The sequence below is a fragment of the Calidris pugnax genome, unplaced genomic scaffold (genome assembly GCF_001431845.1).
Source record: "Calidris pugnax isolate Ruff unplaced genomic scaffold, ASM143184v1 scaffold1, whole genome shotgun sequence".
Classification (NCBI taxonomy): Eukaryota; Metazoa; Chordata; class Aves; order Charadriiformes; family Scolopacidae; genus Calidris; species Calidris pugnax.
The window spans coordinates 10,275-135,850 of NW_015090800.1; the positions used below are offsets into that span (position 1 = coordinate 10,275).

The 125,576-nt window shown below is 40.1% G+C and overlaps 5 protein-coding genes across 10 annotated transcripts; 4 read left to right on the forward strand and 1 right to left on the reverse strand.

The window, feature by feature from the left end:
- Positions 1-172: 172 nt before the first annotated feature.
- LOC106885217 (endogenous retrovirus group K member 6 Pol protein-like) lies at positions 173-1,720 on the forward strand (the record flags this gene model as incomplete). The annotated part of the gene is made up of 1 exon (XM_014937220.1): positions 173-1,720. A coding segment is annotated over one exon (1,548 nt), but the record flags the coding sequence as incomplete, so codon positions are not given.
- A 58-nt stretch (positions 1,721-1,778) lies between these two features.
- LOC106885215 (endogenous retrovirus group K member 18 Pol protein-like) lies at positions 1,779-3,162 on the forward strand. Its single transcript, XM_014937217.1, has one exon. It carries the CDS (start codon positions 1,812-1,814, stop codon positions 2,655-2,657), a length of 846 nt encoding a protein of 281 aa, XP_014792703.1. The 5' UTR covers positions 1,779-1,811; the 3' UTR covers positions 2,658-3,162.
- Positions 3,163-36,508: 33,346 nt separating this feature from the next.
- On the reverse strand, positions 36,509-40,800 carry IAPP (islet amyloid polypeptide). The gene is made up of 4 exons (XM_014937284.1): positions 40,489-40,800; positions 39,979-40,075; positions 39,698-39,832; positions 36,509-37,039 (listed from the first exon to the last, which is right to left on the reverse strand). The coding sequence occupies exons 2-4, from the start codon at positions 40,056-40,058 to the stop codon at positions 36,847-36,849; spliced, it is 408 nt and encodes a 135-aa protein (XP_014792770.1). The 5' UTR covers positions 40,059-40,075; positions 40,489-40,800; the 3' UTR covers positions 36,509-36,846.
- Positions 40,801-41,990: 1,190 nt separating this feature from the next.
- Positions 41,991-79,700, forward strand: SLCO1A2 (solute carrier organic anion transporter family member 1A2). Of its 2 annotated transcripts, XM_014937272.1 has the most exons (17): positions 41,991-42,033; positions 49,271-49,380; positions 57,940-58,038; positions 59,180-59,321; positions 61,227-61,359; positions 62,245-62,351; positions 66,063-66,209; positions 66,514-66,612; positions 67,092-67,325; positions 68,851-69,015; positions 70,626-70,821; positions 71,592-71,757; positions 72,859-73,043; positions 74,507-74,571; positions 75,110-75,227; positions 76,088-76,291; positions 76,324-79,700. In XM_014937272.1, exons 2-16 carry the CDS (start codon positions 49,339-49,341, stop codon positions 76,245-76,247), a joined length of 2,058 nt encoding a protein of 685 aa, XP_014792758.1. In that variant the 5' UTR covers positions 41,991-42,033; positions 49,271-49,338; the 3' UTR covers positions 76,248-76,291; positions 76,324-79,700. The 2 variants fall into 2 exon arrangements, with proteins under 2 accessions (XP_014792758.1, XP_014792759.1); XM_014937273.1 differs by lacking the exons at positions 41,991-42,033; positions 49,271-49,380 and adding an exon at positions 56,823-56,932.
- A 4,070-nt stretch (positions 79,701-83,770) lies between these two features.
- On the forward strand, positions 83,771-115,546 carry LOC106885335 (solute carrier organic anion transporter family member 1C1-like). Of its 5 annotated transcripts, none has more exons than XM_014937458.1 (15): positions 83,771-83,909; positions 93,328-93,473; positions 94,081-94,222; positions 94,332-94,464; positions 97,539-97,669; positions 97,873-98,019; positions 101,976-102,074; positions 103,000-103,236; positions 104,928-105,092; positions 106,450-106,645; positions 108,964-109,129; positions 110,461-110,642; positions 112,035-112,099; positions 113,289-113,406; positions 114,623-115,546. In XM_014937458.1, the coding sequence occupies exons 1-15, from the start codon at positions 83,879-83,881 to the stop codon at positions 114,843-114,845; spliced, it is 2,181 nt and encodes a 726-aa protein (XP_014792944.1). In that variant the 5' UTR covers positions 83,771-83,878; the 3' UTR covers positions 114,846-115,546. The 5 variants fall into 5 exon arrangements, with proteins under 5 accessions (XP_014792944.1, XP_014792945.1, XP_014792948.1 ...); XM_014937459.1 differs by lacking the exon at positions 83,771-83,909 and adding an exon at positions 90,352-90,504; XM_014937460.1 differs by lacking the exon at positions 83,771-83,909 and adding an exon at positions 92,490-92,516.
- Positions 115,547-125,576: the final 10,030 nt, after the last annotated feature.

Here is a 125,576-nt window from a genome sequence, read left to right on the forward strand (position 1 = left end):
AAGTGGCCCCCGCAATGGCCTTTAGCTAATGTTTCCCAAGCGTTGGCTGAATTGGAGGAACTGGTAGTAGCCAACAAAGTTTAGAATTGATCCAAATTAAAGGCCCAGAGGGGCATGTAGCCTCTGTTAAACCTTTTGTGTTACCTGCTCCTATGATTCTGTGGGGACGTGATGTGCTGTCACAGTGGGGAATGTCCATTCGGACCCATTTTTAGATGGGGTCATTGAAGTGCGCGACACCCTAAAATTAACATGGAAAACGGATTCCCCTATTTGGGTAGATCAATGGCCCCTACTGTTGGAAAAGCTTTGTGCTCTCCAAGAATTAGTTACGGAGCAGTTAACAAAAGGGCATATTGCGCCTTCTACTAGTCCTTGGAATTCACCTGTTTTTGTAATTAAAAGACAAACTGGCAACTGGCGCCTGCTCCATGACCTCAGAAAAATTAATGACGCTATGGAAGATATGGGAGCTCTCCAACCAGGACTCCCGTCCCCCACTATGATTCCTCGAAATTGGTATTTGATGGTTATTGACCTTAAAGACTGCTTCTTTAATATTTCACTGCATCCGGACGATGCTCCTAAATTTGCTTTTTCAGTCCCAAGCGTCAACATGCAAGCCCTGTTGCAGAGATACCAGTGGGTTGTGCTGCCACAAGGAATGAAGAACAGCCCTACAATCTGTCAATGGTACGTGGCTAAAGTGCTTAGTCCTGTCAGGACTGCAATGTCCAATGTTTTATTATACCACTGTATGGATGACATCCTGGTGGCTGCACAACATCACGAGGTCATGGAGGAAGCTGTAGCCCTTGTCACGGCTGCCGTTGAGTCGGCAGGCCTCTGTATTGCGCCGGAAAAAATTCAGAAAATGCCACCATGGAAATATTTAGGCTGGCGCGTAAGAGCTCAAACTATAATTCCTCAATCTTTACAGATAAGAACAGATATAAAAGACTTACATGATGTGCAAAAATTACTGGGGACAATCAATTGGGTTCGACTACTGTTGGGGATTTCTACTGTGGAATGGAGTCCTGTATGTGAATTACTTAAAGGGGATGCAAATCTAAGTTCCCCCCGTAGCCTTGGCCCTGAGGCTATTGATTCTCTGCAGAAGGTTGCTGCAGCAATTGCTCACCGGCAAGCACATCGATGGGCCCCTGAGTTGCCCTTTTACCTAATCTTTTTAAATCCTGCTCGACAGCCTCATGCACTGATGTTTCAATGGGATCCTCAGAAATCAGATCCACTATTAATTATCGAGTGGGTTTTCCTGTCAAACCAACCTACAAAAACTATCTTAACACAGCATGAGATGTTTTCTTTCCTGATCATTAAAGCTAGACAGCGTCTGTTGACGTTGTCAGGAGTCGATTTTGTATCCATTTGCTTGCCTGTGACAGACGTGCATTTACAGTGCCTTTATCAGCAATCAGATGCCTTTTGCATAGCGCTGGCAGGCTACACAGGTCACCTTACATCTCACCCACCTCCACATAAACCATTAAATAGCAATTTCTCTCGGATACCCAAACCAAAAAGGAGTGATTTGCCACTACAAGCCCTCACTGTATTTACCGATGGATCTGGAAACTCACATAAATCAGTCATCTTGTGGTGGAATGACCAACAGGGACGATGGGACTCAGACATAGAGACCATCCCTGGTTCTCCTCAAATAGTAGAATTGACTGCAGTTGTTCGAGTCTTCTGAAAATGGTCTACACCACTTAATATAATTACTGATTCTGCTTATGTTGCAGGAGTCGGCAGGCCTCTGTATTGCGCCGGAAAAAATTCAGAAAATGCCACCATGGAAATATTTAGGCTGGCGCGTAAGAGCTCAAACTATAATTCCTCAATCTTTACAGATAAGAACAGATATAAAAGACTTACATGATGTGCAAAAATTACTGGGGACAATCAATTGGGTTCGACCACTGTTGGGGATTTCTACTGTGGAATTGAGTCCTTTATTTGAATTACTTAAAGGGGATGCAAATCTAAGTTCCCCCCATAGCCTTGGCCCTGAGGCTATTGATTCTCTGCAGAAGGTTGCTGCAGCAATTGCTCACCGGCAAGCACATCGATGGGTCCCTGAGTTGCCCTTTTACCTAATCATTTTAAATCCTGCTCGACAGCCTCATGCACTGATGTTTCAATGGGATCCTCAGAAATCAGATCCACTATTAATTATCGAGTGGGTTTTCCTGTCAAACCAACCTACAAAAACTATCTTAACACAGCATGAGATGTTTTCTTTCCTGATCATTAAAGCTAGACAGCGTCTGTTGACATTGTCAGGAGTCGATTTTGTATCCATTTGCTTGCCTGTGACAGACGTGCATTTACAGTGCCTTTATCAGCAGTCAGATGCCTTTTGCATAGCGCTGGCAGGCTACACAGGTCACCTTACATCTCACCCACCTCCACATAAACCATTAAATAGCAATTTCTCTCGGATACCCAAACCAAAAAGGAGTGATTTGCCACTACAAGCCCTCACTGTATTTACCGATGGATCTGGAAACTCACATAAATCAGTCATCTTGTGGTGGAATGACCAACAGGGACGATGGGACTCAGACATAGAGACCATCCCTGGTTCTCCTCAAATAGTAGAATTGACTGCAGTTGTTCGAGTCTTCTGAAAATGGTCTACACCACTTAATATAATTACTGATTCTGCTTATGTTGCAGGAATTGTTGAACATGCAGAAGCGTCTGTACTGCGTGAAGTTTTGCATTCTGGCTCATTTGCTTTATTACAGGAGCTTATCTTCCTTTTAGGTTCACCCCCTCATCCTTATTTTATCATGCATGTAAGAGCACATACCTCTTTACCTGGATTTATTGCAGAAGGAAATCGACAAACCGATTTATTAACACTACTGATACAAGTATTGCCGGATCGTATGGTGCAGGCTAAGCTTAGTCATTCCTTTTTCCACCAGAACGCTGGAGGTCTCAAACGGCAGTTTGGGCTCACTTCCCAGCAAGCAGCAAATATAATCACAGTATGTCCGGACTGTCAAAAACATTCTTTTCCATCAATAGCAGGAGGAGTTAACCCAAGAGGACTACAGAGCCTGCAACTATGGCAGACAGATGTCACTCATCATTCGGAGTTTGGTAAATGGAAATATGTACATTCCTCTATTGATACTTTTGCATTATTCGGAGTTTGGTAAATTGAAATATGTACATTCCTCTATTGATACTTTTTCTAGCGCTTTGTTTGCTTCTTGCCACACAGGGGAGAAGGCGCATGACGTCTGCAAGCATTTGATGTGTGCTTTTTGCTACCCTGGGCATACCCTCTCAAATAAAAATGGACAATGGCCCTGCATATACCTCGGCTGCAACAAAAACCTTTTTTAACTCCTGGGGTGTGACCCACGTTACTGGCATCCCTCATTCTCCTACAGGTCAATCCCTAATAGACCGCTCTCACCAATCTTTGAAACGTTTATTGCAACAACAGAAAGGGGGAGTAGGGACTGCTACCCCGGAGGAACGCCTACAGAAAGCTTTATATGTTTTTAACTTTTTGAACTGTTCTTTGTTAGATAACAACCCTCCAATAGTTCGACATTTTAACACGAATGCTTCACTTGAGGCAAGAATTAAGGCCCCAGTGCTGGTTCGAGATCCTGAAACAGGTAAGATCATGGGACCATATCCCCTTATCACATGGGGCAGAGGTTATGCTTGTGTCTCCACAGAAAGAGGCCCTAGATGGCTTCCAGCAAAGAGTGTACGGCCTTTCCGTGAATCCCTACAACAACCAACTGCTGAGACCTCTGATTATTCTCCAGACCATCCCTCCAAGCAACAAACTGACGGATCTCCTGAGGAAGGTCGGGACGACGTAAACTGAACACTGCAGGCGAAAAAGGACTATATATGAACCAGTGCAAAGAAGTATTAATTGTGGAAATTTCTTGTACTTTTTGTAATACCTGCGACCCCTGGGTCCTGTGTACATGTCTCACTTGTAAGAGGGAATGGTGGTGTAGGGCAATGCTTGCTAGTCGTTGGTGTAATAACTGCCTCTGGCGCAATGCTTTTGATCATGATCGTGCTGGGAGGATTGAAAGGAACCTCTAGCTTCCCATTTTTGCCCGCACTGCCTAAAGCTAATGTGTGGGTAACTCTAGCAAACCTCACTGGACAAGACACTTTGTGTCTTGCTACTGCTTCCCCTAATAACCCCTTTTCCACATGCCTTGTGGGTTTGCTGCTGGATATATGGCCAATACCTACAGCGATCCAACATGCATTTCCAATTAGAAATGTGTCAAGAAATGTGACTGATAATTGGGATGAGTGGACCCACTATCTCCCAACCGCTAACCTAGAACCACAAGAGATCGGGCTTCTCGGCTCAGTAAAGATGGATTTTTGTGTAAAATTCAACTACACGGGTAAGAATCAGTCTAGGGCATGGAGTGTCTCCCCTGTCCATCCCGTGTTTAGAAACACCACTGCATGGTGTAATTATACGTCAACAAACCTATCTAAATCTGGTTAAGTTCCCCCATCCTTACCACCGGGAATATTCCTTATTTGTGGGGACTGAGCATGGCCTGCAATTCCCTCTCATATTAAAGGAGGTCCATATAGCCTTGGGCGCCTTTCTGTCTTAACTCCTAACACCTCTGCAATTTTACAACATCGTCTTTCTCATAGAGCAAAGCGTGGTATTCATGCATATACCCCCGATTGTGATGATAATCTAGATTTTTTGACTTTTAGTAAATGCTTCTCTGCCTCTCTCTTGTTACCTGGCGCAGCCGCTGGAAAGGCCTTGGCAACTCTGGATAAACTTGGCTGCTGGCTTGCTAAACAGACTAATGCTAGTAGTAATGCATTATCTGACCTTTTGTTAGATGTTGACAGTATTCGACATGCTACCCTGCAAAATAGAGCTGCTATAGATTTTTTGTTACTGGCACAAGGCCATGGATGTGAGGATTTTGAGGGCATGTGTTGTATGAAGCTCTCTGACCACTCAGAATCGATTCATGCCAGTATTCAACAGCTTAAAGCAGGAGTTTTTAAGCTCCGGCAGGATGATAGTTGGGATTGGCTAGACAAACTTTTTGGAGGATGGGGTTTGTCAGGATGGTTAAGAAGTTTTGTCAAAATGGCTGTATATTATTTGGTTGTCTTTATTCTTTTGTTATTCCTTTTACCTTGCTTGTTACAATGCCTACAGAAGTTAATTGCGAGATCTATTAAGAAGATTCTTGTTGTGCAAAAGGAAGGGGGAGATGAAGGCCAGAGCTCAGCTAGCCTCAGCAAAACCTCAAGTTTTGCACAACTGATAAGAAAGGACGTGCTGGAACTCGTTGGCTACCAGCCTTGGGAGGAACAAGATAAAAATATTGTCTAGAAGGAACAGAGAGTGCTTGCTCTGTTGAGAGATGCAGACAGTAAATTGTGTTGAAAAAAAGGATGTGCTAAGGACCTTGTAGTTTGGGCAAGGAAGGTATGTTAGTGTTAACCAATGAGTAAATGCCTAGTGCTTAAAATTAGCCAATCATTAGAAGACACGCTGTTTTTGCTATGGATATAAGGAACCTAAGAAATCCTAATAAATCGACATTGACATCGACATCTTGCTTGCATCAAGCTGTGTCCCCTCTCTCAATTGCGGCACCCCGTGCCGCTCCCAGCACACCCACCCCAGTCACTTACTGGTCCCGGGGCAGATGTCCCACGTGTTGACAAGGGGCCCCGTGTTCTGGAGGAGAGTGGGGTGATGCAGCCAGACACCTGTGCAGAAGCTCTGGGGCTTCCCCGCCTGGCTGAACTCTGTGTCGGTCACCGGGATGGTGGCTTTGTCCTCCAGAGAGGGAGAAACTGAGGCACCGAGATCAAAAAAGGGTGCTCAGTGTGCAGGGATGTGCCTGAAAGCCCGTGCCATCAGCCTTGTCCCCAGGGCCAGGACCAGAAGCAGCCGTGGCTCTGGGATGGGGATGGGTGCTGTGGTGCCGGTGCCGACCCCGTTGCCCCCAGCAGCCGTACCCCAGATGGAGCTGCCCCTGTTGTCCCTGGGAAGCCAGGCCAGCGTGATGGTTGATACTGAGGTCTTGGAGATGGTCAGGCGGGGCTGGTCCGGGGGCACTAGGGAGGAGGGAAAAGCCCGTGAGCACCGTGCACGCCTGGGCTGAAAGTGCCCCAAAACTGTGTCCCCCCCAAAAGGAAAATGACAACAAGACCTCCCCCTCAGCCCTGGGCCAGTGAGAGCCCCTCACTCACTCACTCACTCACTCAAGACAGACCCTGGGGTGCTTCACCCCCCGGGAGCAGCAGGCACACAAGAACACGGGCTCACACCATCCATCGAGAAGGACCATGACCATACGGGGCACGGATGGACCCCTACATTCCCCTACAGAACCCTGTAGACCCCCTCAGACTCCTACAAACAGCTAAGAAACCCTACAGACCCCTGCAGCCCCCTACAGACCCCTGCAGAACCCTGGCAGGCCCCTACAGGCCCCTGCAGAACTCCACAGACCCCTACAGCACCCTGAAACTACCTACTCACCCCTGCAGCCCCCTACAGACCTTCCAGGCCCCTAGAGACCCTACAGACCCCTACAGACCCCTGGCAGCCCCCTGGCCACCCACTACAGACCCCTACAGACCCCTGCAGCCCTTTACAGCCCTCTGTGGACCCCTGCAGACCCCCAACGGACCCCTGCAGACCCCCAGCAACCACCTGCAGCCCCCTACACACACATGGCAGACCCCTACAAAACCCCACAGACCTCTACAGACCCCTGAAACTACCTGCTGACCGCTACAGACCCCTGTAGACCCCCGCAGACCCCCAAACCCCTTGCAGGATGAAGGAACAGAACAAACAGAATTTAGTGCTATGCAAGTTGTTGATTTGCAAAGAAAAGAAAGTATCCGTTAAACATTTTGCAAGGATATTTCTATGGTGTTCATCTATTAGAGTTACTAAAATGTTGGTACAGACCCCTGAAACTGCCTGCTGACCCCTACAGACCCCTGTAGACCCCCGCAGACCCCCAAACCCCTTGCAGGATGAAGGAACAGAACAAACAGAATTTAGTGCTATGCAAGTTGTTGATTTGCAAAGAAAAGAAAGTATCCGTTAAACATTTTGCAAGGATATTTCTATGGTGTTCATCTATTAGAGTTACTAAAATGTTGGTAAACCTCACTGATACTCTTGAAGATGATTACATGCAATAGTGGTACTGTGGATATCTGAAATAATTCACTTGTACTGCAAGCTACTGGTAGGTATAAGAACATGAAAATTTAAAATAGGTTAAAAAATCTGCCATGTATATGTAGACTTAAATGTGCACATATAAATGCTATCATTCTGGAGATCATCTACTTCTGTTGTGCCAGGAGAAACATGAATATTTCTCCTTGAGTATCCACAATTCATTATATGAAATAAGCTACAACACTCTCTTCACCCTTCTTACCACCTTTTCATCAAGAGTTAGGAAACTAATATACTTTTTTATAGTCTATCAAACATTCTGGAAATTTGCAACCTGTATAATGAAAATGTTAGTTAGGCTTGTGCTGTATCATTTGTCAACTTTTCCCCTTATTGCCTTTTCTTGTACTTGTGATATGAAATAATGGTTAAAACTTTGTCTCCCACAGGTTCCGGGTTGTCTGATTCAAGGGAATTGATGAGCTTTGCGACAGCATTCAAACTCTAACCATGGAGGCTGGCATTCCCTAATTTCTGTCATTGCTTAATGAGGATCAAGAAGATGCAAGAGGTATGTGCACCTATGTCTGCCCCTCACCGGTAGATGAGGCACCCTCACCAGGGCTTGGTCTACTCTACACTGCCTTGGTCCCTCTCCCTGAGGAGCAATTGTAACTGTTTAACAGGATGCAAGCCCTACTAGACTTGTCATTTAATTTCAATTGTGGGACCTAACACACACCTTTTAGTTGTCACCAGTAATTCACGCACTTGTCTTCCCAGCTGCACACCAGAAAAAACTAGACTTGTCATTTACCTTTCAATTGTGGGACCTAACACATACCTTTTAGTTGTCACCAGTAATTCACACACTTGTCTTCCCAGCTGCACACCAGAAAAATTCTTGGCTTGGCAGAGTGGGGATGAGCTGGAGGTCTAGAGGTTTTGCTGGTAGTCTGGACTGATTTGTTAAGCCATGAAATGGGTATATAAATTGTCATCTTTGTCTGGAGAATAGAAAGCACACAGGAAAGCTTGTACTAGAAACTTGAAAAACCCAGAAATGGGGAGTCTCATGAATAATGTTTAAGGACTACCTGAGTCTTGTACCTCCTAGCCACCCTCTAACTCACCCATTGTAAATCAACTATGTTGAGAGCAAAATAATAGTTGGGATGGATATGTACCTAGATGCTGAGCAAGGCCAGTGGGGCTCAGCTAGGATCCACTCAGGGAAAAGGGTATGGAGTTTTTCTGCGTGCACAATGAGGTGCTATATAGCAAGAATGCAAGCCCAAGTATATACGGTATTACGGTAACCTAATTTTTTTTTTTTTTATTCGTGGATATAATACCTTTTCGTTCTCATTCCATAATTTGTGTGGTGAAAGCTTGCTTTCCACCTGAAACATCCTGAGATAGAGATGACATCATTTGTCATTGCCCCAGGAAGCACTCTGACAGTTCTATTCTGTTACCTCATTATCAGATCACAGCCATGTCACTTCCCATTAATTGTGCCTGCCTGTGCCAGCCTGGATTAGTTCTGCCAGGGAAATTTACAGTACTGGGGGCCGTGACACTGCTCCCTTGCCAGCCACACACTTCCCTTTGTCACCTGCGTTGTCCCTGGACAGAGCACTGTCGATGAGCAGAAGCCTGTCTCCAGCTAGGTCAAGCCCAGAGCCACCTCAGCAAATTGTCTGGCTTGCAATTCAGCTTTGGGAAGTGATTTGCTTTCAGGATAGAAAATATAATTTTCCCCATAGCTTGATTTTTATAGGTGTGTTTGTCTCTCCCTCCCCTGCTCTCTAGTATCATCTAGCTGGCAAGCATCACTTCGCCTGGCTTGTTTCCTGGTGTCCCGAATGCTTAGAAATTATGTTCTCAGAACAATGCCTTCTCTGAACTATTAAAAATAAAATCTAGTCCTTTCAAAGCTGATACAAATACTTTGTTGGCAGAGCAGGAGCAAAGCACTGAATGAGACCTTGTGAAGAGAGCACTCTCGCCTGCGGGCAGTGGAGGACACACAGTGCTTGGCAGGACTCGGCCCCCAGGGTAGCCCACGCTGTGAAGATAATCGAGCTAAATTACGGACAGAGGGATTTTTCATCCTCCAAACATTTCAAAAATTATAGATATTGTTTAAGAGGCGTTTTATTGACCATTGTGGAAATCAGGGTTGCTTTCCATGAAACTAACAGCAGAAATAGCTGCCGCTCATCTTTTCCTCAGTAAACCTGCCCTTGCGCCTGAACCCTGGGCTTGGACTGAGCTCACGTTTAGAAAGTCTTTTAGGGCCAGATGAGTCAAAACCAGTTTGTCCTGCAAGAAGCTTTGATATTTGATATGAGGCCCCATCTGGAGTGCTGTGTCCAGTTGCCCTTGCGCCTGAACCCTGGGCTTGGACTGAGCTCACGTTTAGAAAGTCTTTTAGGGCCAGATGAGTCAAAACCAGTTTGTCCTGCAAGAAGCTTTGATATTTGATATGAGGCCCCATCTGGAGTGCTGTGTCCAGTTCAAGAAGGACAAGGAACTGCTGGAGACGGTACAGCAGAGGGCTACAAAGATGATGAGGGGCCTGGAGCATCTGCCTTTACGAGGAGAGGCTGAGGGACTTGGGTCTTTTAGTCTGGAGAAGAAAAGACTGAGGGGGGAATCTGATCAATGCTTATAAATACTTAAAGGGTGGGTGTCAAGAGGACTGGGCCAGTCTTTTTTCAGTGGTGCCCAGGGACAGGACAAGAGGAAATGGACACAAGTGTGAATATTAGAAGTTCCACCTAAACACGACGCGGAACTTCTTTACTTTGAGGGTGGCAGAGCCCTGGAACAGGCTGCTCAGGGAGGTGGTAGAGTCTCCCTCTCTGGAGACATTCAAAACCTGCCTGGGACAAGTTCCTGTGAAACCTGCTCTGGGTGGACCTGCTTTGGCAGGGGGTTGGACTAGATGATCAGCAGAGGTCCCTTCCAACCCTGTGTGATTTTGTGATTTCAGCCCATGTTTCCTCCTACTTAGGATCCTGAGCCATAGGCCTAAGGAGGATGCCTTATCCCCGCAGCCATTGCTGGGGGGCAGGGAGAGCCTGGCTGCCTGGGGCATGGTGGGCAGGGAGCTGCCCCAGCATGGACCCCAGCAGCTTGATAGGCTGGTGGCAGCAGCAGGCCCCATGGGGCAGCCCTGAGCAGGGGATGATCCCATAGAGGGAGGCTGCTGGAGAGCAGATGGAGGCAGAACGATGGCGTAGGTCTGCAGTGTGTCTAGGAGGCAGGACGGAGATTAGACTGGTCACAGGCACACCTACAGTATGGCGCGGGCAAGGCTGGAGGCCCCAGCCTGAGGTGAAATGAGGCATCAGAACCCCATGGGCCATTAAGACCTCCTGGTTCCCTCTCCTCAGCCCTCAGGGTGTACTGGGTCAGAGCCATGGAGCCAGGCCAAGGTCCCTGAAGCCAAGCATGGAGAGGGAACTGAGCCTCCTCTGAGGAGCTCCAGAGGGGTATGTGGGGCAGGAAAGCTGACCAAGGAACCCAGGGTTCCTTGGGCCCATGGCCCTTGGGTGCTGGGGTGGGTCCTGGGTGGCCTAGGGGCCAAGCACTCAGCTCCACCAGCTGGAGCGACCCATGAGGGAGCTGTTAGAGCAGAGTAGCCCCTGGAGCGGGCACAAGCCTGGAGTTGGGGTGACCCACACACAGGCTGCTCCCCTCAGCCACTGGCATAGCCCCACAGAGCTGAACATGGAGGTCACAAATGAGGGCAGTTGGGGGAATTAAGGCCTGTTAGTCCCCTGACAGAAATGGTTTTATATGCATGTTTTGTTCATTTCCAGTTCTTCGCACCTCTTATCCTTCTTCTCGTCCTCTAGTCATCCTCACTGTGTAGAAGTTGGTTTGCTTTTGGGTGGCCTCCTGTGGGAAACCTTGGCTCATCCATGGGAGCCTTAGCATCGGCCTTGTGCAGACATCTGTGTATCCTTGAAGAGGCCTGAGAGTCCGGAGAAGAAGGGAGTAAATAAGATTAAGGACCTGTCAGATAGCCAGCAGAAGAAAGTTACTGAAGTTACCGCAAAGAACAAAGAAGGAGGAAGTTATCCCATCATGAACTGTTGGACTTTAAGTGAACCAATTATACATGGACACACGTTTGTAAGAAAGATATAAAAGAGTTTGTTAAAACAATAAAGTGGGCTTCAGCATGATCAAATTGGTCTGTGTCTGAGTCTCGCCGCAAATGGCGCCCAACGTGGGGCCCCACGGGCAGCGCACAATTTCTTATTGAAATTGACAGTTTGCGATTTAAGAAGAAACCAGCTGAGAGAAAAGATGTTGAGCGTCTGATAGTTCGTGATTTAAGAAGAGAAGAAGAAGATAAAAAGAAAAAGAAGAAGAGTAAAGAGGAAAAAGAAGAAGCCGGCAGCTGAGAGACGGGAATCGTGGCCATGGAAAAAAGTTGAGCAGCTGAACGCGTTTTGGGTCATAAGGCATCATGGGTAATAATTTAAGCTATGAAGAGCAAGCTATTTTGAAGCTTTTGCAACATTTCCTCTCTACGAGAGGACTTAAATATGACTCTGATATTTTAAAGAAATCGCTTTTATGGGCGAAAGAAACGGGCATAGTCAGGGATGCCCAGGATATTTTTGAGACAGCCTCATCCTCTACCAGAACCATCGGCACCTCCGTTGGAGGGTTTTCCTGACAATCCTCCGGAGGCTTTTCCTCCGCCGCCCACCTCTTTAGACCTTTTGAAAGCAGATTGGCGTATTCCAGTTTCAAATGAGGACATAAACAGGCAGCTGACACATTTACAGCAACGCTTAAAGAGATTGGCGATGTCGCTACAGAAGGACGTTGATCCCTGCAATGTACCATTGCCTGATGATTTACCTGTACCACCAAAAGAAAAACTGTGGGCAGATGATAGAGTTGCCCGGCGTTGGAAAGGACTTATAAAAGAAGCTACGTTAGATGGGTCCAGTTTTGGGCATCTCAATACAAGAGAGATCTCAAGGTGCTGGAGCGAGTGCAGAGGAGGGCAACGAAGCTGGTGAGGGGGCTGGAAAACAAATCGTATGAGGAGCGGCTGAAGGAGTTGGGGCTGTTTAGTTTGAGGAAGAGGAGGCTGAGGGGAGACCTCATCACTCTCTACAACTACGTGAAAGGACACTGTAGAGAGGTTGGTGCTGGTCTCTTCTCACAGGTAATTAGTGACAGAACGAGAGGGAATGGCTTCAAACTCCAACAGGGTCGGTTTAGACTGAACATTAGGAAAGAATTTTTCACCGAAAGAGTGATAGGGCATTGGAACAGGCTGCCCAGGGAGGGGGTGGAGTCACCATCCCTGGCTGTGTTTAAGGGCCGTTTAGATGCAGTGCTAAGGGACATGGAGTAGGGGAGGACTTTGTGGAGTAGGGTAGATGGTTGGACTCGATGATCCCAAGGGTCTCTTCCAACCTAGACGATTCTATGATTCTATGGGGTTATTCTACCTCTTGAATTACCTCGGGCTTTTCCAGTAGTGGTTAATGCTCAAGGTGGAAGGGAATGGCAGGCTCTGGACTGGACAACTGTAAAAGAAATTAAAAAGGCTATCGAGCAATACGGGTTAACATCTAATTATACACAGCAAATGATTGGGGCGATGTTTTCTATTGTAACTATGTTACCAGACAGAATATGTGGGTAACTTGGGCTAACCAGACAGGCCAAAAGGCTTTTTGCCTGTCACTGGCTACACCTTCTGATCCTTTTCGAACATGTTTGATCGGTTTTCCATATTTACACTTGAAAGATTTTGTGGGTTATGTTAGCAATAGTAGCCTGTTAAATGAGAGTTTGGTGAATGATGCTCAAGCTAATGGCACTTTTTATAGCCTTTATTACAACTCTGACCCTGGTAATCTCTGCCCAAGGACGGTCTGGACACGTTTACAAGCAACCATTGTGAATCATCTTAACCAATCATCCCCTTCACCGTTACAGGAGTTAAACTTATTAGGATCTTTGCCTGGCAATTCAAATAATACCCGAAATTTGTCATTAGGGTGTATTGCATTTGGGGGTGAGAAGCCTGTATTATTTGCAAATTATGATTGGAACATGGATTTAGGAATTTTTAGGGGTCTGAAAAACGTAACACCTAGTGACCCCATGAGTCAAAATGCAAATTATTGCCAGCGAGGAGGAGCTGACATAGGGTTACAGCTTCCTGAGAAAGGAATATGGAATAATGGTACATCTAAAGCTCTTCCTCCCGGATATTTTTTGATATGTGGTGACCGAGCTTGGAGTGGAATTCCCAGCAGTATTTTTGGAGGACCCTGTTATCTGGGGAAACTTACTTTATATGCTCCAAGCATATTGCAATTACGAAACATGACGGGCAGAAGATCTAAACGTTCAATTAATTATTTTGCCCCTGACTGTAAAGATAAAATTAAATTTTGGAACGCTCCCACCAGGGTATTTGCAGGGTATTATTGGCTCCTAGTGTTGCGGTAGGAAAAGTTCTAGGAGACATCGAAAAATTGGCTTGTTGGAGTATGAAGCAATTTAATATTACCTCGAATATGCTTAGTGGATTAATGACAGATGTGAATGGTGTTAGACATGCTGTTTTGCATAATGGCGCCGCTATTGATTTTTTGCTTTTAGCACAAGGTCATGGTTGTGAGGAGTTTGACGGTATGGGTTGTATGAATCTTTCTGACCATTCAACTTCGATTTATAAGCAATTAGACCAACTAAGAGCTAATATGCACAAGTTAACTACTGATCACTCGTGGCTTGATAACGTATTTGAGGGATGGAGATTAACGGGATGGATAAAAGAGATCTTAAAGCAAGGACTGATGATTATTCTTATAGTGTTGGTAATTTTGATATTTGTACCATGCATAATATCTTGTGTAAAGCTATCGATACAGAAATCTTTAGAGAAAGTTTGGACTGTGCAGTTAAAACAAAAAAGGGGAGTTATGGAAAGCTTTTTGGAAAGCAATGGACACGTCGAACCAATGAACTTATGAACTTTGTGCAACAAAAGAGACAAGAGACAACCGAAATACAGAACAAGTTAGTACAGTCTGAAGGTCAACATGAAGGTGGAAGTTCTGCACTGATACTGAAACAGCTGTGACGCCTAATTAAATGTTGACTGTGTATTGTTAAAAGATTGGCTTCGTATGGATAGTAACAGTGTGGATAATAAGTTACAGGTGTGTTTAACCAATAATAGTTTGTGTGTATGAATAGTAACAAAGTGTGGACAAAAAGTTATAGGTGTGTTTAACTAATAATAGTTTGTGTGCATATGTAACAAAGTGTGGATAAATAGTTATAGGTGTGTTTAATTAATAATAGTTTGTGTGCATATGTTTAGAGGCTAATGAGCACAATTCACAGTACTAACCCACGATGTAGTTAGCACTGGCACCTGGGGTTGCTACTGCGACCGCCTTGAAAAAAATAGAAAACCGGGGATGTTGGTTGAGTAAACAAACCAAGGCTACATCAATTGCACTGAGTCGTCTGTTAACTGATATTAATAGTGTTAGATATATTATTTTATGGAACAGAGCTAGTCATCCTCACTGTGTAGAAGTTGGTTTGCTTTTGGGTGGCCTCCTGTGGGAAACCTTGGCTCATCCATGGGAGCCTTAGCATCGGCCTTGTGCAGACATCTGTGTATCCTTGAAGAGGCCTGAGAGTCCGGAGAAGAAGGGAGTAAATAAGATTAAGGACCTGTCAGATAGCCAGCAGAAGAAAGTTACTGAAGTTACCGCAAAGAACAAAGAAGGAGGAAGTTATCCCATCATGAACTGTTGGACTTTAAGTGAACCAATTATACATGGACACACGTTTGTAAGAAAGATATAAAAGAGTTTGTTAAAACAATAAAGTGGGCTTCAGCATGATCAAATTGGTCTGTGTCTGAGTCTCGCCACAGCCTCCTGGAGTTTAAGCAACAAGTTCCTGCTGAGATCAAGTGCAGGTGCAATGCTGGGGGTAGTTTGCTCTGCTGCCAAAAGACATTATGAGCCACCCTCCAAATACTTTTTCTGCCTTCCCCCTGAAAGTCTACTAGCATCAACCCAGGACGCAACTGGTAGTTTAGATGCAGTCAGAGATGCCCCTAATTCCTCTGCACAGGGGCCAAGATTTTTACCCTCTGTGGTCTGGAAGAAATGATGAATAACACGGAAGATAATTTTGTGGATAATACTAAACCAGGTGTTTCAAACTTCTTATGTCTGCAGATCAGTTTTAGCTATCCATCCTAGCAGTATTTCACCAGCTGGTCCTAGCAATGGCCCTATGTTGATGTGTTGAGGCAGCTCAGCATATTCACAGAAACATATAAGATGTTCAGTGGTGACCTGGACAGGTGGGAGAGGTGGGCCCAGGTGAACCTCATGAGGTTCAACAAGAGCAAATGCAAGGTTCTGCACCTGGGCCGGAACAATCCTCGCCACCAATACAAACTAGGGGGTGAGGGATTGGAAAGCAGCCCTGAGGAAAGGGACTTGGGGGTGCTGGTGGATGAGAAGCTGGACATGAGCAGGCAGTGGGCACTTGCAGCCCAGAAGGCCAATCACATCCTGGGCTGCATCAAAAGATGTATTGCCAGCAGGTCCAGAGAGGTGATTCTTCTGCTTTACTCTGTTCTGGTGAGACCTCACCTGAAGTACTCTCTGGAGCCCTCAATATAAGTAGGACATGGACCTGATAGAGCAGGTCCAGAGGAGGGCCACAAGGATGATCAGGGGGTTGGAGCACCTCTGCTCCGAGGACAGGCTGAGGGAGCTGGGGGGAGATTAGGAGAGGGTTCTTCACTGTGAGGGTGGTGGAGCACTGGAACAGGTTGCCCAGGGAGGTGGTTGAGGCCCCATCCCTGGAGATATTCAAGGAGAGGCTCGCCGAGGCCCTGGGCAACCTGGTCTAGTTGGGGGTGTCCCTGCTGACTGCAGGGGGGTCGGACTAGATGGCCTTTGGAGGTCCCTTCCGGCCTGGGCAATTCTATGATTCTATGATTTAGTGATGTACATATAATTCTCCCCAGGGTGATTTTCATCTACAATAAGGATTTAACCTTTATGTTTTTTAAAGTTTTATTCTATTTCCTGACTTGTCATAGAAGCACAAGGTAAGGGAAAAAAACCCCAAACTTCTATCCCTGCTGTTTGTTAACTGTATTTTTAAAAGAATAGTTTAAAACAACCAGCTTTTGAGTCTTTCTTTCCAAGCCTGTGAAGTTGCCAGCGGTTCTGACAGTAATAAATTTTGATAGGTAAAACAAATAACATTTGGTCACATTTAGCTTAATACTTCCCTTAATGTAGTCTTGTCATGGAGCTAAACTTGTTTGTTGATAAGTGAAACCACCAGAACTGAGACTGAAACTTCTTTTGTGAACTGCTTTATATTTCTGTCATTTCTCCAGGGGCTTATGGTGAACAACTGTAGTGCATATTATACATTAGATTTATTTTCTGCTTCGCTGTCACAGATGCCTTGTCATTAAGAATTTCATTCAGTGCATGATTTCTATGTAGTATTCTAAAACTCTAGAATCTTAAGTTTGGTACATTACATGGCTTCTTACTACAACTAGAACACACCATGCTCTGTGATGATATCTGTGATGGTATCTGCACTGTATGGCAAAGCGGGATACAGACAGGTAATTATATATATGGACACTTATAAAACTCTGCAGTTTTTCTGTAAGTTTAAAAAAATACAGTGCTACAGAAATGAAATACAGTACGCTTCTTCCATGTGTGCATAAGAACAGACATACGGGGGTTGGATGAAAGGCTCTTCCAGGCTGTCATCTAGTCTCTGACGCTACATCAAATTAGAGAAAGGACACAGAGTGACCCTCCTCTGGAATGTTCTTCCAGGCTCTCATAGTCTTTGGTTAAGAAACTTCCAGAGTAAGACGTTGCAGTCTAAACAAGGGTATTTAATAGCATCATGACTATAAAATAGATTTGCCTTAAATTAATTTACTTAACCCTTTTAGTCTTCTGGTTTTTACAGTGTTCGGTGCCAGTTATTTCTATAATGTTTTGAGGCCACTTTCATCTCAGGATCTCAAAATGCTTTATGTGTTTCACAGGGAGGCAAGTGATGGCAAGAAGTCATACTATGATTTGGAGTTCTGGAAGTGGAGCTTGATCATCCCTGATCATTCAGACTAAGGATGGAACAAAGACAATATCCTCTTATTTTAGTGTGTGACTTTCTTTTCATCTGTACAGAAGTGGTAAACCTGTCTCAACTTCCTGTAACTAAGGACTTCATGAAATTGGTACCACACGCTTCTGGCTGTTTGCACAGCTGTTAGAAATATTCTATCTGACTGCAGTTTTCTCATGGGTTTGTTATAAACCACATTCTTCTTCGTTTTTATAGAGTCACCTCTCCAACTCCACAAAACAAAATTATTACTGGAATATTGTCAAGTTTTGCATGGTCTCTCTGCATGTATTTATCAAAGATATCTGTTTGCCAGCATGTATCTCTGGATAAATACAAAACTTGCACCTGAAAAAGCAGAACTGGCTGATGTGGAATTCAAACCATACTAAATGAATGTTGCTAGGAAGAGGAGCTGTTAGGCTCCTAAGTAGATAGATAGGACTATATTTTAATATTCAAACTTCAATGGCATTGGTTCTTGCTACCTGAAGGTTAATATTTCTTCTCTGACCGTGATTTCCTACAGCAATGACAACGTAAATACTGAGCAATGGCAAAATATTTTAACATAGGATATGAGGCTTCTGCTATTATGTGCAGCTCAAATCTTGTTCTTGCAGGAGAATAGAAAAAACCCCAGCAGTAACCCCTTGTGGAAATAAATTGAATAAGTTGTATAATTACTGTCTTTTTTAAAAAAAAATCTCTGGGTGCAGACCCAGAGATTACTCAGTAGACATAGTGATCAAGAGAGCTTTGTAGCTGGAGATAAATTCTGATACAGCCATTACTTTGTCAGAACAGTGGGCTTAGAAAACCTAGTGGTTTAACTACCAGTTATAGGAGATACCTGGTGGCTTTACTTACATGGTTTTGGATGGTCTCTAAATAACTTGTTGCATCTTTGTCTTTAGCATAGAGATCCCAATAGGCAAATTGTATACTCTCACGCACAGAGTGAAAAAAACAAACAAAACCCCAAAATCCTACAACATTTTAAGGCTATTATTTTTAAAAATAGTGAGTCTGACAAATCAGAATTCCACCAGCACCAGACTGAGGCTGAAAGGAAAATTGCACATAGCAACCTCATAAAAATCTTTAGAAATAACATTTCATTTATTTACTAAAATGAGGCAGTTATATAAATTTCTACCCTAGAGTTGTCTAAGACTAGTGCATATTTCACTCAGCAAGTCAAGTATGTCCTCTTTCTAGTAGTTTGCAAGTTCTTCTTTAAACTCTGAGATACATGAGAAGTTAGACCTTAATGACCAGATTCTGCTTCCCTTGCTTTTGGTAGTTACTGTGTTATTGTAGGAGCACCTTATTAATTCTGATATGAATAATAGCAGAGGAATAGTGACTGTGAATCTGACATGATGAGGACTGAATATTGCCTGTCCTAAGTCTCTGGCCAGTCTGATATAAAGGAAAATGGCAAGTGTTTCTTTGGTGTCTATTTGTAGGAGGACTGTTTTAAAGGTCTGGCATCTTAGATGAGGTCTGTTTAGACTGATCTTTGAATAGTATTGAAGTGGAGGAAAAATTGGTGCATGTTAAATGAATTTAGTCACCATAGTAAGCAGTATGTAATTTCCTGAGCAGGTATAGTCAGTATATAACTACCCATCAAAAAGTTAACAGTGGTACTCAAAAAAAACCATGTTTCTTGTCTTCTGGCCTCTTACTTTCCAACTGCACAACTTTCTACCTTTATTCTTTTTTTTTCCTTTTCTTTCTTTCTTCCCTAAGATTAGATTTATGAATCATTTGCAGAGGGAAAAACTCTTCTGCAATGTTTTTTTCATTAGTCCCTTTTGATGATTCATTTTAACACAGATGCTGTCATCTAACTCTGCGGGTGCATCAGAGGCTCAACTTGATCTCAAGTTTTTGGAACATGAATTTTTTTCTAATAGCAGGAAGCTATCAGAATTGGTTTCTCTTTTGTCATTTCTCTGAAAAGGTCAGCATGGCCGTATCTCTTGGGCAGAATTCATAAAATTATATATATGTTGGTCAAAGTTTAAAATCAAAACCGTGTTTGACAGAGTAATCATGGCCTTAACAATCATCTTATTGGGATCAGCAAATGTGGCCTTATGTAACCATGAATAATAAGGTCATTACCTTTGAAAATACACATTTGGAAAACATCTTTCAAGTTGCGCCATTTTTTGCATTTGTTTTTAACACTTTTGGAAAATATTCTTAAGTAAATACAGGATCCATGTGAATTTAGTAGTAACAAAAATAAAGACTGAGCCAGCACAGTTCTTTTGGCTGCAAGCCATCTTAGTTTACAAACTAAGGAGCAGATTTCTTGTTTAAAATGATCTGTAATCTTCCTTTTTTTTACAATACCTGATTTTTAAAAATGCAAGAACACAAAATAACACATCTTTTGCAGCCTGATTCTGACAGTTTTTGCCTTATTTAGATACATTACCCTTTAAAGTTACCACAAACAAAGCAGCAAGAAACTGGAGACTGTCCCTTGCTCTTTTCTCATCTCATCCATAAACAAACCTTTCTCCTTAAAGGTGATTTTAGAAATAAATATGCTATTTCACATACTCCAGTGTTTCTTGGATGTGTGCTATGCTGACACAACAAGCAATGTCCTTTTTAGTACAGAGAATGGTAAGAGAATTGTGTGCTTTAAATCAAGAGAAAGACTCTTGTTGACTTTGTTGGGTGCCTTAAGGCTCCTGCTAATAAACACATTTTTATGAGGAGGAATTAATCACATTTTGTAAAAGATACATCACATTATACAAATATATTAAATCTAGATCAATTTGGAAATGTGATTTACCATGGCATACATTCATAGAAATATGTTTATAGTCTGTTTTAGAAAATAAGCCATATAGCCAGATAATACTGCTGATAAATGAATAAATGAAAGAAATTTATATTAGTTCTGAACATCTGAAGAGTATTGGAAAAATCATATAAATCCAATGATTGTTGCCTTATGGACTTGAGGGTTACAATTCCAGCTGTATCTCTGGGGAAGAGAGGCTACTCAAAGATGATCAAACAAACAGTGTAATAAATTCAGTGATGAAAATTATTTTTTTATTGTCCTGCAGCCTCTTTGGCTGCATGAATCCTTCTTAAAATCTCAGGCAGGAAAGAGTATTTCTAACTATAAGTTACACTAGACTGTAAGAACTAGAGTTTGCGGGAGTACTGATGTATCATGTAGCTCTTTCAGTTTTTTTCATGAGAAAAAGAGGAGGGAACACCTACGAAAGCAGAATTTACTGTCACCGGCAGGAAGGATTGAAGCAAAATGTCCTTTATTTTTTGTTGCTTTTAATTTTTCTTCATGTTCTGTTCTTGTGGACCAAAAAAACCCTCAGCCCTAATTTTTAAAGAAGCTCTGTAAAGTTTATGCTGATAACAATCTTGTAAAGGGAAACCCATAGCAGGGGTAAAATTCAGCTGGATCTGCTGATATTTAAGTGTGGTTAATAAGAGGACAAGTATGTATTTGTGAGAATATTATGCATCAACTTATAATTGGAGTAAACTGGAGAAATGTGACTATAAACCTGATTGTTGAATGGATTCCCCAGGAATGATAGAATCATAGAATCATTTAGGTTGGAAAAGACCTTTAAGATCATCAAGTCCAACCATTCACCTAACACTGCCAAGTCCACCACTAAACCATGTCCCTAAGCACCACATCTACATGACTTTTAAATATGTCCAGGGACGGCAACTCAAACAGTTCCCTGGACAGCCTATTCCCATGTCTAACAATCTTTTCTGTGAAGAAATTTTTCCTAATATCCAATCTAAACCTCCCCTGGTGCAACTTGAGGCTGTTTCCTCTTGCTTTGTTCCTCTTGTTTCCGCTTTGTACTTGGGAGGAGAGACTGATACCCATGAAGACACAGACACCCACACAGGTAAGAAGAAAGCTCAGTTTTTGCTACTTGATCTGGTTTTAGGGCTACCTAATGCTGATAGTGTTATTGCTAGATTTGTTTGGAGGTTATATTAACACTCACTACGTGGTTGTTCAGTTCCAGAATTTTGTTCTGATTAATATTTTCTTGTCATTTCCAGCACATTCAGTCAGTTAACGAGCTATTGAAATAACTTTAGAAGTGTTCTCAATCTTTGCTTGTCTATATGTGTCTGTATGCACAGGTGAGTATGGAGAAAGCATATTCATACTCATATGAATCATCAAAAGGTACCAAACATATTGCTTGAAGGAAAGGTATTTTGTGTTTAAGAAAAAAAAGAAAAGTAATTAATATATAATCAAAATTACACTGCCAGCTATCATGTGTCTCACCTGACATACAGGTGTTTCAAGTGTTCAGTGGTAATTTTTGGTCCCATAGTTCCTCATGCGATTCTTGATGGGATCAGTAGTTCTTGCCTTCTTCTTTTTTTCTGCAAGATGACACAAAAGTTTGTTAAAAGTTGGAGCCAACCTGTGAGCGTGAAGGAAATTCCTGCCCACTAAGAAATTCTAGGCTGTTGTAAAGGAAGCTCTTTAGTATTTCTAAACTGCCCCACTCTCTCCTCTCCTGGAGTAGAGAGGAGCCTAGAGGATTTTAACATGATGATGAAGGATTGTGCCAGTATTATTACCTCTCCCTAAATGTGCACAACACAGGGCAATGTTAGGGTTGATAAAAAACCAAAGAGCATCAGTGAGAGTAGGGTTGTAGCTGAGGCAGAGCTGAATGCAGAATGAATAGGGGATAAATACTACAAAGTATGTAAGCACATGTTGGTTTGAGTATGTGGGTAATTGCATTCTGTTCAGCAGAGCTCTCTATGATTGCTTTGAATTCAAAGATTTTTAAGTTCATGGTTTTTGGGGGGCGGCTTTAAAAATGAGCAAGTTCTTGTGTCCTGTTTTAAAGGGGGTAGATTCATTATTTCTAATGTGATATGCCAGCTTTACCAAATGATGTATTTTTGAAAGGTACTAAGCATCCACAGCTCCTGTGAATTTCAGTTCTGACTTCAGTGGTTTCTAGAATTTTTCAGCTCAGTTTGTCCTTCTAGCAGGAAGCAATCCAATTAGTCATTGCTCACTTTTTCATTGAATGCCCTAATAAAGCTGTCATGACCACTGACACTTCAAATGTGGGTAGTTAATATTACTGCCAAGTAATTAAAAGTAGAGTCTCAGTGTCTATATTTCGGGGAAGGGGAAATTTTATTTTAAATTATCGGTCACAGTGACCATGGTCCGTTATTGTCTTTTCTGTCAAGATTTAGAACATTTTCCATTTAGACAGAATATAAAAGAAGTTCAATATGTACTATGAACGTGTGAAGTTTGTATGCAAGTGCAAAGCCTAAGGTGCATTAAGCATTGAAATAATCAGCTTTTAGGAAGTTTATTACTTGGCATGGTTTAAATGATCTCAAAAGTTAATTCACAAATTATACATCCAGTGCAATTGGTTCTATTTTCAAAGAGGCCTTTGCTTTTTGAAAGAGCTTGTTGTAAAAATATGAATAAATACTGATTGTTCAGAGGGAAACAAAAAGAGAATGGTATTAAAATGTCTTAATATCACTAGCTGTTAACTGTTGCAATTTACTTCTGGTTTTGAGGAAAATTGCCACTCGTTGCTTCCATCTGTATCCTAAGAGCACAGCATTATATTGGAAATGTAATTTCCATGCTACGAAGATGTAATGACAGCAGCTCCCTTTGTAAATGCCTCAATTTGAAAATGAGAATTAATCTCCTAAAACAATGAACTTAACAGATACCATCATGAACTAGGAAAGAGACTGCACAGCTTTAACTTTGTATTTTCTCTGGAAGCTAATGCTGCTCATAAAATTTCCATAGTGAACCAAATCAGTCCCTGAAACAAAAAAAAAAAGTGTGAAGCTATTTCTATCAAGAATAATTGACTACATTTTCACTCAAATGGCCTGAGTCATAAGATAAAACTCTGATGTCATTCTCATAATGTAAATCCCTTTTTCTAGCAGTATATACCTCAGCATGTGGGACGTGAGCATTTCAGATTTAAGGAACAGGTATGTTCACTTCCAATTTGCCTTGGGCACTTTTGTGGAGGAACTTTTTGCCTTTACTTATGCTGTTGGCTGGTTTCTTCTGTTATTTTCCCCAATACAAGAGCGATCATATTCAGAACTATATTCCTGGTAGCATAGAGCTCTTTAGCTCCCATTGTTACTATTTATGCTTGCAGAGGAATATGTACTCTGTGGCATGGTAGAAATAATTTCAGAACCCTGTCTGACTGCAGTGCTACTTGTCTCATTTTTTCTGGTTTCCAGAGCTTTGGATGGTCTACATGAGCGCATTTCTTCACCTTAGTTAATTGCTCGAGAGCTAACTAGCACTTTCTATATCCTCTGAATGTCTCTTCCAGCCTAACTTTTCTTACCTTTCCCTTGGGTTTTCAGGGTATAAATAACCTTTGGAGTATTTTTCTGCTCTCCAGACTAGACGCTGAAGAATTATATTGCAATTTGCAATTTCAGCTTGTTTCCTTTTTTCTTTTTTTTCCTCCCTACATCTATTTATCCTTTGTCTAGCTCATCTAATTTTCATATGATGGTTTTCTTTTTATTAAGAGCTATATGTAACTTCTATTAACATTTCATTGCCTAGTGCTTTTTTTCATCCTTTACCGTTTTTTCCTATGTCTGATGTGAGCTACGAACACAAATAATGTTAACAGTTATTTTCATTCCTCACATCCCCCATAAATGATGCACACCACAATATTGAGTTACAGGACTCTTCAGCCCTTTGCACTGTTCTTTTTCTATTCACTTAGGCTTTTATTTTTGTGTTGGTAGTGTTTTGCTACTTCTTTATGTATTTTACAAAGCAAAGGAGTGTCACTGTAGTGATTAGATTACTCGGTGGCTAAAGAAACTTTACAGCAGTAGCAATTATTATTTCCTACTCACTCTCCTCCAGCTCAGCCTTTCCACTAATTGTGCTGGTTCATGTTATTCTGAAACCAGTAGCCATCAGATATGAACATCTGCAGAGTTATTGTTTGCCCTGTATCTAATACAGCTTGATTCTTATTAATCAGTTATGCTGATTCTTGTTGCTGATGGTTCATCTAGGAAGCCAGTCTGTTAATTATTTTCTTAGTTTAGTGAGAAAACCTTACTCGGTGATTCATTTCAATTGAACATAAATGAAAGGCTTGTAAGAGTATTTCTAAAGAACAGTGCCACAGTGGTAATAAAGAACTTCTACATATTCACAACCATCCTAGCAGCTCTCTACTGGTTAGAATAGCTTTCTTGATTATGAGAGCAGGGTTGGTTGATTGTCAAGATAGTGGGTAAGCCACAGTGGTAATAAAGAAGAACTTCTCCATGTTCACAACCATCCTAGCAGCTCTCTGCTGGTTAGAATAGCTTTCTTGATTGTGAGAACAGGGTTGGTTGATTGTCAAGATAGTGGGTAATAGAAAAAATAGAAGCTCAGTGCAGAGATCAGGGATGAATATAAAAAAGGAATAGGCTCATATGTATATATGAGTTCACTAAATGCCTGGAAGGAGGAAGGAGGCAAAGCAGAGTGGGGATCCCTGTACACTGACAGAGGAACTGCATGCATGCTGGCAATGAAAGTGTGCTTTATTCTCTGCTTTGTCAACTACCTGGAAGCTTTTTCTGGCCAGAGGGTTCACAGTGTGAAGGTGTCCTTGTCTTTTACTCCATTTAATAGCTTACAGTAATGCTGTTGGCTGAAAGTTTCAAATCAAAGTCCTGGGTAACCAGGCTTCTCTGGCTCCATTTTTTGCACTTCAGGAGTGACCTCAGGGAGGAAACATTGTTCCTGCTCCCCAAGCATTTTGCCATTATCTTCTCTATTTTCCAAAGGTTTTATTCTGTGGAAATGCCCTTCTGCTGACTTGCAAGAATCACCTATGGATGTTATTGCAACTGGGCCAAATGTATATGTATACGTATGTATGTCTTAACTCATTCATGATCTCAGTATCTGTCTCTGAAAGTTACTTACAACTTAGAAGTTGCCACTATAGTAATTCTGAGGGCATTTCCAGCACTAAGTAAAGGAACTACTATCTCTTACACATGATGTTAGTGAGAGGGAACCTCAACTCATCAATAAGGTGCTCCCTCCTTGGCAATGTATATGCCCTTATGTTAGGGTTTCCTTTATTTGTGACGAAAAAGAACACGAACTTCACCTCAGGATTGTGAAAACGGTATCTTGCTGTCCAACTTGTGGAGTTTTTGACTAATACCTAGAGAAGATACTAGGGTGAATATATATCCTTAGGAGTTCTCTGATGTTTAATCTCTCACCATGTGTGACCACCTCCTTTCAAGGGCAAACAAACTTGGCTGCCTTCCTGGGCTCACAGCTGCTTTCATCTCATGAGTTTTCTTTGAAAGAGAGAAGAGCAGCTTGAACACTGAACTTGGACGTTGCTCCTCTGCTGGATAGAGTGAACTTGGGTGTGGGAGGAGTGAAGTAGTCTCTGGGCAGTGCTGGGTCTGTCAGGAATCCGTGTTGGGCTGTGGCTCTTAGATGGGCAGCTCTGGCTCATCTATCAGGTGCAGTCTGGAGCAAGGGTGAGTGTGGATGGCAATCAATACCCCATGGCTTGCCTGTGAGGAACTAACTGTGTGCTGATGTGGGTGTAGAAGGGAGGAAGGGATCAGTTCTGGTAGTGGGGATGTGATGAGGGCACCGAGTCCCTTCTGCCTTGCCATCAGAAGTGACTTTCACCTTCTTGTCATAGCATAGACTCAGAGCAATCGTTTCCTGTCCGATTATGACTAAGTCTCATTTGTGGAAATTGATGCTGTGCTGTGCTTCACTGGAAAACTGGTGATGTTTTTCTCCTTTGCAGTATAACAGTTTTATTTGTGTATGGCTTCAGCTACGTAATTGTATTCAAGCGTCCAGGGAGTTTGACCACTTCTGGGTTTTTTTGATTCCTTGGGCAGTAGCAACTGATTGCAGCAGAATCCTATTCCAGGTGGCACATATTTATATTTATATTTATATTTATATATATTTCAAGTACCATATTTTGCTGGGATACAGTATAGCAGGGTAGCTGTCATCGGCCTCTAGAATGGCATGGGGGCCAAGAGGCTAGAGGGACAGGAGAGCAGGGGACATGCCAGCACTGGGGAACAAAGGATTTGGAAGGATTTTGTAAAATGTAGATCTGGGCAGGCTGAGCAATAGCCACAGTAAGAGGCAGGAGATGAGGGGGGCTAAGTATGTGGGGAAGGAGTCTTCATAATAGAGCTGAAGGAGGAATCTTGTACCTGAAGAAAAGCTCCTGTGACCAGGCTGGATTTCATCTGTCACTGCCTCTTCCTTTCCCTCACTGAGTTCCTCTTCTGTGCTGCGGGTCGCCACACTAACAACACTGGCTGGTGTTCTCTTGAGAGGAAGCCTCCACTTCACTGGGATTCGTGTTGCCCCTTTCAACTTCTGCCCCCTTCATTGCCTTACAACTTACAGCTGTGTCCTTTTTGGTTGCACTCAGATCTGAAGACAGTGGACCCTGTCTGGTACTAGGATGTGTCAGTTACATTCACAGCTATATGGTATAAGATCTCCTGTCTATGTGCAGAGATGTTGCTGAGACTAACCTCTTCCTAGGTTGTCTTTTCTAAGAAGAGAAAGGAATGAAAGAGCTGGGTAAAAGCATTTGAGCAGGGAAAGAAGACAAATCGCAGCAAATTAAACTCAGGATGTGGGGATATATCTCATGGAAAACTATGTTTTGGGGAAGAGTTGTATTCAGAAGGCTGACATTTCTAGAAGAGTTTGCTAGGTATCTAAATACTATTTGTTGCAAACTGGGGAAATGTAAGTGCAGTAGGAACGTGCTGTGGCTGCAACAATGCCCTCTAATACATTGAAAAGTAAAACCATAATATATAGAAAATAAAAGTATTACAATAGAAAGTGGGCAAAAGTACACAGGCTTAAAGAGTGACTGATAGAAGTAGGTACAATTAAATAGAAAATGGTAGTAGGTGATAATGCCTGATATATCCTTAGAAAAATATTCATGCTTTATCTTATGCTTGTGCACTCAGGCTTTGCTGGGACTTGCCTTGTATTTAAACTTCACCTGGTATGTGATGTACAGGACTGTTAATCAGTTTTGCTTTGAAAAATTGATCGGGCAACTGGCATCTCTGAAGACTCATGTGGATTTGAATATCAAACTTATTCTTTTGCAGAGGACAATTCCACAGTACTCTGACAATCCAAGCTGCTAGTGATAGCAAAACATGCTGCCCAAAACATCACCATTGTAATTTCTAGGTCTATGTTCTTGACGCCTTCCAATCACAGTGAAATCGTTAACAGTCTTCATTTATGTTCAGTGTTTATTAGGTTTAAGAGTGAAATACAATGGAAAACAATTAAGCAGGTGCACAATTTCTTTAGGTCCTGTCTCTAGCTTAACTTTGTCAGTTTGAAACAACAGGCATTTTTCAAAGAGATATTTCAGAGGAAGATTTTGAGGCTCAGTGGTACCCAGCATAATAAAAAAATAAAAAGTTCATAGTCTGTGCCAGCTCACTTGATGGATATTTTGATTTCAGTTATAAGATTTTATGCAAACTTTTAGGGAAAAATAAGATTATGTAGGATATGGAAAACACAGAAAAGTTGCTGTCATAGTGATTTGTGCTATTTCTCTAGTTCTTTAATTCTCCAGTAATACAAACCAACAAACTCAAGAAACTTATGTTTGTCAGTGAATATGTGCTGGATGCAGATATCTGGATTTAAAAGAAGTTCAGATCACTTTTGATTAGAACTGCACTTCAAATTATTAGAATGTGATGTATATATGTGTTTGGATGAGGAGGAAGTTCACAGTTATGTTTAGATTTCTTCTCTGAGCAATTTATAACCTTGGTGTTAGTCAGATACCCAATCTCCAGTCCTTTTTGGGATATATAAATAAATATAGTGTAATACGTCAGCAGTAAAATTTATGACCATTGATTGATCTCACTGGAGCCTCTTCCTTGTGTTTCTGAATAGAGGGTACAGAAAAGAATTTCTTAAAACATAACAATCTTGATTCTTTCCAGGCAGCAGTAGCCTAAACTCTGCAGTCTTTACTCTGTCCAACTTGTTACTTAATATGATGATTAATTGAAGAAACTGTGATTTTTACCTCTAGGATGAAAATAGTTCCTGTGTAGAAGACCTGTCCAAAGCTTATGATCTTCTTTGAGTGCTGTGAGTTAGATGGAAGTGTTAAATTCTCGTGCTGGTGTGAATCCTTGGGATCCACTTTGGTCTCAAAAGATGCAAAAGGTAGCTCTGTCACCGATAGTGTCCCCTTTACCTTAGCTGCTCTCTATTTTCACTTATGTATCTCTGCAGAATTTTGCCCTGTGCTGTGTTTGCACGTGTGCATGCATACACATATATACAGAGTGTCAATTAAAAGGTCTGTTTGCCAAGGCTCGTTGCTGCTGCACAAAGTTTCGGTTTTACTTGTATTAGTAACTGTAAGCGATCTGAAATCCCCCTGTTTTGGGGTTTTGAAGTGGACTCAGAAGTTACTTCCTAGTTTACTGGTGTTTCTTATTCCAGGCAGGTTTTGTACTGCCTGACCTGATAGTGATCTTAACATAAATGTTACTTTTCTGAAAAACCCCATCAGAAACGAGATGTGCCCTCTAGTTTGCTAAATGTGTTAAGAAATGGCTACCCGAATATGTGATGGAAAGTTTTTGAAGGAGAGTACGGATCTGTGAAGTTTGGAGACTTTGATACAGGTCTCTGAAAGTCTCTGTGACTTTTGGGTGAGAATTTTTTTCACAAGCAACAAAAATGTACCCACCATTTTGCTTCAAGGTTGGGGGTTTTTTGCCTTCATGTTGGAAAATTCTTCTGTCCCATGTTGCCTTGAAAGGTCATGAGATGAATCCACATTGTTTCTGCTTAGCTGCTTGGCTTGTACATTCAAGTCAGCCTCTCCGTGAGGCTGAGAGTCTGTTGTTTGTTTGAAACTGTGACTGTCTGCAGCCTCGAAAAACATTTAGATATCTTTTCCTCTGGCTGGTTATGCTGACTGTGCTGTACTGTTTTCAAAGCAACGGCTAGGGGCTTTTTTCTTCTTGTTTTTGTTTTGCTTTTCCTCCTTCTTCCCCCCTTCAAACTTGCTCAAGACAAAAAGAAGGGGGGAAAAAAAAAAAAAGGAAGAAAATCCAGGCTGGAAATTAGCAGTACCTAAGAAAATAGGATGTTTGTCTGTGATAGAACTGCCAGTCCAAGCAGCAATTCCTAGAGTCTCAGCCTGTAACCTCCTTTTTCAATCCAGGTTCTCCTGTGTTGTGCTCTGGAGTGAGAGGGGGAACCAGCCCCCCTTCCAGTGGGAGCGATCTTGCTGGAAAAACTGCTGGGAAGTTCTGTAGCACAAACCCTAGTTATGATGACTTGTGAGTCAGTATCTTTGCTGTGGATTCTGGAGTGCAAAAAAGTGGTGAAATTAAGGAAGTGCAAGAAAATGACAGCTGGGCCCCTGCGTTTAGTTCAGCAGCCCATAAGCTTCAGGAAAACTGCAGTAAAATTATTTTGCCTGCTGGAATGAGCCCTGAACACAAGTATACCTTTCTAGGGACGGAGTGATTTCTCTCTTGATTTTATGGAATCAGTTTTGCAGCCTGCTGTTCCGGGAAACCACTGTCTTAACTGTCCTCCAGATTCCTTTTGAACTGGACAATGGCAAGTTATGTGAATAGCTTTCAGACATTAGAGCTGAACCATCTGAAAGAAATACTGAGGGTGATGGTGTATTCACAGAGTCATTCATCTCTGATGCCAAAGGCTGATCCATCTGAAAGAAATACCGAGGGTGATGGTGATAGAAAAAAATTCACAGAGTCATTCATCTCTGATGCCAAAATGTTTAATGTCAAAAAAGTGGAAAGACTTGGTTTTTTAATTACTTTTGCTCACTGCTGTGAGTGGTGATTCACAGAAGATATATTGCTAAGGTGTGGAACGAAGAGGAAGAATATTAGGATGAAGCAGACTTCTGCTGTCGTTCAATTCCAGGTATCGTGGTCTGGTAGCTTTACGCTACGTTGGGCTCACTCAATGTGTTCATGCTTACAGAACTGGTATTGATGCCGTCAGTGCTGTGCTTCATTTGCCTGGATTTGAGCTGGGAAAACGCTGAGTGAGTAATGAGAAAAACACAAAAACTTTTTCTCTTCTGGAAATACGTTGTAGCACCATGCTAGGTTTCCTTACTGCTTACATTCTCTGGGTTCATCTAATGACAATTTTATTAGGTCTTTTCCAAACACGCTTATGTCTGGTTTGGCTTTGTCCTCCGTGTGTAAGCTGCGTGGTATCAGGTGGAGTGCATGCAAAGGGTCTCAGGAAAGTCCTAGTGTAACGTATTAGGAAGAAAAATGTAGGAAAAACCAGTGGCAACTTTTGCTTTTTGATTTGGGAAAAGGCTTTCTTAAAAAAAAAAAAATAATAAATTGAGTTAACAAGTAACTATGGATTAAAAAATATTTTTTTTTAAGGTCTTTGGTCAATAAGTCTTCCTCCAAAAGGAAGGGTATGCAGGGGTAACCTCAGAAAACCAAAGTAGAAGCTGTGGCTTCCACTGACCAGAGGCTCTGCAAGCCCTGTTATGCCCACCTTAACTCCTCCTCCTGCAGTTGCAAGCAGCATCGATGCCTCCTCCTGGAAATTTGCAGGATGTCTGAAGCCAGTTAAACAAAAAAGCAGACTGGGAGGAAGTGCTGGGTGCAGATGCCTGAAGCACCAAGTGCTGGGGAACCAGCCTGATTTTTGACATTGGTTAAGAAGTCACCAACTCCCAAGAAGTACTGGAGATGACCACTTGCACCAAGAGCATCTTTCAAGACACTGCATCCAGAATTGGACCAGAAAGTGCTGGTCCTGTTAACTTGCTCTGGATGTGAAAATCTTTGTTACAGTGTAGGTAACAACTTCTGATCTCTCTAATACCACTGTATGGTCATCCTGAAACCTGAAACAGGTTTTGAGGCAGAGAGGCAGTCTTTCCTCCTAAGATCTACTCAGACATCTCCCACTCTCTCCGTCTGCTTCAAATCTGCATTTTCTCTAAAAGAAAGAATATACTGTTCTAGGATCTTAGTTTTTCCTCTCTCCTTCCTATATAGTAACACTGCAGACAATTTAGACATGAAAAATGGCTACTGTTTGCTTGCTGTTCCTGCAAAAAGGACTGAAGTATTTTGCAACCTTCACATTATTTATCTCATCCTCCAGTTTTTATGACCCCTTTCTCCTTCCTCCCTCTAAAAAAAAAAATCTTAAAAAAAATATTCCTCTGTTACGTGGCAGGTTTCCTACACAACACAAGTAATGATCTCATGCAAGAATGGTGTTTAAAAATGACCCATATTCTGAGAGTTAAGTAGGTCACTTTCCTCAGTGCTGGACTGACAATCACAAGCTGATTAAATTTTTACACCATTCACTTAGTGGAGGCAAGTCCCACTTTGACCCCTTGCAAAGAGACTGCTTAACGAGTAAGGACTGATTCTGTTTGAATGAAGTGATCTGCCTTTGTTGACGGTGTAAATAATAATCAGCTTCTGGTTTTAATCATATTTTAATCATATTGATTAAATTCATTCCAAAATGATTCCTACTACTTCAATTCACGCATGTAATGATTTATTTAATACAACTCCAATTATTTTAATATATCCAAGTATTAGAATTCCTTTTGAAAAACAAAACAAAAAAACCCACCCAACCACAGAGACGATGCACTAATCAAAACTCAAGACTAAAGGAAATAAATTCAATTAGTTTCTATTGCCCTTGGTGTCACCAGTTGTTCCACAGCAGATCTTGGACTACTTGTGCAGTAGTCATAAATATAAAGGATATGGTAAAATAGCCTATAAGAAACAGTTTAACTGTCTCTAATGCTTGATAAAAACCAGTCTTTTTAATGTAAAGGAAAAATGTTATTAAAGTAGGGACAGGTCTAAGATTCTTAATTTGAATAATTAAACTGGTTTTGTATTTATAAAAGCATTTCCAGGAAATAATGACATTATGGCATGATTGTTATTCACATTAGGATTAAAATGCATACAAATGTGTTCTTTTTGTTCAGATGTTTTAGCATTCAAGGAGAAAATTTGTTGCATAATGAACAGCAGTTTTAACTATTGTCTTATCACCATTGTCTCATTCTTTAACGAGCTTCTGATGTCATGACTTTCAACTTTTGATGGCATGTATGATTCCTAGCTTGAGATTTTTTTTTAACATTTTGATACGAAGACAAGTTTTAGTTAGAGAAATACCTCTTAACTGGATCTAATTAAGGCTATATAGTTTCCATAGCAGTTGAAGCTGGGAACCATTTTGTCTAAAATTTTCAGAAAAACTGATCAGTAGAGAATCCAGATTTCTTGCGGCTTTGTTCCTAAATTGAAGCTTAGTTTAAATGGTGGGTTTCAGTTCTGAGTTTGAGTTTGGTTATTGAAGCTTACACAGTTTCACAAAAATACTTTATTTTTCCATATAGGATTTTTTTTTGAGTGTGTAAAAATAGAGATAACAGTAAGATGACTGAAACAGAAGTTGTCATCCCATGGAAAGATTCTATTTCATGTTACTTCAACCATTATTTTTATATTCTGTATGCAGCAAGGAGATGTGTCATACCTAACCACAGCTCTTTGCTAGTTGCATTGCAAAAGCAATGTAGAGCAGTCCTATTTCTATATGATAATGAAGCTAGACAACAAAATTACTTAACCTTGTAACTCTGAAAAAAAAGAGTCTACCATACCTGTCAAACTATATTTGTAAGTGAGCTAATTGACTCAAACCCTGCATAATTCTAGAAAGTGAAGATGGCAGCTACTGAGGATATTCAGTAGTGCATTACAGGAAATAGACTTTATTCATAGTATCAATGTATTAACTTTCAAATAGTTTTAGAAAGCCATTCAGTAAAATCCAGACCTACTAATAACACTATCCTGTTGAAAGTGAAAGGAAACTTTGTCAATTTAGTGTTTAAAGCTCTCACCAAGAATCTTATTTATTTGAAAAATATTTATATTTTTGTAATACAAGTTGAAATTATTAATTCAAAATTTGCTATTTATTAAAAGTGCATTTTATGTGGCATGAATATTGTGCGCTTTCTTAGTTTTAGTCCAGGCTTTTAAAAGTGAAATCAATTTCTTACTCCATTCATCATGAAAAAATATAAATTCTGTCTTTTATGAAGCTGTCATAGTTCCTGAGAAATATTAGACCCCAGGGCACACTACTCCATTTGAAACATTCTTCATGTTCATACTGTCTTTTTTTGAACATCTCTTTTGCTTGTTTGATGACTTTTGTTCTTCTCCCTCTCATTTAGTGCAATTCAATATTATGTCCCTATTCTGTTTCTTTTAAAGACAACTTAATAGAAGACAATAAAAAGCAGAAATTTAGTATTTTTTAAAAAGGGAATATAGCCTTATTTATCACATTGTCTACATAGTTGATTTTCCTTTTTTGTAATTTTTGTTTTCTGGCATATTTTCTGAAAGATGGTGGGCATCCAGACTAATTGAAAATGGACCGAAGCTATGCAAGACCTGATTCTCAAAAAATATTTATGTCCCTAAAGGTGCAGATGAATACATATTGGGATTTTAAAAAAATACACAGAGGCACTTAATTTTTGTTATTTAACTAGGCTTCACCTAGCAGTCTTCATATTTTGAGATTCCTGAAGTTATGCAGTTTGGGGTTATGACAAATTCATGTTTAAATGCTTCTTTTTCCTTTTTTCTTTTTCTTTTTTTCCCTTTTTTTTTTTTTCCTCTTTTTTTTCTTTTCTTTTTTTTTTTTTCTTCTTTTTTCTTCTTTCTTTTTCAATCCATTCTTATCCTGGCTCATTCTCTCAGGACTGTGCTTATACCCAGGCTTGCCATGACTAGATCCATCTTCTCAAAGAGGTCCAAGTGCAGTTGGTGGTAACTCCACAGCAGGAGGAAGGGTAGCAGAGTTGTGTTCCCAAGGGTATATACTGCGGAACCAGTCTCAGTGTAAGCAGGTTCTCAAGATGCTTCAACTGACGAATTAACTAATGTAGTTTGGAATATGGGAGTTCATCACGCTGATGATTTGGAGCCTGAGGTATTGTCTTGGGGTTTTTTGTACTAAACTTTTTTTAATTTTTATTTTATTTTTTTAGGTTGAAGAGTTCATACCCAACTGCAGGTGGGATTCATGTCACCTGATTCTAATTAAGTGCCCATTTTCAGCTAATTGTCTAGACGTTTTCTATGATCAATGAAGAAATAGAGGCACTTCAAGAATGTGATTCATCCCATCCTAAAATAGATGTCTAAGCTGGGATGAATTGGAGGTAACTGTCTTTCTCCGCCAAATAGCAGGTGAGAACTGACAACTGGTTAGAGAAAAAGCAGCTGAAAATAGGTGAGATGGTCTCCCTCTGAGCTATTGATATATCTTATTTCGCCGATTTGGGAGATGAGTAACGTTTTTCAGTATTTGCCAAATAGGGCAAACAAGTTAAAGAGATGTTAGTATCAAACCCATCAGGTTCAGGAGTACATAAGATAGAAGATAATGTATACAGTTCCACCAAACCTGTGTATAGACAGCCTATGCTTTGTTTTGATTTGTCAAATGGTAGCTTAAAAAACCAAAAGCTGATGCGTAAAGCTTTCTACGTATTTCAGGTTGGGATCAGCCTAGAAATCAGCATCCACCCACAAGGGACAACCCCACTTGGTTACTCCTCTCTACAAAAAACGTCACAGTGACACTTCAGAGCCATCCTGTCACTTCCTCGTTTATTTTCTGAAAAGTAACTATTCTAGCTGAAAAACAAATTAAGCACACAATGGATGTATAATATATCTCAAAAGTAATTTGAATGGAAAGCGTTTCAAGCTGGCAGAAATATTAGACAAGTTTAACACCATCTGAATAGTTTTCTCAATAAAATTCAAAATAAATATCCATTAGAACATTGATGAAGGTTGAAACGTCTCTCAACAGAGTAATCAGTAGCACTTTTACAGTAGAAAATCTGTGCAGTAATTTTTGTTCTCATGTACTATTTGTGAAATGAAGGGAATATGCCATTTAACATCCAACTTAGCAAAAGAGTTGGTATCTTAAGGCATACTTTATAACAGAAAGAAATCAACAAAAAGCAATTATTGAGATTTCATTTCTCCAGCACTAAGCTTCTGTTGAACTTTTTTCATAATTGGACAATAATGTTTTTTAGATGATAGTGAACTCTTTCACTGAGAAAATGATGGACAAAACAACCATTGCTGTGAGATAGGATGTCATCTCTATGAAGCTTTGTGTAACAATATAAAGAAACAAACATTTCTATTAAGCCTGCACTGATACTGGGCTGAGGTAGGAGAAAACAACACTGTGAAATTTCCACGAAGGTCCACCCATCTCTAAACTAGTTTTCTCAGATTTTGGTAGCAATGTAAATATGCCAGTGGGCAAATTTGCCCTGTTTTTGTGATAAGTTTTGATGCTTTACCTGCTTGTTAATTTTGTCTCTTCCTTTTGTTACTCTAGTTCAAGGAAAGGAATGTCCAAGGACAGGTGGTTTTTGTTAGCTTTTTAACTGAGCTTTCTTTTATTCGTATTTAAAAGCACTGATGCTCACTATCCTTAACATTTTACTGATACCAGTAAGAACTGTAAATTCTTAAAACCCCATTCTTGGTACATAGGGAAGTCTGTGCCACTTCTACTTGCTAAATGCACATTAAGGTGGAAAGAGACCAGTCAGGTAACTGGTATAACCATATGCACAATGCAGCCATCTTGTTTCACTAGTTGTTCCTTCAGTTGTGCAAAACGAGGCACTGTAGGTGTTTCAAAGCCAGGAAATTCTTCTGTTTTACTGTCATTAGGACCTTCTGTTAGCATTCTGATTTTTGTTGGTCTTAATTAAAATGATTTCTTTCTCTTACCAAACTGTGACTATAAAGACATACACGTCATGATTTTCTTTTTAATCCTTTTAATAATAATAATAATAATTAAAAAAAACCCTGTTGCAATTACTTTTCCATTTATTATCGTGATATATATTTATTTTTTAACAAGGGAATTTGACAAGCAGATTTCTAGAGTTCTTAATGGAGTTGAAACAGTAGCCTATGCATGTCATTTTACACGCATAGTGAAAGGATGAACGTAAATCACATAACCACAAACACACACACAGAGAAAACAAGGCACTGTTAAGACTGTACAAGTAATAAATGACAAAGAGGTTGTTGATACATTAAAAACTGAGCTCCTAATGAAAACCGTAGCAGTAGTCATTTTAACACCCTGTTTAAAGCTGCGCGTTGTTTTGGGGTTCTCTCCTTGAAAGCCCAACTGTGTCCCTCTTTCCGTATGTGTTGGACCCCACATTCGTAGGTGAATAAATCGCTCCGATGTTGCCGCTGGAACGAACCAAGAAGTCGGCCAAGCGTTGTGTCACACAGGTAGCCGTGTTACATTTCCGTTTCTCCAGGTGGTGGCTACTAAGGTAAAACAAAAAGAGATCAAAGATTAAGTCAAATGATGAGCAATCAAGCGTGCCACTTCTAATAGGCATTTAAGCTGTGCTAATGTGGGAGTTCTTTTAATATGTGCACAAATACAGGAACGTTACAATCTTCCTACCACCTACTTTGTGCCTGAAAAAAAAATCTTGCGCTGTATGCTATTATCAGTTTTAATGACGGGGGTTATTTAAATGCAAAGACCTTAACAGTCATATGTCACTTTTATTGATATTCCGCATAGCAGTTTATGTCATCTAGAAAACCTGTAATGATAGTATAGTTAAGACAGTAAGTGAAAACAATGACTAAATGTTTAGCTTTAAGCTGAACTTCTAAATCTATTTTAGAGCTCTTGCTGATATCATGAGGATTACTAACATAATGACAATCACTAACATTTATTTAGTTCTCTTGCTCCCACAGAATCATATCCTGCTCTTACTGCAGTGAACAGTAATCTTCCAGTCCACAGCCAGTGGATTGAGGCCAGAGACCCTTTCTCCCAACTGCTCCACATATCATGAAATGTGGCAGGCGTTGCCAGCTTCTGCTCACTTCAGTGCCACTTAAGATTTTGTTCTAAGAAAAGATTTCTTCCCTATTGAAAAGCAGCCACATCTTTGTTGAAACACCAGCAACTTGAAAGTGTTGTTGGGGTAGGAGATGATAAGTTGCTGGATGTGACTTTAAAGAATGTCCATGGAAGAATCCATATCTAAAGAGAATATTTTATGGTCTAATCCAACAGAACTCTGTGCAGAACTTAAGTAGCATGACATCTTTTTTTTTTTCTAAATCATAATATCATAGTTAACTTAAGAGACCGTGAGTTTTCAAACTTATTACTTATACCACTGTGTTGTTCCTTTGGACAGAAATATTTGATTGCTGAGATTCTTTATTGAGTTATTGTTAATTTTCTTGGGTTTCTTCATGTTGATGTGGCATGAGGTAGACAACAGTTTGCAGCAAAAATTTACTGTGAAGAGTGACATTTTCCCAGTTTCAAACTCTGAGCAATTAGCAGTGAGTACATTGATTGACTAAATCTGTTACCTAAAATGTCATCTATTCTTTTAGAGTTAGAATCCAAATGGAGTACCAGTTGTGAGAGAAACGTTTGTATTATACTGGTTCGTCCTCGGCAAATAGACAGCAATTTCTAAGCAATTAATATTTTAAATATGTAACTGTATTTAAAGGAAATGGTTGCATAGGTCTTGATATAGCTTTTCTTAGGTTTTCATGGGTAGTTCTGTTGATTTAAAAAGAGTTTAATTAAGCCCTTAACATATGAGGTTCAAACAGCAACTGGTTCTCGTGGAAATCCTGATTTGTTTGTGAAGGCAGAATTCTCTTTTGTCGAAGGTACAAAATGAGGCCCTGACACTCTGAGTTTAAAACTCCAGTCCTTACAGGGAGCTACTAGATTTCTAGCTGATGTCTAACCTGACTGAACCCATTCTACCTGGTAGCTCTGTGATCTGTAACCTTTAACACACTCTGAGTTTAAAACTCCAGTCCTTACAGGGAGCTACTAGATTTCTAGCTGATGTCTAACCTGACTGAACCCATTCTACCTGGTAGCTCTGTGATCTGTCAGAAGGAACTGAATATGTGCTTCAATGAGACAGTTCACCCAGTCAAAGATTGTAAACCAAGGTCCCAGAAAAGCAGATAAGGCATGCCACACTCATAAAAGTGTTGCATTGTGTTTGAGTATTACACTTGGTATTTTTTTTTTTTTAATGTAAGAGCTGTAAAAGTGTGGGAACTTAGTCTCCTTTATCAAAATATTTTGGAAGATAGCCAAATTGTCATAGAAGAATGACTTTCTTTTTTTTTAATAAATTGAGAAAGAAAGAAGCAGGCAACTATACAGACCTGTGCAGTTACTGAATCTATCCAGAATTGTCATTGTAATAAATTCACTCAAAAGCCTGATGAAAATTAAGATAGTTCAGTGCTGATTATCTTTTAGTAGAAATTACAAATACTTTTAAAATACTCTTTTATTCATAAAAATGTTACCTGAAATTGGATTTATGGATTTATTAACATGAATGCAATTCAGACTAGTTAAATTCTGTCAGAGCCAATTGCTTCTTTTCTTTCTTCCCATGATTAAATTGATATTTAACTCTGACTCTGTAATGAAATATTAGTTACTTAAAGGAAACAGTTATGTTACAAAATAATTCCATTCTAGCAGAGTATTAGTGTTATTAAGAAGGGTATATTTCCTTTTTTTTTCCTTCAGGCTTGGAAATGTGAAAATAAGACTAGATATAAAATAAGAAAGCCCTTTCAAAACACACCTTTCTTCTCAAGATAATTTGTAGCCTTTGTAGCACTGTAGCATTTGTAGCCTTTTTAATTTATGAAAGCATTATAATTGTAAAGTGGTTAAATGATTTGCAAGTTTTATCTCTGGATTTCTCTTTCTACCCTGAATGCTTTGATCTTTATGCCTACAGAATGGCTCTAATTACAAGAAGAAGGGTATTTTAAGCTCTTTTTGAGGATAAAGAACATACGCAAAGAGTCTCAAGTAACAGAATATCACTAGCATGAAGTTTGCTCCATAATTTAATCATAACTAGTATGACTAGAAAAAACAAGGCAAACCAATACCTTTTTGTCTTTGCTGCTGGTTGTTCTGGCATTTCCTCACTAAGTCCTGAAAATGTATTCCGTGACATTACTGGCAATATCCATCCTTGTCTCTTGGAAGTACCATCAGATAGATCATCAGCCACAGACAGTAATCTTTAAACAACAATAAAATACCCTGTGAGACTGAATAGCTCTATTTTTGCTCATATTATTTGAGATATGAAAGCAAATGAGATTCATGCAATAATCTCACCACCTTTTCCCCTAAAAAGAAATCAATGTGATTATTTATTACTCACTTCTCAATAGGTGTAGCTTCCAAGCAGCTCAGAGTGACAGAAAGTGCAATGAAGAAAACTGACAGCTTTAGGTGGCACATCTTTGCTTCCAAACTTTCTGAAAAGGATAATGATTCAAAACTGAAAGCAAACCCAAATACTCTTCAGCATATCCTATTACTGATGCCCATTCTGTCCTAAGTAAACAGCAGCTAGTCTTTTTCACAGGCTAGAGTACAAAAATGATCTCCCCGAGTTTAGTGACACAACACAGCTTCAGACAGATAGCTCTCAACAAAAAATGTTCATTTTCCATCTAGTAGTTTCAATCCTTTCCCTTATCCATGGTTTGCATTTCCCAACATGTCCCAGTCTCAAATTCTGGACCCAGGTGTAATTTACCCTGAAGTTATCTTAGCCTTTCCCTGAAAAATGCTTTCGATTAAAAATGAGAAACGTTGTGCTTTCCTGAAAGCACATCTGTCGCGCTGCATCTTAAGGTAGGAAAACAAAAAAAAGGAAATTGTTTACCTTTAAGTGGTCAGGGAGCTAACTGAAGAAGCACGCCTGTGTTAGCAAGAAGGATGAATGCAACAATTCCACGCTTGCATCTAGCTCTGGAGTATCCCTTTTCCCCTTTCCTTGCTGACAAGTAATACGGCTCTTATATACCCTTCACACCTTTCTCAGCTCTGACATCAGGCAGCACAGAGACACTGTCATTAATTCCCATCCCTATAGATAGAAAGTACTCCAGAGAGGAGCAGAGGCAGGTAGGTCATTATTACATTAGCACATCGGTAAATATTAACCTCGTATATGCAGGATGCCCTCCTGAAGATACTGCAATAGCAGATTGCACATCAGAACTGTAGCCTCGATTCTTACAGTTCTGTTAAAATGCTGAGGTAATATTCCCTGTGGGTGTTTTCAAGGGCTAAATAAGGTAACAAAAGTTATAAAGAAAGCCAGAGTAAAGGAAACACCAGATGACCAGTAATTGAAATACAAGAAAACAGAGATCTTAGAAAAGATAGAATAGTTAAAGTTGTGGAGGGTTGTAGTTGAAGCATATAATGATCAAAACAGAAAAAAATGTTTGAAGGGATAAAAGCTGTATAAGGAATAAGAAAAGAATGAAAATTATTTTAATTGACAGGGTGATCATTCAGGGTAGCAAGGTAGAAATCATGTACAATTTTCAGTAAAGTATGAATATGAATGAAAATTCTGTCATTATTAATGTAAAATCTGATGTTTTGCTAACACTGTTAGATATTTAATGTCATGCATGAAAATTGTGTCAATTAATCTTTAAGAAGGCAAAGACTAGGATGAAAAAGTTAGGAAATGCCAGAACAAAGGCTGCATGTGCAAATTTGTTTCTCTTGTGTGCACTAGTGTACTCTAGTGCGTTCAGGGAAAAATATACAGCTTTCTAATAGAGTAAATCCAGTGTTAATAAGCTACCTGATTGCAGATTTCCAAGGATACAGAGTAGAATCATTCTTTCCCCCATTTCAGTGGGAATTAGGCACTTTTTTTTTTCTCCCTTTGTTTCATTAGTTGCCTTTAGGTGCTCGGATGCCTTTGGAAAACAGGACTTTCAATTATTTATGGAGGTGTAGATGCTGGCACAAAAGCTCAGGCAAAGTTTTCTGTGATAAGAAGTTATCATATGCATCTTCCATATCCCACAGGACATGAATTAATTCATAACTGCTTCAATGCCCAGTGCATTGCCTTAACTGGAAGCCTCCTTTGGTGTTTTAGTCTGTAACACCAGATTTTCACTGAAATGACTAAAGTTCCAGTGTTGGCTCTCTTCAGGAGTCTGTGCTACTTGGGTTGAATACAGAAGGAATATTTAGCTGGGATAGTAGCCTCTTAACCTGATAAAACAGCTAGTCTGCAAATAGGATTCTAGCAAGTGATGAAATGTCTGGGAGTTTTTTTGTTTGTTTTGTTTTTTAAAATGGGATGCTGCTCCCTGTGTCTAATGATATGATATGGTCATATATTTTTTTTCTCCCCAGGTTCCTGTCATCTGGGATGGACAGTCCCAGTGTAAGATAAGTAAGTATAGCGTTGTTTTGTCTCCACCATGACAATATGTTCTGTGCAACATCTGAAAGAAGTTTATCTCTCCAAAGAGTCTTCTGTTGTGATTTTCACTGTAGCATTTGACTACAATGAAATAAGATTCTGGTGTTATTTTCACTGTAGCAATTTCACTTGACTGAAATGAGGGCATGATCAGACCCATTTTACAGAGATAGAATTGTGCTAAAAAAGCAATTCTGAAAATAATCTGGTTGGTGATTGACACTAGCCAATATTCACTGCTTGAGTATTTAACTTGAAAATGCCTTGGTTCAATTCTTCCAGGCTGGGAAGAGATCCACATCCCACAGACGCTCAGTAGGGATGTGTATGCTCAGCTCTTGTGAAAAAGCAAACTCATGGTGTTTCAACTCCTGAAAAGCAATGGATAGATCAGATGCAGTTTGCATCTAAGGTTTTAAAAGACTGGACTGAATATTCAGGATGTTACGTTTTAAGGCAGCTAAGTGAACGGTTGTTGTGTCAAGCTTGTATCAGGCTAAGGGTTAACATAAGAAAAGTGAAACAAGCTTTTCAAAGAAACATTGGTCCCAAATCCTAATTCCAGCACTCCTGCAGGTGGCCTTGGGGACCCACTCTTTCTCTTCTTTGAGGGAAGAAGAGAAAGTCTGATCTTAAGTGCACTGCAGAAATGAAACTGGGCTCATGATGCCCCAGGACCATGGCCTGCCTCCTGGTCCATATAGCATTTTGGCAGAGTCAGCAAGAAGTTTATCCAGCTATTAGTCAGATGTAAAGTTAACAAAATTAATATATTACAGCTTCTGTTACAAGTTATCTTAAGCAGGAGTAGTGTTTTCCCACACAAACAAGAGTGGAATATGAAATTGTGGAATCTCTTTGACAACACAACGATCCATAACTCAAATTTCAAGAACCTGGCACAAAGTACTGTGCTATTAGTACCATTCAATGAAATGGTTAGTCGTATTTAGTGATTAGCTACTTTTATCACTGACAAAGTTCCTTAACCTTGATCTTAGAAAAAAAACCTTTATTACTGTACATAACAAATGCTATCAGCCTAAGAAAAAAATCAAGTATTCTCAGTGAAGAAACCCATGACCAGGTTCTATCCCGAATAGTTACATGGTGATTTTTCATACTTATACTGGCGCTTAAGTCTGTATGAAAAGATTTGTCTAAAGGTCAGGGGACACCAGAGCTGAATTTACAAAGAATCCAGAACACATGGTAGGCCAATGCCTTGGTTCCCCTTGTGGAAAGTACCTACAGAAATGTCTTGGGTTACAAGATGGTGAACAGACTCTGCGCGGTCACGTGCTTGAGCAGGCGAAACAGGGAACCAACCTCACCTCAAGTGTCTGTTGCTTTTACATACTGTGGAGTGGAATTTATCTGACTAAATGTGAGATTAATAGAGAGACCATTCTAGTGCCTGTTTCTAATCTGTAAGTCTCAAATAGCTCAGGCGATTTGTGCCTGTTTCTCCTTTTTGACTATAAAAACAGGCTTGGGTGACTTGCTCAGATAGAGATGTTTACACTGCAGGTGTCTAAATGAACGTGAAATGAATTCCATCAGGGGTGCTTTAGCTCTCTTACGTGCTCAGGGCCCAACATTTAAGGTTGTGTCCCTCTCTTTCTCATATTTACCTTCTTCTTAGGCTATTCTTGACACCCACTGGACAGCTGTTTCCCACTTTTAATGGCTGTTTTTCAATTTCTGAGTTCCACATTTGCTTAATAACATTAATAACACACATTAAGACTTTTGGTAATGAATGTCTCTTTCCCATTTGTGAGAGTGACAAAAAGCCATATTACCTGTTCATACACTTTATCAGATGCTTTTCTGCTGTGTAAGGTAGATGTCTCCAGTAAATTACATTGTTGCTCAGCTACCAGAAACTAGAAGTGTGTGAATAACTCAGGATTTAGTTTGCCTGTTGTATCAAAACAGAAAAGGAAAAGCTTTAGGCATTAACCTAAAATGAGCTTATTTCAATTTTTTGAATAAACCAGAAATCATAGCAACAGCAGTATTAATATGTATCAGTGTAAATTTTACCAGTAATGAAACAGAATGGTGCATGTGTCAGTGCTTGTAGCTGTTATATGAGTTGAGCACAATCTTTCATGTGATCTGACAAAATTACCTCATTTTTATAACAATTTTGTTAGCCTTTGATTCCTTTAAATAAGTTCGAATCAAGCTTTGAAACAAAAGTACTAAAAAAAGGTTTCAGTGATAGTATCAGCACCTCTGAAAAAAACTAAATGCCTTGTGTTCAAATGGCCAAATCTGAAATTGGAGGAGCAAATCTAGTGCCTAAACCTAGTTCTCTGCTATCATTTTAGATGTCCTAGGATATCCAGGGCTGACATTCGTGAACCTGGCTAACAGGACACTCGTAGCAACTGCAGACTAGGGGGAACATCAGAGGAAGTCTAAAATTACACTAGACACCTATGATTAGGAACCTGGATTGTTTCCTAAATTTTTACATTTGGATGCCAACATCTGAAAATTTTGGTTAAAATACTCTCTTCCCAGTATTCCTTGCTGGGTACCATGTTGATGAATACTACAATGTTTGTACTTTCAGGTGTGTGGAGTTGTACTGTTGTACTTAAGCAATGCGTATCTGCTTTGTTCAAATCTTGTTTTATAAAATATGCTTTTGCTAGCACAATTTTCATTGTTACTCCTACTTGGTGTGTGCCATTTCAGCACTGATGAAAACTCAAAGAGCTCTTCTTGTTGATCTTCTTGGGATCTTTTTGATCCCAAAGCGGATGTTAAACTTGTGAAAGAAATGTGGGAGAAACAGCAGAAGAGATAATAGGAGCAAAGGTAATAATCTCTTCCCAGTGGAAAAAACAGGTGATTCAGAAACAAAGGGTGGCCATCCATGGAATTGACTAGCAAATGGAAAGAACTAAATTGTATAATTATCAATATCTTAGTTCCAGCTTTTATGATGTATTATGTTGCTCAGCTCACACCATTGACAGAACAATGATGTAGCCTCAAAGGGCTATTGCTAATGATTGCTCCGAGAACGAGCTCAGCAGAGTTTGTGCTGAATCAATTCCTGCAGCTGGGAGCCTCCCAAGCAAGAGGAATAAACCTCATGGTTAGATCAGAAAAGTCAGGGTTGACAGCACAGCGATTGATGAGTTAGTTATAGTTCCTAATGCCCCTCCTACTTACAGTTTATAGAGTTTTATTTGCATGGTTTCTACTGGCTTGTAGTATCCAACAGTTTACTTTTGAATACAACACAGAAGGTTTGAATTCTTGATTTTCTTTGCCCCCGTCTCTTCTGAAACCTGCTTCCAGAAGTCTGTCTGCTTCTGAAACCAAAAGCAGAACTCTCCTTTGGTTATCAATGTCACTTACAAGGGCTCTAGACAGTGATAATTGTAAGTAGGTAATATGAAATAGTACTACTATTCTTCCTTTCTGGTAGTCTAAGCCATCCATTGCTTCCTGCTAAGATAATTATCTAAAGTCACTGTCTATGAGAATTAATTTGTAAAAATGTGTTCCTTTAAAATATTTTGCTTTAATGTATACATACCACTGCTACAATAGTATATAGAGTCCTATAATATGTGAACTCATATGTGTACTTTGAAGGAGAACAAATAATTTTGCTGACAAGAAGGCTATGGCACTTACTTGGAGTACTTCCTTACCAGGTCAGTGCATTGTAGATTCGCATCCTGGCTCACTGCATGGGTTTCTCCTTACGGAATAGACCAGAGAGACTATATTATCACAGGATCATAGAATGATATAATCATTAGAGTTGGAAGGGATCTTAAAGATCTAGTTCCAACCCCCCCTGACGTGGGCAGGGACACCTCCTACCAGAGCAGGTTGCTCAAAGCCCCATCTAACCTGATCTTGAACACTTCCAGGAATGGGGCATCTACAGCTTCTCTGGGCAACCTGTTCCAGTGTCTCACACCTTCACAGGAAATAATTTATTTCTGATATCTAGTCTAAATCTCCCCTCTTTCAGTTTAAAACTGTTACCCCTGGTCCTATCACTATGCTCCTTGATAGAGTCCCTCCCTGTCTTTCCTGTAGGCCCCCTTTAGATACTAGAAGAGTGCTATAAGGTCTCCCCAGAGGGACCTGCTGCTGAATGTGCAGAATGAGGTCTCTGTGAGTGCTCTTTTAAGGGTAAAAAGAGATTAAGTTATAGATATGTACAGAAGTGCTGTTTTCTGATTTACTAAGTGTAACTCTCCACCCCTCTTTCCCACCCCAGCATCTCATAAAGAGCACAGACATCTGTAGAAGATACAGGGAGACCAGGAACCACCTTCTGTGCTCCCAAGACTCAGTGGAGGTGAATCGCTAGTAAGTACAGAGCAAATGGAACCATTCACCAGTAAAATAAATAAATCTACACAGAATCCTGTCAGCCCTTCCTACCTGATTCAGTGCATAAGTTTTAACTAAGTTTTCTTTTAAACTGTCTCACTCCTTATAATCAGATTTCCCCCCCCTCCCTTCCCTGCCCCCACTGCAAACTGCAGCAAGAGAATGACAATCTGGCTTTGTCTTGAAACACTCTGAGTCTTTTAGATGATGCTGTCTTGACAGCTCTGCTATTAATAGTGGCATTTTCTCTGCTCTTTAGAAAGGAGAGTTGTGCTGAACTGAGAATCAGTCATGTTAGTAATAATTTTTCACTAAGGGCAAATGCAGTGTACTAGCTTACGTAGGAGGATTTACGTTTACAATACCACGAAACAGAAATTAACTTATTTATGGTATGTCAGCACACATGACAGCAAAATAAGATACCCCTTCTTTAGAAAGAAGTGCAGTAGGGCTGCATTTACTGTATGCTTGGATTATTGTATATGTGAGTGCAAGGCCTGACCTTTTCATTCTACCTGGAGCTGAGAAAAGATTTTGATAAGCACAGGGAACATGAATCAGTAGATGAAATTGTCTCTCTACTGTAAGAAGTGATTAAAAATTCATTTGGACTTCAGCATATGTATTTAGAAAAAATTAGTGGATTTTTGCTCTGTTATGGTAGTGTCTTTTACAGCAAATATTGCTGTTTCCATCCATTTAGCAGCCACTCCACTTTTGGCTCAGATAATCCTAAGAAAACATGAATGGTATGGAAAAGTCATTATTTAAATGTGAGCTCTCATAAGTACTTTAGGAGCTGCAAGTGACACAAGTGATTCAAAAGGTGACCTTTTTTGCAGTAAACTCTTATTGAACCAATTGCCAGTGGAAAATAGATGGCACTGTATTATTCAAGACAAAAATACGAGGCTCTGGAAACTTTCATTCATTAACATGTTAAAATAATTTCATATCAACACACATTCTGCCAATGAACGCTACAGTTTCAATGGGACAAAGCTGAAAAGTCATCTCATCGTAGTGTTTGATTCAGAAAAGAACCTCTTGCAGAGCAGCAGAAGCACATACTCCAGGACAAGCTTCTTTAAAATCTGCAGGTGTTGAGTATGTACTAAGTGTTTATTACAATGGGTATTTTAAGCTCTGCTTTTGGGCTTAGGTTCTTTTCTACTGCATAAACTATTGTCTAGATTGCTGGTCACCTTTTTTCTTTTTTTCTTGATTTACACGATAACTCCACATTTCCAGCTGGAGGGGTAGTCCTCTGGCTAGTGACTTTGATTCTAGGGACTGTAGGCTTGATTTTGTTACTCTTCCCAGAGGGCCTGTCCCCCTTCCTGATGCATTCTCACAGGTTTGTAAATGGCTAGTTTCAGTTTAGAGAATGATTTGCCACACTGTTCAAAATTATTGGCATTCTGTTGAAAAATGAAGAATGTTGGCAATGCCACATACAATTTCACACCAACATAACCTTTCATATAATTTAAGTCTATGAAGGGTTAAAAGAATCTTAAATTATTTTGTAAGCAGCTGTCATAAACAGTCATAGTCTTCTCCATGGTGTTATGGATCATTAAAGCCCATTGCTCTAGGATATATATCATCCCGTTGCCTTGTGTAATGCTTATAATAGTCTGTAGCAGTTTAATAAACAATTGTTAGAAGCACCATAAAAATTGTCACCAGAGAGGTAAGGTATTTTTTATTAAAAAGTCTTGAATGTACATTGTTATTTGAAGTCAGTTCTTTAATTTCTGTTGTCAAAAGAGGATTTATATTTCATGCAATTTAAAGCTTTCTCAGCAAGAATACCTGTTTTGGGGGACCCCATGAAAATTTCCCATCTTTTAAAAATGAGGTGTCTGTAGTTAGAAAGCCACGCTCACTGGCTGATGCATAGTGCCTGATTCCCAAAATTTTGCCCATGCTCCTGGAGCTTCCACTTGGATGTTTCACACCTTTTAGGATTGATCTGTCTTAGAAGAGGTCCCTATGTAAAGTGTGCCTAGAAAGGCCAGGAGTATCCCCTTTAAGCATTTTCTAGTAACCAGTACGTAGCCTGATGATATCTCTGCACACAAAGCACATTATCACACACCAAAAAACTTGGGGACTTGATGGATAGCGAAAGTGAAATGCTATCAGGTTACATAAACCACTGATTGATGAATCATAGTTAATGTCATTTTTTTAGAGGAAAAGACTCCAGAGAGACTTTGAAGCCTTTGAACTGCCAGTCAACCTACAGTACATTTGTTCCTTTAACTTTTCTTAAAGTATGTTCATGAGACAATGTGCCTTGTTAGTGGAAAGCTGACGACCTGAGCACACAACAAATCCCTTTATACTTTAAAAAGGAGGTACTGCCCAAAACCGTATCAGTAGTTTTTAAACTCTTTTTTTTTTTTCCACTTAGGTAATTTATTCTGAAAAGCTATTTTGACAACTGGAACACTTATGTTTTCTAACATTTAAAAATAGAAGTTTGTGTAACAGACTGTCTTCCAGCCTCGTGGCAAATTTTATGAAGACTAATGAATTTTATGTCTTCATAAAGTTTGCCACAAGGCTAGAAGACATGAACCTGTTTTGCTAAAACGGAAGAAAGAAGCAAAATCCCCAAATCCGTACAAGTGGAAATCAATGTGCTAAAATGCTTTCTTAAAAGAGAAACTGTTATGACAGTCTTGCTAGCTTAAATAGATAAATAGTTATGAAAACAGACAACAATTAATGTTTTGCACATAGTCAATATTACCTCCAATGTATGGATCTGAATGCTTGCTATAAATTACGATTAATTGTTCTTGTGTTTCAGGGCTAAAACTTGAGGCGATGAAGGGGGGTGCACAGAGTCGATGGCAGAGCTGAGGATGGAAGACAGATATGAATCTTCATCTAGTCTCTGCTGACATGTACTCTGTTGAGGTGAGAGGAAAGGAAATATTACTGGATAGCCAAACTAAATCTGAATTCAGGTGAATGACAAGAAGAAATGAGAAGAAGGTTTTGTGCCTCTCTCTGTTTCTGCATATACAGGGATAAGGACTACACCACTTTCTGTGCTAAAGGCAGATGGGTGCTTCCCTACCTGACTTGAGTAGCTCAAGCTCTTACCTATTAGTCTCTTCACTGGCCAGTAAAATGAGAACTTGTGACTCCCCACGATTTACCTCAGTCTAATATAAACATTGCCAGAAGAAATACATTTTTTGATTGAAGGAGGATCAGTTAAATTATTATGTCTTTCTGTATTTTGCATCCTTCCTCTCAGTCTTCTGAGTGAGTAGGTTCCCAAAACATCTTGAGAGGGGTTTTTTGCTTTGTGCAGATGTTGTGACCTCTATGAGCAGCTGAAAGAAGAGAAAATGTTGTAAAGGACCCTGTCCTGTGAGGTTTCCAGACAGTTTTGCTGGTCTGTTCAAAGGTTTAACTTTGCAGTGAAGTCTTTGGAGTGTATACCCAGACCAGGGCACAACCCTGAGAAGAAAATTCTGTGTTGCCTGTGTTAGAAATTCTCTCCTTTAGCCTCCATTTAACTGAGAGCTGCATGGCTATTCAACTATCACAGCTTTGGATGGCCACTGTCCCCATCACTACTAGTGAGGGGTAAAATTCCAAGATCCTTTGTGTTTCCTGCAGTGGAGAAGCAGATCTCAGGAGATACAACTGAAAAAACCCCATGGTTTCAGACATTGCTTGGATTGTGGTCCAGCTCTGAACTGATAGGGAAATGATAGTGAACCCAATCTATGTGACGACATCCTTATCTGGGTTGCCATGCCATGTCCTATGGGATATGCAACCCATGACTGCTGCTGTGGTCAGTTCTGTGGAGACATAGCTCAAATTTCCACCTTTTCCTGGATTATTTACGTTTGTGGTTGCTCACAACCGCAGTGCTGGGAAAGAGCTACTTAGTTCTCCATGTTTCCAAAGTCAGATATTGTATTTAGAGTGTATTTAGGCCTATTTTTGGTAGGTAACTCATGGTTATATATAATGTTTAGACTAGGACCAATAATTTTACATCAACTCTGCATTTTTTGTGGAGAACTTCTGCTGATTTCCTTAAGAACACCATTTATCCATTTGAATTTCCTGCTTGCATAAACAATGGTGAGGGGCTCCTTATCTTAGACTGGGAGCTGCTGGCTGGCAGACTTTTTTGTTTCTTGGCCAAGATGAGTAGATCTAGAATGACAAGTAGAGATAACCAGGACAGGTGTTATCTGACCTGATTTTTATCTGTCTAAAAGTTAGTTACCTAGAATATGCTAGCTCTCTAGACTTTCAAATAAAAGGGAAGAAAGAAGCACCTCCAGAGACCGTTTCCTCCCACTTATTTTAGACAGCTGTCTTAAGATGGGATAAATTACTCTCTGGAAATATCTGACTCTATCTAATGCCTATTGTGAGACTCTAGATGAGGATCTTCAACAAAACTACTTGCTAAGAATAGGATGTACCTGATTCTATACAAATACTTGACTCTCAAGGTATTTTCCTTATAATGAAGCATTAGAATGATTAGAGCACCCCCTCAAACAGAATCTGTCCAGACAGAAAAAAATACTTGTAGTCTCAGTTTTTCAAGTGGTGGACTGATAATGCAGGAAGCAGTGAACTTTGTGCAAATATAGCTTTTAGAAGGAATCCCATGAATGTGGGAACTCAATATGCTAAGACATCATAGACCCTCTCTAGTGCTGTATTATCTGTGAATTAATCACTACACAGAAAAATACTGGATTTCATACACACTGAATTTTACATAAATTTACTGAATGTTACTGAACTGTGCATTTGTGAACATATCATCATTTCAGATCTCTACTCCTGGGGTTTTTTTGGGTTTTTTTTGGGAAGTATTTCCTTTGTACATGTTGCTGATCACTGGCAAATGGCTGGCAGTGATTCCTTACCTTTGTTCAGTACACCACCACCGCCACTGCTGAAGGCTGTGTGCTGAAACAAAAGCAGGTTATACAGGTCACAATCTGCACACTAGGTGCTTCCCAGTGTCACCTAACCCCATTCAAACACTGAAAATTCACAGAAGTCCCAGGTATGTGCCTTATGGGTGTATTCCTTCAGGCACTTTTTTATGCACACAGACCGTGCAAGTAGGCTACAATTACCTCCTTTAAGATTGAGAATGCTCGCTTACCCCAAAAATGTTCCCCCAACATCCTTTAGCTTCCAAAAAGCCTGAAAAAAAGCTCTGTCAGTCAAGTAAGAATTAAAATACATCTATTTTCAGTCTAATATTTTTTCCTGGGAAAGCACTGTTTTCATAGGAATGATTTCTTTCATTATTCCTGTAAGAGAATGAAAATGAATAATTCCTTCCTCCGGGACTGTGGAACCAAATGTATGTATACTAACCTATGTTCATTTGTAAGCAGAAGTCTCTATGACACGTTCTGTATGAAGCTAAGACTGATATAATTCCAATAGTACTTCCTTTCTCATCGTGCTACAGAAAAATAGAACACCAGAGAGAAGGTGTGAACGTAGACAATCCTTGGGAAAACTCTTGTTAGTGTGTGTATGTTTTTCTGTGTCTGTGTGAGCCTGTGTCCAAAGGAACACGCCCTTGAAACATCTCTCTCTTCATTTTGATCTTAAAGATGAACCAAGTTTATACTTATGCACATCAGTAAGTGAAATTCTTTTGTCTTCTCTGAATGTTCAGCACGTAAGTGCCTACTTTAAAGCATTTTGCGAATATGCTAATATGAATTAGCCAAAATCGAGTGCTATGTATAAGAGTAAATATTTTATAATGGGCAGTTCCAAATCTTTGGAAAAAGGCATTTAAACCTCAAAAGTCAGCTGAGATAAGCTGATACATGCAGTAATTAAAGCCATCATCCTGAAGAGGTACTTCAGCTTTTAAAAAGATAATACTTTTTTTTTCTTCTTCGCATTTATTATTTTTTCTTTTCAAGAGGAAAGAGGGCACTTATTTGTTTACCATTTCCAAAATGCACAATACTGATAATGAACTCTAGGGGAAATTTTAAAAGGAAAGTTCTCTAATGTGGAGCTAGAAAATCATATGATAGTAGACACAAAATATAAATCACTTAAACTGCCATCGGGTTATTTTTTTTTCTGACAGGGAGATAAGTATTTAAAACAAAATGTTAAGTGCATGCCATAAGGAGGTGTTTATTTGACTGGAATTTTTGCTTTCCATTTCTTGTAATTCCTTTGCTGGATCTGAATCTTCAACCTTACTCACCCTGAGCAGAAATTATTTTTTATCAAAATAATCCTACTTAGACTGTAAAATTACTGTCCTGTATGTGATATTAGTATGACTTTCTCTCTCATGAAAGTTTACTTAATGGTTATTTATTTAATAATTATTTAAAACTCCGGACAATGGCTTTTATTTCACTGGTTTGCTTATTTCCTGTAGATACTGAAAATACCTCACGCATTTCAGAAACTCACTTTTAAATATTTATGATGGATAAGGAGATTTGAAAATAGAGATCTCTGTAGATAAAGTCATTTTCACATATTGGAAGCATGTTAACAGATATTAACTTGAGAAATTTTCTAGTGTGTGAGAACTGAGAAAACATGGTCTCAGAAATTTACAATTAGGAACTTTTATTCTAAGAAATAACAGGGAAAGATGCCTTACCTCATGCTCCGGTGCAGCACTGAGCAGGCCAGGTTCCTCAGCCAGCAGTGGGCTGTAAGACATCAGCAGGGGCCCTACAAAAATTTTTTAGTACAGCGGCAAGTTTTTGAGAGAAAAACATACTGCGTAATACAAAATCCAAGTATCTTGCTGGTGTGTTATTTCCCCCTCCCAGCAGCGTAACCACATATCGGGTATGTGTCAGTCCGGGGAGGTTTTTCAGGAAGGCTGGATGCTCCCTCAGAAAGCTGAGAAACACTGCCCTGGAAGCTGTGCTCAAAGCCAGGCTTTCATTAATCCAAATCCCACCTTCACCACACTTTTAGACCTTGCCTTTAGGCTTTTCATGTCCCTTAGGAGTTATTTCTGTGAGGGAGACAAACACAGGTGTCAAGAGACTTATGGGCACAGATGAAACTTGCTTCAGCACCGGTTCTTGAAGGTGTATCTGCTGATTCTTAGATCTGAATGCCTACCATTTGATCAAAGTCACATTATGTCTTCTTGTCACATTAGCTAGAACTATTTATGCTTGGTCAAACTACTCTCTGATTTTGTAATGTCCAGTAATCAGTAACTAGTAGCCTGTAGGACAACCACAAGGGCTGTGTGTCTAATGGTGGCTTTTTTATCTGGCACTTTTGCATGGTGAATTGTCATCATTCAACAAAAGTCTCAAAGGAGAGGGTGCTCCTAGTGAATGTCACAGGGCCAAATGATTAGGATCTTTGCCCCCTTCTGGAATTAACAACTCCCCAGTTATAAAGTAAGTGATTAAACATGGATACCTCAAAAACAGATCCAAAAAGGCTGTTATGGTGAGGAGAAACACTGAAGACCAGCAACTGGGAATGCTGAGAAGAGCAATATTGTGACTCTCTGCTTCAGAGGCTGAGGTCATTTTCTCCACTTTTGGTTCAGACCCAATAGTTCTGCCCTACAGCTGAGCCTCCAAGTGTTTTATACCAGCTGGGAAGGGCTACGCTTTCTTCCAGATCATTCCAAGACAGCAAGAAGAGTCCAACGATTATGCCTGCACTGCTTTCCACCCACTAACTCAGGGCTTAAACACCCACCCAAGACCTGAGAAACACAAACTCATTCCCCTCTTCCAGTTTGACCTTGTGTCACCCTTCCCTAGGACACCGCCTGGTCTGTACATCTACACAGTTTTGTGCACTCTTAATGTCAGCACTTCATGCTCAGCGGTCTGACAGCTGTAGCTCTTGGCTTAATTTTTTTCTAATGAAGTATTCAGGCTGCATTCAGCACAAATTCTTGGGTTAATTTTTAACTATTTAGAATAAAAGTCAAAGTTTAAGCGTACAATATCAGTCATCGCTTCTGAAAACCTTTTAAAAACTGTAAGTACCTAATTGTTTTGCCATGAGAATATTTTCCTTTGTCTCACTCTACCATTAGGGTAATTGCATTTGAGTAACAGTTTGAACTGTGCCTAGTTAAACAAGATTTTAAAATGCTTTTTTGCAACTGGAAAAATAAATTGGTTAAAAATTCTGATGCTATGATTGCCCTCTGATTGGTTACCTCCTGTGATTTTTAATCCTGTTTGTAAACAAAACAGGGACTTATCATTTTATCCATGTGAAGAAGCTGAGCCAAATGGAAGATGCATTGAAAATAGGATGTCCCCCAGGGACTCAGGCAAGGCAACTTACAGAATATTGTTTCATAGATGCTTAAATCCAGATATTTTTGTGCTTTTGTTCTCCTTTTTATTGGTTAGCTAAGGTGAAGTGTGGTTTAAAACTATATCCTCCCTTCTCATGCTCTTGGCTCCACTTTCCTACCCTTTTGCTTGTGTGGATCTGACACTTGTTGAACCATTCTGCGGAACAAATTGGCTCACTACCTGGAAAGCAATCTTTTTGCTGCATTAAATTTCTGACTGTTTAGTGAGTTAAAGAGGTTTCCAGAAGAGTGTGGAGAGCCCTAGAGTGGAAGCAAGATAAGCAACAGGAATGCACAACAGCGAGTAGGAAGATGGGAGAAGGGAGTAGGAACAGTATTGGTTCATCTTTAGGCACAGACAGGGTAGACTGAGTTCTAACCTGGATTTAAAATGTGGTGTAAATGCACCTGAGTTGAGTTATGCACCAACATCTCTCTGATAATCTAGGCTGTCGGTCTTTGCTGGCATCAGTTCCATTTCACCCAGTGTGACCACAAAAATATTTTAAAGCTGAGGAAAACAACCTCGGGAGCATAGCTGGAAATAATAGTTCTGTCTATTTTGTTATTCAATTAATACTCTTACTAGTCTTCCCAGTAAAAAATGGATTGAAATGCATGTTTTCCACACATTTAAAGATTTGCAGGAATAATAAGTAGAGGCAAACGTTGCCTTTTTGTCATCTGTAATTGTATGTGGGGCAGTCTGATGTTTCTGATGCCCCAAGAGAAACTTGGGCAGGGGTTTCTGGCTGGTTTCTTTTAGTACCAGAAGGGAAAAACCTGTAATTAGGCAGATGATGTTCCCTGTGTATGTTAGTGTGCTGGGTTGACCTTGGCTTGATGCCAGGTGTTCACCAAGCTGCTCTATCACTCTCCTTCCCAGCAGGACAGAGTGGTGAAAATAAGTTCAAAAAAGCCATGTGGGTCAAGATAGAGGTAGTTTAATAAAGCTGAAGCAAAAGCCCTGTGTGGAAGCCAAGGAAAACAAAAGCAGGTGATGTCCATCCACTTTCTGGGAAGTAGCGTTTCAGTACATGCAGCAGTGTCTCCAGAAGATAAACATCGTAGTAACAAATGCCCGACCCCTTCTCCTTTCTCTTAGCTTTTATTGCTGAGCAGACATCATATGGTATGGAATATCCCTTTGGTCACTTTAGGTCAGCTGTCCTGGCTGTGTCCCATCCCAAGATCTTGCTCACCCCCAGCCTGCTGGTGGTGGTGGTGGGGGATGTTGGAGAGACATACTTGATGCTGTGTGAGCTCTGCTCAGCCGTAGCCAAAACACTGGTTTGTTATCAAGACCTTTCTAGCTACTAATACAAAGCACAGCACTATGTGCTTGGGGATAATTAACTCCATCTCAGCCAGAACCAATGCAGTAAATGAAATGAAGGGACTGACGCAGTAAGAGGCAGAATCCTACTTCCAAGTCCTAGGAGCAGAAGAGGACAACTTCTAGAAGCAGAAGAGGATAGACACAGGGGACCACAATCTTTGTTCTGTTGCTCACCTTCTGGCTTCACAGCTGTGCTACGGTCTGCATGAAGTAGTATTAATGTAAGGCATAAAAGATCCCCTGGATATAAACATCTATGTCTAATTGCAAAGACAATGCAAAGCTGTATAAGCACAGTTTAGTACTGGTGATTGGACACAGTTTGTGTAAGCATCTTTAAGCAAAGCAGAAATGCAAATTATTTATATATCATAATTAATTGCCCAATTTGCTGACCACCTGCACTTAATTGTAAGGTAAATTTCCAGGAATGCTATAATAATGTGTTACACTTTTAGAGACTAAAAATGAGGAGGAAATTGTAGAAGGAGTTAATGCATATGAATTTGCCAGGGATCGAGTTAGTTAAGAAATACATTTAAGAGGATTAACATTGTTGTAGAAATTAGTGTTTGAAGAGATTGACTGGGGGGGTGGGGGTGGTGTCGGGTTGAAGAATGTGGAAGGCAATTGAGTCCTATTGGTGGCTTGTCAAAGACAGCTTGTTTCCCAGCCATGGTTTCATGAAGTGGAAAACATAGAGAAGAGCAGGTGCCTCAAGATCAACCTTGAAAAGTGCATCCAGGACAAAAAAGAGGAAATTAACCCATATCCATCCTAATTGTAAGGTAGGGCTCTGACTTGCACTGGTTTTCTGCAGCTTACCTCATCAGGCAGCAGGGAATTGTATTGAATAACTTTGTTAAATCAAGCCTTTGTGGCAGTCCTTGGAGATAAACCTTTAACCTGGTGTTCTCCATGTTTAAGTCATCATGCCAACCCTCAGATGTGTAGGGACTTTTACAGGTAAGTGTATTTCAAGTCCCTGGAATATATTGCTCCTTCTTTCAACACATTTTTGGGAAATGTGTAAGATGTGTAAGCAAGCAGGTGGCTTAGCACTACCACAAGCTTTATCAAGTCGAGATGGGGACGACTAAAAGCAGGCAGACAAATAAAGAGGGGTGTTTTGACAAATCTTGTGAGGGGGAAGCAGAACGGAGTCTGGTTTGTTTCCATTTAGAATTTAAGTTAGTCTGGTGGTTTGGGTTATATTTTTTTCTCCTTCTAATTTTAATGCCAAGAGATTAGTCAGTTTCTATTAAAATTAACAAATTTACACTGATACCAGTGGAAGAGGGGAGGACTCAAGAGAAAATGCAGAGCAGAACTAAATGTCCTTTCTAAGGCTAACAAGGACAGGCATAGTAAATAAAGACCATGGAGACAGGTATACGTCAGTCAAACATACAAGTCTTCATAGTCCTGTCTATCACAGTGTTCAGTATCAAATGTTTGTGAAGAGGGCTGAAAAGCTGTATTACAGACAAACTGGTTTGCCCTCAGAAAGTCTCTCTTCTCTGTTCTTTGCTTTCTGGTTGCATGCTGCTTTCAGTCAGTCTGATGAGAAATACCTACTGTTACATTTTTGACATTCACATGTCAAATTTTCTTGATTAGAATAAAGTGTATAGGCTTGTAATCCAGTTTTGTTGAAATCCAGTTTGCAATTATTTAAGGAAGACACTCAAGAATCAAATATCTTAGGAGAAATCAGATTTTTTACAAACATGGGACAAAAATGTTTCTTTTTTTCTTTTGTCCTTTTCAATACTGTAATGGGATCACTACACAGACTCAGAAACAGACATTGGGATCCATTAAAAAAGGCAACATGAAGGAAGCTGAGAAGCCACGTGCAGAGGAAAAATTCTGCTGCATTTCCAAGCTGAAGGTACAGAAATATTTTAGCAATTTTGTATGAACCACAACTGTAAATGCTTGCACTGATAGTGGCTTGGTAGAAGTTACAATCTAAACTAAATGAATGAATAAGCTCTGTTTCTCTCCTTATCCTTAATGGCTTACCTGAAGTCAAGCAAGTTTGTAAGAAATCATGTTAGTTTTTATGTTCCCGGACTTTACACTCTGGGATGTGTTAGAGGTATGGTTGGTTGCTTCTTTGAAGTTCCACCTCTGAATTTGTGTAATCCCCCTAGTCTGACATGTTTACCATTCCTTTTCAAACCTGTGAAATGAGCCTTACCAATTGTGACATTGCAGTAAAAATTGGTCGATGCATCCTAGACTATTCAAGTTGTCAAGAAGCTCTATACAAGGTTGTAAAATAGCATGTTTTTAACAGTAATTCAAAGCCCAAATACATTACTTATGCTTTTTAGCCATTGCAGCAGATATATTTAAAAATACTATTGATTTTATTTAATAAATGCTGTTTATTAAGAATGCTAAAGTTAAACGGATTTGCATAGTGCTACATCTATTCATATTTATTTTTTTACTCTCAAATGCCACTCTATTCTTGTACGAAGGATACCCATTTACTACTTTTATTTGAAATTACTTATTCTGGGCTCATGATCTCTACTGAGGTGGGAGAGCAGATACTCTATCAAGTAATTTGATCAAAGTTCTGCCAGTAACTTACCATTCAGGTGAGCAAAGGGCGTGAAGGTCTTTGCACCCTGGTCTGTCTGCAGACGTCATGAAGTCCTCCAGATGGCAATCGTGCAGCAGACACACGGTGGGAGAGGTTGTGCTGTGCCCATCTTTGCTGGGGAAATGGGGTTTAAGGTTCCTGAAACCTCGGTCAATGTCTCGGTCTCGGTCAATGGGAGCAGGTGAAGAACAAAATCTTTCTTCATTTTTATTTTTTTTTTGTGGTTTAGTGAAGCCATAACTCTTTGGACAAGGATAGATGATGGGATTTGAACTTGTATTTATGCACATATGAGTAGATCAGGACCGTTCACTTGTTTTATCTGGAAGCACATCTTTGATGGGAAAAATATCCATGGAATATTCCTAAATATATAACTTTGAATTCTTTATGCATTCTCCTCTTTCCTTCCTAGGTGTTTCTGCTGGCACTATCACTTGCATGTGTTGGTAAAACGATGTCTGGTGCTTACATGAACAGCATGTACACACAGATAGAGAAACAATTTAATATTCCGGCTTCCTTAGTGGGGATCATTAATGGAAGTTTTGAAATTGGTAATCACTCATTTTAATATTTTTTATTCTTTTAAAATACAGTATGTTGGCTGAGCATGTATTAGTGACTCTCATGTTCACATCAATCTGTCAATCACTGTATGTGATAGTAGTGATGAACTGTATCCCACCATTGCAGCTGCTACTTACTTATTTACTGTCTTGGAAACTAACAGGACAACTAAAATGAGGAAGTTCAGGATTAAAAGCTGGTTCAGCTAGTTTATGCACTATTGTACAATATGATAGACCAACTAACAAAATACTTTCTGAGCTTTATATTGAATCTTTCAGAACAAAACAGATTTTATAAACTTTGTTTGAATTTGTGGTCATATTTAGCATTTTACAGTGACCTCAAAGGTGGTTGGAGTGGATTGTCTCTTTATTCAAACTCACTAATATTTCTAGATTTTGTACCTGTACAACTGTAAAGAAAGTTTCCAGTTCTACTTTTAGTGATCCTTACCTTGTGTGTCAGTGAGTTTTATTGCCCAGTGAGAAGTTTATGCCTTGCTGTTGCCAAAAAAGCCAAACAAAAGGCTTGATAGCTTCAAACCCTTCTATGTAGCGATCCTCAGAGGATGTGTATTATACCCTGGATCTTTATTATCCCTGGATCACCTGAGGAAATGGCCTGCACAGGCTCATATATATGATAAGGAAGGGAGACAAGGTTCCTTTTCTTCCTTTCCCTGGTCTCCTATATCTGCATGGGCAAGAAGAAGAAACTGCTGGCAACACCATCCTGCTGTCTGCAAAGTAGTCTGACGGGGCAGCTCAAGGTTATGCTAGAGAAGGAACACCCAGAATATATTCTTGCTTTTGATAAGGAGGAGGAGACTCTAAGAAATATGAAATTTCCAAGATTAATGAAGTGGTATGTAAAAGGCTTAGTATTTTAAATAAATTATCCTCTCATATACACTTTTCTATAACAAGTTTTGGTATTCTTATCTCCAAGAATGTAAAATAACTGTGAATAATTGTATTAATATTTGAAATGATCAAGAGTCGGCGTTATGTGCTAGACATAAGTAACTTATTAGGGCTGTGTAAATGTACATCTTTAAGTGTCATTCAAGCCACTGGTTCAGTACAGTTTACCTAACAATCACACATGAAAAAAAGATGCTATCTTCTTTCAGAGCATGATGCTCATCACTCAGAGATATGGTTTTGTTCTTTTGACAAAGAGATCACAAAATTAGTATGTGTATGATTGCTAAATTGTTATTTTTATGGGGACTGATTCATAACATGAAGCTTGATTCTTTTCTTAGTTGCATAGCAATAAACGAAAAGTAGAGAAAATCAACTGATTCTGAAGTGAAAGTGGATGAGAAGAGAATGAAGATTTTTAGCACATTTGTATTTTTAAATGGTACTAGGTGCAAAAGTCTGCATTTTTTTATTCCTCTCAAACTTTTACTGAAATAAATATTAATTTATTATTCCTTTCTTCTCTGTATGTCATCTTATGCTTATTATTTTCAGCACAAAAATACTTGCGTGTATAATTCTGTATTTTCCCAGAGATTGCAAAATAGAGTATCCTAGGAAAGTAACTTCCTAAACCAGCCATTACTCTGCAGCCCATTGCAGTGGGAAATTTCTTCTCTACATAGGTGCAGTCAAAAATCTCTTTCACCATGATCTCTTTTCCATTCTGCCTTCTATTCACACGTTCTCTTCACGTGGTGTAACTCTCCCAGAAAAAGATCACAGATGGGGGGAATGACTGCACCATTTAGGCAGTTCCTGTCTAGTTACAGTTTTGTACAAGACAGGAGAAGTACCAGATGTTGAGCTAACAGATGTTGAGGTATATTCAAATCTGTGTTGCACTTCATCTCTTTTAAAGGACACCTTGATTTGTAAATATGAACAAGGTTCTTTTTGCAGGCAACTTGCTGCTGATGGCATTTGTGAGTTACTTTGGAGCAAAGCTTCACAGACCCAAAATAATTGCTTTGGGCTGCACAGTTCTGTCATTTGGATGCCTTTTGATATCACTTCCTCATTTCCTATTTGGAAGGTGAGTATTTTCCTTAGCTCACAGCAGTTTCTGTGACCCTTACCTGCCTAAATCCATAACTTCTCCCCCTGAAATAGTTTTGCTTATTGAGAGAGACATTACTGAGCATGGCTAAGGTATGATAATTGTAGAGAAGCTTCTTTTGTTTCGTTTCTGAGATGACTTCAAAAGTCACTCATCACTTCCTGAGGAGAGTCACCCCTGTGCTGGGTGCGTTGCCTTGCCTTCCTCCTTGTGCTAACTCTTGTGTGGACTTTCTGAAGAAACTATGTGACTTTGAGACTGTCATGTTACTCTACTAGCTCTTATCTGCTTGGATGGGCAATACAAGATGATGTTCAAAGATGTCTTTGGTCTGGAGCCTGGATGACAGATCATACCCAATCACTGCGTTGGCAAGGCCTTTACAGATCATAATGATTTTTTAACCACTTTTTCACTATTTTTTTGCTTGTCATAACAAAATAATCATTTAAGCTTGTCTATAGTTTAAACAGTGACATATCTTTTGAGAAAAGATTATCTTATCTTGTTGTACCCAATGTGGTATGGCTCTAACAGCCTTGGTGGCACCACCTGCTTGGGGTGTAAATTGGAGGGATTTCATTAGGGTGTTTCATCAACCTCTCCTGAAGCATCTGTTGCAATATTATGTTAGAGGGTAGATAACAGTATGGCTAAAACACTGGGTTGGTTCCCTGCTACAGTTGCTGTGTTCCTAGCCTGGTTTGTTACTGTGGCTCTGTTAACTTTGGATGGGGACTTCCTTTGACCTATAGCTACACACTCTTCTTATAGGTAACTTCATTACTGAAGTACAAATTTATGAGGCAGTTCTGATATATTTCTTCTTAACCTATGCATGCTTTCCTTTGAATCAAATAGGTATCGTATTGAAAGCAGTATTTCACCACATGAGAATTTTTCAGTCATGCCTCTCTGCCTTGTTAATCAAAGCTTGTTCTCTTTACCTACAGAGGAACCATCAACAGGTATGACTTTTCCTATGTCTTCTAATACTTCTTCTTTAGTTTTTACAGTGTTCAAGTAAATATTGTTTTATTTTTATTAGCAATTATTCCAGGCTTCTGCTTTTGATCAGTACTTTTTGCAGGCATAAAAACTAGAGGTCAGGAAATTTCCTTGCCTTTTTGCTTCTTTAGTCTGTGACTTCAGGGCTGTAGCTTTTTTTCATGCAGTTTTCCCAATATCCAAGTAACTTGTTTAACATTGCTGTTAGTCCACTTTGGGGAAATAGAGCACCAGGTTGTTCTCACAAATGTTCCTCTTTTTGACTTGAAATACTATGATGCTGTGCGGGGGTGGGAAACATCTTTGGACAATGAGTAAAACTCATGAGGATGCTTTTTCGTTGTGCCATACAAGAAATAAAAGAATGAGAAACAGAGCAAAAAAGTGGATTCCACTTCCTTTTAGAGAAGAGAGAAAAGAGTTTAATCTAGGCTGAAACTTATCTAGGAGACTTGAAAATTTTATGTGCACTAGCAATATGCATGTAAAGTAACTTCTATGAAATAAGAAGGTTCAGGGGCAACTATTAAATGATAACACACGAAATCCTCACATTGAGGTCGGGATTAATGTCCTGAGTGTTGAGCTACCTCAAAGGGAAGCATTTAGTCTGAACCATCTCTTTAGGCTCCCTTGATAGTTGGCCAAAAGAGACTACAGAGCTTTTGCAGCGTGTCACTGGCTGTAAAGACATTCATGCTCTTTACTTTAGGGTGGGTCAGATTACCTCCTGGGTGCAGCTACTGTTGGAAAGTTAGGTGGTTGGTGGATGGCAAAAGTTAGGTGAGATGAATCCCACAGTCCATTGTTATATCTTGTGATGGTATTCATCAGTGCGTGCTAAAGCTGAATCACACTGTTGTAATATTGTATGTACGCAGTGACATTTGTACTGTAGTTTTCTGTGTTTCCATTTAGAAACTTGGCTTCCAAGCTTTCTAAACTGCATGTCACTTCAGACATTAATTTCTCCATCTTCATAATGAAAAATGGAGAAGAGGGGGGGACAGGCAGTCGGGGGGCGGGGAGGAGGAGGTGACCCCCCAGGGGAGGAGAGCAGTTGGGGGCTCCCAGGGTGCGCTCGGCGGCGAGTGGCGATATCGTCATTGCGGTTGTATATCCCTCTGTTCTTGCTGTTGTTATTTCTTGCTCCCTTTCCTGTTCTGTTAAAATTGCCTTTGTCTCAACCCATGAGTTTTTTGCCTTTTTATTTCGATTTTCCCTCCCGGCCATGTGGCCGTGTGGGCTCTGTTCTGCGTGAGCAGCTGCACATCATAGTCCTTTGTTGCCTGATTTTCCCTCCCGGCCATGTGGCTGTGGGGGCTCTGTTCTGCGCGAGCAGCTGCACATCATAGTCCTTTGTTGCCGTCTGAGGCCAAACCACGACAATTGGTAAAACATTTTCTTCTAAATGAGATAGCCATTCGATGTACACACTAGAACCCATAGCTCCTGAAGTCTTTGACTGAACTTGGGCAAGGTGATTCCCTATGAGTTTATGGAGAAGCGAAACCGTGATGTTCATACATATGAGTCCATCTCCTGCGTGATGCAGAAGCTGGTTTGAATTTGACCACATCTGTGTGTGGATTGCTTCACCCATGTTTGCTGACAGCAATCTGACAATGATACAGGAGATCCACACTTGATCTCTGAACACTAATGCTTTCATTTACAATGTCATCAGTTGCAACTAACAAAGATGTTTTTTCATTTGTTACCAAATTGGCACTGGGAAGTCTCAGCATGACAAAGTGGGCCACAGAGAACAGTGGAATCGGAAGCAGACTGTATGGGATGAAGAAATCCAAGGTCAGGGAGAGAAAGAAAGTACTAAACATCATAATAGTTCTTGATATAACTGTCCTGATGTGGGACAAACACGACTGTGCTTCAGGAAAGTATTCTTCTGCTGAGTTATTTTGGAGGACGGGGTGAATAAATGAGAACTTGATCCTCAGATAGATTCAGGAGGCTGGCCAGATACATTCTTATGGATCTTGATTTTGATAGAAAGTTTTATTAAGGTCACAGTGAGTCAGAGACTTCCTCAGTGCAGTGCCCAGATGGGCAGATTTTGGGCTATGTTCCAGTGGGTGCCTGCTTAGAGAAACACTAACCTTCTGAGCTGCAGAGGTATGATGGAGGTAGAAGACCTTTCTGTAATGTTTGGTGACGTGCGCCAGTTATGATAGACTTTGTATATTATTTGCCATGTGGATTTCTTCACCCATGTTTGCTGACAGCGATACAGGAGATCCACACTTGATCTCTGAACACTAATGCTTTCATTTACAATGTCATCAGTTGCAACTAACAAAGATGTTTTTTCATTTGTTACCAAATTGGCACTGGGAAGTCTCAGCATGACAAAGTGGGCCACAGAGAACAGTGGAATCGGAAGCAGACTGTATGGGATGAAGAAATCCAAGGTCAGGGAGAGAAAGAAAGTACTAAACATCATAATAGTTCTTGATATAACTGTCCTGATGTGGGACAAACACGACTGTGCTGCAGCAAAGTATTCTTCTGCTAAGTTATTTTGGAGGACAGGGTGAATAAATGAGAATTTGATCCTCAGATAGATTCAGGAGGCTGGCCAGATACATTCTTATGGATCTTGATTTTGATAGAGAGTTTTATTAAGGTCACAGTGAGCCAGAGACTTCCTCAGTGCAGTGCCCAGATGGGCAGATTTTGGGCTATGTTCCAGTGGGTGCCTGCTTAGAGAAACACTAACCTTCTGAGCTGCAGAGGTATGATGGAGGTAGAAGACCTTTCTGTAATGTTTGGTGACGTGTGCCAGTTATGATAGACTTTGTATATTATTTGCCAAATCAGAATTTGCATTGTCCTCAAGATGTCCCAAATCTGAAATTCAATACCTGAACAGATAGCATCAGGACAGGTGAAATTTCTGGATGGGGAGGTCATTGATACACAAGGCAAAAGTCTGTAGTGCCAGAAAAGAGCTTTGAGGTAAGGATCTAAACTGGGGTTTCCAGGTGGTGAGGACTGTTGTACGGTTGAAGTTACCAGCAAAGAACCAATGGTTTAGACACAGACAAATGTACTCTCCATGTGCTTTTCTGGGGGCTTATGAACATTACTGAACCAGAAGCTAGCAGTCTGAATCAAGGCAAAGAAGCTGGAAAGCTGAGAAATCTCATTCCATGCAAAGGTACAACATCACCACATCTGTGCTGGCATGGCTTTCTTAGAAGCAAATGGTGGCACCTCACTGTGAAATCAGGAACTCTTCTGGTTTATTTCAGACAATGTTCTTATAAACAAAAGGCAATGTATGGGCTTTATGCAGCAATTACCTGAATCATTGCAAAAGATTCCTGAATTTCAGAGAGATGGTCATACTGTTCTTGCTAGCCCACTCTTCCAGATTGTCCAGGTCTCTCTGTAAGATAGCTCTCCCTCCTGATTTGTCCACCTTACCACCTAGTTCGGTGTCAGCAGCAAACTTAGTGAGGCCACTTTTAATCCCATCATCCAGACTATTTATGAAGATGTTGAATAGTATGGGGACCAGTACTGGTCCCTGGGGGACCGCACTTGTGACCCACCAAAGTTTAAGCAGTTAGTCAATTCTTTGTGTCTAGAATTTAATTGATATTTAGAATTAAAACATTAATTCTGGCTTCTTATTTTATTCACAGAGTGTGAAAAAGAGCCTGGGTCCTTGCTGTGGATATTTGTGATGGTTGGAAACATAGTACGAGGAATGGGTGAAACTCCCATCATGCCTTTAGGCATCTCATATTTGGAAGATTTTGCCAAAGCAGAGAATTCACCTTTCTACCTGGGTAAATCTGTCCTATTGTGATAACGCCCCTCCCCCCAAAAACCACACACATAAACAAAAGCAAAAGAGCGAGATCTTATGAATCCCTTTGGTCCAATAAAGGAAGGGAGAAGACAGACATTACTGCCTTATCAAAATAATACTATAGAACTTGTAATTTAACTAAAGATAAACTTTTTGAAATGAGGCCATTTTTAGGTGCAAATGTCTGTTTAGTAGAGCTGTCCTAAACATATACAACAATTCCAAGAAAATAATTACATCCGTGTTCTAATTTTGCATGTTTTCTCCTTTTCATACTTTAGGATGTCTACATACAGCAACTGTAATTGGCCCCTTCCTTGGTTTCTTGTTGGCATCATTCTGTGCGGAAGTGTTTGTTGATCTGGGATCAGTAGATGCAGGTAATGGATGAATATATAAAATCTTACATATAAATCAGTAGGCATGATGTTGTATTTATCAGCACTAAAAGATGTTTCTTTGCTGATAGGAGGTGTCTTAATTTTATCCGAGTTTGCTGGTGTTACTTTTAGAATGGAAAATCTGTGTATAATTCAATTCAATAAAAGGCTTGAATTCTCACATGCAAAAATGAATCTGCATGTAAATTATTTGATGAACAATTGTGCCATCTGGCTTAACATAGAAAAGCACTAGAATTAATTTAATACAAAACACTGAGATTTGCCAGAAAATTAGCAGCATTAGAAAAGAAGACTGGAGACTCCTCTCTTTCATGAGCCTCATTTTAAGAATCTTTAAAATGCTTTTAATATATCACATGTCAGAGATGACTAAGAAAATACAGAATGACAGCAATTAATATTTCTGAACTAATATAAGATGTTTGGTATTGTTCTTTCTTTGTTTGTTTTTATAGAGGACATAACTATAACAGCTACTGATGCCCGCTGGGTTGGAGCTTGGTGGCTGGGCATTTTGATTTGTGCATCACTGAACCTTCTTGCAGGAATACCTTTTTGGTTTTTCCCCAAGTCACTTTTGAAGGAAGGAGAAAGCAATGAACCTGAGCAGATGAGTAAAAAAAGTGTAGTACTATTGCAAGAAAATGGTAAAAATGAAGCCAAACAGACCATGTATGAAATTGCTAAAGGCAAGTTATATTGTATTTTATTTCCTTCTTAGTTTAGTCCTGAAGATGTGAGCTATGTCTGTGTATTTTTGTAAGTAAAGATGAGTCCAAGTTATGAAATGCATACTCTGTTTTTCATCTCTATGTAGTGCAAAGGATTTGTGCAGAGATTTAGAATGGCTTCTCGCAGGGGAAAAAAGCTAATTTCATAGTTCCAGGATCTGTATTAACTCCTTTCCTGTTCCTGCATTTCAAGCATATGTAGGTCTGGATCTTTTCTTTCTGGTAGAGGATTAATGCACTGAAATCTGGTTAAGAACATTACACCTCAGTGAGCTGTGCACAAATTGCAGATATTAATTGCTTGTACCCAGCATTCACTGGGCAGGAAAGCAGCACAATTCTTGTGCGTTTCTTAAGTCCAAATTAAAGCCATAAAAGGGAATTGACAGGTGCTTAAGTGTCTTATAAACACTTAATGACCATTGAACAGGGATCTATCTGACTTACCTTTATTCATGTTACTGTTAGCAACATTCACATCTGTGGTCTTTCAGATCTATATGTCTGTAGGAAGCTATTTTTTTCCTTCCATTTTTTGTGTTAGTTGGAAACATAAGTGAATAAAATGTGTCAAAGGCTATGATCTTCAGAGTAGTCTCATGATTCTGTATACCAAGCTCAGGACCCCCTGACAGGTTCTTCATGTTCAGAAAATAAGTGCCAATAAGATACTGAAAGATATATACACCCTTCCCAACTGGTGCTGACTTTCAATGAAGCACAGTTATTGTTTTACAGATGCTTATGTTTTTCTGCACAGTTTCTTGACAATAGCTCAGCACATTAATTGATAGAGAATGTTAGACAAAGAGGAATTGTGGGGTTTTTTTTATGGTTGAGATCCTGACTTAATAGGCATTACACAGAGAAAAGACCTGTGTAAATTAGTTTCTCAGATGCCTACTTGGCTGAAGAGGGGCAGATCCAGACTTTGAGTGAATCTAGACTTTACTGTGGTCACCTCCCTCTTCGGGCCTCTTGTGCCCCATCACTGACACTAGAAATAACCAAAATCAGTGATCAGGTCTCTGGGGGCAGGTTGTCACAGCTATATAGCACGTTTGTGCCCCCTTCCCCTTGTACTCCCTTTGCATCATGCAGGAAATGGGTTTTTGTGAATGCTCTGAGGGCATGGGACAAGAGAAAAAGGAGTGGAAACGCTGGGACAGTGTCTGCTGCAGGTGAAAAGTTCAGCCACAGTATAGCTAAAAAGTTTCAGGAAACTTTTATGACAAGATTATTACTGTGATGTTTTTTAAAGCAGCCGTAGGCATTACTGTGCGTGTGTGTGTATGTGTTTCCTTTGTGTAGAAGAGACATGTTGGGGTAGCCTGGGCTAAACAAATAATCTTTGGACTGTGGTGTCTGGCAAAGCACAAGTTAAGGACCATTTATGTTTCCCCTTTCCCCCTCAGCCACACTGAGCAATGGGTGATTCATTTCATAAAGCATCGCACTAACTTGTCACATTATTTCATTCCAGATTTCATCCCGTTCCTCAAGGCTCTGTTTCGCAACCCAGTTTATATGTTATTTATATGCATAACTGTGTTACAGTTCAGTGCTTTCAATGGCATGGTGTCCTTCATGCCCAAATATTTGGAACAGCAGTTTGGAAAATCTGCATCGGATGCCATCTTTTTAATTGGTACATTTGCATTTTGCTTTGCTGTATTCTGCCAGGTCATGATGTCTCTATGAAACCTTTCTCTATTTATCTGTACATGTACACATATACATACTAAGGTCAAATGCTTCTACAAATGACAGATTCCATATTACACGGAATATTCATGCATTTTCTGCTAAGCATCTTGTGATTTTCTGTGCGGAATTTAATAATATACTTCCCACCTTTTGAAGTGGCCCGGAAAGTTCAGCTGATATAAAACTTGCACCAGCGATCTCAAAAAATGATATGCTAATTTGCATCAAGAGAGCGTGGGTCAAATTATCTTGATTAAAAGTATATTACCTGATTTAAAAGTATGCTATAGAGAGTAGATTTCATGTTCATGAAAATGACATCGCTAGAATTCTTAAGACGTAAATGGGTTGAACCTATGCACAGCTAAAGTTGTCAGTGACCTTTGATACTTTCCATCATCTCCGCTTCTCAGCTATTTGCCTTAGGCCTTCTGAAAGCCTCTTTCATATGCAGAGCTTCATGGAAAGAAAGCACCGACCAAATAGCTCTCTTTTTTTGTCTCTTCTTTATCAGCTTTTTTTTTTTTATGAGTGAGGACAAGGTGTCACGCATTGGGAGATGGTAATGTCGAGTAGTTGTAGCACAAAGCAAACATCCTGAAACTGTAGGAGCCTTTCTATGGCTCCACTTTATCATGTCTTAAATTCTCAGTTCCCTTTTTTTACCTGCAATGACTTAATTAGACTAGAATTTTTCTAATCATTATAGAAGAAACATCTTAAAATACATCTAGCCCTATTTCTAGTCCTTAACTCAGTGCTCAGCTTTCGCAGGAGCTGCACCATTTTCTTTAACACCTGCCGCACAGAATGTCCCAGAACTCATGAGTATTTCTGTTGCCCTTTGTTACCATTGCTTTGAAGCTGTGCATCCAAAGGCATGTCACTATCATACGTCTTGCATTGACGTTGCATTGCTGGGCTGCTTTTCAGACAGCTACTTCCTAAATGTCTTTCAGTCAATCTTTGCTTCATTAAAGTATCAGACAGCAAAGAAGCCTGAGATCACCTTCAGTAATCTCATATCAAAACTGATATGTGATGCTCAGCTTGCACCGAGATGTGCTCCACTACCTTATCTTCCTGTTGAGTTTCTCTCCCAGCTAGGGAGGCTGTATTGAAACCTTGCCTTTTTTTTTTTTTTTTTTTTTTTGGGGGGTTGGTTTTTTTGAATAATTAATTTCCCAGAGGCTTTTCCCTGCTCAAGGGACAGGCAAGTTATTCTGATAACTGATAGGACATCAGCTGCAGAGCTTTTGTGAGAAAATTTTTTTTTTTAAATTGGAATTAGATTGCAACTCTAGATTGCAATTTTCCAATTAATCATTTCAATCTCACCCTCTAGCTCGCTCTCCAGGCAGTTCCCAACTGCTGTTGACTTTGGCAGATGTTTTGGGTGGGCAAGGGAACTACTAGAGACCCATTTCTGACTGTAGTTAAATTATTCAGTCACAGGCACTATATGAATCTTTGTCAAATAGTCTTCCCTTATGAGTAGCTTTGATGATCTCTTTCTTTATTTTAACATGGACGTTTCACTTGTTTGAATAGGTGTTTACAACTTACCAGTTATATGCGTTGGGTATTTTTTTGGAGGCTTATTCATGAAGAAATTCAAGATAAATATCTCTCAGGCTGCGAACATAGCATTTTGGGTATCTTTACTGGAATACCTTCTCTACTTTGCTGCCTATTGGACTATCTGTGATACTTCACCAGTTGCTGGCCTAACAGTTTCCTATGAAGGGTATGTTCCTTAAGACACAAGAGAACTTAAGACACTGGAATGATTTTTCTTGCCAAGAATCAGCCAGGGACTCCACAGTTTTGAAACATTTCAGTTTCATGATCTAAATTCCAAGGATTTTAACTTGCATGAGACAATAGGTCTATCTTCATTATCCCTGTTGTAAACTATAGAGTGTATTAAAAAGTATATCCACATCGACTCATGCCATTGCATGTCCATATTAATTCTTTAACTAATATTAAGTATACGTTCAAGTCATGTAACTGCAGGTAAAAATAAGAAGTTGTTGATCAAATTAGGCATACATGAACGTAATTTTAGAGGTACAAAGGGACAAACCCTTCTCTTTATCTTGTACTGGAATTTGATTGCTATTGAGTTATCAGAGGATATTTTATCTGCAGTTTCTTGATTTGAAGTCTGCCATTAATCATTGAGAGGGTTTGTGTGTCTGTAAAATGCACGTGTAGGTATATGTAATGCTTATAGAAAGTCAAGAGCATACAAGGCATAGATGAAGAAAATGCTGCAGGGTATGTATGAATTGATAACATTAATGTAATGTAGTGTAATATAATACAATATCATATCATACCATACCATATAACATCCTATAGAGAGGTAGAAAGGTATGACTCCAGGATAGGAGCATGTAGGATCCCATTCTGGATCAACACTTGAGCTAGAATAGAATCTTAATCATTACAAAGGACTGCTGTAGGTATTTCATTACTGACATTTTTATTCATCTGCTAAATGTATTTCAGAATAGAGCAAGTTTCATATGCAGAAAATACTCTACTTGCTGACTGCAACAGGGATTGTGATTGCCCTGTTAAAATATGGGACCCTGTTTGTGGGAACAATGGAATCACGTATGTGTCACCTTGTCTTGCTGGATGTAAGGCCTCAAGAGGAACTGGAAAAAGTGTGGTAAAGCATATACTGTATTGTGCTATAAATAAGAAATATACTAGGTGAGAAATATTCATATCAGAAGAGGGTGTGCAATTAATTGGATATATAAAGTGATACATAGAGTTGGACAAATTTATACAGTGGCAACAGAAATTCCAAACTGAATATGAAAATTAGTTTAAGTTTAAATTAAAGAATATAATGAAGGATCCTACTTCTAATAATTGAAGTAATCTTAAATGTTCAAAATGGAATGAGAAATTATTCTCAAGGTATTGCCAGTTATAAACCTAAGTGAATATTTCAGCCAAAATGAAATTCTATAGCATGGATTTAATACTCTATTTTTTACCCCATGGGTTAAAACAAGTAACCAGGTATTGCTGAACTTTTATTATCTTAATTAATAATGCATTTTCCATTTAAAAAAACTTCTAAAAATAATGAGTTCAATAAAACCCCAAATCATACAGATTTTAGAAAGCTTCTTTTAGAGTGAAAGCAAAAATAATGAGTTCAATAAAAACCCAAATCATACAGATTTTAGAAAGCTTCTTTGCTTTCCAAATATTTTAGAGGACTATTAGATGATAGTAAGGGCCAGATGCTGACGCCCTCTCTCACATTGGCTGATATTTGAATTGATATTGCCTTATTCTGGCAATAATCTCAATTATTTCAGTAGAAGCAAGTGTTTGAGTGAGAATATTGCAACCCAGCCTCAATCAAACATCTCTGCTTTCTTCTCTTTGAGCGTATGAGGGACCACAAACTAGGTTATGAAAAAGAGGTCCAGATCTATTGGCACTGGAAGGATCACATCATTAGGCTATGTCAGGAAATATGAGGGTTCTTTTATCATGGCCTCCTTGAGAAAGTGTAGTCCCACCTGCATGAAAGTGCCATAGCTCCCTCCTGCTCTGTAACCTCATCTGCCACGTACAGACAATGGTTGGACTTGTGCCTGGCAGCCCAGGAGAGAGGTCACAGTGCAGTGCTGCACGTGTGTAACACACTCGAGTGCAGAAGAGAGTGAGCTGGGTGCCAACTGTGCGAGTTTCACACCGGGTGTCTGAGTTTTGACAAGTCTGTGTGATTAAAATTCTCTTTTGACAGGTATTTGAAAACTGCACCTGTGTTGCAGCCTCAGGGTTTTCATCTCAAAATGTCTCTGCGGTTCTGGGCCAGTGTGACGGAGAAGAAAACTGTGACAAGATGCTTCATTATTTTTTAATATTGTCATTAGTCTGCAGCTTCATTTATTCCTTAGCAGCCATGCCTGGGTATATGGTTTTAATAAGGTACAGTAAAATTTCCTTATCTCAAGAAACTGACTGGACTTTTTATTCTGAGGTCAAACACCTCCAGGAATTATAACTGTGTTAGTTTGTGTATGGAGGGAGGGAGGAAGAATAGAAAGTTTGTATGTAATTTCTATGCTGTGTTAAGGTTTAGTGTCCTGTCAGTTTTATAACCTATTGTTGCTTCTGGCTATCCAAATCATGATCAAGATCAAAATTTTATACTGGTTTCATATGTTAAATCCTGTCAAATTACATCCAAGCCCCAAATGGTTTGTTGGATCAGCTTGCCTGCCTCTGGTGCTCTTTGGATGCTCTCGAATGTTCTCTCTGGTTACTATTGAATCATAGAGCCATAGCTTCCAGGCACAAATACAAGTTGGGCAGAGAATGGCTCAGGAGCAGCCCTGAGGAGAAGGACTTGGGGGGGTTGGTGGATGAGAAGCTCGACATGAGGCAGCAATGTGTGCTGTCCGCCCAGAAAGCCAACCACATCCTGGGCTGGATAAAAGAAGCATGGCCAGCAGGTTGAGGGAGGTGATTCTACCCCTCTACTCTGCTCTTGTGAGACCCCACCTGGAGCATTGTGTCATGTTCTGGAGTCCTCAGCACAGGAAGGACAGGGACCTGTTCAAACAGGTCCAGTGGAGGACCACTAAGATGATCAGAGGACTGGAGCACCTCTCCTATGAGGAAAGGCTGAGAGAGTTGGGGTTGTTCAGCCTGGAGAAGAGAAGGCTCTGGGGAGACCTTATAGAGGCCTTCCAGTACCCAAATGGAGCCTACAGGAAAGATAAGCAGAGGCTCTTTATCAGGGAGTGTAGTGATAGGACGAGGTGAAATGTTTTTAAACTGAAAGAGGGAAGATTTACATTAGATACTAGGAAGAAATTCTTTCCTGTGAGGGTGGTGAGACACTGGAACAGGTTGCCCAGGGAAGTTGTGGCTGCCCCATCCCTGGAGGTGTTCAAGGCCAGGCTGGATGGGGCTTGGAGCAACCTGGTCTAGTGGGAAGTCTTCCTGCCCATGGGCAGGGGGTTGGAACTCAATGAACTTTAAGGTCCCTTCCAGCCTGAACTATGTTTCTATGATTCTGCCAACTCTGTCCTGAGTTAATGTGGGACAGCTGAGTCAGTACACTGAGATATGGAGAGCTGTGTGATACCCATCTGTTTATGGATCACCTCAACAGGATGTTGATTAAAGCACAACTGTCTTGCACTTTGCACTGGCCTTAGTCTAAGTGGATGATACTGGGACAATAGTTTTTCCTGTTGGCAGTCTTACTTAAGGAACTTAAGTAAATGTCACCTGATGAGGATATTGAACTCTTTCAATGAGTGCTCTAATTAGAATGGTTTGGGCCTAATGTGATGAAGAGTTTGATTTACAAAAAAACAGAGTAAACATTTTTTTCCTAATGTCACCTTTACTAATTGGTGTACAATGTAATTATCATACAGGTCTCTAAAGCCTGAAGAAAAGTCATTTGGAGTAGGTATCCATGGACTAGCTTCAAGAGTATTTGGTAAGGAAAACTATAACACACTCCAGAAGCACAGTTAGATCTCATTTAGAGTCAGACAAGGATCACTTCAGGGCTATAGGCATGGCACAGGAGTGCACTTTGATAGGAAGAATTTGGGGTTTTTTACAGATGTAGGCAGCATGCCAAATTAGAACAGCTTTCCATTTAGGCTATCATAGGTAAAATGCTGACTACATCTGCTGATCATTGGAAAGCCATTTTACAGCCCACCACTCTTGTTATATGTTTATCAAACATAATACTCACTCTCACTGATGAGAAAATGTTGGGTTTCAAATAGGAGTCACAGTCCATATTGTAGCATGGATATATTGTTAAACAGGCAACAGGAAAGAAAATCTTTGGTTGAGGGTAAGTGGATAAGGAGGAGGAGAGAACATAAGAAATACAGAGAACATGGTTCATGCTGCAGGAGGACAGGACAGATGGAGTAGGTGAGAAACAGCATAGGTTCTGTAGTGTACTTGCTAATCAGAAACAAAACACTTCACAAAAACATTGCTAATATCCTTTTTAGCTGGAATTCCATCTCCCATTTATTTTGGAGCTTTGATAGATACTACTTGCTTGAAGTGGGGTACTGTGACCTGTGGTGGAGAAGGAGCATGTAGGATGTATGACATTGTCACATACAGGTATATTTTCCACTTTATTTTAATTCCTCCTTCTTACTGTATTATTACATGTATAGAGATATAATTGTACACTCTTTATCTTTTCCTAGTAGAAAAAAACTGCTCCTGTGTTAGGGATTTGATGCAACACTTTTCTTTGGCACTGGCTTTTTCGAGAGCAACCTTTGCCACAGATGTTGGAACACCCTTTGAACAGAAAAGTTCTGGTGCCATAATTACATTCACTGATAGCCTTTCATGAGAGCAGACCTTAAAACACTGAATTCTGATAACAAAATTAAAAGCAGTAAGCCCTTGTGGAGAAAAATGTCAGATGTTTAATGATTGAAATAGTACTTGAATCAACATATAGGAGAAATTTATAGAGAGGATAAAATTACCCAAGTTGGAAATTGGCCCAATATACTACACTTCATGCTTTTGTGGTTCTTCAAGGAACACTGTGGGACTTGTCAATGAAGTCTTGTTGGACTAATGGCCCCAGGCTTATTCCTTCTAATACTGTGTTGAGGTTGATTTGGAAGAAGAATACTAACTCATGAATACCCAGAAGTCTTACTTAGGTGGTCTGAGCTGCCCTTTCCAGGGTTCTCTCTTTGCCCTGTGGAGAAAGCCATAAGGGTACCAGGTGGCTAACTTCACTGCTTAAATTAATTGCCTAAGTTTGGTAATGTAAGTAGCAATTTTGCTGGCACTGACATATTCTCCATTCTCATATTGATTTATCTTATGTGAGATTCAAAAGGATCAGGTCACAAGCTTTAGAGAGGTCGGGCAATTGTCACAAAATGGTATATACTGACTAATTATGCTATTTTTTCATGAGTGATACATTTAATGAATCTCATCTTTTATTTCAGGTGGCTCTATCTTGGCCTGCCAGCAATATTACGTGGAGTGTCCTATATCCCAAGTGCACTAATTCTCCTTATTTTAAAGAAGAAAGTTAAATCTGAAAGCCAAATCTTATTAAATGCACCAGTAGAAATGCAGGATAAAGTGCAAGAAGAATTGAAATAGCATTTCGAAGCAGGACATATTGTGGAAAAACCTTACAGTGTAAATTTTGGGTATATCTTTGTGAAAGATTTAATACTTTAACTAGTGAACACTTGGACAGAGATTAATAGAATTACACATACTTGTATTCTAATTATATTATAAAACTATCAGTTCATAAACAGAAGTTACAGCAAAAATGTGTTTGATGCAAAAGAACAAGGAGTAGAAATAAGAAGACATATGAAATGCTAGGTTCATAGCAAAGGTCTATGAAGCAGAAACATATGTTTTCCGTCCTGATTTCATTATATATAGTAAGAGTTTTGCAAATTACTCCAATGATGGCAGATTTCATCCTGGAATTCTCCAATGGCTTCTGCCACAGCCTCTCTCAATGACTGTGGACAGGACTGGTAGCTTCTTTGGGCCTGGCTTTTCCATAAATTTTATTAATTATGCTGTTAGTCCTTTCAGGCAGGCACTGTTTGTTATTCTGCATAGTGTAGATGGTCAATATATTGGGAACCTGGTTTATGACATGACCTGGGTGCTGTGGTAATAATAACAAAAAAGGATAAAAATATTTTTTAAAAAAACTAGGCTTATGGCAACATTTTAAGGTTTACAGAGAACATGGACAAGGAAGAGTTATCAGGATTTGTTACTTCAGTTGCATTTACTCTAGAGAGGAATAATTCATACATTAAGCATGATAGAATGATACTTGTGAGTATTTTGCCCCTCATATTGCTGTCTGCTAAATTCTATACCTTCTCATGTCTTTTCATTATTTTTTGAATGGTACATAACCATAGTCATACATGTGTTCTTCTTGGTCTTTGTCCAATTTTTATTTCTCTCAGATGTGATGCTACAATGAAAGTAGTATCTGTTTGGGGTTCATTAACAATGAGCTGTTGCCCTAGGATGTCTTAAATATCTTGGGAAAAGGCCCTGAATGTCTCAGGAAAAAAAAAATACAGAAAACCCTACTGATAAAGGTATATGTAACTCTAGGTGTGTCTTTGGTTGAACATGGTGCATCCATGTTTAGCTTCTAGATTGGAACTGCCTCATATTTAGGTCTATCTGCAGGTGGCCATGCAATAACTTCTCAAGCCCTTTTATTACAGCTGTTAGAAATAAAAAACCCGAAAACCTCCTGATTATTGTTCCCTACTGCATATGGCATGGACGGAGCTTCTGGAACTTTACCACAGACCAATGCTCCAGCACTTGCAAGTATTTCCTACCCATTTAATCTATATGGCACAGATTCACTCCTATTTTATCCATCTGGGACCTTCTGCAGCCACAGAAAAATGGGAAGGATTTATTCCACAAGTAGCTATGTTAGTTAAGTTATATTCTGTTTTACTTTAAGATGTCTTGTGAACACCATATGTGTATGTGCCTGGAATTTCTTCCTGTCCTTGTGGAATCAATGACAGAAGGTCAATTTCTTCCCACAGAGCAGGAAATCAGCTGTAGAATTTAGTTTCTTCAAGTACAGGAGGTTTTCACAAGGCTTTGGAAAAGGTATGTCACAGCTCCTTCCTCCCTTTGCATGAGATGATAGAGCTGAACAGGTATAATATGAGGAAGGGGAACAGAAGAAAAAGCAAACGTGGTGCAGCCTGTAACAGAGCAGAGCAGAAAATGCAGCTCTTTATTAAGCCATGGATCTTCCAGGAGCTTCGTGAACACTTGAAGCACAGCTGATTTTCAGCATTGTTCTTGCTGCCATGGGGCACTTAATGAAAGCCATCATTCTTCCTTGTGGATATTATATTCGTCCAAAGCTTGAGTTAAAAGTCTTTTGCAGGCACAGTTTAGTGCCAAGGTAACCTGGGAAACGTGAAAAGTCACAGTGCACCGAAGTTTCACAGCTGTAGGAAACAAAAGGGCTTTGTTAGGTAGGCAAGTCTGTGCAATTTAAATGGACCACTGCCTAAGAGTCAGGCCTAGTTAACTCGCTGTCTTTTGAAAGCAGATAGGAAAGTTTCCAAGTTTTAAGTTTAGCATCTGAGTGGATGCATTAACTCTCTTTTCAGTTGTTCCAGTTCATCTGCTGGAGAATGTAGCAGCGAAACAGGCTGCCTTCACCAGATGCTTTGGAGTCATTAGCCTTCTACTCGGTCTGTTTGTCAACTGGCTGGGTGATGGTAGAGAGGTTTCTTGGCATAAGCCTGTGGTAGGAACGTTACTTCCACAGAGCAAAACCAGGAAATGAAAGTACAGGTCATTCCAAAGTAGTTGTCATAAAACCTTTATTATGCGTCTGGTAACAACAGACATTCCAAGGATTAGGTCAGGAGGTTAGACAAATATTCTTAGAGCTATTCCTTCAAATGTAAAGCCAAACTTTAGACTTGATCCTTCCAAGTTTTGGGCGTGTTGACTTTTGTTTAGCAAAGCATTTAAGCGTGTGCTTAACTCAAGAATAAGTGGCCTTATTGATGCTTGTTTAAGTAGGTGGCATCAGACATTTCAAGGCTGAGCCCAGACTGCCACTGTTGTGACACGTGTTCGAACAGAGGGTACTTGCTGTGGGTTACAGTAAGTACTCAGATGGTATTCACTGCGCTTGAAAGTTTGGGCTGATCTTGGTCTGATGTTTCAAGCCCCAAGACTTGCATCAGCACCGTGGGTAACACAAGCCACAAATGGGCATAATGCCAATAGAAGTAACAGTAAGTACAAAGTTTTTTTTTTTTACAAAACAGGAGCATATGAATATTGAAGTTGAATAAGTCCAATATCAAATTAATAAAAATGGATGGTAGGTTTATTTTCTGAGTGCCTCACAGCAGAGCAGATGGTTTTCACAGTAAAATCAGCCACATTTCTTTGTCACTGAAGTTATAAATCAGTAAAGGGCGCCCATGAGTCAAATTTTGATCCTTAAACCTACCAAGTGGAAGGTAGGAAGGTAGGTCTTGGTACCTGGATATGGAGGCTGCCAGACACTGAGAAACAAACACTTGATGGTTTTCTGGCTACGTGACCCATGCAACCATCTCGGAGATATTTTAAAGGTAATGGTACACAGACCGTGCACACATATATTTATCTAGCATCTTGTACTCAATGCCTTTTGTAATCCTGACGTTCTGCTGGGGGGTTTTTGATCATGATCAGGTGGTGAGCTGCCATTTACAAAGAAATAACAAGAAAGTCTTCAGTATCTTACTGAAAAAGGGCAATATGTTGTAAAAAGCACATCTCTCTCTATATGTAAGCTATGTTTTTTTTTCAATTTACTTTATTTTCTCTGTATGAACTTTTATTTTTATCAGCTACTTTATTACCAAGTCTCTCCAAGTATTTTACAGGTCATTATTAAGTTTTATATGTATCCTAAAAAATTCTGTGTCTGGTATGAACTTCATTTTCTCCCTGTCACATCTAACTTTTAAGAATTGAAACATATTCTTGATGCACAATTAAAATTTTCTGATTATGCATATTGTTCAAGCTATGATTTTTTTTTTTTTTTTTTGAGAGGAAATTACTCATTTGAGATGAAAAAATGTTACCTGGCAAGTCGATTTTAATCAGTGGCCATAAGGGAGGTGTGGTGACCAAAGCTGCATCATTACACAAGAATTTGGCTGTGAGGACATGACTGATTTATGATACGAATGCTGGCCTTGTGTTTGCCAATGCAGGTGGCCATGCAATAACTTCTCAAGTCCTTTTATTACAGCTGTTGGAGAAAACAACGTCCCGATTATTATGTTATTATATGTTACTAACATATTATCTTAACATAAATAGCTTTTGACTACACGAGCATTGCAGTTTTGGACAAGTATTATTAACAATTCAAGTTTCCTTTCTTTTCCAGTCATTTCAATTACAGTGAAGAGTAGACTGTTTCTGTTTTCTTTCTCTCTGAAGCTGAGTTTTAGTAGACGACTCCTCCCTACAGAATCTTCTCATCTGAGCAAGCCTCAGATTCCCAGGAACTTATTCAATCTTCAACCTGTGGATGTGGAGAGAGGAAGACCTGAGCATACCTGGGATGGGATTTGGCATGCAAAAAAGCCAAATAACTTTTTAGTTTATTTAAGTCTGGTCATTTGATGAAAACTGGATATATCCAGCAACAAGTTCTTGGCTACTGCTGCTTTTTTTTTTTTTTTTTTTTAATTCTTAGTCTTTTCCTTTCATAATAAGGCATGAAGTGTTCCCAGTTATGCTGGTTGGGATTTTGAACTCTCATTGTTTAGGACTTTCTCTGAGAACATGGAAAATTACCAGGTAATTTTCCCTTCTCTTGCTTTGTTCAAGGAGTCAAAGGCATAGTTTACTTGAGTCACAGAAGACTTAAACAACAGGACAAAAGGCAGTAGACCCCTTTAGAAAGCGAAATCTCAGGTTCTAACATCCCTTCAAGAAGAGATGAGTCGGTAGCTCCATGCCAGAAACGTGACTTATGCCTGTTAATTTCCAACAGAGGTGCTTAGGGGAACACACACACTGTTTGTTAAGGGCAGATGTGTATGTGACCATAGGTCACAGTTTACTGGATCCTTATAGCTTGGGCAGTGTGAGAGGAAGGTCCTCACTTGGAGGGCAGAAAGTTTACTACAGGTGGGAAATGCCAGTGTAAAAGAAAAAGTTCATTACAAAGATTTTCCTTTTTAAATGGCCTTGACCCCTCCTGTGTTTGTGTAAAGGCTGCCTAGCTTTATAATGTTAGCATTTAAATGGTTCCAAAACAGGCTTTGAAAAAAAAACCCAGACTTTTCATTTGAGGTTAATAGAACACCAAGTGGCCCAGTTCATGCTGTACCAGACTTCTCATTTGAGGTTAATGGAACACCAAGTGGCCCAGTTCATGCTGTACCTTTGCTGTCACTATTGTTTCCAGGCAGCTCTCTGGAAGGCCAGAGTGCAGGCAGCTGTATGCTCTCTGGCACACCATGACTTTGCTTTCTTCTGGACATTGTAAACCAATCTCAAGAAAACTTTCTGGTGTAAAGACAGAATCATATATAAAACAAGCTTAAGTTTCTGCAGAAATTTTCAGAATTTAAAAAAATTTCCAAGAGGACATGAGCCCTGCTTTAATTTTCTTTATTTTCCCCCTATAGATTCCTACTTTACACTGCATTTTAAGTTGGAATGTTCCTCCTGATGAATCTGAATAATAGGATACCAGCATTTGCAACAATGCTGCTGCTGCTGCCTTGTGACTGATTTCAACTTACGACCAGGAGCTTGCAGGAATATTCCTATCAAAGGTACACAAACACATACACAGACAACTAGTATTGCTTATGCACTCATTTATTTTTCAGGCATTACAATTTAACAGACAAAGTTTACCAAGGGACTTCTCTTTTCATTTTAATTCTTTCTACGTAGGAGTCTGGCTTCTGAAATCCTGTCCTGAGTGCTGGAGAAGTTATTTCTAAATTCAAATATACCAAACACAAAACTATTAATTGCTTCCAACTTTCCCTGTTCATTTATCTTGCTATGTTTTCACGTCAGACCAGGCCTGAGCAACAGAGGTTGCGTATGGTTATGAACTTGCCTCACAGTCAGTTTTTCAGTTTTTTCCTGTATAAATTAGTAAAGGCCGTTGTATGAAGAGAAGAGCTTAGATTTCTCCAAGTCTTATTTTTGTATGAACGTTGTGTACTTGCTACTATGCCCCTCCACGGGAGCAGCCAGTGATATTGCTAAAAAAGAATTGTGACTTAAGTGAATGTCTGGAGAGATGAAGAGTGTAGTAGATGTGTGAGAGCTGTTTTGCTTCAGTACTATGGGCCGGTAAATCCCCCAAAAATCTGCATCACACAGAAAGCCCTTATATATTTAGGTGGCTTTAATAGTAAGGATGATCTATTGCAATTATTCGGTGTAGCTGGTATAATTAGTGTCCCCCTTGAACTTTTCTGATACCTCTCTTCTCACAGTGTATGTAATACCAAGTAAAGAGGAGTCTGTGCTGGGCTGCAGTTCAGTCTTCCAGATGTGAAGATGATTAATAAATAGGGAGTTACATCGTGAAATTCAAAGGCCTGAACGCCCCAAAATGAACCGCTGAGCTCTCAATGCTCATTTGTGTGTTTATTATCATAAACTCACTAAACAATATCTTCTTTAAATAAAGTGACGTGAAGAGAGAGCACCAAGGTTAGTCTGCATGTGCCTTTGGTTTAAAGAAGGAAATAGGAAGGAGAAGAGGTACCAAGAGGGTCTGTTTAGCCCATGTTTGCATGGAAAGAGATCCAGATAACTCCTGGTAGCACAGCGATCCTTACTCAATGTTGATGTGCTATAGGGTGACAGACAGAAGATAGGAGTTGCTGTGGGAATCAGACCTTAGGCTGCCAGGCAACAGCCAAGGGTTAATACCTGCACATAACATTTAGCAAGTGCAATGTGTGCTGGAATAACCCCGTAATCCAGACAACCCTATGGAAACAAGTGGTGCATCCGCCTAGGCTATCGTGTAAATTATAATAATATGCTTGGCAACCTTTTTCTTGTTGCTTTTGATTTTGTAATCTCTCTCTATCCCTCACTAGAGGCTTTGCCAGATGCCAGTGTCTCCTGTAGCAAAAAGACTTGGCCTTGTCCCCCTCGGATTTGCAGCACCAGGGGGATCTTCTATTGCTCCAGTGCAACCTGATCTTTGCTTGAGAAGGGAAACTACTTCCCAAGAGTTTGGGGTCACCAGGTAACTCTCTGTGATCAAAGAGTGTTGGTTGTGGTAAATAGAAAGGGAAGGCAATAAACAGAGCGTGCTGTGCCTCGGCGTTGCCTGCATGGCAGGGAGAAGAACATCTGGTGCTCCTGGCTTGGGTGTAAAAACTGCACCGCAAGCTGCAAGTGGGAACCCCTGGGCTATCAAAGGGGGTTTAAAGTACTGCCTCATTCTGAAGTGCTCGTGCTGGAGAACATAGGTAGCGACGTAATGAACAGATGGGAACAATTTAGGCCTCCAATTCTAGTCCTGATTGTGTTAGTTGAGTGCTTCTGAGTTTATAAATCAAGTGCAGTGAATAAATTACATTCTCTACCACCAATAAAAGTTATTTCTTGGCACATACATATTGTTTGTCAAGTCTCATTTTAAAATACAGATGACATGATTTCCATTAATTCTCTGGAGATTGTTTTAAACTCTGTTAATTTTACTGACTTGGAACTTTTCCCAGTATGTCATAGACACCCTGCTGTGTTCACTTTTTCTTTTAGTATTGAGTTTCTCATCCAATTTAATACCCATTTTTTCTCTTTGATGTTCTTTGCATTCTTCAGATACTTACTTGCGTCAAGTTCCCTAAAGTAAGCCTGTACCTTCCCTGTGTACTGAGCACCTTATGATTTGTCTCAAGAATGAATGAAATTTGTGTGATCCTTATCTAATGAAATGTTTTGAAAACTGGTTCTTGACTGGCATATTCCTTTTTTGCAGTGAAAAAGGTCTTCCAGTATTGCTTTAACCAAGGTCTTTACGAAACAAAAAGCAAAGAGCTGTTTTTTGTAAACTGTGTTGTCATTGACCCTGTGTAACCGAATGTCAGAAACTTGTATTTCTTGTATAGAACTTGTATAGAAACTCCTATTTTTACTTTTCAGAACCTGCAAAGCCAACAAAGAAAAAAAAAGAAACATGGGTCAGCATGCTGCTGCCTGGAGTGGAACAACAAATTAGTGAGTATACTGCCTTTTTAATGTTTACAACTGTATCACTGATGCTACATATGACTTTTCTTATAGATTTTAGGGGAAGATATCTTTACATTCCTTAGCAGAAGAAATTCCCATTGTGTGTTAGCCTGAGATTATGCTGCACAATTCTTTTAGTGACAGTTCACAGTGTTTGCTCTTCATGTAAAAACCCAACTCCCTCAAAGCCAATTACTGCACCCAATGCTTAAAAAATCCTTAATGCAAAATTTCATTAAAAATCAAAGTTCTACATATAATATTGCTTCACAAAGTAGCTGTGAGAAAAGCAGCCTTCCTTGGAAATGCAAGGAAAAATACTGATCTAGGGAGAAATTAAGAAATGTTTTCCTTGAAGCTTCCCACATCAAGTGCTTTTTAAGTGAAAGCAGAGTTTGTAAGTTTTATTTAGTGACTTTTAAAACATCGTTTAGTAGTAAAAAAACCAAAACCCTAAGTTGCATAAGTAATAATAGTCATACATATAAAAGTACTTTAAGGTTTTTTCATAATTAAAGAAAATGAAGATAAGGTTATAACATCTTAATGTACAAACAAATCTGTATCGAGATGTTCCTCCCACGTTTCTCACCAAGGACAGAGTGAAAACTATTTGAGAATTACTTAGCAATACCATAAGTTAATACTGTACTTTTGAATGCACTTAAACACCAATCATTTAGATAGGCAAAAGTGGTGCAGGTCCATCACAACGCTTACAAGAATTCTCCCTGAGACTTTGATCAAATTTACTGGGACATAGGGTGTTTGCACTGGTTTCGCCAGCAGAGATTTTCTTTTGAGAAAATTGTCTTTTTCTTTTAAGTTACCATCCAGAGGGAGATGAGGTTGAAAATGCGCTCCTTGTTTCTGGAAGTGCTCAGAGTTAGCTATTTATGAGTGGAGGGTTTCTCTCCATTGGTGCTCCGCTCATGAAAGCACAACTGCCCTTGGAGATCCTTCTCCTTGATGCGCAGAGGCTCGCTCCTCCTTGCCCTCTGGCTCAGATGCATTTTGCACCCCCACAGGGCTAGCACAGGCAGTGGGCAGCTCCCACTGGACTGAACTGGAGCTCAGAGAGTGGTCAGCAAAGATCTTGGCCTGAGAAATACATCAGTACTGACAAATTCAAAGGTGACTTCTTTTGTATTCCACGAATAGAGTTGCTTGTTTATTTTCTTTTAATACAAACTTTCTGCAGCAAAAAAGGGCTGGGAAAGTTGTCAGTGGTAGTTAGACTTCTCCTTTTCAGCTTTGAAAGCATCCCCAGTACATTTGTTTGGCCTATCCAAATCCTGTGATGTTTAAATTTGCAAGTGTAGAGTGTATCCACACAACAATTCCTTTGATCAGGTTACAGCATTTTGGAGATTCAGGCTGGAAGTCATGCATTAACACTGACAAAAACTTGATTTTTTTGGAGATACTCTTTTCTTTTTCAGAAGACTAATTAATCCAAGCCCAAACTATGTCTAAATTCAAAGGCGCATGCAGCCCATCTTACCAAGAAATGATATGACTTGAAACAATATTTTTTTGGTCAATTCCTCCAAGGTTAATAGTATTGTTTCCCATATGAGCACACACTTAATATCTGTCTTACAGTTTGAGGAGATCAGTAACACTCCTCCTCTACTGCTATTATTATTCGAGGCTTTACATTTGAGTACTCAGTGGGGCCTCATCCTTGGGGAGAATATTCCCTTACTTGCATAGTTAGATTGCACCAATTTTGCAGGAGGCCTGTGAACAGTTGCCAAATTAAATTTCACGGGAGAAAATTCTCACAGAAGAGTTCTCTGAAATGATTTTGCCACTTGTATCTTTGACTTTTATTAATTCTCTTTGGGACTTAAAGAAGCTGGAATTACTAAAATAAGACCACATGATAGCTTAGCACAGCAACCCCAAATCCTCTGTGCGCCCTTCTGGAGGTGAAAAATCGGTGTCAAGAAAAAGACTGAAAAAAACCTTCTAAAAGCTTTTTTCTGTTTGAAGCAGAGCATTAACTTTTTTTTCCTCCCTCTTCTTTTGCATCTTGTTCTCCCATGTTTCAGCAGTAGTAGGGAGTAATCTCTCAGGATTCACGTTCTTTCTGCTTCTGCTCCTACTTACTCCTGAGGAAACCCACCATGTGACTTGGAAACTGGGCTCCCCGAGCACTGGTCTTGCAGCCACGTCAGCCCCGACACGGGCATCACCATGTGGTCTTTCGGCTGCTTGCTCACCACTTGGGATTGTGCCGCTTCGGGCTGGGGCTCTGTTTGGCAGAAAAGCTCAATCAGGGCAACTGAGCGCGACTAAAGTGATGGCAAGCGGGTTCCCCTTGCACAACCCTTCCTCCCTATGAAGAGGATGCAGCTCCGGACGGGCAGCCTCCTCCGTGAGAGCTGCCACCTGGTTTCCCTCTGCGTGGCAGGAGGCCAAGCTTAAACCTTCCACGGTTTCTTGAGTAGCTGACACGCAAAATAACCGCCTGGCGAAACGATCCCTCTGAGCACGGGAATAGTACACCCCCTCACTCTCAATGTCCCCGCTTGTCCTCAGCCACAGAATATCTTGCACCCGTTTGACGCGGTTCATAACACACCGAGGGCGTTGATGTGCAGCCAGCCAGGCGCATCACACCAGGGACACCGTGTCCTGCTTTGGGAACGTGGCTGGTGCTGCTACGCAGCGTGGCACCCGGCCAGGCTCAGGACCCATCTCCTTCTTCCTTTTTTTTTTTTTTTTCATTTTTTGTTTGTTTTTTGTTTTTGTTGTTGTTGTTTTGGTTTGGTTTTGGTTTTGTTTTTTTTGTTTGTTTGTTTTTTTTGTTTGTTTGTTTTTTGTTTTTTTTGGTTTTTTTTATTGGTGGTGGTGTTGGACTCCATGATCTCAAAGGTCCCTTTTTTTATTGGTGATGGTGTTGGACTCCATGATCTCAAAGGTCCCTTCCAACCATGAGTATTCTGTGATTCTGGTGAGGCGACACGTGGAGTATTGTGTCCAATTTTGGACACCTCAATACAAGAGAGATCTGGAGGTGCTGGAGCGGGTGCAGAGGAGGGCAACGGAGCTGGTGAGGGGGCTGGAAAACAAATCGTTTGAGGAGCGGCTGAGGGAGTTGGGACTGTTTAGTATGAGGAAGAGGAGGCTGAGGGGAGACCTCATCACTCTCTACAACTACGTGAAAGGACACTGTAGAGAGGTTGGTGCGGATCTCTACTCACAGGTAATTAGGGACAGAACGAGAGGGAATGGCTTCAAGCTCCAACAGGGTAGGTTTAGACTGAACATTAGGAAAGAATTTTTCACTGAAAGAGTGATAGGGCATTGGAACAGGCTGCCCAGGGAGGGGGTGGAGTCACCATCCCTGGCTGTGTTTAAGGGCCGTTTAGATACAGTGCTAAGGGACATGGTGTAGGGGAGGACTTTGTGGAGTAGGGTAGATGGTTGGACTCGATGATCCCAAGGGTCTCTTCCAACCTAGACCATTCTATGATTCTATGATTCTGTGATTCTGCTACAGCCGTTCCTGGGCCTACTTGCAGGGGTCTCTTCCACCCACCTCTGAGTGCCTGCCCCTGCCAGCCTGCCGCAGACAAACAGTGTTGGGTCACACAGGAAGCAGCAACACTTCACCAGCAGCAATAAACATTTCCTTGTTGGGGACCTGCTCTCCTGTTTTGGAGTCTCCATGCTACCACAGGCCTTGCAGAACAGGTTCCCAGCGGGCAAGGCCAACGTGCAGCCAGTTAGACTGGTGGCTGACACCACAGCCCACGCTGTGGCTCCTGGAGAGGCACTGATGTATGCTGCTCTCTTGCCAGCATCTGCTGGTGGGCTGGCCAAGATCTGGCAGCTGGATCTTGCCTCCCCGGCACTGCCCTTCCATAACAAGGGCTCTTTTCCTCATCTGGTAGCAGCTGCCATTCCACAACTGAGCAGCACGGGCAGGCATGATGGCAAATGCTCTCACTGACACCAGAGCTCAGTTTGCAAAGGATACGGAAGATTATATTTATGTGAGCACTGAAGGCTTTTATGATGGTATTCGTCTCTCCTGACTTCCCATTGTCAAAAGCTGACCTTACTGTTTAGCCTTCTTTCACAGCCGCATCTGGAGTTCATTTCATCTCATACCTAAAGTAAGTATCTAAAATAGATCAGACAACTCACACCTTTGGAACTGGTTCTTTTTCCTCCTCTGATTATGAAGCAAAACTGATTGAGTGGCTCGTCTGGAAGTGTCTGCACTGAATCCACGTGGGGCTGCCTTGTAAGTGGATTCTACCACCTGTGTAAGACAATCACAAGAAGTATCATGCCCTTTATAGATAAACTGCTGTGTATTCAGCTTTAAAATACATTGATGGAAGTGCTGATGGGATTTTTCTGGGTGTCTCATTTTGAGAACTGTTCCTCCTCTCCTGATAGACAGCAGGCTTGCAGTTACCTTTCCAACAGACTTCTGTTCTTCCACTTGTTTGTGAGGTGACAGCAATGATAAATAGGGGACCCATTGCTGATATTCATACATATTTTTCCTCAAACTTTGCCATATAATCGTAGTTAAAAGTGGCCCAGATGTAGGTTGTGACATATGTAAATTTCAAATTATCAGATGAAGTAAATTCTGATTTATTCTAGTGATATTCTGATGAGTTAATGTAAACATTTTAAAGATTTTTAAAAAAATAATGAACATGTTAAGAACTAGGCAAAGATAACTCTTCTTCACCCACATAAAAGTATGAGATGGGATCATTTTATCTGAAGAATAGGTTTGATTGCATTTTCTGTATTTTGAGTGCTTTTAAGAGAAAGAAAGTTTCAATATGTACATTCTTCCCTTGTGTTAAAACAAATTAATTAAACAAGAAGTTGGCATATAAAGAGTAATGCAGGAATGTTGCAATTAAAACCATTATGGAAAATAACATTTTCCTGTGTTGCATATGTTCTTACTAAATGGTAGAAATGAACTGTGTTTTGATTTGCTCACTGAGTATCTGGTGGCAGCATAGAGTCCTGCTGCCAAAATAGAAAAATTGAAACTTTAAATAAGGACCCATAATAAATCAATAAATAGATAATCATCACAGTAAAATTTGTAAAATTCTATCAAGGAAAATCCAATAAGAAGTGTGAATATGGCAAATACAATAATTGTCTGCAGTTAACTACCAAGCTTGAGGGAAAAGTGAGAACTTGCATATTTATGGACTTAGCAAGTTTATTATTTTTTTAACCTTTCATGACTAAACAATACATTTCCATGCATATAATTGAGTTAATTTATTCTTTAGAAAATCTCTTAATGTAGTTTTATACAGAAAAAGCTAATTAAGGCTTTTCATACAAACTTTGTCAAAATTTGTGTTTCAGGAGTTTACCTTTCTCTGGAAGGAAAGGGGATGGTGGGACAATGCTTTTTCCTTCCACGGTTCTTGAAGTTATTGAAGCCATAAAACTCTTTTTTTCCATATTCAGAAGTTATTAGAAAGGTCCTTTAAGTAGATGTGGTTCTCATTTTGTAATTCAAGTTTCTACAAAAGCAAGCAGCGTGCTGTTACATGCAACCGGATGACCCAAAAACTCTTTCTTCAGACTCTGTTGATAACGCCTGGAATGAATTCTGGGTCAGAATCTTTCTTTGCACTGGATAATTCTGCTCTAGAGAAGACACGAATTGGGTGGGTTTGCATTCTGTACGTGCCCTGTTTGACGTGAGGGGTAATTTTCTACTTGTGGTTGGTTACGATGCAAGAGTTGTGGGTAATACGCTCGCTCTTTTTGTTTGTCCAGTCTAGTCAGTTTGCAGGGATAGCTGTGTCAACCCACATCTCCTGTTGGCACCTGCAGGAACTGCCTGTGGTTGTGCTAAATTATCCTAATTTCTAATAGGCAGGGGATGTGATGGAGGCTGTGATTTCCTGAGGGCATCCACTTCATTTTAGCTCTCCACGAGGGTAGCCCTCTTGTACCTCTGCATCGGGGTTGTGACACGAAGGGCCCGGAGCAAAAACTAGCAGATGTCAATATGCAAGTCACACCTTTTGTGGAGCTAAGTCACCCCTTAGCATCTCTGCTGACCCTCACTGAAGGCACCAAGAAGTGCAATTTACTGAGGCTGCAGGTAAGACGCTTGGAAAAACAGCCTGCTCTCTCAGAACTCTTGTGCTTGAGCCAAGCCACTCTATGGCTGTTGGGTGGATGGCACCTTTGGAGAGGTGCTTAAAGCAGCCTTAGTGTTTAGATTTTAGAAAAAAAAAAAAAAAGAAAAAAAAAAAAAGAGTTAAGAAAACAAGTTGTTCCTCCTGGGAGAGGCTGGCACCACTTAGCATGCTGGCAGGGAGGCTGCCAAAGTAATGACAACACAAGAAACCTGCCTTCCTTTTGCAAAGCTTTTGTAGCAGTGATTGTGGGAAGGTTTTGCAATCACCATAAGAAGGAAATCCAAGGCTTAAAAAAAAAATGTGGTGGAGTGCTCCACTTCTTGGAGTAGGCAGCACTTTCGCTGTGACGTTGTGCTGGCTGCAAGCCTGAGAGCCCTCGGGCACGGGAAAGAAACAGCCTGACACCGCAGTGACACAAAGTAAGTTTTCTCTCCCTCTCTTTCTGCCTCTCGCTGTCTCTCCTCTCTCTCCCTTCCTGCTTCTTTCCATTCGTTTGTTTGCTTGTGTGTTGGTTTGTTTGTTCGTTTGGTGAATTTTTAAGTGCTAGTGCAGGGCAGACTAGGCTTTTTGTATACACCTCAGTGACACTAAACTTGAAAGAGATTATGTAAAGTGCCAAGGTGCAATTCTTCAAATTAGATGTTTTTTTTTAAAGGACAAGCACTGTGGACAGTGGGATGTTTATAACTCCGTACAAAACCTATTCGTTACCATTAACTTCCATACAAATTAAATCTTGTATTACTTGTCTTCATTTTATTTTAAATACCACCAGTGTCAATGATTCACTGGTTTGCCAAAGTTCAGGTTTTTATAGGGTTGTTATGGGAAATGTTATGGTTTCCTTAGGCATAAGAGAAATGTTTATACAGTTTAATGTTTTCTGTAAGTTTAAGGAAGGTTATTAGGCTAGCAGCACATTAAATATTGTGAAAAGAAAACCTCGTCACTGATTTAAATACTGTTTATTTAACAGATATAGATGTTTCACAAGGTTAATCATCAGCAAAATACAAATCAATAAAGAATGTATTTGCTTTAGAGAACTTTGTCTTTCAGCTCCTATCCTGTTAAGATTGGAGTAAGTCTGAATTCACCATACTTTAATTATCTATAACTTCTTCTTTCAATGTTTTTTGATTTGTGAGCTCCTAAAAATGGTCTAAGGAAGGTTAGGTCTCTTTAGAAATTTCCTATGTTGGTCACTGTGATATATATGTGTGTTTGCTTTTCATGGCCACTTTTGGTGTGTCCTACTGGAATGGGTTTTGGAACTAAAAACTACAAAATTTAAGTTAGACTGCTTATGAGGCTTTATATCTCTTTATTAGACATTACTGCCTATTTGCACTCATTAGGAGTAATTACTGGGGAGCTATTGATTTGCTAAGAGAGTGTTGTTTCTGGGCATGGGTGGATGTTTCGCCGGAAGTCCAGGTTGCTCCTGGGCATCTTGCTTAGCTTTCTGGGCATGGGTGGATGTTTCGCCGGGAGTCCAGGTTGCTCCTGGGCATCTTGCTTAGGAGAACAGAGGTCTCCAGAGGGACAGAGCGACCCTTGCAGGTTAGCCCAGGACCCTGCCGCAGCTCTACTACCCCTGGTGTCAAAAATTCCTCACCACACTTAAAAGGCCTTTGCTCATGGGTCAGCTGGCCTCCGGGGCCTGCAGGAGGGCAACTTTGAGACGTTCCCAGAGGAATTACACAGAGCAGGGTATCGAAGATCCTAGTGTCTTTGGGGGGGAATACGTTACAGGCCAAGTTCTTGGCTTGTGTTCCTTTATATTCCTCTAATACATGAGCCAACGTATGTCAGAGCTAATTGATGTCAGTACTACTGCCCCAGTCTTCCAACAGAGGAACTTGGCAATAGCTCTTTTTGACTTGTTATCTTTCCAGATCTCTTTGGGTTAGGTGGTTTCCCCTGATCAGCTTAATCTACATCAGCCAACATAGCTAAGATGACTCCTTATATCAGAGCCAATTTTTACACAGAAAACTTTTGTAGTCTCATTAAAATAGCTGCATTTATCACCTGTCTTGCAAGAACTTGTGGAGACTCGGGGACTTAAAAATAGTCCACATTAGTTTCTTTTAATCAGTGCCCTCCTTTTGCCTAATGCATTTTTACCTTCTAATTTCTTCTTAGTAGCTGGGATAGTACCGTGGTGTGTATTTTGCATGAAAATAACGTTGATAACACACTGATGTTTGTTGATAAGTGGTGCTTACACTAAGTCAAGGAGGTTTCAGCTCCTCATTCTGCCCTACCTGCAAGGAGGCTGTGGCTGCAGGAGAAGCTGGGAGGGGACACAAGCAGGACAGCTGACCCAATACAGTATGACATCATTGCTGAACAATAAAACTGGGGGTAGTCGGCCAGGGGGTGGTGGCTGCTGCTTGGGAACTGGCTGGGCATTGGTCAGCAGATGGTGAGCAATTGCATTGCGCAGCGCTTCTTTTGTATATTCTTTCATCATTATTGTTATTCTCCTTTCCTTTCCTGTCCTATTAAACTCTTTATCTCAACCCACACGTCTTACCTTTTTTTCTGGCTCTCTCCCTTATCCCACGGGGGTGGATGTTGAGTGAATGGCTGTGTGGTGTTCAGCTGCCTGCCAGGTTAAACCACAACAACCTGCCGTATCTCTTACCCTATTTTCTCCTCAGTCATCATCTCTCATCTGATTTTACAAACATTAATCCAATAAATATCGTTATTCGTAGGAATGTTGACAGAGTGGTACAGAGTAGTGTTCAGTCTTTCTGCAAATTCATAGATTATGCAGTTAGAGAAAATCATCATAAATGCAATATAATATCAGAAGCCTACTGGATCATACCAAAGGTCCATTTAGCCTGGAACAGTGACCAGAAGTGGATATCAGGAAGACAATATAAGAATTTGTTTCAAGCATGGTGAAGACATTTCCCTCACATCCTCTCCCAGCCTCTAGCTGCCTGGGGATTTTCCTTCTCTACAAAGATTTCTAAAAGCTGTCAGCAAGTTGCCTCTTAATTTTCCATCTAGCCAAGAAGGTCTTGATATCTTTTAGAAAGCAGTATTCACAAAGAAAGTACACCAATCCTAACACTTTGAACACTCTTTAACATCCTTCCTGAGAAAAGATGTCAACATGTAGACACCTCAAGTAGTGTTTCACCATCTAGTATGTCTGAAAAACATTGGAACCTTTATTCTTATGCAAATAATAGTTAATTATAGTGATATTTTCCAAACAGGAAGACCTACATATCAAATCTGGAGGAGCAAAACCATGGACAGGCCAATTGCTGCTGGCCAACTTAAAGACAAGTCACTCTTCCAGAACAGTGATGGCAGCACGGTTCCTGTCAAGAGCGTGTGCCATAATTTTTCAAAGCTAAAGGTATGGATAGGAGCCCTCACCATATATTTTCTCTGGAATACTGAAAGTGCAATTTGAAGTTCTATCAGAATTCAGTTAGTTCTGTATGACACTGTTTGACACTAGCTGTGCTGGAAACCATGCTCTAGGTTGTGATTGCGAGCGCATAGAAGTCAATAAATGTGTTCAGCAGTTAAAAAGTGAGGCCATATTTTGCTAAGGAATTATTTAGAGCTGTGCTATAGTCATAGTGGTAGTCAGTTGTCCATGTTTTTGAGAACAGGAAAAGCAGGAGTAATAAGATGTGCCATAATATTAGTGATGATCAACCTTATGCTGCAAGTTTTCCTGAGAGAAGGAAACAGCTAAACCAGCATGTGAGAGAAAGGTAGAAGGTGCACACAGTCAATGTCAACTTTCTTTTTCTTTTCAGTAGAAGAGGCTTTAGAGGCCACCCTGAAAAAGAAAGTAAAATCTTCCATTTTAATGAAAACAATAGGAAGAATTTCTTCACAGAGAATTAGAAGGAAAAACATTTGATTTTTGTATTTCTTGAGTAAGTTACTCAGGCATCCAGCCATGAAGAAAAAATTGTTTCTTTGCAAACTTGATTATTTTCTCTCTTCAGATATTTCTTGGAGCTCTAGCTTTTTCCTTTTTTGCCAAAGGATTTTCTGGAAGCTACATGAAGAGCATGACCAGTCAAATTGAAAGGCGATTTGAAATCTCATCATCAGTTGTTGGCCTTATTGATGGCAGCTTTGAGATAGGTACGTGTACTTTCATTGAAAGTAGATAAATACCCCTTAATCCATTTTTTCCCTGAAAAAAAAGTATCTCTTTTTGTAATCTTACTGGTTCTCTCTCCTGTTGATGCAGGTAACTTAATGGTAATGGTGTTGGTGAGCTACCTTGGACCAAGAATTCATCGACCGAAAATAATTGCTGTTGGATGTCTCATCATGTCCTTAGGAGTGTTTTTGTCAGTGATGCCTCAGTTCCTAATGGGACGGTAAATATGGAGAGTTTTCACATTGTACATTAATTGAATTTGACCATATGAAGTGCTTAACACCTGAGTTAAAAGCTTGACAATAATAGTTTCTTTCAAATAACAGGAAGGTTTTAATAGATGGATTTTTAGTACTGACTTTCTCATTTCCTCTCTGAAAGCTTACCTCTTTCTACAGGTAAGTAAAAGAGAAGCCTAAGATTTCTACAGAACTTACAGATAATTAGGGATAACGTCTGTTGAATTTTTCACCGGGGAAGGAATCGTATCAGAATACCAGGTTGGAAGGGACCTCAAGGAGCATCTGGTCCGACCCTTCTTGGCCAAAGCACGGTTTAGACAGGATGGCCCAGCTGAATCTTAGAAGTGTCTGGTGCTGGGGAATCCACCACTTCCCTGGGGAGATTATTCCAAGGTTGATTATTCTCATTGTTAAAAATTTTCCTCTTGTGTCTAATTGGAATCTCCCCAGGAGTAACTTGCATCCATTACCCCATGTTTTTTTCCATACAACTCCTTGTAAAAAGGAATCTCCATCTTCTTTGTAGCCACCCTTTAAATACTGGTGATTAAATGTGGTGATAAGGTCTCCCCTAAGCCTTCTGATTAAATGTGGTGATAAGGTCTCCCCTTTTCTCAAGGCTGAACAAACCCAGTTCTCTCACCCTTTCCTCATATGGCAGCTTCCCAGTCCTTTGGTCATCTTTGTGGCCCTTCTCTGTACCCTCTCCAGCCTGTCCACATCTTTTTTGTATAGCAGGGACCAAAACTGAGCTCGGTATTCTAGGTGTCACCTGACAAGTGCTGAGTAGGAGAATGACTTCTTTATCTCTGCTGGTGATGCCCTTGTTGATGCAACCCAGCATTTTGGTGGCTTGCTTTGCAGCAGAAGCAGCACACTGCTCACCCATACTGAGATTGTTGTCCACCAGGACCCCCAGGTCCCTTTCCACAGAGCTGCTCCCCAGCCAGGTAGAACCCAGCCTGTGCTGCGCTCCTGGATTATATTTTCCCAGGTGCAAGACCTTACCCTTGTCCTTGTTGAACTTCATAATGTTCTTGTTAGCCCACTCTTCCAGCCTGTCCAGGTCTTACTGCAGGGTGGCTCTCCCTTCCAAAGTGTCTACTTCCCCATTCAGATTGGTATCATCAGCAAACTTCATCAGGGTATACTTGATGCCATCATCCTGATCACTTGGGAAGATATTAAACAGCCTCAGTCCCAGTGTTGATCCCTGGGGGACCCTACTTGTGACAGGTTGCCAGTTTGAAAAAGAGCTATCAGCCGGTTCCCCACCACCACCCAGACCACTTGTCTAGACCATAACACATCAGTTTCTCTAGGAGGAGGCTCTGGGGAACCGTGTCGAAAGCCTTGGAGAAATCCAGGTAGACAACGTCCACTGCTCGCCCCACATCAACCAAGCAGGTTACTTTGCAGTAGAAGGTGATCAGGTTTGTCAAGCAGGATTTTCCCTTGGTGAATCTGTGCTGGCCTTTCCCACTGAGGTACTTCATTTGACTTGTGATAGCCCTATGGGGGTTTTGTTCCATAACTTCCCCAGGAACTGAAGTAAGACTGATTAGTCCATAATTTCCTGAATCCTCCTTTAAGCCCTTCTTGTAGATGGGGGGTGATATTAGCCTTCTTCCAGTCTTCTGGGTCATCCAATCCCTGATATCCACGACTTCTCAAAGATTATGGAAGCAGCAAGGACATCAGCCAGCTCTCTTAAAACCTTCATGTGGATAGCCTGAGGGCTCATCCAATCCCTGATATCCACGACTTCTCAAAGATTATGGAAGCAGCAAGGACATCAGCCAGCTCTCTTAAAACCTTCATGTAGTATTCCTGAGGGCCTATTGATTTGTAGGGGTCAAGCTCCTGTAATAGTTCCCATACCAACTCTTCTTTCACTGACAGTGGTTTTGTGTTTGGATATATATTCATATACATATTTTTTTTATCTGTTCTCCTTTATTATACTTAAATGAACTGTAATGAGATCTTGATGGAAGAAGTTTCTTTCTCCATGGTGGATATTCATGCTAAGCTCTTTGAAATTATCAAGATGTGTATCTATCTCCACTGAACTCAGGGATAGTTAAATATCTAAATAACCCTTTACATCTAAGCTTTAGTGCTTACATAGTCGTCAGAAGCAGTTCATACATCTCCAATACTTTGGCACTCTTACTAAGTAGTAGTTGAAAATAAATCCCCTCTGTCCCTCAAAAATTAAAATTTATTTGTGCATCTTCTTCAGTTCCAAGACCAATACCTGAGATAAGAAGGGTATGGAAAGAATTATACATGGGGACCACGGTATGGAAAGTGACTTGCAAAATAGCAGGGAACCTGCACTGCAGGGGACAGCACAAGCCAGAAGCAGAGCTCTGGAAATCTCTGATTTAACCCAAACTCACAGCCAAGTGCTGAAGATTACCCATTCTCCACGACATTGAGCAATGGGACCATTGGGACCTCACCATCATCCAGTGACATATTAAAGGTTACCACTTGATTGCATAGTCAGAGGGAATATCTGCTCTCCATTTAACCCAATATGGCATAAATGTACTCAAACTGGCTGCAATTTACTTAGCAGATTTGCTGTAGTAGCTGTTTGCCTAAATGCAGAAAAATTGGCACATGTGTTTTGCAACCTGCATGAATCACTTAGCTACCTAATTTTAGACTAACGCAGAAATCTCTGTTACGTGTCTGTTCCATCCGTAACAGTATGGAAAAACATCAGCATTGTTGTATGTAGGCAGATATGGATGGACTCTGCCTCCATCCTTCAGTCTAAAGAGTGATTTCTTAAGCTCTGCAAGCAGCTTTTTTGCTCTTCATCTTGAAAAAATACCGGTGTTAGAATGGTTAGAGCATTTTGAAAACGGTATGAAGTTACCCATGTTTTTTTTAAGCAAAAGCACTGGAAATGGGCTTTTCCCCTCCGCTTTGCCCCCACTTAATAGGAATGAGGATGTATGAATACAAGGCTCATAAACACTTCCCGCAAAGCAGATTCTTTCATGTGTCAGTTGTATTTTACATAGTTGTTTTCCAGTTATAATTATGAAAGGGTAACTGTTACTGTGGACAACTCCTCTACGAGTGTATCAGCTTGCTCCCCAGCATCGTCTGTGGGCCATCCAGTCACAGATGCTACAGAAACACCCAGCGCAATGAAAAGTTTTGGTAAGCAAAAGCTCTGATGCTGGGTTCCCTTCCTCCGCTTGTCCCCATTCTATACACCCTGTTAGAAACCATGATCTACACAAACCCACCCTGTAATGATTTAAAAAAAAAAAAAAAAAAAAAGTATTTTATGTTATTATTCTGTTGCAATAAAGTATTGTCAGAATTATGTTCACAGAAATGTAAACGTTTATGGTCTGCAGGATGTGAGAAAACAACAAATTCCTATCTGTGGCTCTTTGTGTTGATGGGGAACCTTTTACGTGGAATTGGGGAAGCACCAGTTATGCCACTGGGGTTTTCATATCTTGATGATTTTTCTAAAGAAGAAAACTCAGCATTTTACATAGGTAATATGCGAGTGAGTGATTTTATGCTAAACATTCTTCTCTTTAACATTTCTGTAGCCAAGCAAATACTCACCAAAAAAATCTATCTGCTCTATTCTGGGTAATTTTGAGTTGTACAGAGACAAAAAAGCAGTGCAAAAGAGATCTCATGTTTATTTTTGAAGGATTTTTCCCAAACACTCCCTTTGCTTGCCCCAAGTGGCTGCTGCTACATGTGCCAGTTTTCTGTGTGAAGAAGGGAAGCATAATCAAACACTCGCTTCTCCAAAGTGAGAAGTTGTATCTGTCTTATGTGGGATATCATCTTCAGTTCCACAGCTTCAGAGAATAAATTCTTCTTAATCACTGTTCCACTGATAAGAGAATTAGACTTAATGACAGTAATGTAAACAGGTTGCAGAAGGTTTTACTTGGTTTCACTTCCTGATGAAAGCTTTTTAAGGTCACTAGTCACCGAAGGAAAACCCTTCCCACTTTTCCCAGGAAACAAAACCCGTGCCAGTGTGTTGTAACAAATCCCTTCTAATTGAGATTTTGTTGTTGTTTTGATAGAAGATAACCTATTGCCCAAGACAGAAAGACTTACACCCAAGCTAATTCATTTATTGCCAAACTGATTTAATAGCATGGAGTGTTTGTGTGGTTGACGGAGCTCAAAACTGCTGCCTGAAGTAAACTTAGTAAAGTTGTACTGGTCATAGAGATAGTAAGACAGAGTTTGAGGAAGAGCTCAGTGAGTAACGCTACAAGGTAAGGCCATTGCAAATGTCTTCATCTGGGGGTGAGGAAATCTGCAGATTGAAGAAAACAGAAGTATTGTGAAGGGAGCAGAAGAAAACAAAAGTTCCACTTAGCCGTTATCCAAAATATTTGTAATCGCCTCTGAGCTTCTGATTAAAGCTATTTTTAAATGTTCAGCTGAATTTTTTCCTTGTCAGAATCTGATCTGGGAGAGATTGCCACAGGTTGAGAGCTATTGGGGTAGTGAGATTAAAGATATAGAGCTGGCAGAGGGATTAATATGCATTCAATCGAAATTAAAATTTGTTTGGGTCGTGCAACTGAAACGAAGTATTTTGTTTATAGGATTTTAAAATGTTTCATTTTAACATTCTGAATAGTAAACTTCAGTCTCTTATTCCATTCAAATATTTTCATACTTTAATAGACTGACCCAATTTGCAAAAAAAGTGAATGTTGAAATACAGTCTTTTCCATAAATCTGAAATTTCATTTCTTGACAAGTATTAATTTTTTCTATATCAGACTTTTTAATCAATTGACTGAATCTATTTATGATCAGCATTTTTTGTAAAATAAAAAGTCCTATAATGAATAAACTTCAGTCAAGCCTTTCTGTTGAATTTTGACCACTGATCTCACTACTTGACCCTGATCTCATTATTTGACCTCACTTTCCTGTCTCTCCTTTCTCTCCTGGCCTTAGAAGTTTTGTTGAATAAGAACGTAACTTATTTTGTGGCAGAGACAGCTTTTTATTGTGTCAATGGAACACAACATTAAAATACTTTTCACAGCAATAAAGCTGGAGTTTCCTTAGGAAGGGACAGAAAAGGAAAAATTAACCTATTTTTTAAGCCATCTTACAGAATTTAATAGAGGATGGTAGCTTTGCTGTAGTGGTTAACTTTATTACAGACTTTGAGTGAATGTAATTTCATCCCTTAGTTGAGCACTGGCATATAATCTTGTAACTATTGAAACCATGGCTTCAACAGAAACATATCTGAGCCCGATGTATGTTAATACCTGTTACATGCTAAATTACTCATCAATACAAAGGCTGGTTGAACTATGTCAAAACACAGCAGCTGATGAACTGGTAAGTCTGCATGATTTGCTGTTTGCAGTTACAAAGGAAAATGTAAGAAAATATCAGAGTGAACTTATTTGGTTTTGTTTTATCACAATACAAACATATTATCTTAGTGAAGTTATTGAATTTAAAGAGTATGCAAGTGTGAAATTTAATTTAAAAACGATACATATACAAAATTATTGCACATATGCTTCTAAGTTTATCTGGTAGCTTATAGTATCCTAAAGAAATATACTGCAAACAACATACAAGGCCACTGGTATGGTTGTGCTTTTTTATATCTGTTTATTTTAGAAATTTGCCACTGAGTACTTGAATTTTGGAGATGACCTTGTGTATTTCTGAGTAGTAAGTTTTGCTTTAGATTCACTGATAAAAAGCTAATTCCTGGCTTTCAGTGTCAAAATCCTGAGTCTGCAGAAGTCGGTCACTTTGGAAGGATCAGAACTTTATTTAAAAGGCTAGAACGTCCAATGAGGTAAAATGAGAGAACTAAATAAAAGCAATATGCAATTGGAGTAATGAAGCAAAACCAAAAAACCATATGGTTAAATTATGCTCTAAGAATTTATTATAGAAGCCCTTGATCATAAGGTGATTAATTACTGTATTAAGAAGAGAATTTGCAAAACTGACAGGGGAAAAATCTCTACAGTAGAACAATGCAGTAGGATTTATACAATGTAAGGCTGAACATGGGCAAGAACTAATAGGCACTTGATCAAGAATTCCTTTTTTTCTAATAAAATTAAGCCTTATGCAACTACAAAGAACTCCCAAGTGTCAGTTTCATGCTAGACTTTAGGAACCTCAATCACTGAACTTTTTTTTGAAACTTTTACCCCTTATCACTAAACTTTAACAGATCAACACAAGTGACAAGGGAAAGTGAAGACTTAAATTATTTTGAGGATGTTTTTATTTTATTTTGATTTCTGGCAGTGGTCACCAAAATTCTGTTGTGCTGTGTTTACATACCCAGTCAGTCCTAGCTTCCTAGGTTTCTGCTGGTCTTCACAGCTTATTGATTTTCTCCTGGGGGCATCCCTAATGATCCCGTATTGTCTCTTTGTAAGCAGAGACAGAGTGGGAAATGGAAACCTCAGTGAGGCCAGTAGCAAAACTGCAAGCTGATTTTAACGAGGCTATTACTTAATCACTGGATATCTTGACTTTTTCTTTTTTTTGGAAGGGACCTTACAGATTATTTAGTTCCAACCCCCCTGCCATGGGATCACTGGATATCTTGACTTTTTTTTTTTTTGGAAGGGACCTTAAAGATTATTTAGTTCCAACCCCCCTGCCATGGTCAGGGACACCTCCCACTAGACCAGGTTGCTCAAAACCCATTCCAGCCTGGCCTAGCTAAATCATTTAACTGATTTGCTCATTATGGCGCTGAATGAATCAACAAAGATTCTGGCTAACGAGCTTTGATCACACACAGGCACACTTATATCTCCTTCTTGCCTGCTGAAAATATTGTCAGGGTCCTGTACCTAATTCCATGTCCGTGCACTTTTAATTGTCCCTGTCACGATAATGTGACTCCAAACCGCAAAGATGTGCCTTCTTATATGCACATCATCAGATCAACTACTGCTACTTAAAATTAAATGAGGGACCTGAACACATAGTACAGGGCAAAAGTCCTGACTTCTACAATCACAGAACATCATGCAAGCTCTACATAGAGTTGCAGGTAGATTTATGATACCTCCGATGGGCCTAGAGTTGTGTGGTCGTTAGTTAACCACTGCAAGCTCAATGATGCAACTACAAAAATCAGAGCAGTAGGGAAGAGGAGGGATGAAAAATCATTGCCATGTTATTCTCTTTCTGCCTCTTCCCTCCAAGACACCAGGGAGATCCCTCTTACTTCAGCAAAGCCCTATGCAGGTGAAGGCACCTGCTTCCACACCACAGCAAGTGTCTTTGCAGCTTATGGCTTATTTTCTTGCCGGCCAGAAGGTTCCTACTAGACATCTCCCAACAGCCTGTGCCCCTCTTCTGCCTCCTCCTTCCTCTCTGTGTTCCTTGCCCACAGAGGAGTGGCCGTGCTTGTCCACATGGTGTTTTTTTCTCACCTTCCCCTGCTGCCTCCCTTCTCTTACAGGCCTGGTGAGATCCTCGGGCATGTTTGGGCCGACCCTGGGCTTCCTGCTTGGATCTTTCTGTGCCAGCCTCTGGGTCGATATTGGCGTTGTGGATGTTGGTAAGACACCATGGAGTGATGGACCAACTGAGAGGTTGGCAGGAGCCTGCATGCTAAGAAGCACCTTCCCAGCTTACTACTCCAAAAAGGGGGGTTCTCTAGAGAGTTTTTGCTGCTCAAAAGCTGGGTGTTTTAATATCTGTAGCACTGCAGTGTGACTGGAATGGCCCTTGATGCAAGACCCCCACCTCTGCCGCAGAAATATGTCATCCCTCCTTTTATGCTTGTACATGCACTCGTTGCACTCTTGCTAAGCAGCTGAGAACAAGCGAGCAAATTAAAGGCCATCCCTGCATTGAGGGAACCCTGAAAGGCCTTTGCTCGTGGACACTTTCAACACTTGGCAAAAATTATGTTTGTTTTTTTTAAAAAGCACGCAGCAGAGATTCATATGAAAACTCATTTCATTGTTAAAATCTCTTTCAGTCTCTAATCCAAGGGAAAATTTGAGGAACTTCAAGGAACAACGGCTGGGTTTGGGGAGGGAAGAATGAGGGTGCAGTGGGAAGTAGAGAAAGAGATGTTGTTTTTCGGGGGTGAAGGGCCCTCTTGCTGTTACTCGTTCCAGCAGAAAATGTTGGAAGATTGTGGCAAGGAAATGCAACCATGGATCTAAATGTGTGCATCTATTTTTGACTGCATGGGACCGATTTGATACCAGCTGCTTCTCAATTCTTCATGTGAAACATAAATCACCTCTATTCTGGTCTTTGAAGAATATATATATAAGGATAACTATAGAATTGTTAGTTAAATAAAAAAGAAATAATTTAATTGCTCTGCATGGTATTTAATCTATTTTCCTGTCTTTCTCTATGTTATAGACACCATCAGTATAAATCCTAAGGACGTTAGTTAAATAAAAAAGAAATAGTTTAATTGCTCTGCATGATATTTAATCTATTTTCCTGTCTTTATTTTATAGACACCATCAGTATAAATCCTAAGGATACCCGTTGGGTTGGTGCCTGGTGGCTTGGATTGCTCATTTGTGGAGCAGTCAACTTCATTGCTTCGTTGCCTTTCTGGTTTCTGCCTCACTCCTTAACAAAAGAAGGAGAGAATGAAAACCTGAAGATCAGCCATTTGTCCGTTCAAGGAGAGAACTGTAAAATAGACTCCCCAGTTCAGCCACAGATGAAGTTCTCAGAGGCAGTAAAAGGTGAAATATCATTTCCCAAATGTTTATATGCGAATTCCCTCTCATGGGCTCACCCTGAGCTGAGCATGGATTTGCACAACCCTCAGCAAAATGCACATTTCTGCTGTGCAAATGATGGACAAAAATGCCGTAGTTGGTAGTATCGAAATTACATGCAAAGGGTGGGTTTCAGTTCTCTGTGTCAGACGGCTGGAAAAAGCTCATGCTGAGCCCCAGAGATTCCCAGTTCAGCATGGTAGTTGTCGTGTGGTGTGTTACAGCTACTATTTTATGATCATAGAATCATAGAATCGTCTAGGTTGGAAGGGACCTTAAAGATCACCTAGTCCAACCATCAACCTAACTCTGACAAAAAAATAGATAAGAAATAAGCACCTCAAGTACTGTGTCCAGTTTTGGGCCCCTCACCACAAAAAAGACGTTGAGGTGCTGGAGCGGGTCCAGAGAAGGGCAACGAAGCTGGTGAGGGATCTGGAGAGTAAGTCTTATGAGGAGAGGCTGAGGGGGCTGGGGGTGTTCAGTCTGAAGAAGAGGAGGCTGAGGGGAGACCTTATCCTGCTCTATAACTACCTGAAGGGGGGCTGTAGAGAGGTGGGGGTCGGTCTCTTCTCTCAAGTCACAGGAGATAGGACAAGGAGAAATGGCCTCAAGTTGTGCCGGGGGAGGTTTAGATTGGGAATAATTTCTTCACAGAAAGGGTTATCCAGCATTGGTATAGGCTGCCCAGGGAAGTGGTTGAGGCACCATCCCTGAAGGTTTTCAAAAGACGGGTTGACATGGTCCTCAGGAATATGGTTTAGTGATGATGAAGGCTAGGTTACTGTTACTCTGAGGCCAACATTTGGGAGGGAAACATGGAGATAAGTACTACAAGGCCAGTTGCAGGGATTTCACTGAAGGCATGGTTCCTGTGTACGAGCTCAGTAATGCTATATTAACCTCCTATAGGCAATACCAGACACAACTACCCATCTCTGGACTCAGTTCCCCAAGGTTTTTATTCATACGTGTGTATGTATGTACCCTTTCCAGAAAAGTGTTTTAATCTCTTGTGTTTAAGGTAAGTGTGCCAGACCTCATGTACTATCTGTAGTAGCAAGCGCCCTTTCCAGAAAAGTGTTTTAAGCTCTTGTGTTTAAGGTAAGTGTGCCAGACCTCAGGCTAAATGCAGGGGTTTGCCTTCACTTTGCTTCTATGGACTTAGATACTCTAAACAAGGGTCTCAGGAAAGGTTTCAACCTTTTCCTGGGTCAGGTGCTCCCTTTTTCTGAATATCACCCTCATGCAGAGCTCTAGTGAGGTTTGTGAAGGCTCCTGCTTTAGGCACCAAACTTTTCGCTTGGTACATTATAGAGTCCTAATGGTCCCCTAGGGACCCTCTCCTGTACAGGGTTTGAGGACCAGAGTTGCAAGCCTTAGTGCCATTGCTGAACAGTCCTGCATTGCACACAAGAAAATGGTAAAAGGATTTCTGATTTCCAGTCCAGCATCCACCATGCCATTCAGCCTTCCTGCTTCTCTAAGAAATCACGTGCCGGCAATGAGGAAAACCTCATTTTTTCAGGCAAAGAACTGCAGTCTGCAATAGGGCCAGTAGTTAACTCAAAGTTAGTTCTATCATCTAAAGGATGTCAAAACAACTCTTCTCTATGTGTTTAGCAGGGTGTACAGCATATACCTCTCCATTGCAGATTTCCTCCCAGCTCTGAAGAAGATGTTTGGAAATACAGTTTTCCTGGTGTACATCTTCCTCACTATTCTGCAGTACAATTCTCTTGTTGGGATGATAACCTTTGAGACAAAGTTTATGGAGCAGCAATTTAATGTATCAGTGGCAAAGGCCATCTTTCTAATTGGTAGGTACCTGTCCTCCTTTTAAATTCCAATGTCAACAAGGAAGCTTTTCTTTGTTATTTTGCCTCCCTTTTTAGGAGGAGTTTCTATGAACTTTTTTTTGGTTAAAAAAAGTAGGTAGTAATTTATTAATTTTCATAATGTATTTTCAAAATGGATATTAATTTTAGTGTTGGTTTTCCTGGTGTTCCTAATTTAGTGAGATAGAGAATTATTAGAACTGGGTGGATTATTTTTTTTTGGCTGGAGTTGTTTTCAAAGAGTGACATCCAGATTATGAATGTGTCTGATTTTGTGAACAAAACCCACACAAACTGCAACTAAGTAACAACTAAGAGAAAGAAACTGTTAATTTAGAAAATGTCTGATGAAATATGTGATTTTCCTTTGCAGAATAGCATCTCAGTATAAATGTTCTTCAGTTTTGATTACAAATGCAATTTTCATAAGCAATAAGAAACAAAAATGTTAAATTTTGAGTCATTTCATTCAGCTCAAAGCTCTTTTTCTATTTGCCAGTTCCCTCAAAAATGAGTTCTTTGTAATGCTCTACAAAAGAATGCTGAAATTATATTAATCTTACGGTGATTAATATGGTCTCATAACCCGGCAAAAAAATCAGGGTATTTGAAGACATTGCAGAAGTGATATTCCATGACTTTAATCTGAAGGCAGCTTGCTTTGCTGGGGGTGAAGTACTAATGTGGGAAGAACTTTCTTTTTCCTATTTTGTTTTGGATGCAGGGAAAATTTTCCAAAACCAACATGACCAAAAAAACCACAAAATCAAAAAAAACCACACAGAGAATGGCAAACCCCTCACAATAAAACCTTGTAAAAGCTCTCTATTTAGCATGTAAGTATTAGGGCTGGAGTCTGTGAAATGCTGAATGGATTAAATCTAAATGCAAATTTTTCTATGATTCACTCTCCAATGCAGGATGTTGTTTCCTTTCATGTTCTCTTTTGGAGACTTTTCTTTTTAACTATTGGGAAGTTTAATGTTTTACTTTAAAGGAAGAAGCACCCATAAGCTGAGACATTGGTCTCATTTACTCCAGTTTGTAACAGGCACCTGTATAGGTTTTATGATGTCTGTATGCATGCAAACAACAGTATAATAAAAAGGTAGGGAATATCGAAGAACTAAGCTTTTTGAAGTCATAACATGACTTGAAAGAAAATGAGGAGGTAAGTAAAATTACTTAAGGGTAATAAAAATTCTTAGAACCTCAAAGGATGAGTCTGGAAAATAGGTCAGTATCTGATATTTTGGAAACTACTAGAACCAGATATTTACTTGAAAAACAGTGAATGCAAGGGACAGCAGTTAACATTCTTGTAACCTTCTATTTGCAGGTGTGATACTTTTACCCATCACAATCCTGGGGATGTTTCTAGGAGGCTTTCTGATCAAGAAATTCAAACTTCACATCACTGAAATGGCAAAGTTCGCATGCATCACCTTCATAGTAGCGTATTTGTTAAACCTCTTGTACTTCACGTGCGGTTGTGAGGTGCTCCAGGTGGCTGGCTTGACAGCGCCCTACTCAGGGTTTGTATCCCCTTGGGTTTGTGTTGGTTGTGCCGTTTGTCATGGTTACACCCTACCCTATGCAGAACATAGTGCAAGCACCTGGATTCCTCAGCTCACAGTCTAATCTGGCCTTGTTATCTCATCCGGAATATAAACTTTCTCTTCTACGAAACATTTTAATTTTGATTTGGATGAATTATGAAATTTGGCTTCTCTGTTGGTTTGCTGTAGAATATTTCTATATCTTTCGCATAAAAAAAATTCTGTATATGTCTGTTTAAAGGCAAAAATTTTTCATTGCAATTGGTGTGTATTAGGTCATCTGCTAGCGTCAATCAGTGTGGTTTCAGCCACAGTGGAGCTACTGTGATTATATAATTTTACTGCTCTCTTGATGGTGACAGGCATAAGAAAACCCCAGATTTTGAGGTAGGCCTGTCAAGCTGAAATGATACCTAATGTTGGGGATGGGTAGAATACCCCAATATTTTGTCTTTCTAATTTCATTTAAACTGACATTTCTTTTTCTAAACTGTTTACTGCTGGATATTGAGAATATACCTCCATATTCTGGCAATTCACTAATGAATACAAAATTTATCACAGGCAGTTGAAATATTTATATTGGATTTCAAAACTTTCACTTAAAGCTGTAGAGAGCAAAAAGAGTGTTGGAAGTGGCTTCCCTATAGCCCCCCAGTGTTTTTGCCTCTAGAAGGGACAATCTTCTAGATCAGTAGTTATCAACCTGCACAGAGAGATACCAGCCCTCCCTTGGTTTCTGGAGCTGCTGATCCGCTCAGGGCCATTTTCTCAGCTGTGAGGTAGAAAGTGGTCATGTCAGGAGCGTGTGATGCCCAAACAGACGTTCCCCCCTCCTTACCAGGACTATGGTCATGCTTTTTTAAGAACATTTTGCTGATCCCAGCAGAACGCCACAATTGCCTACTGTTCAAATGTAGCTCAGTCCGGTCCAACAAATTTCAAGGGATTTTAAGGATTAAACTGAATCCAGCAGGGCTTGCTAGATTTTCACTTCAGGCAGAAACTCAGTTCTGTGTTTTTGGAAACGTTCAGGGGAATATCTAAGTTGTCCTGGCAAACCTGACACCCAGTTCAGCTCTGAGGTTAGTTACATAGCGATGTCAGGGGTTTGTGCAGGGGAGATAACTCTGGTTGACCGCAACATCTGGTACTGTAGAGTGAATTAAAAATAAGCAGAAACATCAAGAGAGCAAATACTGAACGAGCCATTACATCTTCTCCAGGAGAACTGGGACTGGAGGATTTAGCATGTGCTAGGATTGTTCTGGCTAAGCAAGTCACATAATGTTTTACCCATTTAGCAATTTGTATTTTGAAGATGAGCAACAGCCTAACGAGGGCTAAGCCCCCCAGTTATTTTCCCTTCTAAAGATCTAGGAGAAATGTAGCCCCCTTGAGGTGTGTATTGGATTGAGGGGTAGGGAGGAAGAAAAGGCAAATTTTGAGCACTTGTTCTTTATATTGTGAATGACTTCAAAGCAGGGGTGATTTGTAGATGGTGGACTTCTCCCACTTTCTGAAAACTGAGCCCTGCTACCATGCCCTCAGGGTCACCTGGCTGCTTTTGAAATTCTCAATGCTAGTTATCATCTGCTGAGGTTAGCTCGCCGGGGCCTGAGTTTGAAGTTTCTTACAGAGATGTTGGTAAAGATGGAAGCTATGAAAGTCCATGATAATACACAGCAAGAAATGTGATCTGGTAAGAAATGGGGCTGAAGCCTGTCCCAGGTGCAGGGCTGCTGCTGAGCTTCGTCAGAGTCGAGACAGAAGCAACACTTCCCACTCAGTCTCACACAACTTTCATTGCCACTAGCCAGTTCTGGTCCAGTAAAAAACATTACAAGGTCATCTTGCTGCTGTTGTTGTATGTATTTTTATATCACCACTTCAAGCACCCAGATATGGTATGATTTCTACTGCTAAGGAAAAGCATGGCCACTCTACAGGGAATAAGAGATTTTTGGGTATGATTTTCTTTTTCTTGGGTTAAGTGTAATACCAAATATTCCCTTCCAGCCAAGAATACCTAGTTTGCGAGTTGCCTGCCATTTCAGCAACAGAATGTTAAAAAAAAATGTTAATGTTTGATGAAAAATCTCAAGACAGCTTTGGTTTAGCTGAAAATATCTTAGTCTCCATATGACAATTTAACAGTCTATTGGATGGTAGCAGATACCTGTCCGTGTTGATTGCTTCACTTTCTCCATATTTTTCCTTCCTACTCCCTGATATTTTGTTCGACTGTGTAATTTGACTAAAAGACTCTTTTATTGCTTTCTCGTTTCCTCCAGATTAAAACACCTTTCCTCTCCCAAAACCAATTTCATGGCCAGTTGCAACGCAGACTGTGGCTGCAAGATGGATCAGTGGGACCCTGTGTGCGGGGATAATGGGATCACCTACATGACAGCCTGCTTTGCGGGGTGTAAATCATCAACCGGGACAGGAAAGAATATGGTAAATATATAGGTGGAGAGATGATTACAGGTATAGCTAGATTTCTTCATCTGTTAATTTTTTGGCTTTGCGCTTAAGTGATCCTCTAGACACAAATATCCACTTTGTATGGTTTAACCTTGTAGTAAAAACTGAGTGAGCACAATGTTGCAGGGAGGGTTTTAAAATAGTTGCAGTGAGGTAAGTAAGCTATTCTGGAAAACAAGAAAACCTCAGACTCTTGACTTATATTTCTTGAATGATTTTCTTTTGATTTTTTTTTTTTTTTATAATTTATCTTCTTCTCAGTAAGATGACCACTTTTATTTTGATTTTTTTTTTTTTAATAATTTATCTTCTTCTCAGTAAGATGACCATAAATTTGTCTTTAAGTTTCTCAGTAGATCTATTACTGCATAGGTACAACACAGCTAAGAGGGGGTTTGCTTTAGGAAACCTTTACTAGTCTGGTTGTTATACTAGCAAAATCCCATGGTGCGTGCAGCACCCTGTAGAAAATTGTGAGTGCTGGTTTCACGTATCATACTGGAGTTGCCTGCTTTTCTGAGCTGCTATAGCTCAGGAAAGCAAGTCATGACTCTAAATCATACAGCCAAGAGGTCCCATAAATATCTATCTGGTCATTTTGTTTAGTGTATTTGGAGCAAAGTAATTTCCAGGCATTCAAACAATCCTGCCTTGGAAAGACCATTAAAACGGGTAGGTTTGCAGAAGTGTGTGCAACTGGTCATGCCTTCTGGCAGAAGCAGAATTGTCTTCATGTAACAAGACTGAAAAAGATGGGCAACTTTTTCAGACTTATACCCGTACATCCCAGCAATATTGTCATCCTTGACTTCAGGGAAATTGGCTTTCAACCCCACGTCTCCTGCTAGCTTCAAAGACTATGAAACAGTGTGCTCTCAATCCGGCACCAAATTGCTGTTTTAGATACAAAAGATAGATATACATGATTGCATTGTTGAGTCCACTTCTGTATTTTTATGCTTACTCATCTACTTCATAGGATTCCTGAGCAGAATGGCTGGATAATGGTTCACGTCTGAATTTTATAGCTTTAGCTCATTTTAAGAGCACACAGAGCACCTTCTGTTCTAGCCATGGCATGGCTGAAACTAGAGTCACAGTTGCTTTGTGTCTCTGGAGCAGCTCAGAGTGGCTGGAGCATGCCAATGAACTTGGCCATCAGTTTGCAAGGATGATTAGGGAGATTCTTTCGGCATAAACAACAGCCTGCCTGTTCCAGGAAGTGAAAAAATCTAGCTACTAAAGTAGATTTGTGCCACTGAATTCTGATTAAAGGCATTCTTCTTCTCATCTTCTCCTTTCAGGTGTTTCACAATTGCAGCTGTGTGGAAGGACAAGTGCACGGGCTTGGCAATTCCTCTGCGTTTCTGGGACAATGCCAAAGAGAAAGCTGTACCAAAGCATTTCCCTATTTTTTAGCATTACAGACTGCATGTGCATTTATTTTTGCCTTAGGAGGCACTCCTACATACATGATTATGTTTAGGTGAAATACTTTACCTTTCCTTGACCATAAACCTAGGTAAAGAGCATCAGAATATGGTATCGACAGAATGATCTCGACCTTATATTCCTATTGTGAGGAATGGCACGCTGATGAAAGTGGGGCCCTGAGCCTTTGCCTGTACTCTGAAATCCAGATCTGTTCAGAGGCACAACAAAATGCCTGTCCACCAGTTTAATTCCAGCTTAAGGCTGAGTAGATACTTCAGTGACGAAATGGGTGTTTTCATTTCTAATGGCAGGGATGTTTTTAACAGAGCAAAGAACTTAAAATAAGATGCAGTGCTAAGCCCTATCCAAGGGGAACCATGCTGTTCACATTACTCAGGAGAAAAACATTCACCTTTGTTAAGCTTTGGTGCCTCAGAATGTTTCCTGTGTTGTAAGAAGTCCGATAGTCAATTTCGATATTCCCATTTTTTGTCAATATCTGGTATAAGCAGAACCATGTCAGCAGCAATAATTTTTAATTTTTATTCCTTCAGTTGTAAAGCAGCACCTCTATTTTATACTCGGAAGAAAACATATGTGCCTTTCGCCTGGAAGTTTCTTTCTACTCCTGCTCATGGGTGAATTACAATCCTTGGTAGTTAGTGTGCATGACTAGATAGATCTTTTTGCTAAACTGCTGATTATTCTGCAATATTTCTAAGCGTAGCCAGTCTTACTGCGTGCCTGGATTACGGACAAAGATAACTGCTGGGCAAAGTTTTCAGAGAAGCCTTTCATATTAATGCTGAAAAGATGATACACTGATGTATAAACTCCAGTTGAGGAAACAGGCTGGCCGCAGCAAGTCCTCCCCCTGCCCCAGTGCCAGCCCAGTACACCACTCTGCTTTTTGTGAATTCTTTCAGTTCATCTGATGGATACAGGTTGTTTCTCCACTACCTTTGTAGCCAGGTAACTCACATTTGCTGTCTCTTTCTAAAATGCTAGAGGCAGAGGTGGGTTTTACCTGCACGTATCTAGCAAGGACTGCACACCCTTGTTTTCTCTGTTCACAGTACAGCTCCTTCTAAAGCAAGGCAGCTTCTTGGAGCTTAACTTATGGACACGAGGTGCCTGCTTTTAGTTGGTTCACTTCAATTTTCCCATGCACCCTCTCCCAAAACTCTTCACAACCTATTTTCCTTGGATCCAAGATCAGGTTCTGCAGATTCTCCCATTTATTTCATCCGCGGATGTCAATGGAAAGAGGCAATACATCCGAACTTTAACTTTGGTGAATGTTTTCAATCAGGGTTTGGGTGAGCCATGCTAGGTAAGCCACAATACTCTTGCAATGGGCCACATGCAGATGTTCACAGGATGGCTATAGCTACGTTATTCTATTGTTCCACAAAACAATGTACTGTTTTTGTTTCCTTTTTAGATCTGTTTCACCAGACCTGAAATCCTTTGCTGTTGGGATTGAAACTTTAGTTGGTAGAGTACTAGGTAAAACTTAATTTCTTTGTGGAATTCAAGTAGGAAGCCAAAGAGACAGACCAAAGCTAGCCAATGCAATGTCCTTGCTTTAGATGAGAACAAAAGAAATTTTCCAAAATTTTTCTTTATACGCAGACTATGCATTTCAAAATATTTGGAGGAGCTTGCTACATGTTTCCTGGTACGTAATTAAGTATCATGATTATCATGAATTTTTACTATGCAGCAAAGGAACCAGGCAAAGGAAGGAAGCTGTGTTGTACCTTTTGGTTTGGTTTTGTTCGTTTGTTTTTTAAATTTTGGACACAACTACCTTAGCTTGATCAGCCTGGATATCCCTAACACCCATGCTCCCTTTCACCGACCGTTTTTCACTTAGAGCTACCTTGTATTCTACCTATTATTTTCTTTCTTGTGTTTGTCTGCAATAAATAATCATTCCAGTCTTCAGACATGTAGTCTGCCCTGCCTCTAACAAACCTTGCCCTGTCTTCACTTTCTTGCTTGATTTTTGAGATCTTCCCTGTGTAGACAAGCCCAAGTAGTCATTTGGATCTCTATCTCTCTCCTAATCTCCGTCTTTTAGCTGAATGCTGCAGAGAATCACTCTTCTGCTTTTACGAAATAGTTTTCTTCACAAAACTGCACATTATCCCTGAGACAGCTTAGTGGTTATACTAAAGCACTATGACTGTCTAAAAAGAATTCTTTCAGTATACATAACTAATGCATTTATTACCTGGTTGGTTTTGAGCAAGTGCTTTATTTCAGCCCTTTGCTCTCAGCTAACCATTTTTAATGGCAAACTGTTGCGTAATACCTGAACAGATATATTAGTATACCTAAATATTAGTATGTCATGGCACATAATTCCCCACCGGGGACTGAAAATCAAATGTTGGTTACATTATTTCTTTAAACAACCAAAGTTATAATTCTAATAAAAATGCCATTAAAGTAGAATTACTAACATTTCCCTTGCTGAATGTATTAATCCTCTAATCTCCCATCCTTTCAACTCCCTTAAGGTACTTGCTTAAATATTTTCACAAATCTTGTAATCTAAAATGGATGTTTAGTCCCGCTTGATGCAGCCATTATTCAGAAACCCTGAGATTCATTTCCTCATTTGTTTACCAAGACATTAGATTCTGAGATCTTCACGTCTGAGATAATGTAATAAGAATTTTCTTTGCAGGAGGACTCCCAGCCCCTATCTATTTTGGTGCCTTGATCGACAAGACCTGCTTGAAATGGGGGACAAAAAACTGTGGGGGAACTGGATCTTGCCGGGTATATGACACGAATGCATTCAGGTAAGCTGAAATCTTTGGTAAAGGGTTGGGAATTTGGCTTCTGAGGCAGGCCAAGGTATAATTTGCACATGACAATCGTCAATAGACTGATTAGGATTCTAAAAGCACCAAACCCCCCTAATTTTGACTGGACCTTAGGAGATTAAGTAAGCCAAAGAATTTTGATCCAGTCTGACACATGACATCGCAGTACACTGTCTTGTGAACATTGCCAAAATCAGTTATTTTATTGAAGCCTTGGGGCACCGAATAACTCTGCCATGCTTTGGCTTCGTGCGAGACTGAACAACCACGGAGTAAGTGTAGTACCGAAGACACCCTCCCTCATTTTCTCATTTCCTTGCTTCCTAAATATAAAAGCCAGCTCACAAAATCCATGGGGAGAGGGGACCCGAGTGACTGCTGGTGCACAAGGAGCTGTGGCCAGGAGCTCTGAGTGCTGCTGGCGAGGGGCTTGGCGGGGAGGCTGGGATGACAGACAAAGCTCCTGTGCAGCTCCTGCTGTCCCAGCCCTGAAATATCACCTGCAGAATGGGGACATTCATGTTCAGACAGAAGGCTTTTCTGCCAGGAGGATAGGATGTGACTGGAACCCACCTGGGGCTGAAAACCATGAGACTGTTTGCTTTCTGTTTCTTATTTCACTGAATTTCACTGAATTTCACTGAGTTTTAGAGTTGGAAGGGACCATAGAGATCATCTAGTCCAACTCCCCTGCTGAAGCAGGATTGCCTAGAGCTTGTCAGAGCATGTTACTCAGGAGCATCCAGGCGGGTCTTGAAAATCTCCAAGGAAGGGGACTCCACACCCTCCCTGGGCAGCCTGTTCCAGGGCTCTGTCACCCTCACCGTGAAGAAGTTTCTCCTCATATTTGAGTGGAACCTCTTCTGTTCCAACTTGTGCCTGTTGCCCCTTGTCCTCTCACTGGGAACCACTGAAAAGAGTCTGGCTCCCTCCTCCTTCAACCCTCCCTTGAGATACTTGTAGGCATTGATAAGGTCTCCCCTCAGCCTTCTCTTCTCCAGACTAAAGAGCCCCAGCTCTCTCAGCCTCTCCTCATAAGGGAGATGCTCCAATCCTTGAATCATCATTTCTCGAAATGCGGAGCAATACGTGGCTGAGAATAGATGGTTTTGCCAAAGTGTGTTTGATATCTTACTTGGTTCTGCTCAGAAGCTTTATTAATATAAACGTATGTTGTCGCTTTTTTTCCTAGGAATGTTTATCTTGGCCTCATTGCGGGACTACGAGCAGGATGCTGTCTCTTATACATAGTGCTCTGTGTTTTAATAATTAAACGTTTCAAACCAGATGGCAAGGAGATAACAGATATTAAAAATACAGAAAGATCAACAAGGAAAGAACCAGATACTGCCAACAAAAAAGAAATTCTTCCTGGTGCAATAACCTCAGAGGAGAGTGAGGAAACCTGTATGTAAAAAAAAAGGAACAAGGCATTTTCCTAACTCTGCCTATGCTTCAGATTTTCTAAGCACAACAGGGGTCTAATTACTGACTTCAACATCTAGTTTACATTTTGGGAGTTCAAAAATATCTTTGAAACATTGACTCTTAATTTGCTTTACCCTATCCTCCTCCTCTCTTCATCTGAAAGTATAGAGAGAAAAGGTTTTCAAAATTTGGGGTAACTCCCCCACCCTCTTGCTCTCAGTCCCTTTCTAGACCGACAGTAAGACTAGCCAAAATTTTTCAAATGTAATATATTTGATTATGACTGAAAAAATTAAAATTAAGAAATCTACAATAAGCTCCTTTTCCATTTTTTCACTGACTTTATTTCAAGTCCTCTTGCTCTGTATTTAGTCGTACAGCTCTAAATGGCTAATTGAGTTACACTTGCTGGGTAGCTCTGATGGCCTTTGCTGTGTGGTTCATGACCAGAGCTCTTTGTTCCAGGCTGGGTCCCTCGCTCAGGTATGAGAGCCCCAGGGCAGTCAGTGAGCACTCTCTGAACAAGAACTGCACAATGACTCTGGGGTTTGCCTCCAACACAATAAACAATCGAAACGGATTGCAAATAAAAAGAAAGCAATGTATTAATTTTGCAGCTCATCTCAGTACTGGGTTTGAGTAAAATTACTCTGAACTGATGCAATAAAGTGATAGGTGTTTAAGTTTCTTTGATTTATTTTTTTTGTGTGTTCACGTGCGGGCATTTTTATCCTAATGACCACCACATTTATACTATGTGGATTTAGATTTCCTTCCTTGTTTAAGGAACCTCCAGTAAGCTTTGAAATACCGTACTGAAAAATTGCAAATTTACAGCTTTCCACAGACAGCCTAGTCCAGAGAGAAACTTTAATAAAGGATGCTTCCAACAGTCATTACTAGGAAAACAAGACTCTAAAAATACTTTAAGTGTGTTATTTCTCTGGCAGCTCTCATGATGTACCTTTGCAGTGGAAGCAAACATGCCTAGTAAGATCATTGCAGGTTTTGTCTCCGTCATCACAGCCATTTTGCTTTCTTTTCTGGAGGGCATCTCTGCTCCCTGTGGTCCTGTCCACAAGCCTAAAACTAGGAAACAAGCTTTCTTTCCTAATCTTGAACTTCCTCAGGACATGGAAGAGAGCTCTGCACTAATGCAAAGAAAATCTACCCCCTTTTATCTGAGAAAGCACCAAAGCAGATGGCTAAAGACAGGGACTCTCCACCTTAAGTGGTCTTCTGACCTTTCTTCTATCATCTGCCCTCTTAAGTGCAAGAACAGGAAAGGGAAGAGTTGATGTAGTACTAAATGGAAGCAAGTTCTTCATATCCTAGCCTTGGGGAAAGAGTGGTTCGCATTTTATTGCTTAAAGACAATGACCAGCACATTTAGATGTTGTCTTTTACAATCACAGCTCTGGTATGAGGTCCCAGCAGATATGGGGCAGCAGTGTCCGTTGTAAGGGAATAGGAATGAAAGATTCTCCAGTAGAGATAATATTGCATCTAGATCTGGAAATAATTAAAGAAAAATCCAAGTTCCAGAAATGCCAGGAATGTTCTGCAGAGAAAACCATGGTGTGTTTTCCTTCTGCAAATGGTGTTTTAACATTGAATAAATATATTGGCAGTTCTAGAAACTTTCCTGACCTGTGCTAAACATATAGACTCAGTCAGGTGACTCATACTAACATCATTTCCCTTTTACTTCTGTTGCTTGGGTACTTACTTCTGTACATTGGTTTTTTTATATTACAGGTTTTTTGATGACAGCACCTTTTGCACCTCTTGCTTGATTTTCCCGGGAGATAATGTTTTATCAAAGGTGCGATGATAATTGATGTCAGACTAGAAATAAGATTCTGCTCAGATCTGATGATTCACGTCCAGATATTTTCACCAGATGCAACTTGGTAAAGCGAGCTTTTTCAAATAAATAAGACTTAACTTCCTTTTTCATAACAATCCTGAATCAATAATAGTGTAAGTGCTGCCACAGGTGGTATTAAACGAGCCTCTGGCTCAGTATACTCCTAACTCCAAGGCTATACCAGTTGCCTATATTGTCACTTCTGTGCAAGTCTAAGCACTCTTCTGTGAACAACAGGTAGAAGCTTCTTCAAGGGAATAACTTGTTCTTCAACATGTAACTGGCTAGGGTATACAAAAAATGAAATAGGTGGTCAACCGAGTGGCATCTTCTAAAAGTTTTCTATCTCCTTGCCTCTCATAATAGAGAAGAAATAAGAAAATTCTCCCTTTTAATTTCTTCTGCTCTGAAGGCAAGTTTTCACCAAACAGAGAGGCAAACAGGCCCATGGAAGTCTGGTTTGATTGCAAAGCCACATTACTGGTTCTAGGATGAAAGGAGTGGAGTCCCCTTCTTTGGAGATTTTCAAGACCCGCCTGGATGCTCCTGAGTAACATGCTCTGACAAGCTCTAGGCAATCCTGCTTCAGCAGGGGAGTTGGACTAGATGATCTCTATGGTCCCTTCCAACTCTAAAAAATTCAGTGAAATTCAGTGAAACTGATGTCTTTGTCCTGTGTGAAAGCTGTCAGCCCGCTCAGAGCTAACTCTGACATTTCTCACCTCCATCACTGGGAAGATCCTCCAGGAAGGAAGAGAAACCTGTTGTATTTTAATGTGGTAGGAGAAACTGCTAACCAGGAACGCTATTTCTGGAGGCAAATTTGCAATGACACCAATTCGGGCATGCTTTTGAATAAAGACAACAAACCAGGGAGTTAAAGGATCATTACAGGCAACTTGGTGGACCATAAATCATGGTAATTCCACTGAAACCAATGAAGAAATAGCCAAACCAGTGAATTTTTATTGGACTGCGGGAGGTTTAAGGGCATGAGCCTTGTGTTTACCTAACTCTTGTTTGAGGCTATCAAAAAGCCCTTTAATGGCATTATCAAAGTCCTTTTGTCAGAATCACTATGGAAGACAGAGCCTTATCCCAGTAAACACTGCAGTTATTTGGCATTTCTTTACTTTTACATATATAATCAAGCAGACATAATGACCTATGACTACCTGGTTTTATATTTTCTAGTTGTCTGTCAAAGAGAAAAATAAAACCCAGCAGCCCTAACTCGACAGTTTTCTGTATGCATTAGGATCATGTACCCTACAAAGACCAAGCCCTCCTATGGGTTTTGTGTCCCCATCATCAACAAGTCCTGTCTCTCCTGGCACAAAAATAGATTGAGAATAGAGTTCTAGCTGTTGCAGAATAAACAGGAAACATCCTCAGGCTGTCAAATTAAATGTAAAGCTTTTCAAACATTTTAACAATATAGCAGAAAGGTAACATTAGATTTAGTCTACTAGTTTTTGACTGTATGTTGTCATTTTGCCTACGTCTAGTTTGGAAAGTTTTTTCTAGCTGAAACTGTTAATATAGGTCTGAATCACATGTGATTTTCTCCAGTGTTACTTATATATCTTATTTTCTAATTAATTCATTTTTTATTCTGAGCTACTGAAGCATAACTTAATCACAGTTGAAGTCAGTCAAGAAGAAAAAAAGATCCTGCTACTTCAGTTTTGAGGCTGAGAAGGTTCCTTTATAAGACCCCTCTGCACTAATATTAAATTGGTGTGTAAGAGCAGGGATAGATGCTTTTTAGGTAAGGTAAATTATTTGCTTGTGTGTGGCCATGGATATGGAGGGTGGAGAGCGGTCATCAGAAACACAAAAGCATGCTGTATGTGTCCTAAGATGTTTTTCATCCCTTTTGGCAGACCTGCATTATGGACAGGGTGGACTCCTGAGTCCAAGCCCTGCACCACAGTGCCCTCAGCTTAGGCCTGAAACCTTAGGTCTGCAATACCTAAGCCCTTAGCTTAGTTCTTAAGTATTGCTGTCTCAGGTTAAGAAAGTCAGGGGACAGTTTCTTCCTCATGCAGTCAGGAATTTTTTAAGCATCAAATAAAACCTGGGCATGGCACCCATGGCACAACCAAGTGGAGCACACTGGAGTTACCATGTGGGTTTGGACAGGCTGTGCGTCGCATGTGTGATAAATTTGGTCTCCTCTGAGACAAACTATGGTGTCACTGAACTTACAGTCCTGCTTTAATTCCTGGGACTTGTTCCTCCGCCTTGGGATGAGTTGTTGAGGCAGGGCTTGACTTCCACTAGTGTAGGTGAAACAAGGATCCACCTAGAAAGTCTGGAAAGCCTTAAAGTTTGAAGCTGATGGTTAATCAAGAGCTTCCTATGCAGCTGTCTATCCATACCATGTACTGTGAGAGCTCCTGCCTGGTTCACCCATTGGACACAGACCACTTTTTTTGTGTCTCTGGTATTATTAGAGCCTAGTGGCTCTAATTGAGACTGGAAGTCTGGGATTGATTTCCAATGGGACTGAAGAACGTTTTTTTTTTTTCCCTTAAGTCTTCTAGAGGCACTGTAAAGTGATTACCACATTTAGTGAAAAAAAAATAATAAAAAATTAGTAAATCCTGAGTGATCAAGACTACCAGGGAGCAAAAGGCCAGCAGACTTTGTTAGATCAGTGAAACAGACTTACAAGAGAGGCTATACAGAAATTGTTATAATGGAAATACGGGTGGACACAAAGTACTCTTATGAAATCTGTGAGATTTGGTCAGAATAAGACTTACGCGATGCAGGGAAAAAAATCCGAGAACTATTTCTAAAATTATTACAACAGAGCTGCAGAGCCAGAGATAGTCTGAGTCAGTGACTGTCATACCTAAATAATTCATCTCCTCAGCTGTGTTACACTATAAAATATATAAAAATGTAGCATTTTCTTCTCCTCTAAAAGAAATCATCAGAAGAGTTTAGTGTTTCTCAGTCAAACATACTGCTGTATAAATGAATGAGTGCTCTTCCAATTAGCTGCAAAAATAGTACATGGCTTAATCTCGTGTGAATGCATATTGGAAAATTGATGCTATATATTAGTTTATAGATCTAAAATTGGTATTGTTCTAGATCTCAGACTTGGATTTCTTATACATCTACTGAGTTCTGCCACTCCTATAGCTAAGATGGCATCTTCACAGGAGAGGTACGGTATTGTTCTAGATCTCAGACTTGAGTTCTGCTACTCCTGTAGCTAAGATGGCATCTTCACAGGAGAGGTATTAATGCAGTTTCAGACAAGGCCAGAAGGCATCATCCAAGAATACCTTGCTTTTAGGAGGCTCAATAAACCTTCAGCCTTGGCTGAACCTACAGAGGGTCCACATGCAGGGAGAGAGCTGTGGCTTGTCCCCTGCGGCTGTTGGTGGCCTCACTGTGTCCTTCAGGATGTGTCTCCCTGATAACAAAAGTGGGTTGCTAGTCTGGTTCATTTACTCGAAGATGTTGGAGCCTGATGTCCCCCTGTGACACAGCCCTACATGGGCTGTTGATTCATGCTCTGCCTGAAGATGCTGGTCCTCTTCCCTGCATATCCCTGCTCCTGCCAGAACAGCAGACTCCCTGCCACAGCTATGAGTCACTACTTGAGTTGGTTCTATCTGCATGGCCTTTCAGAGTGTAGCTTCAGGGTGTTGGCTCCATCTCTGCTGGAGTTTCCTTCCCCAGAAAGCCATACGCTTCGTCTCTCCTTAGACTAGAGCAAGGGCAAATATACATTAGCAATATATATAATCACAGAGCTTATGCTTGAGTCCTGACTTAACCTGACAAGGCCACAGAAACCTGAAATATTACTCCAGTACAAATAACAGGTTATAGCAATAACAACGATGATGTGACCTGAAATATCTAAAATGACCTGCTGGGTTTAATATATTGATTGTTTTAATCTTTTTTAAAGCTGCAGGGACATGGGTTGGAAAATCATCCCCTAAACATAACAGATAGGTAGAATTCTATAAAGAATTTTATTCTTCATAGCCAGCAGAAGGTATGAATCATACAAGATTATCATAGCCAATTATAATATTATATCAATTGGAGAATGGCTCATTGGGCACCTGGTTTGGAAAGAGGAACACGTCAGCACATGAATAAAATTGCAAGCACAGAGAAGAATTGATTAAATATGGCTTTAGGAGACTGTGAAGAAGTGTCCTATTAATGCTTGAAAGTATTGAAAGTATCTCTGTATTCAAAAGATGATAACGTGTTTAGAGGAAGAGTTCAATTTTGGGGTGCCCTATTTTAGGTAATTTAGGTAACAATTTTTAGTTTAAAAGCATTACTAGTCAGCATTCTCCGAAAAGCTAGTATTGGGCATGCTGAATAAGGCATTTCTTAAAAAAAAGTAAAATCAGGACATCTCAAAAACATTTGGACTTATAATATTTAGGAATATTCTAAGTGTTGTTTTAGAGCCAGCAAACAAACAGGTTCAACCCCTCTGAAGATAATGAATGTTTACCAATCCCTGACTGGCTTCACCCTGCAAATACATGACCTTATTTTGATCAGTACAATGGCTAGGTCATAAAGTTAAAAAACAGCAATATAAAAAAAAAAGGAGTAGATTTACACTATGCCCAAGGGTATGATCACAGCTGAGTGAATTTAACCTACTGAATCCATCTGTCACCCATTACAGTGGTGAATAAGACACTTTTGAGTGGACTTTACAAACCCACTACAGTTTCTGGGAAAGTGTCTGGACTGAAAGCCAAAACCCTGTGCTGAAAACCAGAAGGCTGATATGTTCATAAGAACTGTCATTCAAGGCTAAAATAATTAAAACTAAAATTCCAGCAGCAGAGCTGTTTTCTCCAAGCAAAAATTACTCCTGGGTCAAGAAATGAAAGGTTGGGGACTTAGATAAAACCATGTCTACAAACCACTTATAAGCTACAATGTATTTTCCAGACTCAATAATTTTTAACAAAAAACATAACATTCTAGTTTTTGGGGCTGTATCTTTTTAGAATAAAAAATATCTCCTGAAGCACTGTCTATGTTTTATGTTTACTGTGATCAGAGTAATTCAAACAGAATTTTTCAAAACACTTACATGCTCCTCAGTTTCATTACTGAACATGAATTAACTTAAAAGTTAACTTAAAAGCTTAAGCTTTTTGGAGCTTGCATCCATTGGGATGCCATTACATAGTAATCTGAAAGACAGAATTTTGGCTTAGAGGTCTGGTTTATGAATTGGCTTATATGCTATTTTATCTATGATTCCCAAGCTTGCATTTTGCAATCGAGGAAATAAGACTGTAAGAGAGCAAGGAACTGAATGCAGACATCCCAAACCCCAAGGCAGTCTGTTTAACTTCAGTGCATCAAAAAATAGCTACCTTGATTTCATGTATGAGGGTAACACATCCTCTACTGAAGTTTTGGAAGACAAAGAGTGCTGCTTCTCATATCAGACCATTCAAATCTTTGTGTGAGATATAAAAGTTATTTCCAGCTCAGTTTTCCTCCATTCTCCTCTGAGTACGTAGCATTGTGGGAGACTGATCTAAGATCTGAAGACACTAATGAAAACTGTAGTGAAAATGCCATGATTTCCATTTGTTTCTGTAGATCCCAGAAGACATAATCTGAGAGAAAAACTGAAAAGCAGGAAAGGAACAAAAATAGCTAGTGCTGGTCATCGCCCTCTCACTGTAGAAGATATGTTACAGCAATTGGGAAAGAAATGACTGCAAGTAGGACAATAACTCCCTAACACATGATTTTCTCCTCCTTCAACTTGAAATTGCACACTGCAGGGGTTCACTGCCACGTCAACACAAACAATCCTTGCCCTGCATGCAGCCCCTAGACCGAGGTCGCCTTTTTGGATCAACAGAACAGGGCTGGATTATTTGCAGACTTTGTTAATGCCACAATTTGGACCAGCAATTTAGTCTGGTTACTGTAATCAATCCTACTTCCTGTATTCCCACGTCTTTTCTCTTTTCCTTCTGAATTCAATTTTCAAAATAACACTTAAGAGCTGCTGTCTTGCAAAGGGTTCCTACATGTGTTCTCTGCGTTGTATTATGATAACTGTTTTCCCCCATCAGCTGTTGTAGGAGATGATGAAATAATTTAGGTAGGACACTGATGTGATACATTTGTATCCTGAATTTGAATGTTTGCCCATGCATGCATCCATCCATCCCTCCCTCCCTCCACCCATCCAAAGTACCTGCTGCTAAGGCAGTTTTCTTCTGCAATTTTTCTTTGCTTCAGTCCCCTTGAAGCTTTTAGGAACAACAGGAATTTACTCATTCAGTGCACTGTCTGCTGTTGTTTTGCAGTGAATGCCTATGAATGCCAACGTTGGCATTTATTGCAAGTCAAAATTGACTGCAAGCTTTAGCAAAGTGCATCCCTTGTTGTGATGACTACTGTCATCAGGGTAGAGATAATGACAGCTCACCCAATGGCAGGTCTTCTAGACCTACTGATGTTTGGCTGACCTTAAGAACTAGCTGTTGAATTTCTTATATTCCGGGGGGATTTGTCTAACGGGGCTGGAATAAGGGGATTTATGAGACCTGGATGGCAAAAACATTTCTTACCCTCCGTAATGCTTCTTTTGAACCAACTCAATGCATTCCTAAAGTCAATGATAACAACAAACAACTTTAAATCCCATGTATTAAAATGAGGATTAAAAAAACACTAGTGGGCTGAAATTAATGATGATTCAGAAATGAGTCAGCTATTGAATTATTTCAAAATCTGTTTTCAAGGAGAAAATAAGAAGAATAGTATGAATAATTGGAAACTAAGGAGCTTTTGCAAGTAAATACTTGCAGGTACTTTGTGTGTGTGTGTGTAAGGAATTTCAGAAAGCATGCACAAGAAGGTGAACTAAGAAAAATAACCACTGCTATTACTGACCAATAGCAAGTATCTTTTAAAAATAATGAGTAACTGCTAAGATTCCAGATTATTTTTTGAAAGACTTGAGAGATCTGACTGCAGATGAGACATTTTTCCTTGAAGTGAGTAGAACACACAGGTAGTCCATCCCTGGTCAGGTCTGCTACCGTCATCCAACAGGACACCCACTGCGGGCTTGCACAGTCCTGTAGTGTCCCTTATATTTTGACATTACACCAGAATATTTCACACTAGTTAATGGTATTTTTTAAATGCCAAAAATTGTATTAGAAAAGAAAATTCGTATGTTTGAAACTAAAGTCATCATCTGATGTTATGCTGCTACAGATAAAGTGCATGACAGATGACCGTTTTGCCAAGAAATAATAAAAGAATAATAATAAATAACAAATAATAATAAAAGAAAAGGGCTAATTTTAACACTGTTTCAGTTGACAGGTAAGTGAAGTTACTCACAGTGGATGGATTTGCACCAGTAGATACTGCATTGCCAAAATAAAACTGACAGATTAAGTTATTGCCTTTGTATTGTGTCCTGTGTCTGTGACAGATTTTATTACATGTAGATCCTGCTTCAGAATAAAATTAGGCTAACCTCTATGGAGTAGTATATCCTGTATAAAAGCCAAATGAGCCTTTCTTCTGCTTTGCATCAATTCGGACATAAAGCTCATGGCACCAGACATGGTCTTAGAAAACCACTTCTTTTAGGTGTTTCAGCTTTGTCTTGAGCTGTGTGTGCTCACCCAAAAGCACCTTTAGCAAAGCATACTTAGCTCCAAAAGCATTTCTATTTTGGACACCAGGCACTTTTTAATAAGTTGGAAGGATTCAATATAGTTACTTTCCTGTGCAGTAACAGAAAGGACAAAATTAATTCCCTGACCTTTTAGGGATAGAAAGTAGCAAAATAGTAAAAAAGCTTTTCTTCTTTTTGTGCTTTTTTCCCCTCACCCATAGCGCAAAGCACTGAACACAGTTAATCTATTTTGCAGTCCATAGTATGTCAGCTTTGTTGTGTTTTTTTCTTTGGGGGGGAAGAAGATTAATTTCTTAAACTTTTAATCAAATCTCTGATTTGCTCCTGTTCTCCCAGAGCACATCACACTTTCAGCTGTTCTTTTTCTTTGTTTGGATTCACTCTACTCTGAAGGAGCAGCATTTATAATTTTCCTCCCTTTTCATGCTCTTTTGTGGAGCTCAGAGCTCAATGCTTGCAAGAGACACTTGTTGCTGCTAAGGTCAATCCAGAGACATAGAAAGGTGTCTGTTTGACTGATACCTGTACTTCAGGGGCCATCTTCAGGGGTCTCTCCTGACCTGTCTTGGGCCAAGTCAGTGACACAAAGAGGGGTCAGGCTTAGGCATTTTCAGTGTGAAAGGTAAAACTTTTTTTTTTCCTCACCCTGCTTTCCAAGAAACCCCAGGAAATCCCCAAGAATTCAGGAAAAAAAAACAACCAACAAACCACACAAAGAAAACCAACCCCCCAAATTGTATCAACAACTTCCAGCTTTGTCAGCTGCAAACTCTGCCCCTCTGGGTTTAGAGGCAACGATCTGAATGTGCAAAACCTCAGTACCTAAAGGCAGGCACCCGAATAAAACTGTCCCGCCTTTCCAAAGACTTCAGCGAAGGGATCTGTGGGTTTATTTACAGCAGTGGATCAAAGAGTAGCTGTAGGCATTTAATTTTACTTCCTCAGTGTGTAAAAACTGTGGCTGCAGTGACAGATTATTGCTGAAACACATCCATGTACATCTTCCTACCGAGTAATTGTTCTCCCCTCAAAAACAACACTGAAAAAAGTGTCTAGGCTTTCCTCCCAGAACTGAAAAGACTGTCAAAATTAGCTCTTTCATTTTCTTCAAATCTCTCCTGAACGTGCTTAGCAGGAGTCATGGTTATT

Coding starts and splice junctions, on each gene's coding strand:
- SLCO1A2 (XM_014937272.1), top strand. CDS start 49,339: ATGAATCTTCATCTAGTCTCTGCTGACATGTACTCTGTTGAG. Junction 49,381..57,939: donor CTGACATGTACTCTGTTGAG/GTGAGAGGAAAG, acceptor ATCACTACACAG/ACTCAGAAACAGACATTGGG. Junction 58,039..59,179: donor GCTGCATTTCCAAGCTGAAG/GTACAGAAATAT, acceptor TTTCCTTCCTAG/GTGTTTCTGCTGGCACTATC.
- LOC106885335 (XM_014937458.1), top strand. CDS start 83,879: ATGCTGCTGCCTGGAGTGGAACAACAAATTA. Junction 103,237..104,927: donor GTTCTCAGAGGCAGTAAAAG/GTGAAATATCAT, acceptor TCTCCATTGCAG/ATTTCCTCCCAGCTCTGAAG. Junction 113,407..114,622: donor TATGACACGAATGCATTCAG/GTAAGCTGAAAT, acceptor TTTTTTTCCTAG/GAATGTTTATCTTGGCCTCA.
- LOC106885215 (XM_014937217.1), top strand. CDS start 1,812: ATGCCACCATGGAAATATTTAGGCTGGCGCGTAAGAGCTCAAACTATA.
- IAPP (XM_014937284.1), bottom strand. CDS start 40,058: ATGTGCCACCTAAAGCTGTCAGTTTTCTTCATTGCACTTTCTGTCACT. Junction 39,833..39,978: donor GAAGCTACACCTATTGAGAA/GTGAGTAATAAA, acceptor TGTTGTTTAAAG/ATTACTGTCTGTGGCTGATG. Junction 37,040..39,697: donor CCAGCAGCAAAGACAAAAAG/GTATTGGTTTGC, acceptor GTTTTACCTTAG/TAGCCACCACCTGGAGAAAC.